Source organism: Rattus rattus, chromosome 2 (genome assembly GCF_011064425.1).
Source record: "Rattus rattus isolate New Zealand chromosome 2, Rrattus_CSIRO_v1, whole genome shotgun sequence".
NCBI lineage: Eukaryota > Metazoa > Chordata > Mammalia > Rodentia > Muridae > Rattus > Rattus rattus.
Genome location: NC_046155.1, coordinates 101,328,105 through 101,453,413, shown reverse-complemented (window position 1 = coordinate 101,453,413; position 125,309 = coordinate 101,328,105). Strand labels below are relative to the sequence as shown.

The window sequence follows — 125,309 nt, the reverse complement described above, 5'->3', positions numbered from 1 at the left end:
AGTTCTTGACTATTTTCCTCTATGATACAGGATCTAGAGAAAACCATGTCTTACGTACCCCTACCTGCTAACACTAACTGCTCTGAACTCTGAGGTTGCTCATCAGGCTGCTCCCTCAACGGCAGCCTTAGGTGGAACACCTGTATGTCTAGTTGTCCTGCCCCTTCTGCACCATGTACATAAGGCAATGGTATTATAAGCCATGTATGCAGACAGAAAACTGGGAAAGGTACCAAGAGATGTGGATCTAAAACCCAGATGTACTGTTTATTAATGAAACTGTAAGTCTGTCAATAAATTTAATTGTCTACTCATCTGTAAAGAAAATGAGGGCTGGAGAGATGGCTCAGTGGTTAAGAGCACTGAGTGCTCATCCAGAGGTCCTGAGTTCAAGTCCCAGCAACCACATGGTGACTCACAACCATCTGTAAATGGGATCTGATCCCTCTTCTGGTGTGTCTGAAGACAGCTACAATGTATTCACATACCTAAAATAAATAAATCTTTAAAAAAAGAAAAGAAAAAAAAGAAAATGAGAATGATGTAGACACAGTATATCTATAGCAGAGTAAACAGTCTGTGGATCTATAGTTGATTTTACACCTTGTTTTGGCCATAATGCTCTACATCCTTGAGATAATGACATGATTTAAAGAGAATTCCATTATGTCATTCTTATGGGAGGCAGAAAGCTGTAAACAAGTGAGGGCCAAGATCTTTGTTGGGACTCCAACTGTTTTTCTAGGAACCTCTCTTAACCTCCCACGAGGAGGTTAAGAGAGCACACGCTCAAGTTCAGAATCAATCCCTACATCTTGTCTTAGCTCAGATTCCTCCCTACCCTTCTAAACCATCTTCTAAAATCTGCTTGCTTTTCCTCCATTTTGTCCTATCCCAGATGGCCTTGGCAGTCTGAACCCCAGTAAATCTCTCTTTCTGCCCACAGACTGGTCTAGTTCTGTAGTCTCTCTGTGTCATCACGGATAAATGAACCAGGTAATCAGCAAGAACAATAGGCACTCTTAACAACTGAGCCACCTCCCCAGTCCATACAACTGTTTTTTCGAAGCACTGAATATAATTCTTTCTTATTATACCCAGAGATATGCTACCTATTGCACATCAATTTTAGAGCAGTGTCATTAACTCATTTCCAGTCACACTGCATCAGCAATCATTTCTGCTGCCACCCATCTTACAGACAGCAATCCTATTAACATTCCTAGGGAGCCTGTATTGTAGTTTGCATTTATTCCCACTTCATTAGACTGGATAGAACACTGTTAGCTAGCACTTGAAAAATGAAGCCTAGAGGATCAGGAGTTCAAGGCCAGCCTGCCCCTGTTTTGAAACAATTAGAAATACGAACTGAAAATGACTATATTGTATGATATTTTTATGAGCAGCATATGAAGGGCCCATTTTTTCAGCAACCTCATCAAAACCTATCACTGTGTGTGTGTGTGTGTGTGTGTGTGTGTGTGTGTGTGAATTCAACAATGGAAAGACTGCATCCATTAATAAAATACATTAAAAATCGACCAAAGCAGAGTAGATTTTTAGGATTTTCTTTTTCTTGGAGCTCAAGTTTCAGCCTTTCCTACTTAATGGCTGAGTCTGACTTCCTCAGATTCCGGGGTGCAGATGCTTCTCAGGTTCACTCTCCTAGTTAGACAATTATTCTAGATGTTTCTGGTGAACCTTGTGACCCTTAATTTTATAGGTCAGCTTGTCTTGGTATCTGACATGTTTGTGACTTTTTGGTTTCGTTGTTGGTTTGTTTGTTTGTTTTCTATGATGAGACTACCATTTAAATAGGTGGACTTTGAATAAACTGCATTTCCCTCCATTATGTGGATGGACGTCTTTCTGAAGCCTAAATTGATTGAAAGACTGACCCTAGACCACGAGTAGGAAATTGTGTTTCAAAGAGGCTTTGAATTTGAGCCGATACATCTCCTCTTCCGGACCAGGGTCAATCTTGCATATGTGACCTTACCAGACTCTATAAACCTAAAAATAAATTCCTTTCTGTTGTGTATATATGTTACTATACAGGGGATCTTGATTCGGTTTATTTTCTCTGTCAGTTAAGAATGCAGCAAATAACAGTGAGCAGAATTAGCAGTTATAGAAAGGCTTTTGTTAGAGGTGAGAAGCCATGTACAAAGATAAAGAAAGACCCTTCACAAAGCATAGGTGGTGGGCAGGAAGCTAAAACTCAGATTCTTGAGGGCTGGGAGTTTTCAAAGTTTCTAAAGGGTTTTCCTCTCTCCACCCAACTCCCATTTAAGTTTGATTAATATGAGGAGAATGGGATGGTTTATTGGTCCACAACCTTGACTTTTTGAACTAGTATGTCATGGAGGACCATCTTGAAAGCTCAAGATCTTTAATACCTAGTTGTGGAGAGCTTTTGGGCTGCTTCTAAGAATTTGGCAGGAGTTTGACATTGAGCTACGACAAGGAAGTAGGCTTAAAGGTAATGCAGCAAAATAATATATTGTATTCCTTGTATCTTGGTCATTCTGATAAACCCCTAGACACAGGACTTTGTTTATTGCCTTGTTTGTTCCTTGATTACTTTGTGTATGTCTCAGGACTAAACATATTCTTTGTATGTACCTGAGATGATATAAAAGCAGACTGGAAAAAAAACCCACTTCAGCTTCAGAACTAGCTGGGGTCATGTTATCGTGTTGTCTAATTGTCTTTTTCTTTTCCATCCTCCCTCCCTCCCTCGAGACTCTATTGACTAAGCTGGCTTGGTCACCTAGCCATGGCCTCTTATCTGTCTGTCTATCAGGAAGTCTGCCTAACTGTTCAGCTATCATATGTGCAAGACTTTTCATTTTGGATATCCTTAATTTACAAAATCACATCAGAAAAAGTCCCAACTTGGTCTTTGGCTGAGATCAATTATGAAAGTCCCAACTTCACACACTACTTGTGTGTCTTGTGCTTTCAAGTCATTAAATGTTCTCAAGTCAGAGAGTCAGGGAAGGGTAGGAATGTATGTACTCACTTAGTGGAGGGAGGGAGGGAGGGAGAGAGTAAGGGAGGGGAAAGGTAGAGGGAGGAAAAGAGGGGGGGAGGGAGGGAGGGAGGGAAAGAGGAAGGGAGGGGTAGAGGGAGAGAGAAGGGGAGGGAAGAAGGAAGAACATGAGAGAGCCACAACACAGCCCTTTTTAAAAGTTTGCAATAAACTTCTGTGTTAGAATTTATCATACTCTAATCATTAATTTGTCCATTTCTAGTAAATAAATCTATCTTTCCTCGGGTTTGTTTTGTACATTCAGAGCTAAATATCAGGAGTCATCCCATCTTCCCCCTCTTCCCTTTTAAAGCGTAGACACCCATCATGCTGTCCATTTTTCAGGTTTAACTATCTCAGATCCAACCAGATCTTAAGCTACATTCCCATTGATGAATATACTTCATATATAGGCACTCCTTGCTAAATTGACTTCTTCTGAATGTTTCCCAGATTTCTGTGATTGTATTAGATTCAGTTTTCAAAGTGTAAATCTGAAGTTTGACTTAATTAAAAATCCTTTCAATTCTTTGACATTTTTAATGTCAAGGCAAAACTGTTAAGATTTCTTTGGTACTACATGGCTAACCTATGTCTGATGTATCATGCACTAACTAACCTCCCCCTCATCATATCCTCCACTACACACACACACACACTGCAGGTAGAGCCATACTGTCTCAGACACAGAGAAAAATTATTTCTAATGCTGTTGATGCAGCTGGCAGACTGTTCCCAGACCTTAGGTGAAACCAGAGTTCTCCCCACACAGAAAAGTTCAGTATAGATCACTATGAGGCCATTTTATTATAGATATAAGAACAGGCAAACAGAGAAGGAGGAGAAAGGAATAGAGGGAGAGAGGAGAGAAATAAGATAAAATAAAAATAATAAAAAACAATACTAAAAAAAGCTAGTTGTGGTGACACATGCCTTTAATGCCAGCACAGAAGCAGGAAATCATATTGAGTCCCTGCATAGAGAGTTCTGGGCCAGCCAGGAATACAGTGAGACCCTGTCACAAATGAACAAACAAACAAACAAACAACAAAAACCACCGAGAAAGTACAATTAGGGACGATGGTTCAGTGAGTAAAATGTCTCCTGTGTAAGCATAAGAACCTGAGTTTGGATGCCCAATACCTGTGCTAAAAAGCAAAGTAAGGTAGCTCAGTGGTTAAGAGCCCTGACTTCTCTTCCAGAGTTCCTGAGTTCAAATCCCAGCAACCACATGGTGGCTCACAACCATCTGAGGTGAGATCTGATGCCTTCTTCTGGTGTGCCTGAAGACAGCTACAGTGTACTCAGATACATTAAATAAATAAATCTTTTAAAAGAAAAGCAAAGTGTGTGTGGTCAGGTGTGTATTTGTAACTCTAAATCTGGGGAAGTGGACACAGGGTACTAGAGAGTCACTGGGCAGCCAATCTAACCAGTTTAGGTTCAGGTCCCCTGTCAAAAATGAAGGTAGAGATAGCCAGGTGGTGGTGGCACTTGCCTTTAATCCCAGCACTCAGAGGCAAAAGGATCTCTAAATTCAAGGCCAGCCTGGTCCACAGAACCAGTTCCAGGATAGCAATAACTACATAGAGAAATCTTGTCTGGAAAACAACAACAATAATAATGAAAAGAAATTGAAAATGATACCTAGTATTAACCTCTGGCACGTGCGCACCCACAGACACAAATATTGAGACAAAATAAATAATTCTAAGAATATAAAAAAATGAAATTATAACATAACATTTCATATCATGCATAAAATGGTAATTCAAAGTCAGACTTGTACACATGTGTGTTGTACTTGAAAGTTTGGATAGTAAGTTATTCATTTACTTTTAATACTTTTATTGTGTATATATTACTATGTGTGCAGGGGCACATGCGTGTGTGTGTGTGTGTGTGTGAGTGTGTGTGTGTATATGTGAGTGTGTGTGAATGTGTGTTTGTGTGCATGTGAGTGTGTATGTGAGTATATGCGTGCATGTGAGTGTGTGAGTGTGCATGTGAGTATGTGTGTGAGTGTGTGTGAGTGTGTGTGCCTATATGCATGTGACTGTGTGTGTGTGTGTATGTGTGTGTGTGTGTGTGTTTGTGTGTGTGTGTGTGTAGGTCAGAGGACAATCTCAGCTATCACTCCAATGCCATTCATCTTATTTTTAAATATTTAAATATATATAATGTAAAATGTATGTTACAATTTCTTATGTTCTTAGAATTATTTATTTTGTCTTTTTGGTCTTGGAATGCACATTAATCTTGGCTGTCCAAGAAGCCCCAAGGAACTTCCATGCTTGGCTTTTTGACATGGATTCAGTTTGCAGGACAAAGAGTAAATACCTATGTGATCCTAAGTTAAGAACACAATGTGATAAAAGGGTTAATGTTAGAGCTGTAAGAGCTTTTCTTCTTTAATGGAGAGATGGTGCCAGGGCTGCTGCTCCTCCAGAGGACCCAGATCAATTTCCAGTGCCCACATCACATAGGCCACAACTGTCTACACCTCTGGCCCCAGGAAATCTGATGCTGCCTTCTGACTTCCTCAGGCCCTCTGCACACATGGGACATATATTCTCTCTATGTGTATCTGTGTCTGTCCGTGTCTGTCTCTCTCTTTCACTGAATAGGTTTTTAATTTTTTTTCCTGTGCGTTGTTGTTATATCTGTGTGAGGGTGTCAGATCCCCTGGAACTGGAGTTATAGAGAGCCATGTGGTGGCTGGGAATTGAACTCTGGTCCTCAGGAAGAGCAGCCAGTGCTTTTAACCAATGAGCTATCTCTCCAACCTCTGAATAAAATATTTTTAAAAGACCTTGTCGTCTCATTATCTTGGGGATATTGACATTAATGGCGGATACTGTGTGCGCTAGAAGAAAAGCATTCCTTCTAAGATTGAAAAATAAAACAACAATGAAATGTAACTCCGAGACCATCTTATTTACTCCCTCCTGGATAATGAATAAGCAATGGAACTAGCTCCTCACAGGAAAAGCTCCAGAAAGCTTTGGGACAGTTGAACACAGAACAGAAAACGGTCAAAGGAATCAAAGTTGGTGCTATAAAGATCTTCTGAAAGGCAAAAGTTGGTTCCAGAAAAATAGTTTTATTTCTTTATCTGTCTGTCTGTTTTTTGAGATAGGTTCTCACTCTGAAAGCTCATGCTGTCTCAAATTCACAGCAGTCTTCCTGCCTCAGCCACCCAAGTGTGAGGATTACAGGCATAAATTAACACATGTGGTTCCTTAGAGTAGTTTCAATGAAGTAATCTAGAAGCCAGTTCTGTGTGACACCAGAATATGTGAGAAAAAGATGAACTAATATGCTGATCAGCCTGTAGAACATTGCCAAAAATGTTGTTATGTAGTTATATTTGGATTTTCGGAAGCATCAAAATTAGCTTGCTGTTTCCTTTGCCTTAAAAGCTGTTGCTTACAAAACCCTAAAACACAACCCAGCCATAGCAATTGAATTACATTTGTTCTGTTGGTTAACATTCAGGCACAAGCTTCTTAATTAATTATGTAGCTATAACTGTGTACTTATAACTATATAGATGCAATAGTTTCTTAACCAGCGGGCTGGAGTAGTCTTGGAGTAGTCTGCCCTTTTAAGTCATCCCCTGTCCCTGTTTTCTTTAGGGACAATTAAATGAGTTGAGGAGGTTCTGGAATACATCTCTAGCCTAATCTCTGCACTAAACTAGAGAGGGAAGTAGGAGAAGGAGCTCGGGGGACACATGGTACAAAACAAGGTGAAAGACAGGCAGATTACTGATGGGGGCTCCTTTGTTTATTCCTCTTGCACTCAAACGCTCTTCAGTCTCCACAGGGCCATGAGTCCCCTTCTCCTTGGAGAACATGACCTTGCCCTATTGAAGAACATGAACTCGAAATGCCCATGGACAGCAGATTCATTGAGAGTTGAGCCAGCCAGGAAGTTTGGGTAAGAAGAAACAGAGGTAGCTGCTGTAAGAATAGAAGAGGTTGAGAAGTCTTGAGCTAAGCGAAATCCAATTAGCACAATAGCACCAGTAGATTGATGATTCAGACTAGTGCAGAAGCCAACTCGTGTCCCTGTGGAGATTTTAAAGCCTGGCTCACTTGTAGGATGATGGAGTGAGTGAAACTTATCGCTTATAACCTACAAGGAGGTTCTAAGAACTGCAGTGGGCTGGAGAGATGGCTCAGTGGTTAAGAGCACTGACTGATCTTCCAGAGGTCCTGAGTTCAAATCCCAGCAACCATATGGTGGCTCACAACCATCTGTAAGGAGATCTGATGCCCTCTTCTGGTGTGTCTGAAGACAACTACAGTGTAGTTATTTATAATAAATAAATCAATCTTAAAAAAAAAAAAGACCTTCAGTGTGCACAATCCACAGTTGTATGCATAGCCCAAGAACAAAGCCCCATGATTTCCTCCAAGGATAATGGAAAAGGGGAGAAAGGAAACTACAATTTGACCAGCATGGTGGCTTATTTCTTTAATCTCAGCACTCAGGACGCAAAGACAGGCAGATCTCTGTGAGTTCAAGGCCAGTCTGGTCTACAAAAGAGTTCCAGGACAGCTAGGGCTGTTATACAGAAAAACCCTGTCCAAACAACAAAGTTACAATTCTGAGAACTGATTTGGAATTTGAAGAGGCAAACAAGCCAGAAAACCCCCCAACGAAAATACCAGCAGGCAAATTAAGACTCCACAGCAGTTTTGTGTAACTCAACAACTGTCTGGAGTAATCAAATCAATGTAGGAACACAGGAATCTGGAAGAACCACACATTCTGAGATCCTTTCATTCTACATTCCCTGACTCTGAGACTTGGCCAAATTCTTCCTCCATAAGGTGATGCCACCTATTCGTGCTCACTATAAATCTCTTCTAGGGGCTAATCCCATTGGCAGAGTGTTTGCCTAGATGCACAAAGCCCTGGGTTCAGTGCCTAACACTGCATAAACCGGGGCAAGGTGATGCGGCACTACAGAAGCAGAATCTGGACCGTCCTCAGCTACACAGCGAGTTCGAAACAGGCCTGGGAGAAATAGGTATGTCACATCACCCTGTCTCAAAACCAAATAAACAATGCCCTTGGATGTTAGACGTTCAGTGTCCCATGTTCTTTGTTCTATTTTTCCAAGATTTTTTTTTTTTTTTTTTCCGGAGCTGGGGACTGAACCCAGGGCCTTGCGCTTCCCAGGCAAGCGCTCTACCACTGAGCTAAATCCCCAACCCCTTTTTCCAAGATTTTTTTTTTTTTTTTTTTTTTTTTTGGTTCTTTTTTTGGAGCTGGGGACCGAACTCAGGCCCTTGCGCTTCCTAGGTAAGCGCTCTACCGCTGAGCTAAATCCCCAGCCCTTTTTCCAAGATTCTTAAGAATGCTTGGAGCATGCTTTCCCACTCCTCACACCAAGCATATATTCCTCGTTTGACTTTTCATTTTATGTTTTAAATTTTTCGGGGCAAAAACACTCTGTAGCCCAGGCTAGCTTTACACTTATAGTAATCCTCCTGCCTCAGTCTCCTAGTGCTTGCTGAATTACAACTGTGAGTCAGCGTAGTTCATAGACTCATGCAGGTATGTCAAACATTCCACCCGCTGAGCCACAGCCTACCCCACCCCCAGCTCCTTCCCAAGTCTTCTCCCCTCCCCCACCTTCTAAGATCAGGTGACTCGGGTTGTCAGTCTCTCAGGCCAGAAAATTTGGCTTTCTTTTGCTTTTCAGAGTAGCCCTGCCTTTAATAAAACTTACAGGCCAATTCAGTTTGCATATGTAAATGTGTAAGTACTTCAATATAAAGGTATGTATGTGGTCTTTTGCTTCCGTGCGTTAAAATTGCAGATACACACAGGTAATTTAAAGTTGGCAGGATTTTTTGATCCATCAAATGCAGTCACCATTTAATTGTATGGCTAGACCTTTTCTTCTTTAGACATTTCTATATACTGATAGAGAGAACGGGTGTATTAAACACTTACACAACGGTAGAAAGCCTAAGTCTGTAATGATGGTATTCTTTTTTTCTTTTTTCTTTTTTCCGGAGCTGGGGACCGAACCCAGGGCCTTGCGCCTGCTAGACAAGCGCTCTACCACTGAGCTAAATCCCCAACGCCTGATGATGGTATTCTTAAAGGCACCAACACTTGCTGTTCCCTGGACTTGTCTAAGGCGGCTTCGAGTTTCTGTCCCAGGGCCTGGCCCCAGGAAGCCCAGAGGGCAGCCCGCCTCCCCCACCAGCCCCGCCTCTTTTGCCTTAGGTCGGGCTTTGGTCCTGGAGGGAGCGGTCTCCCTGGCTGCAAGTCCTCCGCACTGATCCAGGGCACGGATTCCAGGTTAGTGAGCAAACCCATTTTCTGAAAAGTCGTACTGTCCCACTGAGTCTGTGCCGCCTTACAGGTTGTGTGTTGGGGCTCACGCGTGGAAGAAGAGTGCGGGACTGCAGCTTTGATTTTCCTTGAGTTTGGGAAGCATTGAATAGGCACGTTTGCGGCATTACTGTAGCAGTAGGCGGGTAACCGACATTGAACCTGGATTCTGGAGGCAAAGGCACACTACTCTGGGATTTTCCCGTTCGGTGTCCCGAGTGGATTCGGAGGTCAACATCCCCTCCCCCAGCTCCAGGAAGTAGGTTTATCCCCCACCCCCCCAACCCCCCAAGCAGGCCCAACTTCTTCCAGGAGAGTTGGGAGATGAGTTACTTGGCCGGCCCCGCCCTGGTCTACACCGGCTGCAACCAGTCGGAGGTAGGAGCCCTGGGGCCTCTGCTGAGGAAGCCGAGGCAAGCTGGGAGGAGTTAGGAACAGACCCCAGCCAGGATTTCTGGCCCCTGGAATTAAAGGCTTCTGTACTTCCTGTGGAGAAGTTTGCCTACGGGGTGCTCTTCATCTGTGGACCTTCTCTAGGGGTGCCTACCGCCCCGTTACTCTCCTGCATCACTTCTAGTGGAGGCGGCCGGGGACAGTGAGGTGATGATTTATTGTAAATTGAGTTGGCTGAGATCGGGAACATTGGATTTATGTACTATTATGTATGTGAACATCTACTCTTCTTTTCTCTCTCTTTTTTAGACGTATCCTTCTATAGTCCAAGCTACCCTATGGCTAACGATCCTCTTACTTCCAACTCTCTTCCTTAGTGCTACAATTACAGGCCTGAGCTACCAACACAGCTTCAAAGTCATTTGAGACAAATAGTGTTACAGCCAGATTGCATGTTTCAGTACAGGACACTGTGCTCTGAGCCTGTTAACCTCTGAGCTTTTTTTTTTTTTTTCTTTTTCTTTTTTTTGGGGCTGGGGCCCTTACCCAGGGCCTTGCGCTTGCTAGGTAATTTCTCTACCACTGAGCTAAATCCCCAACCCCAACCTCTGAGCTTTAACATTTTAAATATATAGCGTGAACAGAACAATGCAACGTGTGGATTCTAGACTTTTGGTGAAAGTTAACTGGGGCAGAGTTCTAAATACACGGCGAACCACCGGGCCTGGGAAATTCTCAGACGAAGTTATTATGGACAAGCACCATGCCCGACTTTTCAAAACTGCATTATTAAACCAATTTTGGAAATAATATGCTAAGACGTTGGGGTGTGTGGCTCAGCTGGTAGGAGCTTGCACAAAGCCCTGGATCCCAGCACCAAAGAAATGCAGAAGGGGTGGGGGGGTGATGCTGTAGGGTACTTGGGGAGTGAATGGTGGTAGGGTGGGGCAAAGTGTGGTGTGGAGACAAGGGGTCCAAAGTTGGAGGTCATCCTCAGTTACATGGTGAGTTGCTGACAAGGCTGGGGTGCTTATGAATATGTCTCAGAACAGAAATAACTAAAGGGGTAATAGAGGTCAAATTTGCCCTTTAAAAAAAGGTTATGACCTCTACTTGTTATGTCTACACAAATTAAAATATAAAGATTTTTAACATTAGGAATTCCAAGTGAGATACCACAAGTTTAATACTTGCACAAAATTTATAGTTTATCCTTTAAAAACACAATAGATTAATTAATACTAACTAGAAGAGGAGAAAAATCTATACAGAGTACTGTTTTAGGAATTTCTGGTGTTAACAAACTTTTAAATTTGTAATGAATGATTCTTTGAAGGTAAACTCAGAAATACTTAAAACTAATTATATGCAAGTTTTATGTCTGCTGAGTGTTATTAGATAAATTCCAGATAATAGATCAAGTCGGAATGTAGTCCTGCATAAAGATAAAATTAGCCGGGTATGGCGGGAGAGGCCTTTAATCCCGATCACTCCTGAAGCAGAGGCAGATGGATGTCTGTGAGTCCAGAGTTCAAGGCCAGCCTAGTCTATACCAAGTTTTTCCCCTTTCCCTTTTGAGTTCCCATCCAGCCTTGCCCCCAGTGGTCCCTGAATATTACTGATTTTTATCCTGAAGGCCGTTATGGTACCCACATGAGCTTCTGTTCTAACAGGTACTTAAGATCTGAGTATCAGTCTGTATTCGGGCCCTCCTTTCACCTTTCCAGCTTAAATTGTATCTACCCGGCAAAGGTCAGTTTTTCTAAAGAATCCTGACCACTCTACCCTGCAAATCTTTTTTTTCCTGTTTGAGGTCCTACACAGAGTTACAGTAGAGACCAGTGACTCTTTTGCCTCTAGTGTAGATCTTTGATCTTTTAAAATGTGTTGGGGTTTTATTTTATGTGTATGTGTGTGATCACACATGAGTCTACATGTCTACATGTATCACGTGCATGCAGGAGCCCACAGAAGCCAGCGGAGGCCATTCAGTTCACGGGAACCCAGGTTACAGGCAGTTGTGAGCTGCCGTGTGCCTGCTGAGAACCAAACCCAGGTCCTCTGCAAGAGCAGCCGGTGTTCTCACCACTGAGCCACCCGTCCAGCCCCTGTTCTTCTGGTTTAACTGGACTCCCTGGTCCTGGAGTCTTTTTCTTTATAGGCTGCTAATTCCATCTTTTCACTCCAGAGTGTCCTAATCTATAGTAGAACGGACACCAATTCATTCAAGAATCATTATCTAATGTGTCCCATCATAATAGGAAATAACGGAGATTGTAATGAAGTAGAAAATGGAGCCACTGTGTAATTTTAAGTATTCTGTTAGCTCCGTTACATAGTAGAAAGTCAGGGACATGTCCACCTACATCTGTAATTTCAGCACATGGGAGGCAAGAGCAAGAAAATCAAGTTAATGTCTAGGTTGGCTAGGGCTCCATAGTGGGATTCTGTTTCAGGTAAACCAAACAAAAAGATGAAATGGGTAGATAGAGGTTTTTGGTTTTTATTTTTAATTTTTTATTAGATATAATTCTTTTTTTTATTCAACTTTTTTTTCATCTTTATTAAATTGAGTATTTTTTTTTTTTTTTTTTTTTTTTTTTTTCCAGAGCTGGGGACCGAACCCAGGGCCTTGCGCTTCCTAGGCAAGCGCTCTACCACTGAGCTAAATCCCCAACCAAATTGAGTATTTCTTATTTACATTTCAAATGTTATTCCCCTTCCCGGTTTCTGGGCCAACATCCCCATAACCCCTCTCCCTCCCCCTTCTATGTGTGTGTTCCCTCCCCATCCTCCCCTTACCCCTCCCCAACAATCACTGGGAGTCTCCAGCCTTGGCAGGGTCAAGGGCTTCCCCTTCCACTGGTGCCCCTACTAGGCTATTCATTGTTATCTATGAATTTGGAGCCCAGGGTCACTTAGTCCCTGGAAGCTCTGGTTGGTTGGCATTGTTGTTCATATGGGGTCTCAAGCCCCTTCAGCTCTTTCAGTCCTTTCTCTGATTTCTTCAACGGGGGTCCCATTCTCAGTTCAGTGGTTTGTTGCTAGCATTCACCTCTGTATTTGACATATTCTGGCTGTGTCTCTCAGGAGAGATATACATTCGGTTCCTGTCAGCCTGCACTTCTTTGCTTCACCCATCTTACCTAGTTTGGTGGCTGTATTTGTTTGGGCCACATGTGGGGCAGGCTCTGAATGGGCGTTCCTTCAGATTGAACCCAATACACGAAACAAATTAAGACACGCAATCAATTAGAGTTTACAAAATACCTTTTTTTCCCACAAAACTTTAAAAGTCAGTGTGTATTTCTAACTTGAATACATATTTCTGACAAGGCACACCCCAGGTCTAGGTAGCCATGAATAGCTGTTGTAAGTGTATTTGTTTATGTTCTGACAGCATTTTACTGTATCCTTAGCTCTCCCAGAATGCTGTACACCAGGCTGGTCTGGAACTCACAGAGATCCACCTGCCCCTGCCTTCTAAGTGCTGGGATTAAAGATGCGAGCCCCCAAATCTGGGCATTTCCTTAGGGTTTTGTTTTGTTGGTTGGTGTTTGTTTGTTTGTGAAGGGTCTTGTATAGCTGATGCAGAACTCCCTATTTTGCCCACTCTAGCTTTTAACTCTTAACAGGCCTCCTGCCTCAGCCTCCCTAGTACTGGTGTTTCAGGCACAAGCCTCCACGCCTTGGCGTACCTAGCTGTGTAACAAGCCACAAAGCCCTGATGCCCCTAGACATTTCCTTTACACTTCCACTATCTTTGTTCTGGTGTGCAGTTCATCCCCACTGGAACCCTAGGGCTTCACTGATGCTAATGACCTTGCACTTACCAGCAGTTCCATTTAATTGGCCTTTTGGCTTAAAGCTAGCCGCTATCCAGTATTTTAAGTTTGGCTTAAAGGGTTCCTGTTCCATAGTGAACTGTAACCTAACTTGATATGTAAACAGATTGTAGCCTACTCTTGCAGCAAAGAGCCAATCAGAAGGAGCCATGTAAGCAGTGCCTGAATGTCAGTACCAATCTGGCTGTCTCTACCTCACTTCTCTAGTGTCTCTTCCTTTTCTCTGGATGTAAACAGCTGGCCTAGGTGGTTAAGGTAGAGTATCTGTGAGCTCTTTTTTGGTTCAGATTAGTGTTGGATTGTAAGACAGCACATAAACTCCTTTCGGATTTTCAGAACAGGGTGTGGGTGTGTCAGTAATAAAGCCCATGCTAGCAAGTGTAAGCCCAGGATTCCAGCCACAGCATGGTGGGAGGATATACACAATTAAAATTGTCTTTTAATGGGGCTCAATAGTTATGAGTACTGGCTGATTTTTCCAAAGGTCATGAGTTCAATTCCCAGAAACCACATGGTTCACAATCACCTGTAATTGGATCTGACACCCTCTTCTGGTGTGTCAAGGACAGCATGCTCATATACATGAAATAAACAAATAAAAAAATTACCTTTTTTAAGTTAGTTTAATGTGTATGAGTATTTGCCTGCATGAATGTCTGTGCACAGCTAGTGTGCCTGGCTCCCTCAGAGACCAGACAAGGGTGTCAGATCCCCTGGAATCATTAGAGACCATTGCAGGTAGCCATTTAAATGATGGGAATTGAACCCCTGTTCTCTGCAAGAACAGCCAGAGCTCTTAATCAATGAGCTATCTCTGCAACCCCAGTAATTTTGTCTTTTGATAGTAATATACTATTGTATGGATATACTACAATTTTTCTTGGCAGTTAACGTTATCATAAATTCCCTCAGAGGGGTAGGGATTTCCTCAAGACACTAGTGTTTTGCAAAATGTGGTTTTGCCTGAAAGGAAAGTCGAATTTCTCTTGGTGGGGACCCAGGTGTGGTTCTCAGCACTCACGTGGCAGCTGACAACTAAGATCCAGTGCCATCTTCTGGTCTCTGTGGGCACCAGACATACATGAGGCACAGACAGACATTCATGAGGCAAAACCCGTATCTATTAAAGGGGGGAGTTTAGTTATAAAAGTTATTGCCTGCCTCTGTGGCGGACGTTCCTGTCTGTCGGTTTTCCTGGGTTTACAGGTGATTGAGCAAGAAGCCTGAGTAGAGCAGACTCAGGGTGATAGCTGTGCTCCTGGAGACCAGGCCTGAGGGAATGACCGCCAAGAGGTGCAAAAAGCTCGTGAGAAGGAATGAATCATCAGCTAAAGGAGGGTTGTGGCTTTCCAGTCACCCAGGTCTTATGCTAACCGCTGTGGGTACAGTCATGAATAGCAAACAAGTCTCTGATCTCGGAGATTCCCATCTCTGAGAGGAGGGAGAGCATCAGAGATAAGTGGGTGATGGTATGGAAAAAACAAAGGCAGTGAGTTCTCACCAGAGTGCTTGCCTCCTGAAAGACGATATGGAAGAGGTCATTGCTGCAGATGACAAAAGGGAGGCTCTCACTTGCCACCGGAGCAGCAAATCCAAAAATCCTGGCACAGCCATGTGTGCTGACAACCTGCCCAGGTGGGCTGAAGGAAGGCTTGTCAGATGCAAGACACACAAGGCCTTTGCAGAGTCCCCGTTTATCCTTCTATCTAGTAGGAGGGAAAGGAGGCCGATAAGCTTTGTAACAAGAGGGCAAGCTGGTGTTAGATGTTAGCTGAGAGGTAAAGTGTTGGAATTGGGGTGAGAGTATCCATTCCTTTCTCTTTCCTTAGCCTATGCTTTTTTATTTATTTTTATTTTTCTTTCTACCCAGGATTCTATAAGCAGACCTGGGAAGATAGACAAAAGAGTGACTACAATGACTTCAGCAGTCCTGGTGGACATCCGAGATGAAGTCACTTGCCCTATCTGCTTGGAGCTCCTGACAGAACCCCTGAGCATAGATTGCGGTCATAGCTTCTGCCAGGCCTGCATCATAGGAAACAGTGATAATTCAGTGCTCGATCCAGAAGGGAAGAGCAGCTGTCCTGTGTGCCGGACCGTCTACCAGCCTGGGAACCTCCGTCCTAACCGGCACCTGGCCGCCATAGTGAAAAGGCTCAGAGAAGTGGTGTTAGGCCCTGGAAAACAGCTCGAGGTCATTTTTTGTGCGCTTCATGGAGAGAAACTTCAACTTTTTTGCAAGGAGGATGGGAAGTTAATTTGCTGGCTTTGTGAGCGATCTCTGGAGCACCGTGGTCATCACACATTCCTCATGGAGGAGGTAGCACAGGAGTACCAGGTAGGTCCTGAGCTTAACCTGACTTCATGTTCTCACCTGATTGCTTTATAGTGTGGGTTTGCTTTCTTCTTCTGGAAGATTGCAAGAGAGAATTTCTTTGTGCAGCCCAGGCTGGCCTCGAACACAGAGATCTACCTGCCTCTGCTTCCCAAGTGGTGGGATTAAAGGTGTGCCCCACCACTGCCTGGCTTTCTTTTCTTTTTTATATCAGACTTTCTTTTTTAAAAAAATAAGGTCCCATATACTCCAGTTATTGATTCAAAGGGACTATATAGCTAATGACGACCTTGAACTTCTGATCCTACTGCCTTCATTTTCCAGAATTCTGTGATTACAAGTGTCCAGATGATTTGCATGCTGGGCGAACACTACCAACTGGAACTATATGTGAAGGCCAAACTTCTTTGTAGAACTCACGATTACCTGGAAGTTGAACCTAGAAAGTATGTCTAGGTAGTAAGACAGTTTGAGGCTGACCCCTCTTTAACCGGGTATGTTCCCTCCAGGACATGTTCCAGGAGTCTCTGAAGAAGCTGAGGAGGGAGCAGCAGGAAGCCGAGAAGCTAAAAGCTCTTATCCAAGAGAAGAGGGAATCCTGGAAGGCAAGTAGGATTCTCCTGAATGTGATCTGGGACAACAGAGGTGACCATGGGACTGAGGACCAGGGTGCCCTAGAGTCTCCTCCTTCTTGATACACTTGCTTCCCCACATCTGGTCCTTTTCCTTGTAAAGGGGAATTGGTGTGGAAGTTAAGTAACATGTCAACAACGTCTTCTTTTGTTGGTTTTTTTGTTTGTTTGTTTGTTTGTTTTGGTTGGTCGGTTGGGATTTGGTTTGTTTGTTTTTGTTTTTGGGGTTTTTTCTTTGTTTTTTGTTTTTATGCTTTTTTTAAAAATTACATTTTATTTTCTCTTATGTTTATGGTTGTTACCTACATGCATTATTAGTATGCCTGGTGCGTAAAGAGATCAGATTTCTCCTTACAGACAACTCTGAGTCACCGTTGGAGACTGAGAATCATACTTGTGTCCTCTGGTAGAGCAACAAATGCTCTTAACATCTGAGGCATCTTTCCTGGCCCTCCCAGATTTTTAAGGCAATTGTAAGAGAAAAGTTGGCTTCCCAGACTTAGTCTAACACACCTTTAATTCTAGCATTTGGAAGTCAAGGACAGGCTGGTCTCTATGCATTCAAGGCCATCCTTATCTACGAAGTGATTTCCAAGCTAGTCAGAGTTAAACAGAGAAACCCTGTCTCAAAAAAAAAAAAAAAAAAAAAAAGGAAAAGAAAGGCCAATCAGTCTGATGTGACCCATAATTTGTAATTCTGAATCTTACTCTATTTTCACCGTGACCTCCTGGAAATGATGTTAATTGTGAGGACTCAAAATTAGAAGCAGATGGTGATCTAGATGCTTAAGAGGGTAGATGAACTTCCTGGAGTCTAAACTCACCCAAGACTCACATAACTCCGAACTTTAGAGAGACAGCCTAAGGCTTAGGGCCTGAGAACAGGTCCTACGAGGTCTGTGTCCCTCCGCTCTGACAGGCAGGCCCAGGAAAGCAGTATGCAGCTGCTTCCTGCCCCCTCCTCCCTCAGGGAGAACCTTTGGTCCAGCAACCAACTGCCTGTTTTTCTCTGGTGCTGAAGAGTCAGATGGAGCCTGAGAGACACCGGATCCAGACAGAGTTTAATCAGCTCCGAAGCATCCTGGACAGGGAGGAGCAGCGGGAACTGAAGAAACTGGAAGTGGAAGAGAGGAAGGGGCTGAGCATCATAGAAAAGGCCGAGGGTGACCTGATCCACCAGAGCCAGTCACTAAAAGACCTCATCTCAGACCTGGAGCACCGGTGCCGGGGGTCCACAGTGGAACTGTTGCAGGTATAGAACTGTGAGGCTACAGGTCAAAGTCTAAAACGGTTCAGATGCAAATGCTAAGGGAAGCCCATTGTTACTTCTTCCCAGACTGGAGTAGCCCAGAAGTTTATCTGGAATTGTGGAGATCTGTTTTAGTCAGCATTGTTCTCCTGGAACCTCTATGTTCTGATACAGATAAACCTTAGCTGTTAGGGACTCTTCTGTATCTTGTAGGAAATTTCCCCGAATTCCTGGCCCCCTCCCCACTACAAGTCTATGGTACTACCCCAGATAAAGCATTCCAAAGCCCTTTAACATTGTCCGATGTCCCCAGCTAACCCTAGCTGAAAACTTCTGTTCACCAGGCAGCTCTTGTTTCTATTGCTATGATGGGAATTTTCAGTTCCTCACAGGAAAACACATCAAAATCAAGTTAGAGTCGTCACTTCTCAGCCTTTCTCTGCTTTTACTCTCTTCAGTACAATCTCCTAGTGTGCTGTAGCAACAGATACTGTGTCTGCTTTAGTACATATGCACAGAACATGACGTTTGAGAGAGAACTATGTTTAAAACCTGTGACTGTCTCAAAGCCAGGTACTCGCACACACCTTAAATCCCAGCACACTAGAGGCAGAGGCAGGCAAATCTCTCGAATTTGAGGCCAGCCTGGTCTATGGAATAAGTTCTAGGACAACCAGGGCTATACAGAGAAACCCTGTCTCAAAAAACCAAAAAATAAAGTAAAGCCTGTGATTGTCTCAAGGATAGAAATTAGTTTATCATAACTACAGGGTGCTGCAAGCTAAATTACTGGTGATACCTACATACATACAATACATACAATACATACATACATGGGCCTAACATTAACATTTCAAACAGTAATAAGGAGATAGCTCAGTGATGGGGATTTGCCTACATAAAACTTTGGTTTCAATCCCTAACGTTGCCAAAAAACAAACAAAACCCACAGTTAATAAAAATAAAGAAACTTACACAAATTTATACATGGGTCATTAGGAACTTTTGTTTTGGGGTTTTGTGTTTAGGTCTTTTGAGATGAATTCTTGCGGTATACCCCAGGTTGACCTCAAACTTATAGTCTGTTTGCCTCAACTTCCCGAGTGCTGGGGTCACGGGCGTGCACCGTGCAGGCTGTATCTGGCTGGCTCCAAGCTCTCATCTCTACTCTTTTGTAGCCCTCGGGCCTTTGTTTGTTTGCTCCTGGTCACTCCATGGGGTGGTAAAGGCGGAAGAACCTTAATCTGTCTTTTTTCCTTCCTAGGATGTGGGTGACGTCACAAAAAGGTATGTGAGAATACTAGTTAATTCCCTTGGGCTTTCCAAAAGTTCTTGACCCCTGTAAAATAATCCCGTGGGAACAGGGGAAAGTCAGAGGCGTGAGAGGCTTGAGACTGGTATATTAAGTTGTGTGTGAATTTAGAGATCTCAAAAGTAAAAGAGCGGGCTGGCATCCACGGTAGTAGAATTGGTATGGTAAGAGAATGCTAAATGCTAAAAGGAGACATGATTCTTTTTCACCAACCTCTTTACCTGCCTTCGACACTGGTTTTCCTGTTCTTGACTGTGCGTCTTAGAGGGAAATCACTATCTGTGTATTGTCACGGCTTGAGAACCGGCTCTCCAGATGCTGTCTGTGAACTTTCCCTTCCTCCCCTGCCTCTCCAGTCCTGGTCTTCCTGCCCCATGTTCAGATTTCCTTATATGTCAGTTCTAGTAAGAAGTGGACCTGAGTCACGAGAGGGATGGCTTTGGCCCTGGGATAGAACAAGGTCTCTTCAGTAATGAAATCTACAAAGTCACCACGGAGGTGATATCTGAAGTCGCCCACAGACCCTTCAGGCCTCTTTGATAATGGACCTGGGTTTCTGGTGGCGAAACCAAGGCCCACAGCCTTGAAGCAAGCCCTTCTATATGTATTCTTTCAGTGTGACAGCAGGGTTCCTGATCAGTGTGGGCATCTCCAGCACCCCCTGGTGGACATTCTGATGCAGCGCTGACATTTTTAAACATTTTGTTTCCTTTTTACATGCAGCAAAGCACTCCACCACCATTCCTCTTCCTTTGGACACAAGTAGAAAAAGTAAATCCACTGTATATTATAGAAGTTACAATAGGAAAGAAAATAGGGCTGGAGAGATGGCTCAGTGGTTAAGAGCACTGACTACTCTTCCAGAGGTCCTGAGTTCAATTCCCAGCCACCACATGGTGGCTCACAACCATCTGTAATGGGATCTGATGCCCTTTTCTGGTGTGTCTGAAGACAGCGAGTGTACTCACAGACATAAAAATTATTTTTTTTTAAAGAAGGAGACTAAATGAGGCTTATTACGTTAACGTTTGCTGAAATGTATGGGGATAGTAAGCAGCTAGTCCAGGTCTTCTGGTCCAGGGCAGGGCCCTTGCTGCCTTTCCTCAGGAAAGAATGTTGAAATCCATCATTGGTTCTGAGGGTTGGGGAGGCAGAGGCAGCACCCTGAAGCTCTTATAAGGTCTGTCCTCACTAGGAGTGAGTTCTGGACCTTGAAGAAGCCCCAAGCTCTCCCCACCAAGCTGAAAAGTTTGTTTCGAGCCCCGGATCTGAAGAAGATGCTGCGAGTCTTTAGAGGTAAGTTTGGGGGAAGTAGGCGTGGAATCACTGTAGAGGACATGGTTATGTAGAGAGCAGTAGTTATGAGTGTAGACGCAGAGGGACTGATAATGCACGGTGCCAAAGACGACAATGTAGTCCCTGTACCAGGGGTGATGTTCTTTTACATGTTTTACTTTTCTTATAGAGCTGACAGACGTCCAAAGCTACTGGGGTGAGTAGAATCCACGGCCTCTCTCGTACACCCCTTTCACACGCTTCTCAACAAACATGCATGGTCTCTCAGGTCTTAGGTGTCCATAACTCTCCTTTCCCTGCTACTCAGTCATGCCCCCCCTCCCCCATTTCCTTTGTCCCCTCCTCCCAGAGTCATGGGACCCATGTGCCCATTCTTATTTGCTACTGTCATGCCTCCTCCTACAGTGGACGTGACTCTGAATCCACAGACGGCTAATTTAAATCTTGTCCTGTCGAAAAACCGGAGACAGGTGAGGTTTGTGGGTGCCAAGCTGTCGGAGCCGTCTAGTCTGGAAGAACATTATGACTGTAGTGTCCTGGGTTCTCAGCACTTCTCCTCAGGAAAATACTACTGGGAAGTGGATGTGACCAAGAAGACGGCGTGGATCTTGGGTGTATGCAGTACCCCTGTGGAACCCATGTTCTCCTTCAGCCAGTACTCCAGCAAGCAGGGAGCCTACTCTCGGTATCAGCCACAGAGTGGATACTGGGTGATAGGTTTGCAGCGCAAGCACGAGTACAGAGCCTATGAGGACTCCTCCCCATCCCTACTCCTCTCCATGACGGTGCCACCTCGACGCATAGGGGTTTTCTTAGACTATGAGGCTGGCACGGTCTCCTTTTATAATGTCACAAACCATGGCTTGCCCATCTACACCTTCTCCAGGTATTACTTCCCTACTGCCCTTTGTCCGTATTTTAATCCCTGCAGCTGTGTAGTCCCGATGACTCTGCGGCGCCCAACTTCCTGAGGTCTGCTACCTCCTCTTCGAGCCTCTGTTCTCCTAGTAGAACACTGCCCATTGCTGAAGTGATCACTCTTGACCCATCTCATGGGAAAGTAGTGTTTTGGGTTGGTTTTTGTTTGTTTGTTTTGTTTTGTTTTTTTGAGGTAGGATTTCTGGAACTCTCTCTCTAGGGCAGGCTGACCTTGAACTCGGAGAGATCCAATTACCTCCCTTCTGAGTGCCAGGGTTGAAGTCATGTGACACCACGTCCAGTTTTGTGATTGAGAAAGTAACTGAAAATTGATCCAGAGTCCTAATGGACATGCCCATACTTGGCTGTGATTTTTGTTTTAATGTTAAGATATAGGCCGCAAAAATAGTCCAAGCTGGCTACAGACTCCGTCCTTCCGCCCCACCTCCCAAATACTGAGTATAGGTTTATCTGACAACACCTGGCTAAGCATGATATTTGATGTGTGTGGTCAAATGTAAAAAATTCTCTATAAATTAGATGGGAGGTCTTTTTGGTTTGGTTGGGTTTTTTTTGTTGTTGTTGTTGTTGTTGTTTTTGTTTTTGTTTTGTTTTTTGGGTTCTTTTGTAACTATTGAATTTAATAGATTTTTTTCCCTATAGTTATTTAGAGAATTGTGTATCCTTTTTATTCTGCTCCTGGGTCAGCTACACTGAGTAGTCTGGGTTGTCAAGTTCACCACTGATTCCTGAAGTACATGTGTTACATTCAGTACTTCTTTGTTTTTTTTCTGACTCTAGGTTAGGTTTTCATCGATCTTTATAAACAAAACTACCTCTAACTTTGCATTCTCGTGCTTTCTGGTAATATATAAAAAAGAAATTATGGGCAGGGGATTATATGTATATTTAGGATTATAATAAAATAATAAAAATCGACTGACCACTATTCTTTCCATGGCTTCCAGAAGAGATTGTAGCACAGTAAATGCTACCACAACCTTCAGCCTTCGTCATAAAAATTTAAGAGTGGAAAATGCGCTTGAAGGGGAGATAAAATAAGAGGAGGAGAAAGCCTCAACCAACTGGTATTAGTTATTATCTAGGAGGAAGAAGAAATGCAGTTAACCACTTTCATGGTGATTCATTCTGTCCTTCAGCCCCTCTTATTCCTTTCATAGCGCTAGGGGTTGAACTCAGGGCTTTTTATGTCAAGCAGAAACATTTTAGCACCAAGCTTGGCAACCCCATTGTGTGTGTGTGTGTGTGTGTGTGTGTGTGTGTGTGTGTGTGTGTGTGTGTGTGTGTGTTTTGTATTTTGTTACTATTGGGTTCTTTGTCTGGTTGGTTTGTTTTGCTGACACAGGGTCTTACCAAGTTCCCCAGGCTGGCCTTGAGCTTGCTCTCAAGTCCAGGCTAACTTTATTTTAAGCTTGCTTCAGCATCCGGAGGAACTAGGTGCATAGGCTAATACTGACTTCATCTCAGCCTAGAATGTCTCTTTGTGCTCAAATTCAAATTGTAAAAGAGCGAGCTGCCATGGCTGTGCTGAGAGGTGCTATAGGCTTTCCTGTTCAAGATGTGAAGATGGAGATGAATGTCACAGGAGACAGGGCTGGACTTCTGACACTGCAGCTAAGGGTCACTAGTGGCTTTTGGGTACTCTCCAATGTATTGCAACTATGAAATACACCCTGGATTTCCATAAAAGCAATGTGAAATAATCTATTATCTTAACGATGATGACATTTTGGATATATTTAAATAAAACTTTCTTCAGTTGTTTTTGGATTTATTTGGGGATTCAGTCACACTCTATAGCCCAGGCTAGCCATCAAACTGTAGTGGTGGCTTCCTGCCTTAGCCTTCCAACTGCTGGGGTTACAGGCATAAGCTACCACACGAAGTCTTCAGTTATGCATTGGCTTCTGTTACCCTTCTACTGGATAACTGTCAAGATGAACTTTCTGTTCTTGAGGAAGCCCTAGAAGAAAACAGTCTTGGACTAGAGGTACTGGAACTGGAGACTGGAGGTACAGGAACACCTGTTTATAAAAGAACCTGTCTGTACACTCATCCCCAAACCGTGAGGGCTTTTTTTTTTTTTTTTTTTTTTTTAGGATTTATTTATTTACATGAGCACACTGTAGCTGTCTTCAGACACCAGAAGAGGGCATCAGATCCATTACAGATGGTTGTGAGCCACCATGTGGTTGCTGGGAATTGAACTCAGGACCTCTAGAAGAGCAGTCAGTGCTCTTAACCTCTGAGCCATCTCTCCAGCCCAGCTTTTTTTTTTTTTTTTTTATGGAGGGCAGATTTTAAGATTCTGTTTTTCAGTCAGGTACATAGGTGTTTGTATGAGTGAGGACACCAGAGGCTTCAGATCCTCTGGAACTGGACCATGGGGCTGGGAACAAAACTCAGGTTCTCTGGAAGAATAAACCATGCTCTTAACTTCTGAGCCATCACTCCAGAAACCCAAGACTGGCAATAAAGACCACAATTGAACACAGCTGGGAAACATGGGCTTGGGAAGATGATTGGAAAGAGAATCGTGTCTGGAAAACATTTCTGCTCTTGAGGACTCTGGCCTCTGGTAAAAGCCTAGTGTGTGTTTGTTCTGGGACATGACATCTGTGGCATCCCAGAAGTACAGGTTCCACATCCTGAGCTGCCCTGAAGAGAGTGGGAAGATGGGCCAGCACTGGCAGAAGTTCAGAAAGATCTGTCAGGGTATTTCCTCCCTTTCCTCTTTTTTTTTTGTCATTCAGTAAGTTCCAGGTCAAAGAAGTTAGTCCTAGCCTCTAAAAACCTTAATTAAATTTGCTTGAAGGCGGGGTTGGGGATTTAGCTCAGTGATAGAGCACTTGCCTAGGAAGGGCAAGGCCCTGGGTTCGGTCCCCAGCTCCGAAAAAAAAAGAAACAAAAAAAAAAAAAAAAATTTGCTTTAAGGCTCCAAAGAGGCAACCAGAAAATGACCCTAGATACCGAAGTAACTGAAAGCCTCCAGAAAGGCTGACACAGACAGCTAGAGCAAGCTTTCGGCCCCAAACCTTTTCCAGAAGAACTTAAGGTAGAAACTCAACCGGATGCTGTAGTGAAAGCTTAGCTCTAAGAGGCAGAGAACTCGCCCAGCTGACCTTCCTACCCTACTGACATTCCAGGAGGAAGCTCCTTCTCCAAGCTGTCTTAAACATCATTCAGCTCAGACCTTCCCTTTTACTTCCTTACGTTTTGCTCCTCTCAACTGGTTGTTTGCTCTGCCCCTTGACCTATGCTTGACTTTATGTAGCTCTTGTTTACAGAAAGTTCTTGGACTAAGGGTGTGCCCTAGGGCTGAGCCACACCACAGCCAAGTTTTTTCAGTTCACAATCTTGGGGTTCACGATGTAACCAAATATCCTGCAACACCATAATCTCATGTAACTAGTTCCAGGGGACTTGACACTTTCTACAGACCTCCCTGGATACTGCATTCTCATCCACACACAAACACATTTATACAAAACGAAAAATAAAAGCCCCTTGACCTTAATTCCAGATCTTGGGAGGTGAACACAGACAGATCCCTGAATTCAGCACCAGCCTGATTTGTATAAGAAGTTACAAGGTAGCCAAGGGATACATATTAAGACCCTTTCTCAATAATAAAAGAAATACTTTTAAAAAATGTGTATTATTTGAAAAAAGTTACTTCATTACAGTGAGAGTGACAATTACATTTTATCTAAATCATGAATGTTGGTCTGGGAATTGCCACACAAGCCATACTTAAACCAATCTCAGTTAAGCAAGAATAACCTATTGGACGTGCACTGTAACACCAGACATCCAGGACTACGAGAAAGAAAAACCTAATTCTGGCACCAGACTTTCCTGGGGCAGACTTTTTATATGAAAAACGAGGTTCGAAAGTTTGAAGGTAAGCAGTGAAGTGGTACATTTTTGGCTAACTAGACAAAGTATTATCAGACAACCTTTAAGCTGATTGGTCCTGAGTGAGGTAAGGAGTGGTAGACAGGTAGTGAACAGGAGAATTTCAGAACATTGAGATAACTGGGTACAAGTAGGTCTGGAGAAATGGCTCTGCGGTTAAGAGTACTGACTGCTCTTCCCAAGGTCCTGAGTTCAAATCCCAGCAACTATATGTTGGCTCACAACCATCTGTCATGGGATCTGATGCCTTCTCCTGATGTGTACTCATACATAAAATATGTTCTCCTACAGTGTACTTATAAATAAATAAATAAATAAATAAATAAATCTATAAAAAAAGAGAAAAACCAGGGTACAAGTGCTTCAACCATAACTTTTTGGCTTATTAGTAACATTCTTTAGTGTCAGCTATAAAATATTAAGCACCTGAACTTAATTTCACCTTATGAGCAAAATGGAGACTGATTACAAAATGGCTACAGTTATGTTAAAAGGAGCCTCAATGATAAGATAATTAAATGTAAAGAAATCTTAATTTTAAAGCAAAAATGTTTATTATCCTACCAACAGTAATAGTTTCTTATTTTAGTTTATTGACATGCTAAATGATTAAAATTTAATCTCAGGGGCTGGAGAGATGGCTCAGTGGTTAAGGGCACCCGACTACTCTTCCAGAGGTCCAGAGTTCAATTCCCAGCAACCACATGGTGGCTCACAACCATCTGTAAAAGAGATCCGATGCCCCCTTCTGGTGTATCTGAAGACAGCTACAGTGTACTTATATATAATAAATGAGAAATTGAAGCTATAAAAAAAAATTTAATCTCAGGAGAAACTCAAAGGTGAGACTTAATCATGTACAAGGCCTCGTACTCAATTCTTTGCACCAACTAATTAGATATTCTCTTCCCTGACAACTAACAATAGTTTGCTTTTTTAAAAATGAATTTTTGGGTGTTGTTACACTCAGTGGATTTCAGATTTAGCGTCCAACATTAAGTTTTATAAATCCCTGGCTTATAATTTCAGCCATTTGTCCTCCTCATATTGACCATCTTTGTCTTCATTCCTGTTAAGGTCTAGGTAAAATCTTTTTTTTTTCCTTCGGAGCTGGGGACCGAACCCAGGGCCTTGTGCTTGCTAGGCAAGCGCTCTACCACAGAGCTAAATCTTCAACCCTGTCTAGGTAAAATCTTAAGGCCTAGGCAACGGTTACCTGGCTAGCCTGCCATTTTGTGCTGTAACTAATATTATGAGGACACTTTCTGATATGTTGTTTCTACTGTTACTCGGAAATTTTCTCATGCTCAAGTTGTTTGCATATTCAATTATATTCCGTGTCCTTGGAAACCAATCATAATAGAATTTAGTAGAACTCCTTTATATAATTACCCACAGTAAGTGTGAACCCAAACCAACCATCCAGGAGCACTTCCTGCACCTGTGTAGAAGCTTTTATGGCATTTGCTCTTATGAGCTGCCCCTAGGATGGACCCCAACATAAGAAAGACACCTGCGCCAATAGAAGAAACTATTTGGATTAAGACTTCTATTTTCAGTAGGGTTCAAGTAAAGTTTAAGTTCTTAAGACTTCCCTGGGGGGCTGGAGAGATGGCTCAGCGGTTAAGAGCACCCGACTGCTCTTCCAGAGGTCCTGAGTTCAATTCCCAGCAACCACATGGTGGCTCACAACCATCTATAAAGAGATCCAATGCCCTCTTCTGGTGTATCTGAAGACAGCTACAGTGTACTTATATATATAATAAAATGAATAAATCTTTAAAAAAAATAAAAGACTTCCCTGGGCACTGACATCCTGACTGGTGAGATAAGACATAAATTTTAGAGAAGGTGTAGTGGCTGTTCCTGGTTGTCAACCTGAGTATGTCTGGAATGAACTACAATCCAGAATTGGAAGGCTCACCTGTGATCCTGATCTTGAGGCTGGGAGATACAAGTTTCTGATCTGGATCTTGGTATGGATATCTTGAGGCAAAGTGGCTATGAATCCCTGGAGTTTAAGGCAAGGAGATCTCTGAATTCAAGGTCACCTGGGACAAAGCAAGCCCCAGACTCTGGCATGGTGGTACACACCTTTAATCTGGGACGCACCTTCTGTTAGAGATTTACATCAGGATATTGGAAGAAGGAAGATTCTTTTTTTTTTTTTTTTTTTTTGCCTGCCTGCCTGCCTCGTGGGACTGAGCCACTGATAGATCTTTGGACTTCCATTCACAGCTGCTGCTGAACATTGTTGGAGAGTTGGACTATAGACTGTAAGTCATCAACCAATCCTCTTACTATATAGAGACTACCCATAAGTTCTATGACTCTAGAGAACCCTGACTAAGACACAAGGTAAGTCCCATTCTGTAGGACAAGTTAAGGCATAAATGTTAGACAAGGCAAATCCCCTGCCACAGTTGAATACCCAAACCAATGGGAATGGAATAAGTGTACAGCAAAGACCTGTTCCTAATGAAATCCCCTATCCCTAAATCCTGAATAACTTGGCACAGATGCTTATAGATTTTAGACTTAAAAATACTGTAGGGTCGTAACTCAAGGTCATGTTTCAGCTTCTGAACCTTAATCATGTCCCTGATCAACCAGTCTTTGGAGTGTGACATTCAATAAACCATCCTTATTTGACTGAGATTAGTGTCTGGGCAGTACCCAGACCCCAACAATTCCTGTATTTCAATGGTACATGTAGCCTCTAGCATTCTCTGGTTCATAGATAAGCTTTTCTTTTCTTTTGTATTTGACATTGGAGAATTTTAGTTGCCATCTCTTCAAGTTCAGAGTCCTCTTTGCAAGCTCCCATTGCATTTAGTTTGGCCATGTCCAACCTGTTGCTAAGGTTTGGGTCATGATACTGAAAAGTACAATTTTTGCTTGTTAGTTAAGCTAGGTAATACCACTGATGAGCACATTAGAGGTAGTTTTCAGTATCTAACCCTTTTCTTTCTTAGAACCCTCATCTCTCTGCTAACATTCCACAACTGGCTTTTCACACTTTTAAAGTTCTAGTCTTTGACATATTGGTCATTGTCAGTAAAAGTTAAAAAGAAGCTATACTTCCGGTTGAACCTTGCAAGGCTGATCGATTACCGTGTCAGTGAGTGCTGCAAGTTTGGTGAAGTGGTTAGTGGGGTTTTCCAGAGGCCAAAGAGAATGAGAACTGAGAACTGTCTATGTGGTTTGGCCAACATGTAACTTAGAGCCTTGGCATGCTCCCCAAGCTGCCCTCCTCTCTTCACAACCTTAGTTCCATGACCTGATAATTTAGGATATCCAATCACATTGTATGTTACCATATATGGAGGACACAGAAGCCAAACTTGTAGACAAACAGCAGTCCCATTGCACTTAGTTTGACCTTTGAATACTTATGTATAGAGCCCTCATGCAGGCACAACAAACTGCTTCCAGAAGAAAACATTTCCACTTCTCTTTTCCTCAATCAAAAATTGCAACATTTGAATGCTACAAAGTTCATTGTCAAATTATTATTTAACCCTGTACTGCTCTCCTCTGCACATGTCTTTGTGTTCATTACATAACTAATTTGGAAAGTGCAAACAAGCACTGGTTTTCTAACCAAGCAACAGAGTGGCATCAGGTAGCATCTGAGGCCAGAAGCAGAGATTTCCCCTCTGATTAACCTGCCCCCCTGTTTCCACCAATGTATTTGAAAATGTATTGACTTATTACTTTCTTTTTTGCTGTTACTATGAGAACTTTATCAAACTGCTTCCACATTAAAATATGGAATTTGGGGTATCCAAAATTGATGTTCTTGGGCCAAGGTCACTTATAGTTGGTTCCCCAAAGAACTCTTCTCTATCTCCTTTGTATCAATATCAAGGCTACTTTAAATCTTCTGCATGGAAATTCCCAATGTCTGTCGGAACCGAGCCCCATGGTACTTCTTTTCCTCTCTTGCTGTCTTGGAGTCCACAGTAAATTTCTTCTATGAATGCCACACACCACCATCTTTTTTGTTGGCTTTGTTATAGTGTGTGTGTGTGTGTGTGTGTGTGTGTGTGTGTGTGTGTGTGTGTCTGTGTCTGTGTCTGTGTCTGTGTCTGTGTCTGTGTCTGTGTCTGTGTCTTCTTCAGCTCATGTTTAAGCAGTAATGATGGTGAGACTTTTCGGGCGTAGCTTCAGATATTGCCGAGAGACACAGTCCCACTGCAAACTCCCTGGTCCTCTGGCTCTTAAAATCGTTCTGCCCCCGCTTCAGCCATGTTCCCTGAGCCTTAGGTGCAGGAGTGTTTGGTAGATGTATCAGTTGGGACTGGGCTCCACAACTCCGCATTTTGATTAGTTCTGATTTTCTGTAGTGGTCTCCATCTGTTACAAAGGGAAGTTTCCTTGTTGAGGGGCGAGTGTTAGGTCTCAGGCAGTTCACATATGACAAAATGACAGTCTTAGCCCAATTCAAGCTGAACTCTAGAAAGATTTCTGTTGGTTCAATAAAAGCCAGCATTCCTCACTGAACTTCTGAAAAGGACTTATTTCCATTGCCTCTAATAGAAGGGACAGATACCTGTGGCTGCATGTCAAAGCCAGTGCTAGCCTCAGTGTTCCTGCAATCCCTATTCACAAGTACTTTTTAAACATTTCAAAGCCCTCAAGTCAGCATTTCAGCTCTTTTCACTTCCCCAGGCCTCCTCTTTGTCAGAAACCCCTTTGTTTTCTATATAAGGACAAACAAGGTTCCCCTTAATATCCGCTATTCTCTCCTACTCTTCTCACTATTGGCCAAGGTAGACCTGGCCATGTCCAGTCTGTTTCTGCTCTGGACTCTTACAGATGCCTCTGGATGTTCTCTCATTCATACTTCAGACATTTTATGTATATATACTATATATTATATTGTAAATCATATTATACATTGTATTGTATATAATATATATTGAATACAGAATATTATATACACACATAATTAATATATGTGTGTGGCCAATAAGGAGAATAGTGAGAACAATAGGAGAGAATAGTGGATATCAAGGTAGTGGTGGAGGGGAACCTTGTCCATATATATATATATATATATATATATATATATATATATGTCTCACATATGTGAAATAAAAAAAAAACCTTTGCCTTAATTATGGAGCCGCCAATTTGGTGATTTCTGTGATGATTTGCATATGCTTGGCCAAGGAGTGGCACTATTAGAAGGTGCAGCATTGTGGGAGGAAGTGTGTCACTATGGAGTGGGCTTGGAGGCTCTCCTAGCTCCTCCTGGGATGTTGATTCTGTTCCTGGCTTCTTTCGGGTAAAGAACTCAGCTCCTCCCGCGCCATGCCTGCCTGGACTCTGCGATGCTGTCATGCTCCCGCCTTGATGATAATGGACTGAATCTCTGAACCTGTAAGCCAGCCCCAATTAAATGTTGTCCTTTATAAAACTTGCATTGGTCATGGTGTCTGTTCGCAACAATAAGACCCTAAGTAAGACAGTTTCTTTACTGCACCCCTCATATACAGGGAGGACTACATTTATCTGTGGGTATAACAAAAAAGTTTGGCTTGGATTGGTCTGGTTGTAGATTCTCCTTTAAGGTCTGTGACTTTGAGAAAGCTAGGCTGATTCCATAACAGACTTCAAATTGGCAGTTAAGGAGACTTGGCCTAAGAACTGGGCAAGCCCAGGCAAGTCAATTACTGATAGAAAAAAAACCCAGGCTCCAGTCTTCACACCCAGGTAGTGGAATGTCTCAGCCACCCGGCCTGAAGCTAGGACAGTGGGTCAGCAGCAATTTCCAGACTCCCTTAGCTACTGCCTCAGTAACAGTCCCCAGACCTCCCAAGCAAGTTCCCAGCCCCCACACTCTGGTAATAGAACAACCATAGAGAGGGACTCAATAGACTAAGGTGGAAGTCACCTATCCCAGAATTCCCTAATGCCTTTTAAATCAGCTCTGCAAGCTCACTTGGGTGCCTCTCTCTTTGTAATAGGAGACCCCAGCATGCTGGACTTCTACAGAAAACGCTTTCTGCGTTTTATCCTTCAGTCAATCATGGACCCTTACAACTTCACTAGCACCATTTCCTGTTCCAGGCATGGTTTCCCTCTCTCTTGTTGATTGGGTTGACTTGGTAATTCTTTATATATCAAGCTGCTTTTGCATTTGGCAGCCTCCCCAGATTGGGGGTGGGGAATGGAGAGAAAGAGGTCTGTCTGTCTATCTATCTATCTATCTATCTATCTATCTATCTATCTATCTATCTATCTATCTATCTATCTATCTATCTATCTATCTATCTATGGTAGCTTAGGAGAAACCCTGGCCAAGAGGTAAGTGAGCTTGCTTTACTCAGATAGGCCAAGAGTTATGCCTGTTTGTTAAAAGGTAAGGTGTCTTGGGTGGTTTTTTTGATTGTTTTGTAGGGCGTGGTATGGGGAGGCATGGGAGAGGGAGGGAGAGGGAGAGAGAGAGAGAGAGAGAGAGAGAGAGAGAGAGAGAGAGAGAGAGAGAGAGAGAGGCAGAGAGAGAGGAGCAAAAGAGCAAGAGAGGGGGGGTGGTAGAGAGAGAGAGAGAGAGAGAGAGAGAGAGAGAGAGAGAGAGAAGCAGCAGGAAACTTTTGGAGGAGAGGGACTGAGGGGAGAGGAGAAAGGGTAAGAGGGAGAGAGAAAAGTCAGAGAAAGCAAGGAAGGAGGGGCGAAACAGTCCCTTTTATAGCAAGCCAGGCCTACCTAGCAGTTGCTAGGTAACTGCTGGGCGGAGCCTAGAAGGAATGCTAATGCAAACATTGGGGGAAATAGAGGTGGAGACACTTGAGATTGTCAAAGTGGACAAAGGGCAGGGCAAGCAGCAGATTCTATTTTCATAATCAAAGGACTATTGTTATTCACAAATTAAATAAAAGCCCGTTCTTTTTTTTTTTTTAAAGTGTGCTCCTATGTGTCTTTGGGTTCTCTATTCTCCTAACTGAACACCTTTCAGGATTAAGGAACTCAGACCACCCTCAGATGGTGACTAGACAGAAATAATACTACAGCTACCTGGCGCTGTAAGGAACTGTATACCTTGTTGGGCCATTTGTTTGACTTTCGGCTCACACGTTAATAAAAGTTTCTCCTGTTTCTTCTGAGTTCGTGGCTGCCTTCTTGCTGAGTGGAATCTTCCCTTAACATGACCTTTACCCACCTGATATAAGAGACAGCCCTCAACTATGACTACCAAAAAAACTTCTTGGCCGCTGAAAACTTCACCTCTAAGTCAAGACTTCAGGCAGCCCCTGGATCACCAGTGTCCCTGCATCGCCCTCTATCGGTGGCCTAGAGTTTTGCCGGCCCTTAGGACTCAAAAGTTTCCTCCCCTTTTACTCGTATCCGCTGGTCTGGAGTTTCAGTTTCTTTTTCTCGGCATCCAGAAAGGAAGGGGCTGCTGGTTGGCTGATTAAAGCCTGCCCCTGGCTTTTCCTCACCGCCCGGTTCTGCAGGGAAGAAAGATTTCACCTTCTGGGCCTGAGGTGAGGGTCCTAAGGCGAGTGCAAAAGTTTTTCCAGGGCGGAGGGAGGGACAACTTGGAAGGAGGGAACTCAGGGAAGCTTGGAAGAGGCTTATTGCTCACAGTTCACAAACCGCTGTAGAGGAAGAGTTTCAAGAGGAAACAACTTGAAAGTTGAGCAGGAAGGTCTTTTCTGGAGAAGCCCCTTCTTTCGCCGGGCAAACACTTCCGTGTTCCTTCTGCTCCGCGGCAGTTTTGCACCTTGTAAACAGGTCTGGAATATCAAGAGCTCCCCATGTCCCCTTCTCTTTTCTCCCTTGTCCTAGTTCCCTCTCCCCTCTGCCTACTAGATACTGTAGAGTTTCAGGGGCTTTCAGCTAAGAGGAGTCTTTACCCCCTCTCCCCCGTTGCAGCCACAGAGGGGTTATCAGTCACCTTAACATCCTGAGCCCTTGATTTACCTGAAAACAGGCAGGCTGGATAACCCCAACCACCCTGCCCAACCACCTCCCCCATCCCCCCAATCCCCCCAAATCACTTTTTTAACCCCATGTATCTCTGGAGCCCACTCTTAGTAAATATACCTAAACATTTCTTAAAAATTTATTTAACATATTCATTATTTATTTTTGAGACTGGTTTCACTGCATTACTGGGTTGGCCCTGGCCTTCTGGGGCCAAATATCATCCTGCCTCAGCCTTGTAAGTAGCTGGGAATGCAAGCCTGCTTGTTTCTGTTTCAATAGCCATAAGAGACCCTAGTGTCCTCATCTGGCTTAGGCCTTATTGGTCATTCTTCTTGCCCTGAAAGTTATGTCGGTTCCTTGTTTGCTCACTCAGAGAGGTGTTACGGTTCTTGGTACGATATTGATATTTACCACGTTAGGCTAACATATGGGCATTTTGCACCGTGATGGATGGATTAAAGACCCGCCATTGGCCAGTACCCTCCGGTTTCAGAGTTCACCCACCTGCCTTGTTCTGAGTCTGCACAGGAATGCTGGAGAGTTTAGGCTAAACACAGACGATAATTGGGGGTCTCTTTTATATTTATGAAAAATGTCAATGGAAATAAAGCTTGTTTCTGGCATGAAAAAAAGTGTGCTAAAGCACCCATTCAATATTTATTTAATATGAAATAACTCTACAAGGTTACACTCCAGCTAGGAAGGACAGAAAAAAAACAAAAAACAAAAAAAAACCGTAAGTAACTTATAGACTATACTAGAGGATAACTAGTGCCCTGCTTCACAGGTTTAGAAAATTAAATTGAAGCTTTTCAACTTTAGCTTTTAGATAAGCAAGCTGTTCAGTAGAATCTCTTTTTATATTGTTTTGGGTTTTGGGTTATGGAGATAGGGTTTCTCTATGTAGCCCTGGCTGCTCTGAAACTAGCTCTGTAGAGCAGGCTGATCTTGAACTTTGAGATTTGCCTGTTTCTGCCTCCCAACTGCTGGTTAAAGGTATATGCCACCACTTCCTGGCTTTTCAGTAGGCTCTTAAGAATGTGAGGAATTTAAAGGTTGGGGGGCGGGAGGCTGTTTTCCTTAAAACTGAAAGGAAGCTGTTCCAGAGGTGCTTCAGAGAAAGGAACAGGAGGTAGGCTTGGAGCAGTGCTGCAGTGAGAATATGGGTGGGGGGTCTCTAAAGAGAGGGCTAGGAAGAAGCTGCTATCTAATGCCTTTGGAGTCTTCCGGTCATAGGAGGAAGAATCCATAGAGGAGGCTCTGTGAGGAGTTGGAGGACTTTCTATGACAGAGAGCATGTACACACTCAAGAGGAAGTGTGGGTTTCTCAAGACAGTTCAGTGGTGTGTTACATGTGGATATTTTGAACACTTGGAAAGTGTAGGTAGGACAATCAAAAGTTAGTTCCAGGTCAACCTTGCTTATCGAGCCAGTTTGATGCCTGGCCTGGGCTACATGAGACCTTGCCTCAAAAAATACAATTTAAAAAAAATTAATAAAGAAGAAGAAAAACGAGAATGAGGGAGAATGTGTATGCCATGTATGTGTGACTTCAGAGGTCAAAAGAGGGTTTCCTGTTCCTGTGGAATAGGAGTTATGGATGTTGTGAGTCACCATGTGGGTGCTGGGAGCTGAACTTGGATCCTCTGGAAGAGCAACAAGTGTTCTTAACCACTGAACCATCTCTCCAGACATCATAGTGATTTTTAAACTTTTTATTATTACCAATCAACTGTTGGTTGAATATCATCTTTCAGTGTTCACTAGCTTTATTCACTTTTAAAAGTAATATCTTTCTTTCTTTTAAATTGCGTGTACGTATACAGTGAGTACTGATCATATGCATTTACTCCTCTTTTGGCTCATTTGGTCAAGAAATTGTCAGTCCTGTTTATCCTTTCATTGATCCGTTTTAATCTTTTAGCTTCCAGATTCACTAATTTCAGTTCTTACTTCTTTCTACTAATTTTTGGTATTGGTTTATTCTTGTCTGTAGTTAGATCTTGATTTGAAATACGTGATTTTTTAAAAATTTTATTTTAACTTTGATTTTTCAGGGCAGGGTTTCTTTGTGTAGCTTGACTGTCTAGGAGCTCACACTGTAGACCAGGCTGGCCTCAAACTCACAGAGATCAACCTAATTCTGCCTCCCTAGTGCTGGGATTAAAGGTCTGCACCAACCATTACCCAGCTATTTTGTTTTGTTTTGTTTTAATAATGGAAGCCAGAAAACACACCCCTAAACTTGCCAGGTCCCAATAAAAGGACTGTCACAACACTGTGGCCATCTACTAGGAAGAAAATCAAGACTTTGTCCATTATGAGTGTGCTATGCAGATTCCAGGACTTTTTTGTTGGACGGCATGTCTACACAGTGCTAAGGCCTATGTTAACATGTTTTCTGTTCTTTCTTCTACACTGTGCTGTGCGACCACTGCATTCTTCATCTGTAGTACTTCTGTTCTACTTACCAAATATTACTGGTTTGTTCTTTGTTTCAGATTCTGTCTGATCACGGCTGAAAACTGAGTGCTTTCAACCATCGTATTGTCTACTTTGAAGGAGTCTTAGTGGCCGTGTTGCCTTGAGTTGTCTTTGAGGACTGATTCACCATTTGTTTTATAATCCTCCTAGCCATCCAGTAGCCCTTAAGAAAGAAGAGCCTCAGAGGTGAGGACAGGAAGGGACAGGGGGCAGCATAATGGCCTCAACAGATCAGACAGATGTACAGAAGGAGGCCACTTGCCCTGTCTGCCACGTGCTTTTGATAAAACCCTTGAATCTAGGCTCTGGCCACCATGTATCCCAAGCCTGCCTCACCGTGAAGAAGACTGCAGTGACCAACCCCAGACGGAAAAGCGTCTGTCCTATGTGTGGCAATAGATTCTCATTTGAAAATCTACAGGCTCATAAGCATCTGGCAGATGTAGTAGAGAGACTCAGGGAAGTCAAGTTGAGCCCTGACATTGGGGAAAAGGGAGATCTCTGTGTACACCATGGAGAGAAACTCCTTCTCTTCTGTCAAGAGGACAAGAAGGTCATTTGCTGGGTTTGTGAGCGTTCTCAGGAGCATCGTGGTCACCACACCTTCCTCCGGGACGAAGCAGTCAGGGAATGTCAGGTAAATCCGTGATGGAGGAAGACAGGGCAGAAAGTGATTCTTGGTAAGAAATATTCCTTCCTGTCATTCTTGATTCACATCACCACTAGATTCCTAACACCTAGAAATGCCTTTTCTTGCTATTTAAATAACGGGTTGGCCTGCAGTACACTCAGTCTCTTAACCAAGAACACAAGGTTTCCGGTCCCTTTCCCTTGCATTGCTTGGGTGGGAATGCTTTCTGAGTGTAGCATTCACTGCTCCACTCAGCAGGGCAACTGCAGGGGACCACTCTGAACTGAATGTGAGGAAAGGGTTGCCTTGCCTTGTGAACTATACTTATGCTAAGGGAAGACAGCGGGTAGGCAATGACTTTACTCTTCTAGGGATAAAGAATGCATTCATTCACCTCCTTAGACTTTCTCCAGGTTGTAGGCATTAACCTCATAGCTTTTATGAACTGGTCTTTTCTGGGATCAAAGTGGTTTCTTTGTTAGTTCTCTGTCCAGGTAGAACGCATGACAGGTATGATTCCTTTCACACAGGAGAATCTCCAGAAAGCTCTCCAGAGGCTGAGGAAGGAGCAGGAGAAGGTGGAAACATTGGAAGCTGACATCAAAGAAGACAGAATTTCCTGGAAGGCAGGAATCGTTCCCTGAGTGGTGCTGAGAGCTATCTTAGGACAACCTTCTTTGATCCCGATCCAATTAGGCCCTTCGTCTTTGTTTCCTTACATTCAATAAGTCCAAAGCTATCCGACAAGTTACTTTTTAGGGATGAGGGATGGGAGCATAATGTTGTAAATACATATACGTATTTGAAATTGAATGCAAAAATAGCTGTATAGGGGTTGGGGATTTAGCTCAGTGGTAGAGTGCTTGCCTAGCAAGTGCAAGGCCCTGGGTTCGGTCCTCAGCTCCGGAAAAAAAAATGTATACAAAAAAATAGTTGTATAATGTCAAAGGCTGAGAGACACCATGAAAAATAAACAAACAAACAAACAAACAAAAAACTCAAACAAATAAACAAGTGAAAATTCCCCCAAAACTAAGGGTGCTAATGTAGGGAGACATGAGTGCCCAAGACATCCATCTACAATCTGAGCCTCTTCCTTGTCTTATATATTTTCAGATGCTCCTTAAATAAGACAAGGAGAGGGCTGTTTGTTTACTCTTCTTTGCGTTTGTTTGTACTAAAGGGAAAATAGAAGATGAGAATAGCATCCCTCAACTTGCTGTTGTATTCCTCCATCTCCCTTGGTCTGAAGTCCTACTTACCCTGACATCCTCCTTCAGCCTGGCAGACTCATTACACCTCTCTCTCCATCCCCACAGCACCAGATCCAGACCGAGAGACAAAGGATCCAAACAGGCTATAATCAACTTAGAAGAATCCTGGACAAGGAGGAACAGAACGAGCTGAAAAGACTCAGGGAAGAGGAGCAGATGATACTAGACAGCCTGGCAGGGGCAGAGGCTGAGCTGGCTCAGCAGAGCCAGTTGGTGGAGGAACTCATCTCAGATCTAGAGCGTCGGTGTGAGTGGTCAGACACAGAGCTGCTGCAGGTAGGAAGGAGCAGATCACCCCAGAGTGCAGGGACATTTTCTCTTTCCTTCTTGGAGCTAATAACACAGCATTGGGTGGAAGTCATGGGAGAGAATATTCTCTTCTCCTTTTTCTTTTCCTACTTTGGGGGAAAACATTCCGTTTTTCCCCATTAAATATGATATTGGCTGGCGGGGTTGAGGCGGGGGTGGCGATGTTACACATCTTTGACTGACAGGCTGCAGAATGTGCCTTCTAATCCTGCCTGCTCTCCTCTTGTTTTTACAGAAAAGTATGTGGAGGTGTGTCAAATGCTTTTTCAGGTTTTAACCACTATTGAGATTGTGCGGTTTTTATTCTTTATTCTATTAATATGGCCTGTCACATTGATTGATGTCTTTATGTTGAACCAAACCTCATTTATGGGATAAATATTTGTTCATGACTATAATAGCCATGGGTTTTCATTTTTGTTTTGTGATTTAAAAAATTTTAACTACATTTATTTTATCATGTGTGTGTGGGGGGGCGTGTGTTCACGTGTGTTCGCGTGTGCATACATGTATGCATGCACACAAGCCCCAGCCCACAGGTATAGAACAAATGACAGCTTGTGGGAGTCTGGCCTCTTCTTTGACCATATGGGTCCCAGGGATTGAACTTGGGTCACCAGGCTTGGCAGCAGGCACCTCTACCCACTGAGCCCTCTTGACTCCCCTTTTTCATTTCTGTTCCCCAGCACTGTAGTGGCAAACTGTATCCTCATTCTGGGGTGCTTTTGTTGCTTTGTTTCTTCGTGTGTTGCTTTAACAGTTTTGGTGTTGTCTATTCTTTGAACTTTCAGAACAGCTCAACAGTGAAGCCATGTTGGCTTTTGTTTGAACTTTGACTTCCAGTCTAATCTTTTTACATGGTTTGTCTTTTTGAATAAGTTTGGTTGGTTCTGTACTTCTGGGAATTTGTTCTTCTCCTCTAACTTATTTAAATTTTTTATAACACAGCAAACTGGGGTGGAAATCTAGAGCCTCACGCTTGCTAGGTAAGCATGCTACCACTGAGCCGCACCGCACATCCTCATGGTTCTTTTTAATTTTTTTTTTTTTTTTTGCTTTTGTTTTGAGATCGGGTCTCACTACATAGCCCTGGCTGGCCTGGGACTCATTATGTAGACCAGGCTGGCCTTGATCTCACAAATTCAAACTCCTTCCTCTGCCTCCTGAGTGCTGGGATGAAAGGTGTGAACCACCATGATTCTCTTTAATTTCTTTAAGCTCGGTAGCAATGTCTCATCTTTTCTTCCTAGTTTGAAAAATTTACCTCCTCATTTTTTTTCCTAGTGTGTCTAGCCTAAGGGTTGCCAGTTTTGTTGATATTTTGGCATAACTTTAAAACAAGAAAAACGGTATTTTTAGCCAGTTTTCCAGGGGGACTATCTGTAACCTTGGCACTTGAGAGGCTGAACAGGAGGTTCAGCACCACTCTGGGCCACATTAGAGAAACTATCTAGAAAAAAATTGAAATAAAGTAACTTACTCTCGATTCTCTGATTCTGTCTTCTTCTCCTTGTCCTTCCTCTTCCTCCTCCTCCTCCTTCTTTCTCTTCCTCCTCCTCTGCTGCTGCTTCTGCTTCTTCTGCTGCCTCCTCCTCCTCCTTTGTTTTTTCCACTAACACTGCTCTAATTCTCACACGTAGTGACCTGTGTTTTTCTTTCTTCTCCCCAGGATGTAAGCGGTATCTTGAAATGGTGAGTATGGGCGACCCCAAGGGGTGCTTTTGTGTAATAAAGATGAGTTGTAGCTGTCCTGATTAGTTTTACCACATTAGTAATACAAGCTAGCTAACCCATTAGACTGGCGTGTAGGCAAGTCTGTGAGACATTTTCATGATTAGTGGTTGTTGTGGAGGGCCTATTGTCACTCTGGGTCCATGGTCCTGGATTGTATAAGAAAGCAGTTTGAGCAGGGTATAAGAAAGAAGCCAGTGAGCAGCACTCCTCCATAGTCTCTGCTTCAGTTTCTGCCTCCAGGCTCCTGTCTTGAGTTCCTGCCCTGACTTCCCCTCATGATGGATTGTGATCCAGACATGTAGGATAGGAAAAACCCTTTCCTCTCCAGATTGCTTTCAGCCATAATGTTAGCACTAGAAACCCCAACTAAAACAGGAACCATGCAAATATTTTTATACCAGTGGGAAAAATATGTCCCAGATCAGAGACCACGTCATCATCACCTAGAACTGCTAGTCCCAGGTGAAGACTTGATTGCTTCATCCTCACTGAGAATGAACCAGATTCAGTGGTAGTGAATGTGACAGTATAAGTCAGTTAGGGCCACTCTGGGCATTAGAGATTTCAGAGACATTTTCTGTGACTTCATGTCACTATTTCACACTCCCTTTCTGTTGCCAGTCCGGGATCTCCTGCTTCACAGGTGTTTCTTACACAGCACACCTTAAGAAGGCCCAAGGCAGGCCATGGGGACTGTTTATCATACACACTATGCTAACTGAGAATACAAGATTTCTACTGACTTAAACACACACACACACACACACACACACACACACACACACACACACACACACACCCCTTGGGATTTGTGGTTCTGACCCAAGTTTCTGATTGTCCATCTCTTGCTTGGCATGTTTTACAAACTCCTGTGTTAAAGTATATTCCCCGAACATGTCGTTGTCAATCTGATAGCATCAACTTCCTTTAGAAGCACATGAAATTAGAAGCAGGCTCATTTGAGGTTTGTTTTTGTTTTTCTTTATAGAGGCAAGGTTCCACGGAGTCAAGGCTAGTCTCGAACTTGCTAAGTAGATGAAGTTGGTTTTGAGCATCCTGCCTCTGCCTCCTGAGTGCTAGGTGTACAGACAGGAGCCACTGAGTCTGGCTGACCGCATTCATTTTAAGCCACAACTTTTCTTTTGCAGGATTTTCCCCCATAATGATCTGTTATCTCTGATGTGGGCCATACCTGGAGTTTAGGTTTTCTTTTTCCCCCAACCATCTGTTATCTCTATGGCACGAGGGTCGGGGGCAGTTAGCACTGGAACCGAGGCTTCAGACTACTCACAAACTCACAGGCTAACTGTGTAGAGCCCTACATTGCAGCCAGGATCTTCAGCCTTGCTCTCAATTCCCTTGAGAACTAGTATGTCCTCACCACACCCTTGGTTCTGTGACAAAGTCTTCCTGATGCTTGTCACCCACATATATATTACTTTCATGAGATTTCAAAAGAGATGAAAGCCCCCCCCCCATATTTAGAAGAAGCAACTGTGACTTTAAGAGGTGTAGATCCTTCCAGTGTCACAGGGAACATTTCACAGGCCTGTGGCCTCTGATTCACAGCACTTTCCCTTAGGCTCCTCAGGAATCAAGCACATCAGTGATGTGGAGGAGATAAAGGCTGTTGTGTTAGCGAGACAACAAAGTGACAGATGTAAAGGTTAAAATATTTCTCCATCCCTAGGAGTCAGATCTGGACACTGAAGAAGCCAAAAGCAGTTTCTAAGAAACTGAAGATGGTATTCCAAGCTCCTGATCTAAGTGGCATGCTACAAAAGTTTAGAGGTGAGGAGAGCAGTGGGAGAGTGCCTATGATACAGATAGCAGGAGAGTCAGGGAGGTGGGCATTCTGTGAGGGGGACGATGCAGCTGTGTCTGAGGGAGCACCGCAAAGTGTTCTTGCTTACCAGAAAGGACCTTTAACCTTCATAAAGGTCTCATAATACCTCTTCTTATACCACCATTTCTTACCTCTAGAGCAAAGTGTTACCTCTTTTAAATTTTTGCTCCTAATGAAAGTCACCAATTCTTTTATCATTTCAGAGCTAACAGCTGTCCGGGCCTACTGGGGTAAGATGTTGCAGATGTTCAAATCACTGTGCTCTGACCATCTTTTACCAAGTGTTCACTGAGGCCTCATCACCTTTATCTCCTATCTTACCTCGTATACATAATGTATTCCTCTAAGGCTTCTCGTGGTGGTACATGCTTACAATCACAGCAGTAGGGAGATGAGGCAGAAGAATCATAAGCCTAAGGCTAACCTGGAACACTTAGCAAGATCCTGTACTAAACAACAATTACGTAACATTTTTGTATTGTTTGACCTTCTCCCACAGTCAGTATTATTTTCCCCCAACCTTTCCATTGGCTTTTCACAATGTTTCACAAACAAGCTACTTCTGGATCTGCCATCTGATCTTTTTCTTTCCTTTTTTTCCCCCTTGCAGCGGACTTCACGTTTAATCCAGAAAACCTAAATTTGAATCTTATTCTTTCAGAAGATCATAGACAAGTGACATCTGTGCCCATTTGGCCCTTTAAGTGTTGTAATAATGGTATCTTGGGCTCCAAATGTTTCTTGTCAGGAAAACATTACTGGGAAGTGGATGTGTCTGAAAAGAATGCCTGGACCCTGGGAGTTTACTCTAGAAAACGTACTTTGAAGTTTGATGTTAGACGATGCAGCAAAAGTCAGCCAAATGGTTACCACAGATACAAACCTCAGAATGGCTACTGGGTTATAGGGTTACAGGATGGATCAAAGTATAGTATCTTTGAGGATTCTTCCAACTGTGACCCTACAGTTCTGAACCCCTTTGTGGCCACCCCTCTCCATCGGATTGGGGTTTTCCTTGACTGTGAAGAGGGCATAGTGTCCTTCTTCAATGTCACAAACCACGGGTCGCTCATTTACAAGTTTACCCAATGCCGCTTTTCCCAACCTGCCTATCCATACTTCAATCCTTGGGACTGCCCAGCCCCCATGACCCTCTGTCCTCGGAACGCCTGAGTTTTCTCGTTCTCATCAGTTTCTGATCTTCCTGCCTTGACGCTCACCTTCTGGATGTACCTGTGCGGTTTGGGCACCTCTTTCCATAGTCTCCTTTCTGTCGTGCTTGGATGTGGTATATCCGACATCATTTAGAAAAGATGCTTACCACTTACTCTAACTCATATTCTCAAAGACAGTGAGTCAAGTCTAAAGCTGGGTCAGTATAACATCTGTGCCCTCTGACTTCCATATTTCCCTTTGTCTTGAAGAAAGTTGACAAAGTCTGTTAGGCACTAGCTCATTGCTGCTGTTTAAGACATTCCGTAAGAACTGGCCCCTGGCCACAACTAATGAATTTTTAACAATGTGTTGCTCAGGATATGTCATGTTCAACAGGAAGTCAAGGAATAGGTAACGTGAACAGCAATATGTAGCCTAGAGTTGAGGATATGTCTAGTATCAAATTCAAATGCTGCATCTTGTAAACTAATAAATTCTGAGGTTCTTAAACTAAAAATTAAAGTGCATCTGACTTAAGATCATTGTATGAAACTAGAGATTTGTAAATATAAAATACCCACTTGACTGCCTGGTCCATAAGAAACATGGTCCTATAGTCCTTTGTACTCAATGAAATATCTTGTTGGAGTATTTTAAATACCTGTTGTCTTCAAATGCTAGTTTTTCTTCCTTGCCAGTTTGATTTCATATGTATAACCTCATGTGGAGTGTGTCTGGTTTTAAAAATAAAAGGTTGGTCTTCAGTGTCATTCTAATTCATTTGCAGGTAAAATGTTAATCTGTCCATTTGTATTGTTATTAGCCCAATTCTGTTTGGGGGAAATAGATGGAAAGTCATGTAAGTAGAGAAATGAAGTTATAATGGTGTTGTGTTGAAGAATTCATTACCAACACAACCGTTCTTCCCCCTTTATTAGGTACTTGTCTCATTGCTAAGACATTTATAAAAGCAACATTTGGGTCTGTCTGTAGTTGGTTCCTCCCACTGTGCCTTAGGTTTATTCTGCATGTTTATGGATCAAGGAGGCTTAGACAGTGATCAGCACTCACAGACACCCAGTTGTCTGGCTGAACCAGTGCTACTTAAGGCCATTTCACCATCTGCTTTGCTGGTGGGCTGTTGCATGAGCTGGAGGATTTATTTCTCTGACAACCACAGCACATTGTGGTGGAGAGGACAAATGTCTCTTCTCTTTGGCGTTCTTATGAACAAGAGTTTATACAGTACAAAAAAGGCCAGGGTTGCACTGCAGAGTTAGTATTAAAGGAATGGAAGAGAAAAGAGATGTTACCAAAGATATGCAAGCTCTGACCAGATGCTCTGAAACAAGAGGACATCCACCAGCCAGCTCAGAATAAAGCAATGGACTATCAACCACACCAAAGGAGGTGGGAGTAATATCTGAATCTCAGAAAGAACTCAGCATACACTCAAGGAGGCAACATGGATGGTTGGGCAGAAGGGCAATGATCTGACAGTGATCTAAGTAACTTTCCTATTGAAAGCAGATTGTCCTTCAGACTTCATGTTCAGGGGCCAAAACCATAAACAAAAACACAACAAAGGTCTTCAGTGGGAGTATGCCTTACTCCTTGAGAATATTTTTTTGAGAAGCCCACACCCATGCTCTCAGATGTGTCTTCTCAGGGCTTCCCCCGACCGCCTTGTATAAACCATCATTAAAATATCTATATTGAACTGCAGCTGTTGTGAACATAATGTCAAAGCATGTGCTGAACCACCTGAAGACTAACAGTAGTCTGTCTACAGGTAGACTGGAGGTGAAATGGGAGCAAACCTGGTCTTAAAACTTCTGGCTCCAATATCATAAGAAAGGAAGTATCTTTAATTCTTTTAATCTACGTGGCTGGTAGTATCTTGTTACACGTTTCGTGATCACAGTCCCATCAGACTAGTGTATTACCTTCAGAATGAAGATTGATGAAGAACTTGAGAAACCCTATGGATGAGCATTGTGGAGAGAAGCTCCTTGACAAAATGTGCCTTTCCCCGAGTAGCTCAAAACTGTTGGGAAGAGCTGGAAATTAAAATACATGGACAACCATCAGCCCTGCATGAGCTTTTCTGCAGTCACAATTTTCCTGACTATTTAAGATTGAACAGACTTTGGGCTACAGAGTTGTTGGTTCGTCAGTTAAGAGCATATGCTTTTGGAAAGGACCTGGGTTTGATTTTCAGCACCTACATGGAGGCTCACCACCTTCACAGGCACCGGGCATGCGTGTGGTGCGCAGACTTATACCCAGGTGCACATTTATACACTCAATATAATAAAATCTTTAAAAAAATAATTCAAAAACTTACAACAGACTGGGTCCTTTCAGGTCTGCTGTCCCCTCTGACCTCAGTGAGGATGAGGGTGACCAGGTGAGCGCAGCACTGGCCACACTGTTACTCAACAGTGCCACCATGTGTGTGATTCTGTGTGCCATACACACTCGACATTTATTTCTAACAGGAAACAGACTCCCATGGAACACAATTATGGAAGAAGATTGGACAGCTATGAAGTTAACATTTATTTTTAGTAAACATTTATTTACAAATTGTGAAAACGACCCAAACCCTGCAATTCTGAAATCTAGTTATTCTATTTCTTAGAACAAAATAGAGTAGTGGTTTTTATATATATTCTTGATTATTTTTTTTAAGCAGGCTCTTAACTCTATACAAGGGTGGCTTCAAATACACAGCAATCCTCCTGCCACAACTTCCCAGATGCAGGATGGCAGGTATGAGCTCCCAGGCAAGACTGATGCACAGTCTTAATGATCATTTAATTTAGTCACAGTGATAAGGCTTCTTGTGATGCTTCTCCTTCATTCTTTGGCCTACAGCTCAGGGTGCATTTCTTAAGCAGAGACTCATATAGGAGTCAGCATGAATAGACAAGTTGTCGAAGAACCTTCTTTAATCTTTCATTGATGGGCCGAATGAGGTTATAGGGACATGACAGCTGAAGCAAATAGCTCAGCTGTGGAGCACATCCTCACCGTGCACAAGGCCTTGCCTTCCATCTCTGGCATGAAGAATAAGAGGAATTTTGCATCGGTGTTATCTTACGCCGTGAGTACTAGACATTTGTCCTTGACTATATGGGAAGTGATTTGTTAGTCTCACCTAAAAACAAAACAAAACAAAGACAAAAAATACCCCAAGAAACTGAGAATATGGCCTAGAGAAATGAATATATTTTCCAATGAAAGATTAGAGACATGAACAAAAAGATAAAATAGTGCTGATGAGTTCAGGCACATGACATACACATCAGAACCAGAGACCATGCACAGAAACAGGTGAAGATTAAGAGTCTGGCCAGCATATTGTCAATGGCTCTGAACTTCCCATGGGGTTAAAATATGGAAAAACCCTATCAGGAAAGGAACCTGCACAAAATCTGTAGATAAGAGTGCCATGGTTGGAAATATTGTAAAACGAGAGGGTGCCAGCTGCATAGTCGAGGAAAACACCGACACGACAGGGTCGGACCATCAGAGAGAGGGTCAACACACTGGGCTTGTCTGTGAATGTACACTCCTCAAAAGCATTATACACAGAATTTCCCCACAGCCCTATAACCCAGAAGCCATATTTAGGTTGATAATGTGAATCATTACTAAGTCTCACACGATAATGTGAATCATTACTAAGATTCAAACGAAATAAGGGGGGGTTGGGGGGTCTTTCTGCATTTGAACGAAATATTGGATTGAAGAGGTAGCTCCCATCACTTAATCCCAGAACCCAAGAACCTTTTCCAGACACATCTACTTCCCAGTAGTGTTTTCCTGATTGGATAGCTGGGTATCCCAGGACACCTGCATGACAGTTTTCAGACGGACGGGCAAAATGTCTTGCTTGGTGGTCTTCATATCGTATCTGTCTTTTGTCGGCGGTAATGAAAATGTTTGGATTGTTGCTTTCAACCAGCGTCACTTGAACTGCACAAAACAACAGGACTGCATGTCATGAGAAAGACAGGAGACAGCCTTATCTGTGATGTTATTAATAGAAGTCTAAGAAGAAAGCATACAAGCACTGGAGAGAACGTTGTGCAGAAGTCACAGGAGAGGCAGAACATTGCAGGAGCATTACTTATTTTGGGAGAAGCAACATGAGGCCGAAAAGAAAATTAAGTTCGGCAAGACAGTGTGAAGTGGGTAACTTACGATGCTATAATTTTTCCTTACCCCAGTAGCGTTGGGCCTCTGTGACCTCTGAAATGGGGAAAAAATTTACAATATTAAATGCAAGCAAAGACACTGTAAAGTCCTTTTCTTCTGTGGATCAGGGGAAAAATTAGAAACCATACTAGGGTCAAGGATGAACGGTCATTTCCCATCTGAGATGGTCAAATCACCAGTAGCTGGTGTCTACTCTTCCCTGGTCCTATCTAGAAACCACTAGAATCCCACAGACAATTCATGTAGCATAACTCTCTTCACCTTGTAACACTTGCAGCATGCCTTGCAGATCAGGGGCTCGGAACACTCTTCTTTGTTCCTTGGGGATGGTTTTGGGCTTCCTCATCGAAAAAGTATGACTCCTAGGGATAAAAAACAATTGATCTACAATCCCTCCCATTGACCCCCAACTATCTCTGACATCCTCTCATTTCAATTCACAGATGAACTTGAGCTTTTTCAAGGATGCTGAAGAGGTAGAGGGATGGCAGATCATACCATGAATACAATCATGTCTCCTTCAACTTACTTTCAGTGTCGTGTTGGGATGGCCTTACATTCTTAGACCATGGTTCTTGCCTTCTAAAATTAAATAGTTATTTTCTCTCACTCTGCCTCCTTGAACTCACTAGAGATGATGAAGTAATAAATCTTAAAACAAACCAAAACTAATGCCTGAATAAAATGTGTGGAAGGTATTCCCATGTGGGAAATATGTCTTAAAAAGTCCAATGTCTTCAAAACCTTTAGCCAATATGGAGACTTGCAAATAACATCTGATTTTCAGGATCTCTTGAAGAAATTACAAACAGTTAGAAAAGATGAAGACAACAAACTAAGACTAATATGATCCCAGTGTCTCAGGAAAATCCTTGATGTGGCCAGGTGGATGTGCCCTTTGGACACAAGGACACCCTCTACCCACATGCTCATAGAGTAGGGGAAAGAAAAGGATAGTTGGTCAAATCTGTATCAAAAAGCCTTATGTGCACAGATCAAGACTATTTTTGTATATCTAAATACAACAACAGAGAAAGACTGAATGTCTTCTAGTCTCAGAAGAAAATGATATGAACATATAGGAATTTTCCCAATGAAAAATTCTGTGTATGCTGCAGACATACAAGACACACCCATCTACCTAAAACAAGGATCTGTTAAATCCAGATACACAGCCACATGCGGGTACACAGGGTGAACTACAATGGAGGTAAGAGTACCCTAATCTTTTTATCCCTAATCTAGCTACTGAGCTAAACTCCACTTCCCCACAACCCATCTCTCTACCATAGAATTGAATCTATTCTCAATATTGCAGTATTGATTTTTGATCAGAAATTCAGTACTTCCTCTAAATTGCCCCAACCTGGGAGAAAGTATGTTCTACTTGACAACTAGATCATTCTTACCACATAGAAAGACTGGAAGCCGTACATACCGTTTTATGGTGTTCTCTACACCCTAAATAGAAGAGAGAAAACAGAGTTAAGACTTCTTATGAAGATGAGGGGGTGAGAATCCTCACAACTGAAACTGTGTGAAAGAAGAGTCAGGACAATACACAAGGAGCTGTTTCCTGCAAGGGACAGTCTATAAAGGAGTTTATTAAGGCAGCAGAGATCACTGTAGGGGAAGCAGGCAGGTTCTCCACAAATGGACGCCTAGAGCCAAGCCCTCGGAGTGCACAACATGCTAGAAAAATGAAGCTGCTTGTGTTAAGGCAGTCAACACTACCAGGAAGTGCTGCTCCCTCACATACCCTAGGCCACAAGACCAGAAGACACCATGTAGAGTGTAGGGGTCTGAGGAAACCACTTGGAAAGGACTTAGAACGTATCCTCCTCACATTCTGGAATACAGGGAATATGGGGGCTATAAGGATCTACGTAACCCACTAGCTATCCTACACAGTACCCAGTAGAGCCTTCTAGGGTCAAAGGGATCTCTCTGAGAAGTTCATCTTTCAACTCTGCACAACTGTTTTAGAATTTCATTCCAACAGTATTCTTTTCACTTATTTTTTTTTTTATTATTATATACTCTACTTTTTTTTGGTAGAGGAATTTTAATCCAGAAACATGGATGCTCTGAGTTCATTCAAAGACCTTCTAAATCTATGTGATTAGGACTGAATGCAGACACTTCATATACCTTTAATTCTCCTGGCTGGAATACAGACTGGATACACTCTAACTACATAGCTTTAATCCCAAACAATGACATCTAATTGAGGGGCAGACAAAATGATGAATCAGAGAAATATTTGACAGAATAAGTCGGAAATAGGATATGCCCAACTCTCTTGAGAGCAGACAGGGAAGGGAGGCTCTTTAAGAGCAGTGCAGGAAAGGAGTCAGTGGGAAGTTAGGGCAGTGTGTGCAGTTCTAACATATGCCTCACTATGGTTTTGCTTTTGATTTGCTCAGTTAGGCTTTGGAATGGCTGATTTTCTGCACAGTCTTTACAAGACTTTTCACACATATCTCATGAACTTCCGTTCTTAGCCCTACATTTTTTTTCTCTCTCTCTCATTATTATGTCTCCTTTTAAAACTTTTGTGATGGTTTGTATATGCTTGGTCCCGGAAGTGACACTATTAGGAGGTGTGGTCTTACTGGAATAGGTCTGGCCTTGTTGGAGTAGGTGTGTCACTGTGGGTGTGGGCTTTAAGACCTTTGGCCTAGCTGCCTGGAAGCCAGTCTTCTCTTAGCAGCCTTCAGAGGAAGATGTAAAACTCTCAGCTTCTCCTGCACCATGCCTGCCTGGATGCTGCCCTGATGATAATGTACTGAACCTCTGAACCTGTAAGCCAGCCCCAATTAAATGTTGTCCTTCTAAGAGTTTACTGGTGGGGCTGGAGAGATGGCTCAGTGATTAAGAGCACTGACTGCTCTTCCAGAGATCTTGAGTTCAAATCCCAGCAACCACATGGTGGCTCACAACCATCTGTAATGAGATCTGATGCCCTCTTCTGGTATATCTGAAGATAGCTACAGTGTGCTTATATATAATAAATAAATCTAAAAAAAAAAGTTTACTGGTGTATGTTCACAGCAGTAAAACCCTAAAACAACTTCTTTAAATTTTGTATTTATATTTCTTTTATATCAATTTTATTTTATGTATGTTTTGCTTGCATGTATATCTGTGTATCTCATGTGTGTCTGTTCCCAATTAAGTCAGAGGGTGTCATATCTCATGAAACTAGAGATGGTTGTGAGCCACTGGGTTCTGGGAACTGAACCCGGGTGTCCTTAATAGCTAAGCCGTCACTCTAGACTTACTGTTTTACTTCCTTTTCTTTTTTAAAAGATTTATCTTATGTATATGAGTGTTCTATCAACATGTACACCTGCATGTCAGAAGAGGCATCAGATCCCAGTATAATTAGGTGAGATCCACATGTGGTTGTTGGGAATTGAACTCAGGACCTCTGGAAGAGCAGAATGTGCTCTTAACTACTGGGCCATCCCTCGAGCCCACTATTTTACTTCTTAGTTGTAGCATTTAATAGCTTTAATAATGAGAAGGTGTTGGATTCCCTAAAACTGGAGTTACTTTGAGCTGCAATGTGGGTGCTGAGAATTGAACCCAGGCATTCTAGAAGAGCAGCCAGTGTTCTTAATTACTGAGCCACTGCAGATGAAGAAAGCCTTGAGCTATTCTATGATGGACAACATAAACATCTCGCAGTTAGAAGTGGCTTTGTTTGCCAGTGACTAACTGGAGTAAAATGTACTTGAACCAAACAGAGCTCTGTAGAGAGTTGGTGCCATAAATGCCCATGGATCCAATAGTTCTCCTCCAAGGTTTAATTTTTGTGCTATCCTTGAAAAACTAATGAAAATAGAATTCCACTCTTTGCTGTTTGTGCATGCAACGATTCCTCCAGCCTCCGAAACTGATTCAAGAAAGAGTTCAGGAAGAGCTCACTATCATCACCAGGAAGATCCCAGCAGCAGAAAGGGAGGGCAATGGCTTCCATGTTTCCTGACTCTCAGACCCTGGCAATTCATGCAGTCTTACCTGCAGCATTTCCGTGGCTGAGCATTGTAACTGATGTTCCACATCTAAGATGAGGTCTCCTAGCAACTTACTCTGCTGAGAATACTCATTTTCAGACTCTTCCAGGCTGTTCTTAATGTCTTCCTTCTCTTGCATCAGCTTCTGCAATTCCTTCTTCTCCTCAGAGTCCATGATATCTCTCATTCCTTTAAACTCTGACTGAACATTTTCCACATCTTTCTGTATTTGATTCTTCAGAGATAAGAAAAGGGAGAATTATTCAGTTTGTGAAAATGTGCAATGTGTGAATTGTTTTTTCTTTGGTTTGGTTTGGTTTTTTCCCAGACAGGATTTTTCTGTGCAGCCCTGGCTGTCCTGGAACTTGTTTTGTAGATCCACCTGCATCTGCCTCTAGAGTGTTAAGATTGAAGGCGTGCACTATCATCTCCCAGGCTTGTGTGGGAATGGAGACAGGAAGAGGAAGGAACACTTGGGGAATTGTGTATAGCTTTTAGTGTCTGTTAATGACATTCCAGCACAAAAACCCTTTGGTCAGCTTTACAAAGACTACCTAAACCAAAATGGAACGCAAAGCTAGGATTCATCTTTCATACAGTTGTCTAAGACACTTGTTTCTGCTTGTAATATTCCTCATTCTATTTCTAAAAAAGACTTTAGTGTTGGAAAGATAACTCAGAAGTTAAGAGCACTAGCCACTGTTCTGGAGGACCAAGATTCAATTGAGCACCCACACGGTGACTCACAACCACCTGTAACTCTAGTTCTAAGAGATCTGATGTTCTCTTCTGACTTCCATGGGAACCAGACACACATATGCTCACAAAGACTCATATACTTAAAATAAAAATAAATAAATATTTAAAATATTTTTGATAAAAAGCACGTTAACAATATATTTATTTAAAAATTTATTCTTATTCTCTCTCTCTCTTTCCTTGTGTGGTGTGCATGCATGCGTGCCTGTGTGTGTGTGTGTGTGTGTGTGTGTGTATGTGTGTGTGTGTGTGAGTTTTGCCTGTCTGTATCAGGTATTGGGACCTCCAGAACTAGAATTATGGTTGGTTATGATCCTCTTTGTGAACATAGGGAACCAAATTCAAGTCCTCTTCAAGAGCAAGAAGTACTCCTAACTACTGTATCATCTTTCCACTCCTCCCTTGGCTTTTTTCTTTCTTTTCCATCTACCTTCCTACCTATCTACTGATCTACATCTGCCTGACTGCCTACCTACCTACCTAGACCAGGTCTTACCTTGTAGCCATAGCTGACCTTGTCCTTGCTATGTAACCAGATCATACTTTAACTTACAGATATCTGTCTGTTTCTGTCTCCCAACTTCTGGGATTAAAGGCTTACGCCATCATACCTGACATCTTTCTGCTTTTAACACCCCCAGCAGAAGTTAAATGCGGATTACATAGCCATGATCCACCCATTCCCAAGTATCTTCCCCAGTAAAGTCACAATTTCAGAAGGCATCATAGGAGTGAAACCCAAGACACAGTAACCATTCTGACCAAGTACCCTCCATGGTGCCAGCTCTTCACAGAGCCCAGCTCAGTTGTGATACACTGACTCTGCATCTCCATCTCCAGGGGAACCAATAGGGAGGAGTAATCAAGGCCCCTTGGTCTCATCAACTCCCAGGAGGTAAAAACCCCAGGTCTCTCCTGAGCCTCAGGCTGACTCCCTTAGGAAGGGTCCCCACTTGCCTGCCAGTAAGTTCTCTCCTTTTGAAGGTCATCTTTCCAGTTCTCAAATTCTTTCTTGTCTGCCATCAGCTTTTGCAGAGCTGCCTGCAGCTTCTCCTGTGAGAAAGGAATTGTAGCAGAGTCAAGCTGTGTGCTCAGTAGAACTGTTGTTCTGTTCAAAGGCCAATACCTTCTAGAAAGGAAGAGAGCCAAGGACTGCTACCTTTCTTTAAAAGATTGTGATGTGAATTATTTAATCTATTAAGAATAATTAGATAAGAAACTTTTAAAAAGGCAAACAGGGACAAAATTCACTTGGTCTCAGCAGAGTTTACAGAAACCCAGGGAATAGCAACCATAATCTAGGATTAGGAAGAAAATAATAATGTCACCACCTATTCAAAAGGATTTCCCATCTGCTTTCAAAAGGTGGTCTCAAGCCATGCCAGTAGGCGGTGGGGCAAGCTGTTAAGCTCAGCACTCAGGAGGCAGAAACAGGCTGATCCCTGAGTTCAAGGCCACCTGATGTACAGATCAAGTTCCAGGACAGCCAGAACGACACAGAGAAACTCTATCTTGAAAAACAGGCAAATGAACAAACAAAACGTAAGGTAGTCTCATTATGTAAAGACTTCTTGTCCCCTTTGCCTCAGAAATGTTGGAGTTACGGGCATCTGCCACCACACCCAGTTCAACTGAATTTTAAAAGCACTAATAGAGGAAACTACTATCAAGGAAAGAATTGGTAATTACTCACCTCTTTTAGTCTTTTTTTTTTAAAGATTTATTTATTTTATATATATGCATGCGTACACTGTCGCTGTCTTCAGACACACCAGAGGAGGGCATCGGATCTCGTTACAGATGGTTGTGAGCCACCATGTGGTTGCTGGGAATTGAACTCAGGACCTCTGGAAGAGCAGTCGGTGCTCTTAACCACTGAGCCATCTCTCCAGCCCTCTTTTAGTCTTTTTAATGAACTAATTAATTTTGTATGTGGGTGTGAGTGTGTGTGCATATGCGTGTGCATGCTTGCGTATACATACATCCATGCCAGGTATGTAGATAACAGAGAATAATTTGCAACTTGCAGGAATCAGTTCTCTCCTTCAGTGGTCTGGTTTCTTAGTTTAGACTCAGGCCATTATGCTTGGCAACCAGGTGTCTCTGCCACCCCTCATCTTACTTGACTTTGACATCTAAAGAATAATCTCTTCTTGGACATAAAATCTCAACAATATCAAACAAACTGTAAAAACATTTGCTCTAGTTCTAGGGTCTGTAGCCCCAGTAGATTCGATTAAGCTCGGTGGATAGTGTCATTCTTTCAGGCCTCAGTAGTTAACAGGATGGAGTGAAATCCCAGGCCTGGATTCTGTGGCGGTCAGGTAACTGAATGAGATTTCCTACCTGGTACTGTTTCCTGCTAGGTTTCCCAGCCCACCCCAACCCCCATCCTTACCTTGTACTCCTGGACCACCTCTTCAATGAGAACTGTTTGGTGTCCACGGTGCTCCTGAGATCGCTCACAAAGCCAGCAGATGGGCATCATGTCCTTCTTACAGAAGAGCTGGAGTTTCTCTCCATGCCTTGCACAAGAAAGCACCTTTGGCTCCTCTTCTGGGCTGGACTTGAACTCTTTGAGTCTCTGCACTATGTTGGCCACATGTCGATTGGGCCTCAGGTTCTTAAACAGGTAACTAACTCGGCACACCGGGCAAATGAACTCACCCTGATTGCATTTGCTGGATTCATAGTTCAGCGTGATGCAGGCTTGGCAGAAGCTGTGACCACAATCTCCACTCACAGGTTCCACCATCAGGTCCAGGCAGATAGGACAGGTCACTTCCTCTTTTAAATTCATCACGAATTCTGAAGCCATAGTTGCTGTGATCCTGTGTCTGACTCTACTGACTCCTCACACGTCTGCTCAGGTGCCTACATGATTGGGATGGTGAAAGCGGGCCAAGTAAGAAACAGAGGGTCACTCCATTTTCTGGTTTCTTCTTCACCTCTATCAGACTTTTGAACCATACAGTTAAGCTTCCCTTTCCCACATTATCTCCCCTGCTCTCTGAGCTCTTGGGTCCAAGCCAACCTGCCCTGAGCAGCCTGCTATCCCAAGGGGACCACCACTCTCTTACCACCTCTCCTCTACCTCCATCAGACTCCTGAACCATATAGGCAAGCTCTCCTTCCCCCACCCATCTTCCCTGTTCTCTGAGTCCTCTGTGCCAAGCCAAGCCACCCTGAGCAACCTGCTAGCCCAGGGAGACCTCCATTCTCCTGCCCCCTCTCAGCCCCAACTTCATTGGACCTATTCCTGAACTATATAGAACTTCAGGTCCAGAACCATACAGCCCAAGTATATCCACCAGAGATCTGCCACACCAGGACCATTGTGGTTGACACCCCCCACCCCCCATACCTACTACAAGAACAACCTGGGATCAAAATCATCCATATGGCTAAAGGCCCTGGGAAGAACACACTCAATAAGAAGGCAGTATGACACTTCCAAAGCACAGTTACCCCACTACAGCAGGCTCTGGATATCCTAACACAGCCAACACAGAAGAAAATGGCTTTACGTTCAACCTTTATAAAGCTGATAGAGGTCTTTAAAGAGGAAATGGATACATCTCTTACAAGACATAAAGGAAAATACAACCAAACAGATAGAGCTCTTTAAAAAGGAAATAAATAAAACTGTCTAAGACCTGAAAATAGAAGAGAAGCAATAAAGAAAATACAAACTGAGGCAATCCTGGAGATAGAAAACCTAGGTAAGAGATCAGGAACAACAGATGCAAGCATCACCAACAGAATAGACAGGAGATGGAAGAAAGAATCTCAGGTGTAGAAGATACAATAGAAGAAACAGAAACATCAGTCAAAGAAAATGTTAAAGCTAAAACATTCCTGAAATAAAGCATCCAGGAAATCTGGGATACCATGAAAAGACCTAACCTAAGAATAATAGGAATAGAGTAAGTTGAAGAGTCCTAGTTCCAAGGCTCAGAAAATAATCTCAAAATCATAGAAGAAAACTTTCCAAACCTAAAGAAAGAGATGCCTATAAAAATTCAAGAAGTTGGGGCTGGGGATTTAGCTCAGTGGTAGAGCGCTTACCTAGGAAGCACAAGGCCCTGGGTTGGGTCCCCAGCTCGAAAAAAAACAACAACAAAAAAAAAAAAAAAAAAAAAAAATTCAAGAAGCTTGTAGAACACCAACTAGACCGGACCAGAAAAGAAAATCCTCCTGGTACATATCAAAACACAAAATCTACAGAACAAAGAAAGAATATTAAAAGTGACAAGAGCATGTGATCTACTGAGAGGCTCCTCTTAGCAGCTGACTCAGACTGATACAAACACCCACAGCTAAAGAGTGGATGGAGCTTGGGATTCATATTTTTGGTTGTGAGCCTAGTCTTTAATGGCTGAGCCATTTCTCCAGCCCACTTGGGGTCTCCTATGGAAGAAAAGGAGGAAGGATTGCCAGCCCTGAAGAGAATAGGAACTCCACAGGAAGACCAACAGAGTCAACTAATTTGGACCCTTCGGCTTTGAGTCTGAAACACCAACCAACAAACATACACCAGTTGGACCTAGGCCTCCTCGTTCATATGTCACAGATGTGTAACTTGACTTTCATGTAGGTCCTGAACAACTGGAACGGTGGCTATTCCAAAAGCTGTTGTTCTACTAGCTGGGCTGCCTTGTCTGGCCTCAGTGGGAGAGCAAATATGGTGGCAAGTGGGTATCTGTAGCTCATCTGTGCCTTGAATTGAAGGGAGGTCTGTGGGTGTCCTGGCAGTCTAGACATCTCTATCTTCCTTTCTACTTCTCCATTGAGTGGTGGTAGGTAGGGCTCTGTGTGTCTATGGCCCGTCTCTGCCTTGGGGAGAAGTGTAGGTCTTTGCACTTGTGGCATGGAGGAGCACAAGTCTATGTCTTCCCCTTTCATGCAGCACTGCCTGGAATTCATTTGATTTTTTATGTGACATGTTTAAAACAGCTTTGGCTACCAAGCCAGGTATCAAGCTAGAATGAACAGATAAATGACTGCCGTCCACTCTGCCTCTGACTGAGAGACTGACAGAAACACCAACACCACCAACAAGGTGTCTCTTTGACCATTGCCAGGGGTGGTGGTGGGGGACTACTCTACATTCAGAGCTATATGGATGTTGTCCTTGGCAATAGGGTCCACAATGTCTGTTTGTGGAGAACAGTCCTCTGTCCTAGCATCAGCCTAGGCCTGTTGGCGAACAACTCAACTGAATAAAATCCAGTCCATCAGATGAAACCTTGCCTGACTACAAAAGATGGCCAGATACAGACTCTGTATCCTCTATTACTGGGAGTCCTTACTAGGATCACCCTCATAGATTCCAGAAAGTTTCCACACCACCTCCCAAATGCCCTCTAACTTTTTTTTTTTCTTTTCTTTTTTTTTCAGAGCTGGGGACCGATCCCAGGGCCTTATGCTTGCTAGGCAAGCGCTCTACCACTGAGCTAAATCCCCAACCCCAAATGCCCTCTAATTCCAACTGTCTCTCCCTCATTCCTCCCCCACAACCTGACCCCTCCTACTTCTATCCCCACCAGCCCCCACCAGTCCACCAGAAAATTCTATTTTATTTCCCCTTCCCAGGGATATACATGCTTACCCCTAGAGCCCTTTTCTGTATCTAATCTTTCTGGGTCTCTGGATTATACTTCAATTATCATTTATTAACAGCTAATATCCACTTATAAGTGAGTATATTCTATATTTGTCTTTCTGGGTCTGGGTTACCTCACTTGGTATGATTTTTTTTCTAACTGCATCAATTTCCCTGACAATTTTATGATGTCATTTTTAAAACAACCAACTAATACTGGATTGTGTAAATGTACCACACTTTCTTTAATCACTCTTTTGTTGAGTGGCATCTAGGTTGTTTCCAGTTTCTGGCTACTATGAATATAGTTGCAATGTACATAATTGAGCCATTGTCTGTATGGTATGGTAGAGCTTCTTTTGGGTAAACGCCCAAGTGTGGTTTAGCTGGGCCTTCAGGTAGATCAATTCCCAATTTTCTGAGGAACTGCAATGTTGATTTACACAGTGGTTGTACAAGTTTAAACCTCCAACAATGGAGGAATTTTTCTCTTGCTCCGATCCTCACCAGTATATGTCACTTGTATTATTGATAGCCATTCTGACAGGGATAAGATGGCATCTCAAAATCGTTGTAATTCATATTTCCCTGGTGACTAAGAATGATGAACATTTCTTTGATTTCTCAGCTATTTGAGACTCTACTATTGAGATTTTCTGTTTAGATCTGTACCCTATTTTTAATTGGATTATTTGGGTATTTGATATCTAATTTCTTGAGTTCTTTATTCTATATTTAGCATATTAAACCTCTATGAGATGTGGTGCCAGTAAAATCTTTCCCCAGGCTTTGTCCAACTGATGGTGCCCTTTGCCTTACAGAAACTTTTTAGTTTCATGAGGGAGGTCCTATTTATTAACTGTTGATCCTACACTAAACATGTGTTATTCAGAAATCTGTCTCTAGTGTCAAGGCTATTCCCCATTTTTCTCTTCCATTAGATTAGGTATGTCTAGTTTTTTTATGTTGAGGATTATATTGGATCCATTTATTAGGTGTCCATAAGTGTGTGTGTGTATGTCTGAGTCTTAAATTCAATTCCATTGACTAACATATTTTTAAAAAAAATTCTGTAGCTCTACAGTATAACTTAAAACTCAGGGATGGCAACACCTCCAGCAGCTTGTTCATTGTTCAGGACTGTTTTAGCTATTGTTTTTTCACATAAAGTTGAAAATTGTCCTTTCAAAGTCTGTGAAGAACTGCACTGGTGTTTTGATGAGGATTGAGTTGAATCTGTAGATTGCTTTTGTTTAGTGAGATGACTCTTTTTACTAATTTATCCTGCAAATCCATGAGCATAGACGATCTTCCCATCTTCTGATACCTTCTACAGTTTCTTCAAAGACTTGAAGTTTTTAATCATACAGGTCTTTCACTTCCTTGGTTAGAATTACCCCAAGATTATTTGAGGCTATTATGAAGGGTTTTGTTTCCCTGATTTCCTTTTCAGTTCATTTGTCATTTGTATAGAGTTCTTCCTGAATCTACGATAGTGTTCTGCCCTGCCCTGCCCTGCTACAGAGTCAGAGCCGTGTGTAGCTACATTCCTTCTCCTTGGACCTGAGTTGCTATGGTGTGCCTGAGGGTCTCAGGTCATGTTTTGTGGTAATTTCCATCTACCAGCAGTTTGATGGTGAAGATAGGATATCATTAAGGAACTGATCTTGAACTACCCCAGCCTCACCCAGGACATTCCCAAACAATGACAGCAGCATACACATGGGAACATTGTTCTGGAAGGATCATCTGAAGGGCCCTAGGAGAGGTTATGTAAGAAGAGTGAAATGATATGAAATATTTTTAACCACAATGGTATGAAATTAGAAATCACCAAAAGAGATTTGTAAAAAAAAAAAAAATTCACAAACGCGGAAATTATATAACATTCTCTAAATTAATGAGCAAAGAAGAAATCAAAGGGAGTATTTTTTGATAACTGAAATGACAATGGATGTACACATCTCAGCATTCTACCCTGTGCTCCGGACAGTCTAAGAGGAGAGCACACACGTCAGCAAATTCAGTATTCTACATAGTCTAAGAGGGAAGCCTGCCAGGACTATGTTAAATAAAGAAATAGCATCTCAAGTAAATAACTTAATATTTGGCCTCAGGGAAGTAGAAAAAAAATAAACTAAACCAAAAGTTATCAGAAGGGAAGAGAATGCTGTTGAGAACGGAAATACAAGTAGAATAGAAAGATCCTAGGAAAATGTAATGAATAATCTGAGTTGTTCTTGTTCTCTCTCTCTCTCTCTCTCTCTCTCTCTCTCTCTCTCTCTCTGTCTCATTTCCTCTTTCTTTCTTTCTCTCATTTTTGGGGCAGGGTTTTACTATGTAGCCCTGGCTGTTACAGAACTCTCTATGTAACCAGGCTTGCCTAGAACTCACAGAGTTCCTCTTGTCTCACTCAGCTTTCTGAGTATCGGAATTAGAAGCTTGTGCCCACTACTCCAAGTTCTTGTCTTCAAAACAATATGTAAGGAAGTAAAGTCAACAGATTCATAGCCATACTAACTTAAAAAAATAAAGAAGAGAAATAAGTCAAGCAAATTCAAGAATGAAAGCAGAGGTACAATAAAAAGCAATCTTTAGGGGCTGGAGAGATGGCTCAGAGGTTAAGAGCACTGATTACTCTTCCAGAGGTTCTGAGTTCAAATCCCAGCAACCACATGGTGACTCACAACCATCTGTAATGGGATCTGATGTTCTCTTCTGGTGTGTCTGAAGACAGCTACAGTGTACTCACATATAATGAACAAATCTTTTTTAAAAACAGCAGTCATTAGAGACTATTACGAACGAGTATACCCAACTCATTATATAACTTAAAGGAAATACAAAGGTCATGCTAATGTAATTTTGTAAAAAAAAAAAACAAAAAAAAAACCAAGAAAACAAAAAACAACATAGGAAATCAAAATCTGGGACAAATTAGTTACAAAAAAGGGTTCAAAGTAAAACTGAAAACCTCCCAACACAGAATCTACCAGGTTTCCAATACATTAGTTTCAATTCTTCTTAAACTCTTGCAAAAATATTACAGGAACACATATTCAGAGAACATTTTTTAGGCCAGGACCATTCCCTACCACTGACTTCTGATCAGGGACAAGAACCAATTGTTGGGAAAGTGAAACCCACAAAATCAACACTGACTGGACAAAGTTTGTTGATGTCCTCTGAGAGCCTAGATTAGCTTGAGTAAAGCTATGATATCCCTGATCACACTGGTTTTTCCCATGGCTCTCTCAAGCTCTTTTATCATTTGACATTTTTAACATCAATCAAGAATCTAATTTTCATCCTTTAAAGGTCAAAAGAGGGTGTGGCAGTCACATGCTCCTATCACTCCAGAGGCTTGGGGGTTGGGAGTGGGGGTTGGGGTGGCTGAAGAGCTGGGGACCAGTCTGGGCAACACAAAAGGCAGTCTCCAAGGAACCTTAAAAAGCTGACACTTCTGAGAAAAATCTTCAGATGTGTTACTCTAGCATTCTCATGGTATTTAGTTTTCCCTTCTTCAAATACCCCTTCCCCTCTCCTTTGGAACTGAACCCAAGCCTTGAAAAGTACTCTACCACTGAACTAAGCACAATTTTTTTTTTTAATGCTCTGAATGAGTCTTATTGAGTTGCCCATAATGTCCATCAATTTATAATCCTCCTGCCTTCTGTGTAGCTGGAATCTCAAGTTTGGCTGAAGTCTACATTTGTTTGGAGAAAATGGCTGAAAAGAAAGGAAATAACTGCAGTCATTCCCAAGCTTGGAGCTATCAAACAGTAACTAAATAATAGGCTCACAGACTCCAGTACTAAACAAAGAAAAACTCTAGGTTTCTTAGAGTAGTGGTTTTCAACTTTCCTGATGCTGCAACTCTTTAATACAGTTCCTCGTGCTGCAGTGACCGCCGACCATAAAATTGTGATCGTTGCTACCCCATTACTATAATTTTGCTACTGTTATGAATCATAATACAAATATATGATACGCGAGATATCTGAAGTGCAACTCCTGTGAAAAGGTCATTCAAATCCCAAAGGGGTCGTGAACCATAGGTTGAGAACCACTGCCCTAGAGTATTGAAAGTACCTCTCTCTCTCTCTCTCTCTCTCTCTCTCTCTCTCTCTCTCACTCACACACACACACACACACACACACACACACACACACACACACACACACACACACACACACATTAAAAAGCAGAGGCAGAGGCTTTGACCTAGCTCTGCTGTCGGGAAAGTGACTGTCTTAGAAAACAACATTCTCGGGGTTGGGGATTTAACTCAGTGGTAGAGCGCTTGCCTAGCAAGCGCAAACCCTAGGTTCGGTCCCCAGCCTCGGGGGAGAAAGAAAACAACATTCTGGATCTCTCCGACACGACATAATTAGAAATTACAGATTATGAAACCGCGGGGGTTGGGGTGGGGGTGGGGTACTTGATCTAGATAAAAGCCTTCTTAAAGTAACACTTTTTTTTTTTTTTGGTTCTTTTTTTTCGGAGCTGGGGACCGAACCCAGGGCCTTGCGCTTCCTAGGCAAGGGCTCTACCACTGAGCTAAATCCCCAACCCCAAAGTAACACTTTTTTAAGAGGAGGCACCTCCCTCAAGCTCCTCCGTTTGCATTTTCAGCCTGAGACCGGCAGCCCCTCCCCCCACCTCTTTTTTAAGATTATAAACTTACCCAAGCAAAAGCAATGTTTTCCTTCCAAAGTCCTCAAAACTTTGCTCCCTAAAATTGTTCCACCGGCTTTCAGACACCGAGAATTCGTAAATCACAGAAAATTAACTCGCCAATCCAGAATTTCAAGATACTTAAGACCCCACTCTAAGAGGAACCAAAGTTTGAGCGCTGGAAATGAAACAGAAACCACAACTCGACCGACCAATGAGGTGCCTCCCCCACTCGCTGAGGATGTTCTCTTCAGGCCAGCATTGGCTGTCTCTGGGGAGCTAGTATGATAAACTCTCCCACACTTAACTGGTTTTTTTTTAGAGGTTTCTGGAATTTCCTAAGACAGTTGTTCAGGCTTAGGGCAGAATCACTAAACAAGTTCCTGATCCTCTGGAAACCTGCCTGTGATGGAAAGAAAGCCTTCCCCATGGTTTCTCTTGCACCAGAGCTCCTGACTGGGTTTTGCCTTGGTGGCAAGTGTGGCCCAAAGGGAAGGAAAAAGGTTAGGGACAGAAAGTTGCAGTATTCCCCTGAGGTTGGAGCTGGACACTTACAGGATGAGAACCGAAAGGATGATGTAGTTCAGGGCAGCTGCCACACCAGCAAGATTTCCCACCCAGCAGGAACCGGATGGGGAGGAGTCATGGGCAGAGCCATGCAGAAAACCACCTGACCACACTCACAGCAGACAAAGTAGTGAGCTGCAGAGGGCTCTCCAGCTGCCCCATGGTCTCTCCAGATTATGTACTCTGTGGCTGAACAGACCTAGTCCTTTCACAGTGCTGATCTGATCCATCCATTCATTTTCTCCTTTCCAGGAGTCCCTCGCCAGAATATCTTGGAGGTCCCATTTGATTTAGGATTTGTATTAAAGACCTCTGGTGAACCAGTCAGCGTTCCTTGAATTAGAAGATGAAATCTGTAGAGTTGGGAATTCATCACCCTCCACCCCTCCATTTCATACTAAAAGGTAGAAGAGTCCTGCTTTTCTGTCACAGGGACCCTGATGCCCTGCCCAGATCCCTCCATTTAGTCTTCTCTGGTATTGTGGCCTCAACCTCCCTGGGAACCAAATATGGTGTATTCTCTCTGTCTCTGTCTGTTTATGACACTATGAGTCTTTAAATAAATTCCAGTTCCCCAGTAATCCTTCATAATATCCTCTTTAATCTCCTCGCTTATCGAAAATCTAGCACATTCTACTTTAAAAGTGGTGAAGTTTGGCCTGTTGCTATGTATTGTAAACCTCAACATAAAAGCAAAGCAAAGCAAACAAGCAGGGTCTTCCTATGTACTGAGCCTGACCTCAGATGCACAGAAATCTACCTGTCTTTGCCTCCTGAGTGCTGGGATTGTATCAAAACCATCATGAGAGGAACTATTTATTAATCTCAATAATACTTTACTCTAGCTGCATAGAAAGGAAGACAGAACAGAAACCATATTGGGCACAACTTACATTCCAGAAAACAGGTTCTAGAAACATTCTGTTGTTTATATTTCACAACACAGCAGAAGGGAAGGTTATTGTATCATTATCATCATGATCATTCACTGCAAAATGAAAAGTCATAGAGTTTAACATATTGATAAAACTGTAGCTAAACAACAAATACCCTCTCAGAAAATAAGTGTGAAATTAAAAAAAAATAACTCATAGATATCTGCCACATTTTACAGTAGCCTTCACGGCAGTTCCCAGGGCCTAAGAGGAAGATATGAGGAGAATAACATCTTAGTCCCCCCAGTCACCCACGGCTGTGTGGAACACCAGTACAGCACATCTCCCCAGTAATTAGCACAAGCACCAACTACTGAGTGTACAATGGATGATCCATGCCTACGGAACTTCTCTTACTAAGAATCACATCATTCATTTTGCACTTATGCATGTGTTTAGTCCTATGTGTCCTGCAGCATCTGTGTGAAGGCATAGAATAATCTATAAGAGTTGACTGCTTTTTTCTATCCTGTGGGTCTGAATGATTAAACACAAGTCATCAGGCTGGAAGAAAAGGGCTTTTACCCTTGGAGACTTCTAAGGGTCCCAAGTCTGTTTTCTTGCAATGACCTACTGTATAGGTGCACTATTTATTCCAAAATTTAAAAAAAAAGGAAGGGGAAGTGGTTGCAGGCTTTACAGGATGTTGTTCAGGGTTATATACACTGCTATGTGCAGAGTTGGGTCATGTGATGTTTTTCTGGAAACTGTCTTATGAGAGGATGTTTTTGATGAAGCAGACACATGGGAGGATGTTTTGCTGAGAACAGACACATGGTAGTTTTCTGGAAGCTGCCTGGAAAAAGGACAAGTAGTATTTTGCTGGAGAGAATACATGTGAACATATGCAATCTTCAGAAAGGGTACAAGTATAACCCAACAGACAGTGGGCATCTGTGGCATTGGTTTGCCTTGCCAGTCTTTGCTGGTTGTTGCTGGTCTTTGCTGGCCTTTGCTTGTCTTAGGGAGATTGGCAGAGCCTTACCATTTCTTCTGGATTAAACTGCCATTGCTGATTTGGGAATGGTGCTTGCAAGTGGATTGAGCTACCATTGTTGATTTCTGTGATCTGAACTGCTCATATCCTGACCGTGAAGACTAGATTCACCTCAAAGAAGTATTTCAAAACAGGTCCAGATCCTTCTTTGCCCTATTAACCCTTCCTTTTCACACTCTGGTGGATGATGGGCTGGGGTGGGGTATTAAAACTTAAGAATCCTTACAGAGTGGGTTTGAAAAATCTAAGCATACAAAACAGTCTTAGTGGGTGCCATTTAAAATATTTCCTTTTTAACTATTTGATGAGGCACAAGCTCTGTCACTAAACTGACCTTGTGCTAAGGGTCCATTCCTTAGGTAGAGGTAAACTGACCTTCTGCTAAGGGTCCATTCCTTAGGTAGAGACACCCACATGTAATTTTCAAAACTAGTAGACAAGCTGGAGAGGAACTTTCTTTCATCTGTTCTCAGTGACAGAAAGAATGAGGTTGTGGAGACCTGACAGAACTGAGGTAAGAAGCTCTACAGTGGAGCCTCTCCTCAGCATGCACGAGGATCAGGATTCCCTCTCTGGCACCACAAACTAGGAAGCTCTATCAGAAAGAACTGGGGTTTGAAGACTTTAAAGAATGGGGTAGAATATAGTCTAATGGTGCAGACCACTTTAGTTCAGTTTCAATGTAGCTCTATATGTGAATATAAAAAGAAAGCAACAATTCAAGACAAGTTATTTGAGTTTAGAAAGACATGTAAATATATGCTAGTAAGTATATACTAAATATTAACAGAACAGCCCTTTCCAGAACTTTCTCATGACAGAAAAATTAAAACACAATTGCCTGAAATTTACTATTGGTTATATCTGATAAATCACGAAAGGAAGGCACAAGGCCACATCCAGACTCAGGATCCATTGTGGACAATACTTAGCATGTGCTTTCACCAGAATGGGTCTATAGCCTTATTACAATACCCAACAAGAATAAACAACTCTTATTAATTGAATGCAAATGCTTCTCCCAGAAGGCATGAAATCATATCCAAGAACAATCAAAGGAACAGAATCCATTTGAGGTAAAAGGCCCTCTGCCTTTATTCCTCTTCTGGCGCCTTTGTCACCAGTCCACAAGGCATTATTCACCACCATGTGTCATTCGTTTGATTGTGTTCCAACAGAGATGGGGGATCAGAGGTGCTACTTCACCTAAGGAGCTGGCTTTTTTTCGGGGGGGGTTATGGGAAATGATGAAGTATCTAGCATTGTAAACAGAGAAAGGACTGGGTCAAGGAAATGAATCTATTCCAGTTTGTATTTAGAAAGGAAGGTCATTAAAACAGAAGGACTAAAACCAGAAAAAGTTGAAAGGACAATGGAGCTCAGGCACATGAGATATACCAGACATGCGGGCACTATACAAATATAGGTGAGGGCTTTTATTTTTAAAGATTTATTTATTTATTATATATAAGTACACTGCAGCTGTCTTCAGACGCACCAGAAGAGGGCATCAGATCTCATTACAGATGGTTGTGAGCCACCATGTAGTTGCTGGGATTTGAACTCAGAACCTCTGGAAGTACAGATAGTGCTCCTAACCACTGAATCATCTGTCCAGCCCCAGGTGAGGGCTTAAGAGGGTGGTCTGCATACTGTCATTGGCTCTGAACATTCTATAGGAAGGAAGAGTCATAGAATTATAGATGGAAGCTTCATAGGTAGAAACACCATACAACTGAAGAGCTAAGTTTCCCCGTCCAGGAAAACTTCGGTATGACTGGGAAGACCAGGCAGAGAGAGGGCCAAGACACTGGAATTGTGGGTGACAGAACACTCATCGGAGACACTGTATCAATTGTTCATCCCTATAACCAAGGAGCAATATTTAGACTGATAAGTTTCATGCTGTTTATCATCAGAATCAAATTTGACATTAAAAAATATTTCATTCATTAAACCAAGTTGGGGTGCAACATGTGGTCCATCATTTAATCCCAGGAGCCAGGCATCACTTCTAGACATGTCTACTTCCAAATAATGTTTCCCTGGGGAGGTAGTTGCATATCCCAGGACACCAAAGTGATAGATCTCAGAAATCTGCAAATTCTTTCTACAGGAATTTGTGTGGTATTTGTCTTTTCTCTTTGTTAATGATAATGCTTGCCTTGTTTGGTTTTTGATGTAGTCACGTGAACTGCACAAAATTGAGACATATTAGCTAAGCATCACATGAAAGACAAGGCATAGTCTTATTTGTAACTTTAGGAGCAGAAGCCAAATGAGAAAGAGAGAAGAAACATGGAGAAGTGTTGTCTAAAGTCAAGGAGAGGCAGATTGCTGTGCTGTGGGAAAAGAAACATGAGACTTAGAGAAATGCACTCTGGAAGACATTGAGAGGAGAGGGACTTAGAGTACTGTGGTTTCTCCTTACCCCAGTATCACTGGATATCCATGAGCCCTGAAATGATGAAAGTTCCCAGCAGGAAGTACAAGCAAAGGAATCAACCATTAAAGCCTATCTCTTCTTCAAATGAGGGGAAGGTTTGGAAAATGTGACGTAGGACAGGACGAATGATTTTCCACCATATACAATGACATCACAGGGACACACTCTCTGCTCCCCTGAGTCCCTCTACCCATTCAGAATCCTTACTCTCTTCCATATGTACCTCAGTTCCCATCTGGAATTGCACAATGAATCACAGAATTAAGCTACTTGATAGTGGTGAATGATGGTTTTGATGTGTTCTTAGATGTGTTTGAAAGAATTTTATGAGAATTTTTGCATCTATATTCATAAGCAAAGGTTGTTCTGAAGTTCTCTTTCTTTGTTGGGTCTTTGTGTGGTTTAAGTATCAGTGTAGTTGCAGTTTCATAGAATGTGTTAGTATTCCTTTTGTTTCTTTTTTGTGGAATAGCTTGAGAAGTATTGGTGTTAGGTCTTCTTTGAAGTTCTAATAGAATTGTGCACTAAAACCATCTGGCACTTGGATTTTTTGTTTTATATATATATATATATATTTTTTTTTGGGGGGGGGGAGACTTTTAATGCCTGCTTCTATTTCCTTAGGTGCTTTGGCACTGTTTAGAGAGTTTGTCTGGTCCTGACCTGATTTAACTTTGCTACTTGGTGTCTGTAGAGAAAACCATCCATTTCATCTACATTTACCAGTTTTGTTGGGTATAGGCTTTTGTGGTAGGATCTGATGATGTTTTGATTTTCCTCAGTTTCATTTTTGATTTTGTTAATCTGGATACTGTCTCTATGACCTTTAGTTAGATTGGTAAAGTTTATCTATCTTATTGATCTTCTCAAAGAAGCAGCTCTTAGTTCTGTTGATTCTTTGTATAGTTCTCTTTGGTTTCAGTTCTTTTTTTTTTTTCATCTTTATTAACTTGGGTATTTCTTATTTACATTTTGATTGTTATTCCCTTTCCCGGTTTCCAGGCCAACATCCTCCTAACCCTTCTCCCTTTCCTGCTCTATGGTTGTTCCCCTCCCCATCCTCCCCCCATTACCACCCTCCCCCAAACAATCACGTTCATTGGGGGTTCAGTCTTGGCAGGACCAAGGGTTTCCCCTTCCACTGGTGCTCTTACTAGGCTATTCATTGCTACCTATGAGGTTGGAGCCCAGGGTCAGTCCATGTATATAGTCTTTGGGTAGTGACTTAGTCCCTGGAAGCTCTGGTTGGTTGGCATTGTTGTTCATATGGGGTCTAGAGCCCCTTCAAGCTCTTTCAGTCCTTTCTAAGATTCCTTCAAGGGGGTCCCGTTCTCAGTTCAGTGGTTTGCTGCTGGCATTCGCCTCTGTATTTGCTGTATTCTGGCTGTGTCTCTCAGGAGATATCTACATCCTGTTCCTGTCGGCCTGCACTTCTTTGCTTCATCCATCTTATCTAGTTTGGTGGCTGTATATGTATGGGCCACATGTGGGGCAGGCCCGGAATGGGTGTTCCTTCTGCCTCTGTTCTAAACTTTGCCTCCCTATTTCCTCCCAAGGGTATTCTTGTTCCCCTTTTAAAGCAGGAGTGAAGCATTCTCATTTTGGTCATTGGTTTCAGTTCTAATTGGTTGATTTCAGCCCTGAGTTTGCTTCATTTTGTTCTAGAGCTTTCAAATATGCTGTTAAATTGCTAGTGTAGGATCTCTCCAATTTCTTTATGAAGGCACTCAGAGCTAGGAGTTTTTCTCTAACCCTGCTTTCATTGTATCCCACAAGTTTGGGTAGGCTATGCCTTCATTTTTGTTAAATTCTAGAAAGTCTTTCCTTCCTTCCTTCCTTCCTTCCTTCCTTCCTTCCTCCTCCCTCCCTCCCCCCTCCCTCCTCCCTCCTCCCTCCCTCCTCCCTCCCTCCTCTCTCTCTCTCTCTCTCTCTCTCTCTCTCTCTCTCTTTCTTTCCTGACCAAGTCATCATTGAGTAGAGTGTTGTTAAATTTCCATGACCTCCTAGGAGTCAAGCTGTTTCTGGGTATGGGAGGGAGTCTGCAGTGCTGGCTGCCCCAGACAGAGTTGTGGACTGGAAGAAAGATGTGTCTCTGGCTGGGCAGATGGGTCTTACCTCTACTGGGCCCCGTGGGTGTCCCAGTTAGGCCAAGTGTTGGGGTTGGGGTGTGTGTCTCACCTCCAAGCCTGGATATGATCGACCTCTGAGTCAAGCTCCCTCTATATATGGATGTGGGGGTGTTGCTGGAGCAACTCAGGTATTCTCATTCTGTTTTTTGTTTAAGGAATATTTTAAAGAATACTTTTATTGAAGTAGGCTCTCAAAATATAGTTTGCTTAAAGTGAGCACATTTAAACGATACAGTTAGATAATTTTAGGAAACGTATGCAGTCACATAGGTACATCAGAGGTTAGGTTTTCTCCTGTCCATTGTTCCTATTTAGCCAATCAGCCCCTTTGTGGGTAGGCAACCACTGAACAAGGATGAGTTCATTCTTCCTGGAGTTACCCTGCAAAAGCATAAGCTGTGCAGGCTGCAGGGTCAGCAGCATCACTAGCTTCCATCAGCAGGCTTTGTTGTTGTCAGGTTTTATTTGTTTGTTTGTTGGTTTGTTTGAGACAGGTCCCTCTATTACAGCCCTGGTTGTCCTGGAATTCACAGTGCTAAAACTGCCTCTGCCTCCCAAGTGCTGTGATTAAAGGTGTGAGCTCCTATCCCATGTCCAACTAGCATTTTAGCCATTCATTCATTTGTTCGTTCATTCATTCATTCATTCATTCATTCATTCATTCTTCCTTCCTTCTTTTCTTTCTTTCTTCCTTTTCTTTCTTTTATTTTTTCATTGCTGAGTGGTATTCTGTAGTGTGTATGTGTCACCACTTAAAAATCCACTTTTCTATATTTAAGTTTTGAGGAACCCTCTAAAACCAGGCAGAAAGCAGGAAGATGTCTTAGTAGACCAGGAATAAGATGGTAGTATTTTTGCCTCTCAGTAATGGTGTTGTTCCTAACATGCCTAGAATACCCCACTGTAAGGCCTCCATACCTGCTGTTGTCATAGCTCCCAGACATGTCTTCTTACTTTCTTCAGTTGTTATCACTTAATTCAGTTATTATTTCTCCAGGACTGTCCAAGACAGCATCCACCTCAGGTAGTTACCACGTTTCCCTGCCCATTGTCTTCTAGGTGGTTCTTCTTCTTCTTCTTCTTCTTCTTCTTCTTCTTCTTCTTCTTCTTCTTCTTCTTCTTCTTCTTCTTCTTCTTCTTCCTCCTCCTCCTCCTCCTCCTCCTCCTCCTCCTCCTCCTCCTCCTCCTCCTCCTCCCCTTCTTCTCCTCCCCCTCCTCCTCCCCTCCTCCTCCCTATTCTTCTTCTTTCTGAACATGGTCTTTTCTTTTCTTTTTCTTTTATCAGGTATTTTCTTTATTTACATTTCAAATGTTATCCCCATTCCTGGTTTCCCCTCTGGAAATCCCCCATTCCATCCCCCAACCTCCTGACTCCATGAGGGTGCTCCCTGACCCATATACCCACTTTTTGGGCCCTACCTTAGGGTGTTTCCCTTTCCCCTCACTGAGCCTTTTAGCCTGCTATAGTAAGAAGTTGTTTATACCCTTGGCAGCTGCTCTTGGCCCTGAACTTGGGGCTGGGACTTTCCATGGCACCCTTCTCCCCCACCGAGCCTTCCAGCTTGTTGTTGTTAAGAAGTTGTTTATGCCCCTGATTGGGCCTGGGACTTTCCACCACACAGACTTTTCCTGTTTTCCTGGTTGGGGATTTTCACCTGCCTTGTTGTTTTATCCACTGCCTCAGGTATATAAGGAGATCTCAGTAAAGCCTTGGTGGCACTCTCTGAAAATGGGTGACCCGTGTATGTGTTTTCTTTCAATCCCGCAGACCTACGCCAGATATTCACACACTGGTGGCGCAGGCATCGTCACCCATTCCTTCCCATCTCCCAGCCCTGGCATTTCCCTACACTGGGGCATCAAGCCTTCACCAGACCAAGGGCATCTCCTCCCATTGATGCCTGATAAGGCCCATTCTCTGCTACATATGAGGCTGGAGCCATGGTTTTCTTCATGTGTACTCTGGTTGGTGGTTTAGTCCCTGGGAGATCTGGGGTGTCTGGTTGGTTGATATTGTTGTTCTTCCTATGGGGTTGAAACCCCCTCAGTTACCTCAGTCCTTTCTCTAGCTCCTCCATTGGGGGCCACATTTTTAGTCCAATGGGTGGCTGCGAGCGTCTGCCTCTGTACTTGTCCGGCTCTGGCTGAACCTCTCAGGAGATAGCTATATCAGGCTTCTGTCAGCATGCACCTTTTGGCATCCCCAATAGTGACTGGGTTTGGTGACTATATGTGGGATGGATCCCCATGTGTGGTAGTCTCTGGATGGTCTTTCCTTCATCCTCTGCTCCATACTTTGTGTCTGTATTTTGTTACTTCTTAGAAGGTATTCTCATTCTTAAAACAATGAATGGTGACAGTTTTGAATGGGTTATTGCATACTCTATCAGCATGTGGTACTACAATCTGGATTGTACTTGGTGTCCTCTAAGTGCTCCCTCCTGCTTCTCTCACAGAGACAGCTGCTCTAAGGGAACCGAACCCTCAGCAGCTGCCTTTCAGGAGCCACACTAACCTAAATGAGTTTCCATGAGAGGGTATATTGTCCTTTGTCACCTGGCTGCTCTGAGTCTTTCCTAGACATCAGAGAGCCTGGCTGCAGGCTCTTGCTGTGAACTGAACCCCCTGTCCCATATTAAAAGGTAGAAGAATGGTCTTGTTCTTGTGCCACAGGGACTGTGATGTTCTGCTAGGATCCCTACATTCTTGCCCTCCCTGGTGCTGTGAACCACAACACATATTGCATCTTGTCCCTGTCTGTTTATGCCAATACGAGTCTTCAAATAAACTCCCTTTCCTCAGTAGTCTCTTACTATATTCTCTTGAGCCACAAAATTCATTCAAAGTTTAGCACATTCTTCTTTAAAAGCAAAACAAAGCAAATCAAACCAAAAAAAAAAAAAAAAAAAGGTTCTGTAACTGAGCCTGGCACAGAAAATGCACAGAAATCTTCTTTTTTCTGCCTCCTGAGCGCTGGGATTGTATCACAACCACCATGGCAGATCTGTTTGCTAATCCAATGATACTTTATTATGTTCACATCCAAAGGGAGACAAAATTTAACAGATAACACATCAAATAAGCTTACATGGCAGAAACAATATAAGTTCCAAGGCACTGTATTGTTTGTATTTTGCAAAACAACCAAGGATAAGGTTATTGGTATTATTGTCATCATTAGCATTGACTGTAAAGTGAGGATACTTCAATCTCACTTTGAAAAGGGAACAAAATAATCATAGGAGGCAGTGGGAGGGAGGGATCTGAGTGGGAGAAGGGAGGGGGAGGGGAAAGGGGTACAAGTTTGGTTATGAGGGAGGCAGCAGAGAAGCCCAGAAGGCCAGGAGAACAAATAGAAATAGGCAGCTGCTGGGGATCCAGGCTGCGTGTGGGGTGGTGGTGGGGGGAACCTTTCAAAAGCTCCAGAAACCTGGAATGTGAAGGACTCCTAGGACTCAATGAGTACGACCTTACAGCTAAGGAAGGAAATTTTGAAAATGCCCAACAGTGGGGAGATAAAATCTGAAGAGACCACCTCCAGTAGATAGACTGGGCCCCCAGTGGAGGCATGGGGATCTTCAAAATTTTTGACTCAAAATTGTTCCTGTATAAAAGAAATGCAGGGACAACAACGAAACATAGAAAAAAGGAAAGGCCATCCAGTGACCAGCCTAACTTGGGATTCATCTGATGGGTGGGCACTAAACCCTGAAATTATTACTATGCTATGTTGTGCTTGCAGACAGGAGCCTAGCATAACTGTTCTCCAAGAGGTTCTTCCAGTAGCTGATTGAGACAGATGCAGATACTTATAGCCAACCATTGGACTGAGGTCAGGGACCCCTATGGAAGAGTTAGGGGAAGGATTGACAGAGAAGAAGGGGATGGCAACCCTGTAGGAAGACTAACAGTATCAACTAACCCAGAACGAGTTCCCAGAGACTAAAGCATCAACCAAAGAGCATACATGGGCTCGTCGATGGCCCTGGCACATATGTAACAGAGAACTGCCTTGTCTGGCCTCAGTAGAAGATGATGTACCTACTCCTGTAGAGATTTGATGCTCCAGGGAAGGGATATACCACATGTGGGGGGTGATGCAATGGGGGTAGGTGTGTGTGTGTGTGGGGGAGTACCTCCTCAAAAGCAAAGGAGAAGGGGCATGGGGTAAAGCACTCTAGGATGGGGGACCAAGAGCAGAAGCAATATTTAGAATGTAAATACAAAAAATAATTACTTAAAACAATGGAAAATAATTGAATTTAACTTGCTTGTTAACAAATGTAGCTAAACAAACAAAAATACTCTCTTGGAAAATAAGTGTAAAACACCAAAATATTAATAAATATTTATAACATGGTAGAGTAGCCCTGATAACAGTTCCCAGGATCTAACAGCAACACACAAGGAGAGCCAAATCTTAGTTTACCCAGTTGCCCACTGCTGTGTGCAACTTCAGTACAGCAGGTCCCCTAGTAATGGGCACAATCAGCTGCTGAGTGAGCAGTGGCTGCATTATGCAAATCGGACTTCTTCTCTCACTAAAATCCATACAATTCATTTTGTATCTGTGTAGGTGTTTCAGCCTGTGTCCTACAGCATGTGTGTGGAGGCTGAGGATACTCTATGGGAGTTGGCTGCCAACCTCTAGGTCTGATTAAATGAACTCAGTTCATCACTCTTAGAGGAAAGGGCTCTTACCCTTGTAGCCTTCTAGAGATCCCAAATTCATTTTCCTACAATGATGTACAATATAGGTACGCTATACCAAAATTGTAAAACAAAAGCAAAAATGGGACAAAAGAAAAAAAATAAACCCAAGCAAACATAGGCTTTACAGGATGTTTTTCAGGGTTACACTGCTATGTGGAGAGGCAGGATTAGAACTCAGATAGCCTAAACATATGGTCTTAGTGGGTATCATTTGAGAGGTATCCTTCGTAACTCTTTGATGAAACACAAGCATTGTGGTTAAACTGACCTTCTGCTAAAGGCACATTCCTTAGTGAGAAACTCCTATTTGTAATTTTCTAAACTGCTAGACAATCTGGGGAAGAACTTTCTTTCATGTTTGTTAGTGACAGAAAGACTGGGCTTGTGGAGATTTGGCAGAGCTGAGGTAAGAAGCTCTATGGTAGAACTCAGAATGCACGAGGCCATGGCTTCCACTCTAGTACCTCAAAAGGAAGGTGTGTAGACCTTTGTCCACCTTGTCAGATCTCTCTGCAAGATCTAGGATTTGAAGACCTTAATAAATGAGGGTGTTGGTGGGGGACTACACTCTAATGCCGCAAGACACCTTTACTTCAATTTCACTGTGCTTTTAGACATGAATGTACAATGGAAAGCAACAATTTAAGGAGGTTTGTTTGAGTTCAGAGAAATGTAATCATAAAAACATGTAAATAAAAAATAAATGCCAGTAAGCATATAGCAAATATTAACAGAGGACCCTTTTGCACAACTTTCTCAGGACAGATGAACTTAAACATAATGGTCTGCACTATACTATAGATCGTATCTAGCAAATCAGGAAAGCAAGGAACAGGCCATGTCTAGAACCAGTGTACATTGAGGCCAGCACTCAGCATATCCTTTCACAAGGATGGATTCTGTAGCTATGTTCTAACGTCCAACAAGAGAAAACACATATTGTAAGTTGAATGCAAATGTTTGTTGCAGGTACAAAATCATGACCAAGAACAATCTAAGGAACAAAATGCTCTTGAGGCAAAAGACCCTCTGCCTTATTTTCTGTGATCTATTTCACAGGTCTCAAGGCTATGTTTGCCATGGGTCATTCTTTTACCTGTGTTCCTACAGAGTTTGAAGAAGGTGGCCTGCATACTGTCATTGGCTCTGAACATTCCATAGGATTAAAATATGGATAGAGTGTATCAGGGAAGAAAGGGTTATGGAACCTATAGATAAGAGCTCCAAAGTTAGAAACATCATAAAATGAGAGAGTGCAAGCTTCCCGGTCCAGGAAAACTCCAACACGAGTAGGAGGACAAGGCAGAGAGAGAGCTGAGACACTGGAATTATGGGAAACAAAACACTCATCAGAGGCCGACCTATTCTTCATTCCTATAACCCAGTAGCCATATTTCGGCTGACAATTTCCATGTTGTTCAACACTAGAATTACATTTGGCACTGAAGCTCATTTCAGTTATAGAATGAAGTTGAGGTTGAGTACACAGTCCATCATTTACTCCCAGGAGCCAGGCATTTTTTCTAGACACATCTACTTCCCAGTAATGTTTTCCTGAGTGGATAGCTGGGTATCCCAGGACACTCAAGTTATAGATCTCAGAAATTCGTAAATTCCTTTTATAGTAACTTGTATGTTGTAGTTGTCTTTTTTCTTTATTAACGGCAATGACTGCATGGTTGTTTGCATGTAGATTCATATGAACTGCAGAAAAATGAGACACATAAGTTTTTAGTCAGATGAAATAAGTTACTGCTTATTTGTAACACAAAGAACAGAAGGCAAATGAGGAAGAGAGAAGAAATGTGGAGAAGCATTTCCTCTCAAGGAGAGGCAGATTGCTCTGCATAGTGGGCGTAGCTACATGAAACATGAGACTTAACAGAGAAATACACTCTGGAAGACATTGAGAGGAGAGGGGCTTAGGCGCTGTGGTTTCTCCTTACCCCAGTATTGCCGGAGATCCATGAGCCCTGAAATGATGAAAGTTCCCAGTAGTAAGTACAAGCAAATGAAACAACCATTAAAGCCCATCTCTTCTCCAGATGAGGAGGAAGGTTTGCAAAATAGGAGGAGATGAATGATAATTTCCCATTATCTACAATAATATTATAGGGACACACTATCTGTTGTCCTGAGTCCCTCTCCCCACATTCAGAATCCTTACTCTCTTCCACATGCAGCTTAGCCACACCTAGAATAGTACAATGAATCACAGAATTTAGCTGCCCTTACCTAGATATGCTTGCAGCATGCCTTTCATATCCTGAGCTTGGAACATTCTTCTTCTTCTTTTTGGGATAGGTTGCGGCTGTTTCAGTTTCAAGGTCTGACTCCTAGAAATAAAAATTGACCTCCATATCTCAAACCTTTTGACCTTTGACCACCACTGACTTGCTATCATTCTGTCAAAGAATTCTTACCGCACAATGGGGCTATTCCTTTCTATTGCCTTGACATAACTTCTTAGAAGAGAATTCACATCCTAGGGAGAAGGAGAAATCACAGCTAATAGCATGTTCTTCATATTCTTGCAAATTGTGGTCACACTCTTACTGACCACAGAGACTAAAATCAAAAGAGAATCAAATCAGTCACCCATAGTTCCCCAAGACATGATATAAATGCAGTGTATAGCTCTTGATTTGTCATATATGTAAATTAGTACACACTTTCTGTTTTATACTACCAGGCATTGAAGACTAAAGATGAAGAAACAATAGTTAGGTAGCTTATACAAGTTTTGGTGTACATATTAAAATAAACACATGCCACATTTCATGCTACATATTAGCTATCCAGTTCCTTACATGCAACTCACATATATGGGAAGCTAAATTCCAAATTATTTTTGTCATTTAAACATGATTTGATATATTATCAATGAGGAAGACAAAAGGACTAGAAGTTTAAGACATTTAATACTTAAAACCAGCTGAGCAGATCTCTCCAAATCCCACCCTTCTCACCCCTCCCCCTTCTGTTCTTCTCTCTGTGCAACTGGCTTGGCAGGAAAGAAGTTGATCTAGAGAGATATATGTGTTTCTCACTTTGCCTATTAAACTGTTGAAACAAAGACTCCTAAGAAATGGGAATTATTCCAGGATCTCATATTCACAGAAGGGAAAACAGCTCTATCCAGAGGAAGAGCTGGTCTTCTCAAAATATTTCAAACAGTTGTAATGACTTGTCTGACCACCTTACAGTGTGACACTGTAACCCAGATCATGATAGGAGAATGATGGATATGACCACACCTTGTCTTGGACTACACATATGTGCATATTATTGGATGCACAGAAGGTGGTTTTTTTTTTTAAATCTCTTCCTCTCTTTTCAAAATGTAGTGCCAGGGCATCACAGGAGGGACACCACCACCACCTCCCATTCAGCAGCCCTGTCCTCCGGCTCAGCTGTGTAGGTTGAATCCACCAAAGCAGAGGTTATGGAGAAGCCTAGTCCCTTGCTGTTCTGGTAGGAGTTTTTCTACAGTAGTACACCCTGCTGGACCAGGCCCAGGATATGCTGCACAGATTTTGTGAAAAGAACTCTTCCTATGTCCACAGGGGCTTGGATTCCAATTGGAAGCCAGAAGATGAAGTCTACAGGCAGACGGAAATCCACAGGAAAGTGATATCACAAATCTTTACCAACGGCCACACCAAGATCCGTCACGTGGACGGGGCGGTGGTCTAAGTGATGGGGCTACAGTCCAACCACTCCGCTCTGCAGAGGTTCATGCAGACCTTTGCCCTTGATCCTGAGGGATCTTTTGCCAGCAAACTCTCTGTTCACAACGACATCTTCAGATACCGAGATGAGGTCTTCGGTGGCTTTGTCACAGACCCTCAAGAGGAATCTGAGGAAGAAGTAGAGGAACCTGAAGAAAGACAGCAGACACCAGAGGTGGTGCCTGATAATTCTGGAGCTTTCTATGATCAGACTGTCAGCAATGACTTGGAGGAGCATTCAGAGGAGCCCGCTGTGGAGCTGGAACCAGAGCTGGAACCGGAACTGTGCCAGACATTCAAGAGGACAAGCCTGAGCCTGCATTGGAAGAAGCTGCTCCTTAGGGTGTGCAGAAGAGCAAGTACTTCCTGGGCTCTGGAAGACATGGCCCCAGCACAGGAGGACGGAAGGACATTTTCTGGGGCATCTGTGACTAGTAAGAGCCTTCCTCACAGTGGGACTATTCCAGTGATGGAATTCCACATCACAACCCGGATCAGAATCTAAGCCTGACTGTCAGATCCCACCACAAAGGCCTAAGAGAAGTCAGAGTGTTCGAGAGTAGTTGATCAATATCCCTCCTCAGAGAGGACCCCGGTCAATCTGTGAGGGGGGTGAGCCAGGAGATGCGGAACCTCAAAGGATGGTGAGGCACCCTGACAGTCATCAGCTGTTGACAAGTCGGAACTGAAGGATTTTTTTCCCCAAAATTATGGGAATGTGGTGGAGCTGTGCATCCACAGTGGTGGGAAGTTGCTCAGTTTCGGTTTTGTTGTGTTTGATGATTCTAAACCTGTTCTGAAGGTCCTTAATAATACGCCCGTCATGTTCCGAGGCACAGTCAGCCTGAATGTGGATAAGAAGACTCGAGCTGCTGGGGAAGGCAACCGCAGGGATAACTGCCTTTGGGGACCTGGAGGCTCCGGTGGTGAGCCAAGTGGTGGGATGAGAGGCGGTGGAGGCATGGTGCAGAAACCAGTGTTTGCCGTGGGCAGGGGGATTACAACTCCAAGGTAGTGAATTGCTTGGCTCAGCTCTCCAATTGCTTGGCTCAGATCTCCCCACAGCACACAGCCCCAGGTCCTGCAGAATGATGGATTCTTTCAATCAGCCTTTGGTGTCTCAGAGTAGTCTATTATAAACTGCTTGAGTTTGTATAATTTTAATTTCGCTTGTGTTCACGGTGTGGCTCCCAATCCCCTGTCCTCTCTTGACCTTTTAGTCCTTCATTCCCAGTTTACTTTAGGAGGAATACATTTGTAAAGAAGAAGAGGAAAGACTGACCTTCCTGCTCACACTGCAGACACAGACTGGAGTTTCACGGCCATTCCCCAGAGAAACGTGTCTCCGTTTCACTCACAATGGATGTTTCATTTGTTGGGAGACACAGGATTTGAAAAACATTTTGGAAGTAGAAAAAATCATGACTCCTTTCTGGTGTGGAAAAATTGCCTTTTGGCAACTGCCACTGGGTTCCTGCAGGTGTGGCTAGCTGAATAAAAGGTGTTTCCAGAACTTTGTTCCTTGGACATGTGATTACTAAACAATTCTAAACCTCTGTTTTTCCGTTTTCCCAATGAATTTTTAAATTGTGATGTAACCTGTCAATGTCTAGAACACAGCTAAAGACTTTTGTTGAACTGTTAGATTTTGTTTTTTGTTGTTTTTTTTTTTTGAGGTAGAGTTTTTCATGTTTTATTTGTATTTGTTAAAAAAAAAGAAGGAAAGTAAAAGAAAAAAAAAAAGGACAAAAAGTTCCCACAAGAAAACAATCCCCCAAACCTGATAACAAAAACAAGCCACTTTGCACCTTCTATTTATCGTTGATTCTAGTCCTGGCAACTGTTTAAAGGGAAGTAATAAAGATTCTACAGTTCTTTTCAGATTCAGAAAGAAAACGTGGCACCCTTTAGTAAATCTCCTTCCTTTGCTTTCCAATATTAATTAGGCTTCTTTATATTGGCTTATTGAGGACAGATATCAAGACCTGACTGACCAGATCCTTTGTGACATGTTAAATAGGTACTAAAATTTGCCATTTTTCCTGTGTTTTAAATTATCACTATGCAAGAATTCTTGGATGTTTGGGTTCCACTGGATATTGGTAGATACATGTAAAGTTACATTCTTACAGGACTATAACACTCTGACTCCCTGCAGTTGAGAATTACCAGTAGCTCCTTCAGCACGGGTGGGTTTCCTAAACAAGGCTACTTTCTGTACTTGAGTTTGTGGTAGTTTAGGCTTACACAGGTCTTGGGTTTGTTCTCAAAACCAATCTTAGTGTATATGTACTGCTGCTAAGCTGTGCACAGAAGACAATGTTTTCCTTGTAGTCATCTACCACACTGACTCTTACATTCCTTCTGTCCCTTCTTCTGCAATGTTCCCTGGTCCTCTGAATTAGTGGTACAGTATATATGCTCTGTTTAGGGCTGGACAGTCTGCAGTCCCTTGCAATTACCTTGAGAGTTGTTAGTTTCTTTAACCGTGATGGCCTGCACTCACTATATAGAACAGGCTTGCCGTGAATACCTAAGATTCATTTGCTTTTGCATCCCAGCTGCTGGAGTAAAAGGGGTGTGCCACCAGACCTCGATCTAGGATAGAAAGCCTATATTTTCTCTTCATTATTGTGGGCAGATCATATATATATATATATATATATATATATATATTTCTGTATATTAGAAGCTCTGAAGTTCTGAGATCACAGGCTACCACATATGGATTTATTTTATATAACATAAATAAACAAAACTAGATTCCACAGTAAAATGAATTTCCTTTACAGAACCAATTATTCTAATAGAAATGAATTCTGATGCACAAGTTTATCCTCATGAAGAACTCAGTAGTCCATGTCTACTGAACCATTAGTGTAATAAATAAAATAGTGGGTCAGTTGGAGAACTAATCAATAGATGAATGGGTAAAAATGATATGGTCAGAATATGTATTAAAATATTAGGCGTATAAAACCCAGAAGCATTGTTATTTGGCAGCTTTTCTGAACTCAGAGAATTAGTTATATGCAAGCATCTGGAAACAGGAAAAAAATACAACTAAATGATATCATTGAAATATGTCATGTAAACATATTTCATCTCATAACAGTAAATATTAGAATGAGGTTGTCAGGGCCTGGAGGCAGAGAAAAATGATCAGATTCATTAGTCAAGAGATAAAAATTCAGAATTATGAAGCATGTGGGCTATGGTTATTGTGTTCACTAGCTCATTTTAGATATAGATGCCTAATTCTAACTATTATGAATGTTTTAAATTACAATTAATACAATGGAGAAAAAACAATTAAAATATTATGATGAATTTCTAGAACGGCAAGGTCTACAAGTTGATAATTCAGATGAAAGAAACAAATTCATAAAGAGATATTCACCACCAGACTATGACTTTGAAAGAAATTATATAAAAATTGGGATAGAGATCAAATAAACTACAAACTTTATACCTCCATAGATAAAGGAGACACTTTTCCTGTCAGTAATTGGAAGACAGAGTCAGGGGAAATTCTCAGAGTTCTTGGATGGTACTCCCACCAACAGAGTCCCATTCCACTAGAATCAGAGGTGGTGGGGGTAAAAGTCTCAAATCATTAGAGGGAGAAACAAACTCTACTAATTTCAAATTCTGGTGAAGTGACTAACTTGACAGTTGAAAATGTGCTTCACATATGCTCAGCAATAGAGCAGGGTAACAATACCCATGATGCAAGAGATCTTCTTTCCAAGGTTCAGTTTAGTACTGATAAGTTATTGATAAACCAATAAAATACAACTTCCCCTTGGCTTTCACGCATGCCATGGTTCTTTCTGCCTTTGAATCTGATTCAGGAAAGAGTTCAGAAAGAGCTCATTGCCATCACCAGGAAGATCACAGCAGCAGAGAGGGAGGGCGATGGCTTCCATGTCCTTTAACACCTAGACCCTAGGACCTCCTGCAGTCTTACCTGCTGCATGTCCATGGTTGAGAACTTCAACTGATGCTGCATATATGAGATGAGGTCTCTCACCCACTGCCTCCTCTGCACCAGCTCATTTTCAGACCTTTCCAACCTTTTCACAACATCTTCCTTCTCTTTCTTCAACTCCTGCAGCTTTTCATTCTCCTTGGAGTCCAGAAGCTCTCTTAGTAATTTAAACTCCATCTGAATATATTCTACATCACTCTGTATTTGAGTCTTCAGGGGTAAGAAAAGGGAGAGGAATTCAGTTTGATTAAATGTGATTTGGTGATAGAGAAATATGGCTCTAGGTGGGCTTTCACAGGGACTTGGGCTTAGGAAAAGGAAGGGAATCTTAGGGAAGCATTTGTTTCCTTTCAATGTCTTTTCACAATACTTCAAAACAAAAACGTAAGGTCACCTTTACCAAGACCACCTGAGCCTAAGTGGAATGTGGCTCATTTTTACTCAGCTGACCAAGATTCTTGTGCCTGCCTGCATATTTCTCTTTCTACCTCTGAACCCCTGAGGAAACTAAACCTCAAGAATAGAACTCTGGTCTCTTCCCAAACATCTTCTGATTTTTGGAAGGCACAACAGGAGTGAGACCCAGCACCCAGCAGCCATTCTCACTAAGTACCCTCCATGGTGCCAGCTCCTCACAGAGCCCAGCTCAGTTGTGAATACACTGACTTTGCATCTCCAGTTCCAGGGGAACCAATAAGGAGGAATAATCAAGGACTCTTGGCCTCATCAAATTCCAAGAGGTAAAGATCCCAGTAGCTTCTTGACCAGGTCCCTCCTGGGCATCAGGCTGACTCCCTTAAGAAGGGTCCCCACTTGCCTCCCAGTAAGTTCTCTGCTGTTGAACGTCATCTTGCCATTCATCACATGTTTTCTCTTTTTCCATCAGCTTTTGCAGAGCATCCTGCAGCTTCCTCTGTGAGAAAGGAATTGTAGCAGAGTCAAGTTGTGTGATTAGTAGGACTGCTGTCCCTAAGCAAAGGTCAAGAAACTCTTCAGGAAAGCCTGGAAGCCTAGGACTGTTCTCTTTTGAAAAACTTGTGTCTAGAAAATATCATCCTGAGTGAGGTAACTCAGACTCCAAAGGACATGCATGGTATGTTCTCATTAATAAGTGGATATTGGCAAAAACAAAAACAAAAAAGTACAGAATACCCAAGAGTAGAGTCCACAGAAGTCAAAAAGGTCAACAAGCTGAAGGGCCCAAGTAAGGATGCCTCAGTTCCACTTGGGAGGAGAAGAAAGCAACCACAATGAGGGAGGGAGGGAGGGAAGAAGGGAGGGGGGGGAGAGGGGAACATGATCTGATATTGGGTAGGGGGAAAGGACTGAAGCCTTGAGGGCCAGCAGAGTGGAAACAGGCGACCTTAGCAGAAAGGAGGTTGGGAAGACCCTCTAGAATGTTCCAGAGACCTGGGAAGTAAGAGACTCTCAGGACTCAAAGGGGCAAGGGAGGCCCTAGGTGAAAGGTCCTACAGTGAGGAAAGGGAACTTATTCAATCTACCTCCAGCAGAAAGACAGGGCAACAAGTGAGAGATCGGGCTGCTATCCCACAGCCAAAGCTCTGACCCATAATTCTTTCTGTCTGAAAGAAGTGCAGGGATAGAAATGGAGAAGAGCCTGAGGAAAAGAAGGTCCAGTGACAGGCCCAAAGTGGTTTACAGCTCAAGGGGAGGACACAAGACCTGACACCATTATTGAAGCTATGGGGAATTAAAAAAACGGGACCTACCATGACTGTTCTCCAAAAGACCCAACAAGCAGCTGAAAGAGTCAGATGCAAATCTGTGCACCCAACCAATGCACAGAAGCTGCTGACCCCTCTGGTTGAATTAGGAAAAAGCTGGAGGAAGCTAAGGAGGAGGGCAACCTTGTAGAAGGACCAGCAGTCTCAATTAACCTAGATCCCTGAGATCTTTTAGACCAGGCAGCATATACCAGCTGAGATGAGATCTCCAACATGTATATAGCAGAGGATTCCTGGGTCTGGGTTCAGTCAGAGAAGATGCAACTAATCCTCAAGACACTGGAGGCCTCAGGAAGTTTAGAGTTCTGGTGGGGTGGGTGGGGTGGGGACATCCTTGTGGAGATGGGGGGTGGTGCAGTTGCGGCAGGGGTGGGAGGGTATAGGGAGGAGGTATGGGATGTGGAACCCTCAGGGGCTGGACCGGGAAGGGAATAAAATATGGAGTGTAAAAATAAATAAACAAATAAACAAACAAACAAATAAATAAATAAAATTAAAAAAAGAAAAAGTATGTCAATATTTATGTGCATAAAGTATGTACAATTTAACTCTATGGCTCAATTGATTCTGGTGTTTCATATACACAAACCCCATAAATGAAACACAGGAATCTCTTCTATTCAATCATCCCACCAAGTAAAATCCTGTTACTTTGAATTCAGCATCAGAGAACTTGGAGTATTTTGTTAATTTCCTCATTTTTCCTATAAGCATAAACTTATATCATATCCCCCTATTTTGTTTCATTTGACACCTGCACTTTAAAAACAAACAGCAACTTGGTCATGCTATGTAGCCCTGGCTGGCCTGGAATTTTGGTGTAGACAGCATACTTCTGAAATTCAGAGACCCTTCAACATTAGCAGCCTGATCTCTGGGACTAAAACTTGCACCATAACTCTGGCCACATGTGAATTTTCTTTTCTGTTTCTTAATTGCATATTTTTGTAATTAAGATATTTTTCGGGGTTGGGGATTTAGCTCAGCGGTAGAGCACTTGCCTAGCAAGCGCAAGGCCCTGGGTTCGGTCCCCAGCTCCGAAAAAAAGAAAAAAAAAGATATTTTTCCACTAAAATAGATTTTTCAGTCAATAGATTTTAAAGTATCATTAAAAAACGTTTATTTTATATATATATATATATATATATATATATATATATATATATATATGTGCTCTACTTTCTTGTTTGCCTGCAGGCCAGAAGAGGGCATCAGATCCCATTACAGATGGTTGTGAGTCACCATGTGGTTGCTAGAAATTGAATTTCAGATCTCTGGAAGAGCAGCCCAGTTCTCTTAACTGCTGAACCATCTCTTTAGCCCCATACAATATATTCTGATTATGGTTTGCACAAAACCTCTCCTCCCATCCAGATTCACATCCCTTCTCTCTCATGTTAGGAAACAAAGAGGCATGTAAAGAACAATAACAAAGTAAAAGAAAGTACATATGAAAGAGGAAAAAAAAAGACTAAAGACATTAGAATATGACAAAATGAAGAAACTATAAAAAGTGCTAAATAAAAAACACAAGAAGTACATAGAGACACAGAGACACACAGGTTCCCAACTCATGGGAATCTCATAAAAACTAGAGCTTCATATATTAAAGATTTGACATATTAAATATAAAAGCCTTCAGTTACAGATTACTTGTGGGTTTGGGCTGAGAGTATTTGTCTAGTTTTTCTTCCAGTTCTAGGATCCCATCAGGTACAGCCCCTTTCAGGCTCTGTGCATGTAGCCACAGACTCTGTGAGTTTATGCTTCAGCTCAAAAACAAACAGCAACAGCACAGAAACTGTCTAATACAGAACTTGCTGCTGTGCTTTCCATTATGGAACTCTTTCCCCTCTGATGGTTCAGTTGCCAAATACACATTCTCTTCACTGCTGCGTGCCATGTGTTTATTAACCTCATTGTTGAAAGTCACTAAACAGCATGCTATGCCCTTTGAATGAATCTGATGTTAACATTGAAAGGAGATAAACACAGAATATATCAGCAGACGTTTTTCTGTTGATTTGGCTTTCTTGGATATCAACTCAACTTAAAGAAGCAGTTCCAATTTTTTCTATCTTACTCATTGTAGTCCAGGCATATTCATTGATTCAGTGGAATAAGTTACTGTATCTTTTCAGACTCAAAATGTTTAAAAGAATGGCATGACATGTCAGGTTTCAAGTCCATGATGCTCAGATTAGTACCCTGTCAGAAAAAGTGGAGGTTTTCTATTTGTTACTGTTTTATGTTTTATTTCCTGTATTCTGCTTCCTTACCTTGTACTCATGGTCCAGCTCTTCAATGAGAGCTGTCTGGTGACCACGGTGGTCCTGAGATCTCTCACAAACCCAACAGATGGCTCTCATCTCCTTCGTACAGAAGAGCTGGAGTTTCTCTCCATGTTGTGTACAGACATTCACCTTTTGCTCCTTCTCTGGAATGGACTTGAACCCCTTGAGACTCTCAACTATCTTGGCCACATGTCGATTAGGCCTCAGGTTCCTAAACAGGTAACGAACTCGGCACACAGGGCAGCTGCCCTGCCCTTCTGTGTTTCTGTTGGACTCATAGTTCGGTGTGATGCAGGCTCGGCAGAAGCTATGGTTGCAATCAGCACTCACGGGTTCCTTCAGGAGCTCCAGACAGAGAGGACAGGTCACCTCCTCCTTTATCATCTCCAGGACTGATGAGGCCATAGTTGCTGTGATCCTGTGTCTGTCTGTCTTGACTCCTCACACTTCTGTCTAGATCCCTGCATGATAGGGATTGTAAAAAGGGACAGGTAAGAAGTCGAGGAGCAGAGTGCACCCTTTGGAGAGATCAAAGAAGGACCAAAATGTCAAGATAAAAGGGCAAATGAAGAAATATATAAAGATGTTAAGTGACATAACAAATAGCATTTTATCATACTCTCAAGTGCTCTGCTCTTAAATGATATTTCAAATGACAAATTTGACACAGGCTTGTTATTCCCCTTTTAGTGGAACAGAGAGAATGTTTTTTTCCCACAGCCTTGTGTAGAGTCCCTTCTATCCTTCTCTTTCATTTCCCAGGCAACATCTTCAGTGTCAAAAGCACCAAACCTTTCATGTCTCTGGCCACTGTACTTCTCTCAGCACTTGTTGGTGTGACCCACTCTGATCCTCTCCTTACAAGTTTCTTACCAGAAAGAGCAAGTGCTTACCTGCAGTGTAGATGTTCCCATCTTCTAGGGCACATGTACAATGATTTCTCTGACTGCCATCTAATAAAAGACTACGTGAGTGTTTGTTCACATGTTAAGTTAATACCTGTACTAGATGTATAGAGATGGTCACTCAGAAGGGTCTTTTGTTTTCAAGACATTGAAAATCATCCCTCTGAAATCTTGTGTGTGTGTGTGTGTGTGTGTGTGTGTGTGTGTGTGTGTGTGTGTCTAAGGCTGCTCTAACTCTTAGAGGTTACCAAGAAAAAAAAAAGAGGTGACCACTAGGGCAAAATTCAAAACCAAAACAAAGTATGTGAGGAATTATGCCGTCTTCTTCTTGGGGTTATGTAAACATTGTGTCTGTCAGTGTTGAGATTTTTATCTTGGTCTAGAAATTTGCCGAAAACATTGACAAGAGACTCTAGGTATGTGTGCCAGCATGATTCTGACTTCAAAACTACATTAAAAGTTATACTTCAAAGTACACAGACTTCCCCCCAATAATATGTCATATTAGTTTAGCATAAAAAAACCCAATGAACTAGCCATACCACATATTGACCAGGTAACGGTGTTTGCGCATGCTTGTAAGGTAGGTGGGTCTCTGTGATTTCAAGGCCAGTCAGGAGCATAGATAGAATGAGTTCCAGGGCACCTATGTCTAGACATTGGTATCTTTTGTCATCCCCAATCCCCCACAAAGAAACTCTTGTCATTCATTGCATGAGAAGTATCTGAAAATACACAGTGTTTTTAAGGAATAAAATATCTAAAATTGTCTAGAAATAGGCATACATCTTTGTATTTTAAAGCCATACATGAGAATCCTATTGCTAACCTCATAACAAATTTAGGCAACGGAAAGCTTTTCATCTTTTTTTGTCACTTCTAGTCATCACAGCAAGGTAAGTACCTGGAAGAAATGCAGATTGAAAAGCTCAAACAAAACATTAGGCATGCAAGTAAGAACTATTTTACAAGTGATAGAACAGCCAATGAGCTCAGTAAAGAGGTAAGATATAATGTTCAGTGCAGCAATGTCACAAATAACTAGGGAACTAAAAATGAAATTAAAAGATGAGCCTGGTGGTGTATGTCTCTAAATCCACTTTCTCTGGGTGCTGAGGGTGGAGGATGCCTAATTCAAGGATATTATGACTCTATAGTGAAACAGTGTTACATGTAAAACACAAAGAAAGGACTGGAGCATCCCTGAATGTTAAGAGTATTGCTTACTCTTGCAGAGGTCCTTGGCTCCATTCCCAGTCCTCACATAGCTATCACAGTCCCCATAACTACGGTTTCAGTGGATCTGACACCCTGTTCTGGCCTCTGCTGGCTTATTATGCATATGGTACAGAAACATGCAGGCAGGCACACACACACACACACACACACACACACACACACACACACACACACACGTACGCACGCGATGAAAATAAAGAGTAAATAACTTTAGCAAAAGAAAAAAAATGAAGAGGAATCACATTCATGAAACTATTAAGACCAAGAAAGGATTAGGAAAAATAATTACTGCAAGATGAAGTATCTGTACCCAAAAACTATAAAAGTATTGAAAGAAATGAAAGATGGTACAATTTCATATAAGAATTTCTGTACTCATGTGTTTGAATATTGTTAAGATGTCTACACACTCATCAAGGGAGATGAATCCTCAGTTTAGGGCACTGGTTGCTCTCCCACAGGACCTTGGTTTCCTTCCTAGTACCTGATAGGTGATTCACAACTGTTTGTAACTTCAATTTCAGGTTACCTATCAATCTTTACTGGTATCTGTGGGCATAGGGTATTCAAGTGGTGAACACATATTCAAGTAAGATACTGATTCACATAAAATAACATTAAAACAAAGTGAATAAGTGAGTTAGTAAAATGCCCATACTAATTCAACATAGGGGTAGAGAAGGCTGTTGTAGATGATCCAAATCCAGCTCCTGATACTCACACGAAACAGCTCACAGCTAGCTGTAACTCTTGAGAAAATACAGCACCTCTGACCACCACAGCCGTTCCCTTCAAATATGTATGGTCACAGGCAGTCATACAAATTATAACTCCAACAAAATAAATCTTTGTGGGTATGTGTTTGTGTGTCTATATGTGTGTGTGTGTGTGTGTGTGTGTGTGTACGTGTGTGTGCGTCTTAGATCAGTAATGTTCTAAAGAGAGTGATTTGCCTTCACAGTGCCCACATTTTGACCACACAATACCCACCAAAAAAATGAAAATCCTGCCAGAAGGAATGTTGAATAGTCCTAATTTATCCCAATATTTTCTATAACAGCCATCGGAAATTATTCATAAATAATTTTCTCAATCCATACTTTATCATTATGTGGATGATATTTTGCTAGCTGATTCAAATTGAGGTACCTTAGGAAAAAAATGTTTGATGAAGCAAAGAAAGTATTAAGAGAAGATTTTATTCATTATTAGGATATAAAGTAAGTCTGCAGGACATTCAACCATAAACGTTACAAATTAGGAGAGTCCAACTAAAAACTCTTAATGGTTTTCAAAAATTACTGGGAGATATTAAAGTGGATTTGGCCTACAATTGGTTAGATCACGCAAGAGCTCAGTAATTTATTTCAAACCTCTCAAGGTGATGAAGAATTACATAGTCCAAGAAGATAGCAGCTGAAGTTGGAAAGGAATTGGCTCTGATAGAAAAGAAACTACAAAATGCTCACATGGGCCTCATTGATCCAAAGAGGGCTTGGATTTTAGTTGTCTTGCTTTCTATTCATCTCTCACCAGAATTCTTATGCAGAGAGCAGATTATATCTTAGAATGGATATTTATAGTACAGAAAGAGAGTAACAATTAAAGACCTATATAAAAAGGTTTCTGAACTGATTGTAAAGGAAGAACGAGACTTCATCAGTTAGCAGGAATAGCTCCTTGGAGATTGTGGTATCTTTTACTAATGCTGAGATTGTCTCATTATGGGCAGAAATGAACATTGAAAAAGAGCTTGCTGTAAATTTTTTTTTGGGAAAAATGAACACGTACCTAGAAAGCAAACAACTTCAGTTTATAAAAAGCACTAATTGTATTCTCTCCTGTGTAGTAAAAGGCAGACTAATTTCTGGAGCTCTTACATTTTATACTGATGCAAACAAATTGGGAAGTTTAGGATATGAGTCAGGTAGTTGAGGGTACTTATAACTCAGTTAAAATATCAGAGTTATCAAGAATTCTAAGTTTCTGAATATAAATTATTTCAAATACTAAATAACTGTGTATTTAATTTTTAAAAATTGATTATGTTAGTTTCATCAAGTGTTATAGAAAATAGGTAACATACAAAATTTTCTTCCTTATAAAAATGAGTGAAAGGAACACATGATATTCATTCATGTGAAGAGACTGTCAGAATTTGGCTAGTTTCTGCCTTGAGGACATTTAGGTTCACAAGACCTTATTAAAAAAGAATGATCTGTACTATTATAATATATTTAAAATATTCCTCATTTAAAATTATATGATACATAAGTATATAAACGAAAGGAATAAAATTCTTACTTTTGTTTCCTAAAAAATATCAGAGTTATATACTATTCTATGGTGTTACTAGATTGTCAAAAGTCTCTTAAGATAGTAATTGACTCTCAGAATGCAGAAAGCATTGTTTTGTCATGGAAACTGTTGAGCTCTTTTATGATGATTCCAAATTGACTTCACTGTTTATTCAGCTACCACAAGAGATCCAGAATAGGAGTCATCCATTAAATTTAACATATGTCAGATACCGTAAAGGTCTACCAGTTCCTGTAGCACAAGGTGATGAGGAAATTAATCAGGTATTGATAGGAAGTGTGCTAGAGGCTTCAGAAATGTGTAAAACACAACTAAACAACAAAACCAGCATGTTCACAATAAAGGTTTACAAAAAGAATTTTCTGTCATTTGGCAACAAGCCAAGGAAATTGTACAGACATCTTATACTTGTACTATATATAACCAACCTTCTTTACCAACAGGAAGTAAGGTTTTTGTTACAGTACAATGTATGTATATTTCAGCTGTTGTATAGGTATTGCGCTTATGCAGCTCATTAAAAGAAAATACAAGGTTTTTCCCAGTCCTTTCAGTAACTGTTATGCAAACTGTTAGGAATGGTTGAGAAACGCAAGTTAATGACCAGAAAATCAATCTCATAGTCATGCCAGATCCTAGTGTGGATTATCACAGAAATATAAATCTTGGGTTAAACAGATAATAAATAATTAGAGACCAGCAATATTTGCAGATACACTATGAATAGACAGTTGGTCTTCAAAAACAACAGAGACTTTCAGAATATAGCACTGAAACATTTTTTTTCATTAATTTAAGGCTGTTTTCCATTTTCCAAGGGAAAATTTATTTGGTAAATGTGAGGAGATAGAACATTCTAGGATATTGTCTGTGTTTCTGAGCTCAGCAAGATAGTAGAGGGCACTAACCAATCTGATAAATGATTGATGTGATAGTTAATTTTAATTGTTAGCACTATGAGATTTAACTGAGGAGGGAAGGCCTATTATGAGTGTTGGTGGCACCATCTATAGGCTGGGGTCCTGGACTGAATAAAAAGGAGAAAGGTAGCTGAACACCAGCATCTCTCTGTCTCCTGTCTTTGGATGCAATGTGACCAGCAACCTCTTATTCTGATCCTGTGCTATTCCTCCATGCCGGACTGTATAGTCAATCTGTGAACTACACTGCTCCTTTCCTGCCCTAATTTGCTTCTTGTTAGGCATCTCATCACAGTATCAAGGAGAGTGAGTAAAACTGGTTAAAGGAAGTCACATTTATTAAGGGATGAATCTTCCCAGCAGCAGAGGCAAGAAGGAATAAAATCACCCATAGTCAGCCTCTTGACAGGAAATGCACCCAGGCACCATGGAAACCAAATTGATTCAGAAAGGACCACACACCAGGAAACAGATGCCATCTTTAGCTGCTATTTTATAGGGGTACAGAAACACTCTTTGAAGGCTCTGTATTTTGACCTCTGGCAGAAGCCTACAGTAAGACATTAAGTCACAGCTCTGCAGAAAGAAGCCAGGGTCACTGCCCTGGGGATGTCACTTGAGAAAGCTTCAAGTGCTGAATCCATAGAAGGGAGAAATGGGTTTGGAGCTGTTGGTAAGAGACCTCAGTTTATTCCCCACACAGCCTTCTCCACAGGTCTGCTTAAGGGTCCTGAAACACGCAGCTGCTCTCTTCAGGTGACCTTAAACTCATGACCAGCTTCTGCCTCAGTCTCTCAGGTTCTGGGATGAGAGGGGTGCAACTTCAATGAAACTTTTACTTTTTCTTTTTCATACCAGGCTTCTTGTTGAAAGCATTTCAGCTCTGGCCTCCACTGTGACACTGGATTTGGTCAGCATGAGATGGCAGAGGTGACTACAGAGATGTGAAGAACGTTTGTCACTGAGTGGACTTGCTGCTCCATGTAACCTTGCAATTTAAGGCTTTTTTTTGACATTGAGACATGTCAGGATCTGGAAGCAACCCATTTCACTTGGAAGAAGACGATGACCATTGAAGGACCTCCATTTGGAGATGGCTTCATTTGTGTCAAGAAAGCCACCAAGCAAAGGAAATGCCCTAACTTTATCCTCACAGAATGCTGCTTGGAGAGGACAAATGGGTACAGAGACATTGACTACCAAGCTCTGCCAAGACAGGTCAGTCTTTCATAATTCATTCTTCACAGGAGATCTGTCAGATATTCTAAGCCAGAATGCTGAAGATGATGCTTCAATGTTTTAGAATACTTGATAACTGTCCAGGCATCCAATTGTTTGTCATTTCTATAACTTTGGAAGTGCTTGCCTGTACTTTCTGCATATTCAGATACTTTTTCCTTCTCAAGTCTCAAGACCTGATAGTTACAGTCTTCCAATAAACTTAAGTTGTTTCGGATGTAAGAAGATGTTCTAGGTCTGAGAAGATGTTTTTAGAGTGATAATGCAAGTTAGGATAGAAGTTGATTAGACACAGAACTCTGAACTTTCTCCTGAGTTGCCAAATAAGAACAGAATGGACTTTTTAAATGTAAATCTTACCTAAAAATTTTCGTAATTGTTTCTATTTAAGTTGTTTATTATTTTAAGAAAAAGAACCTTTTTAATTAGGCAAAAAAGGAGAATTTTTGAGCTTTGGTCTGTTGGTGTGTATTGTAATACAACATTCTGTATCTGAAGGTCTAGTCGCCCACCAGGGGATTCTCACATTTACCAGCTTTTGTTGTGCAAACTTTATTCCTTCATTTAAAACTATTGGTTAAATAAAAGTGGCTATAGTCAGTTACTTGTACCTGGTTAGGAGCTACAGATGTAAGAGAGAGAAGAAAGGACATGGAGAAAGGAGGAAGCTGCCATGAGAAAAGATGGACCACGAGCATATGATCAGGAGAAATAGCACATATTTGGGGTACACCACTGGGGAAGTAGCCAGGCCAGGAGTTAGAAAAGTAGATAAGGAGTAATACCCCAGTAATTGTCAAAGCCAAATAAAATAACCATACTCTGAGTCTCATTCACTAATAAGCAAGATGGGGATAAGTTTAAATTGGTTCAACTACACCTCTGGGTTATCTACTCTCTGTTTTTATATTACTCAAGCAGTGTCAGATATGAATAGATTCTTAAGTGGACTTTAAGTCAGATCAGACATTGGTTAGCTACTCAGACAAGTTCTGTGCCACCATTACCCTAATGTATTTTGCAGTCCAGATATATTGTAGGAAAAGGTTTTACGGCTGCGTTGATTTTTATGTTTCTCTTTTGGTATCTAGCAGAGTACCTTCTGGCAACAAAGAGACTAGAACTTAGAAGTGAAGGTTCCATGTAGTCACCGACTTGAATCTCCACGTTCAATTAATTCTGTGGGTATTGTTCTTGGCCATAAGGCTCCTCTAACACTTTGCAGAGAGGAATCCTTTGTCTTAGCAAAAGTCTGGGTTGTTTGGGGGAATTCCATGCATTCCAACAACTTAATTGAATGCAACCCAGTCCTACACCTGGAACCTTGTTTGGTGACAAGAGATTGCCAGTCAAGATTCCATGCCTCCCATCGTTAATATATCTCATTAGCATCACCATACATTTTAGGAATATTCCGCTATACTAGGTTTCCATAAAGTTACTCAAATGTTCCTCAATTTCAACACGATAAATCTTTTCTCAAGAGACATTAAGGAAATAACTAGTTTTGTTTCATTGAAGCAGTAGTCTATAGACAGAACTTGTTTCTTTAATGATTGGAGCATGTGACAGCTAAGGAAAACTCCATTTTGTGCTAGGCAACTATTCTTAATTCCTAATTATAAGCTACTGGCAACTCTAACTCTTTGCTCCCCTCCCAAGAATTATAAAACTACCATGAGATAATTAACTCTTTGTTCTGGTTTTGTGAACCCACTTATTGATGTGCAACAGGAAGTGAGACAGCTCCTCACGTGTGAGGGAGGGCAGGCAGTTTCTCAGCTACACATCCCACACAAATGAGCGGATTATGATGTCCACCTTTAAATACACTTCCTCTAGTCTTTTCTGTGTGACAAGCCTTTGATTTTGCTGTAAGAATGTTGAGCTACTAGCACTAATTAATGAATTCACTTGATTATAATTTAAGTTGAGTGTTGGTTATTTTCCACTCCATTGTAAATCTGGAAAAAGTAAAAAAATGTTTCTTTCAGGATGATGAAATTTCAAGGTGCTGAAGTCATATGAGAAATGCTCCTTTTTCAAATAGTCCTGGAAAATAAACTGTTCTCGGTTTCATGTACTAAATAGTATTATCTAGAGTAGCTTAATGTGTATTGCCTAGATGCATTTGAACTTAAAATCTGACAACCCTAATATATGCATTTTAATATCTCATTAGATACAGTGGTAAAGAGAGGTAGTTCCTAAGTTCAAAAGACAGGTGTCCACAACTAAGAGCTGGAGAGTACAAAGGGAAAGAGGATGGGCTGGTGATAATCTTTAAAGCCAACCTGGATACAGGAAGTCCTGACCTGTGTTGTCTGGTGTCTACATTAGCTTGTGTGAAGTCTGAATACTTTGCTGCAAGTCCCTTTTTTTCATGCTTCTCTAGATATTTCCATTAGCAGACATCTTTCAGTCATTAATATCATTAAACTCAATCAGGAACTCTTATCTTGAAGAGTAGAAAAGTCCTGGGACAGGCATGTTTACCTGTAATCCCAGCAGCTGTGTAGGTTGACATAGGACAGTTCCATGAGTTCAGCCTGGGCTATATAGGGACATTATGTCCCAAAGGAATAGAAATCTGAAACTTCTAGAAAGTGTGCTCCTCCAATGATATCTCTCTCTCTCCCTCCCTCCTCCTCCTCCTCCTCCTCCTCTCCTTCTCTCTCTCTCTCTCTCTCTCTCTCTCTCTCTCTCTCTCTTCCCCCTCTCCCCCTTCACCTCCTTCAATATCTTTTTCTTGGGACTGAATCCTGGGCCTAAGCAAACTTGGAAGTGCCACTCCCACCCTGCTGCATGTACTGCAGTAGGCTGTACACTTTGGCTATTCCCTTCTTCTTTAGATATGGTGGTTTTAGGTCTGGCAGGCCTTGGACTGTGGATCTTCCTGCTGAGCTTTCCTTGTAGCTGGAATTAGTAGTCTGGGCTGATCTTGAGTCAGATAGAGCCGGCATTGCCCAATGAAAAGAGCAGGCAAGAGTAAAAACTTTTAAGTTATATTAGGAATTTTATTCAGACTTGAGGCTGTTTCATAGAATAAGTAAATGGATAGGCAGCTGCAGAAAAGTCAGGACTTCTAACGATAGAGACAGAAGCATAGGGAATGAGTCTATAGGATCACAGGCAAATCCACTATTTCTCAGAGAAATCCTAAACTTTTGTTTTCAAACTCTACTCTGGTTCTACTTCCATCAGAGGAAAGTAGTTTCTTTTTGGGGGGCAGGAGATTCACATGCAACTCAAAATTAAAGATTAGAAAAGAGAGTGAATGTAGAGAAATAACTGGCCCTCTCCAGCCCTTGAGAGCTGTCTTCTTCAGGCTACTCTTCCTTCTGAATCCTGGGCCCAGAACACTCAGCAGGATACCAGTAGTCCTCCACTGCCCCCCTCATCTTAGTACAAATAAAACTTACCTAGGCAGAGACAGGGTTTTCTTCTAAATTCTTCAAGACTCTGCAGTCTAAAATTGTTCTCACACCTTCAGACACCAACCAAGTGACACAGAATTTGTGGAAAGAAGCAAACTCAGGCCAAAGTCTATGCCCTGAGAATTTAGTCGCTAAGCTGGTCCGCTGGTGAGTCAGGAGAGAAATGAAAGCTAAGACTTTGAGGGTTGGAACTGAGAAAAGGAAACCACAGAACTATCAAGCAACAGGATGGTTCCACATCATGAACTGTACCACCAGAGAGAGTCAACTGCCTTGGGTCAGCTCTGCCTTCCAGGAGCTTGGGGCATTTTTCAGAGCTACAGGAACTAGTTATGTCCCTTGTTCTGACTCAGGATAAAATCATCCAAAAAGTTCCTGACCCTCTGGAAATCTGCCTGTGATGAACAGAAAGCCTTCCCTATGGTTTCTCCTGCACCTTAGCTCCTGGCTGGGTTTTGCTTTGGTGTGGCCCAAAGGGAAGGAAAAATAAGGCTAGGGACAGAAAGCTGCAGTGTTCCTCTGAGGTTGGAGCTGGACTCTTACAGGATGAGAACAGGAAGGAAGTTGTAGTTCAGGGAAGACCACACCAGTAAGATTTGCCACCCAGCAGGGGCAGGATGGGGAGGAGTCATGTGCAGAGCCAGCAGAAACACCTCACCACACTAGCAGTGCACAGGGTCGTGAGCTGCAGAGGGCTCTCTAGCTGCCCCATGGTTTCTCCAGATTATGTACTCTGTGGCTGAACAGACCTAGTCCTTTCACATGTTGGGGACTGGACTGCCGGACTAAGCAAAGCTAGTGCCCTGCCTGTGAGGGTAGCAACCAGAAGGGCCTGCCCTGCCTTCGCTCGGAACCCTGTGCACAGGGTGCCCTGATGGAGCTAAGCATTTTCCTCTAGAGTCAGAAATGTGGGCAGAGAGTAGTCTCCTGTGGCTTCCCAGTAACGTCTGTCCCTCTGAAGGTCTAGCTCTCCCTCCCAAGGGATTTGGGTGCAGGGAGCTTTTTGACCGGGTCCCTTCAGATCCAGGTAGTGTCTGGACCACAGCGTTGAGTGCCCTTATCTTCCTGTTCCCCAAGGCCCTATATAGTTTTCTCTTGGGCCAGGGATGTGGACAGGGGTGGGCAGTGCTGGCGGTCTCTCCTGCCCTGCAGTCTCAGAATTGCCCACCTCTCTGGGCGGTGAGCTCTCCCAAGGGGTTTGGGAGCAGGGATCTGTGGGTCTTCCTTCTTCTTAAGCTCCCTATGGTTTGTGAGGTACTCTGAACTTTTGGGCTAATATCCATTTATCAATGAGTATATAACATGTGTGTAATTTTGTGTCTGGGTTCCCTCATTCAGGATGACATTTTCTAGTTCTATCCATTTGCGTAAGAAGTCATTGTTTTTAATATTGGAGTAATACTCCATTGTGTAAATGTACCACACTTTCTGTATCCATTCTTCTGTTGAAGGGCATCTAGGTTTTTTCTACCTTCTGACTGTAATAAATAAGGCTGCTAGAAAAATAGTGGAGCAGGTATCCTTGTTATATGTTGAAGCTTCTTTTGGGTATATGTCCAGTAGTGGTATAGCTGGGTTTTCTGATAGAACTATTTCCAATTTTCCGAGGAACTGCCAGATTGAGTTCCAAAGGAATTTACCAATCTTTTAGCTCCACCAGCAATAGAGGAATGGTCCTCTTTCTTCACATCCCTTCCAGAATGTGCTGTCACCTGCATCTTTGATCTTAGCCATTCTGATTGGTATGAGGCAGACTGTCAAGGTCATTTTGATTTGCATTTCCCTGATGACTGAAGCAAGGTGACAGCTTTGAATGGGCTGCTGCATACTCTGTCAGCATGTGATCCTAGAATCTGGCTTGTATTTGCTGTCCTGTACATGCTTCCTCTACTCCTTTCACAGAGACAGCTGCTCTAAGGGGGCTGAGTCCTTAGCAGCTGCCTTGCAGGAGCCATACTAACCTAAGTGAGGTTTCAGGAATTGTTGTCCTGTCCTGTGTCACCTGGCTGCTTTGAGACTTTCCTGGAAATCAGAGAGCCTGGTTACAGACTCTTGCTGAGAACTCACTCCCATGCTAACAGGTAGAGGAAGAGTCTTTCTTGCCTGCATGCTCTGCAGAGATCCATTCAGTCTTCTGTGGTGCTGGGGCCTCAACCTCTCTGCTAATCATAACCATGCTATGTCCTCTCTGTCTCTGTCCTTTAAATAAACACCTGCTCCCCAGAAATGCTTCACAGTGTGCTTTTATACATGAATGTACAAAAGAAAGCAGGAACATTCAGTTCAGAAAAACTAAATCAAAGGGCACCAGTGGAAGGGGAAGCCCTTGGTTCTGCCAAGACTGAATCCCCTGTGAAGGGGATTGTTGGGGGGAGGATGGGGAGGGGAACACCCATAAGGAGGGAAGGGGTAAGGGTTAGGGGGATGCGACCTGGAAACATGGAAAGGGAATAACAATTGAAATGTAAATAAGAAACACCCAATTTAATAAACATGGAGAAAAAAAAAAAGAAAAACTAAATCAGAAAGTCATGTAAATAAATACCAGTAAGAACATACTAAATATTAACAAAGCAAACCTTTCCTACAACTGTCTCTGGAACATCCTTGCTTATCTAAAACCTAGCACATTCTGCTTTAAAAGTGTTGGGTTTTGGTCTATTGCTATGTGTTGTAAACCTCAACATAAAAGCAAAGCAAAGCAAACCAAACCAAAGCAAAGTCATCCTGCATACTGAGCCCGACCTCAGATGCACAGAAATCTACCTGTCTTTGCCTCCTGAGTGCTGGGATTGTATCAAAACCATCACAGCAACATCTGTTTGTCATTCCAATGATACTTTATTATGGTCACATCAAACGGGAGGAAAAATAGACACCATATTCGATAATTCTTACATGCTGGAAGCAATATGAGTTCCTAGAAAAAAATCTATTGTTTACATCTCACAACATAACAGAAGGCACAGTGATGTGTATCATTGTCATCATTATCATTCATTATAAAATGGAAAATCATAGAATTTAACTTATTTAATAACGAATACAGCAAAACAAATATCCTCTCAAAAAATAAGTGTAAAACCAACCAAAAATAGATATCCACAACATATTAGAGTAATCTTGGTGGCAATTCCCAGGATCTAACACCAAGACACAAGAAGAGCTGTAACTTAGTTTCCCCATCACACACTGTGCATAGAACATCAGTACAGTACATCTTCTCAGTAATCAGCACAAACACCACCCACTGAATGTGCAGGGGTTGCAGTATGAGTATTGAACTTCTCTTACTAAAAATTACCTAATCCCCTTTCATTTTGCATGTGCTTCATCCTTTGTGTTCTGTAACATATTTGTGTGCTGAGAGGAAAATCTATCGGAGCTGTTTGCCTCCTTCAGCCAGGAGGGTCTGAGTAAATGAACTCAGTTCATTTCTCATAGATGAAAGGACTTTGACCCTCAGAGTCTTCTAAAGATTTCAAATTTAAGACCTGCAATGACCTGCAATATAGGCACACTATTTATACCAAAACTGAAAAACAAAAACAGAAAAATGAAACAAAAGAAAAAGAAAACTAGCAAATGCAAGCTCAAGAGGATGTTATTCAGGGTTGCATTGCAATGTGAGAAGGCTTGGATTAGAACCTGGATACTCTAAACACATGGTCTTACTGAGTATCATTTGAGAGATTTCCTTCTTAACTCTTTGATGAAACACAAGCATTGTGGTTAAACTGATCTCCTGCTAAGGGTCCATTCCTTAGCCAGAGACTCCTATATATAATTTTCTAAACTGCTAGACAAGCTGGAAAAGAACTTTCATCTATTGTCAGTGACAAAAATAATATGTTTGTGGAGAACTTATAGAGCTCAGGTAAGCAACTCAGTGGTAGAGCAACTCATAAGCATACATGAAGCCCTGGCTTGTATCTCTGGCACCACAAAAAGTAAGGTGTATCTACCTTTGTGGACCGAGATAGTTCTGTCTGTAAGACCTGGTGTTTAAAGACAGTCTAGGATAGAGGGACTTCAGCAGACATCTTTACCTCAGTTTCACTGTGCTTTTAGACATGAATGTACAATGGAAAGCAACAATTTAAGGAAGGTTCTTTGAGTTTGGAGAAAGAGAATCATAAAAACATGTAAATAAATGCCAGTAAGCATATAGTAAATATTAACAGAGCAACCCTTTCACACAACTTTCTCAGGACAGATGAATTTAAACACGATTGTCTGCACTATACTATAGATTATATCTGGGAAACCAAAGCACAGCCCATGTCTAGAATCAGTGTGCATTGAGGCCAGCACTTAGCATATCCTTTCACAAGGATGGATTCTGTAGCTATGTTCTGACATCCAACAAGAGAAAACACATCGAGTAAGTTGAATGCAAATGTTTGTTGCAGGAGGTACAAAATCACATCCAAGCCAATCCAGGGAACAAAATGTACTTGAGGTAAAAGGTCCTCGTTTTTTTTTTTTTTTTTTCTGGGGCCTCTCTCAAGTTCTCTAAGACATTGTTGGCTATGAGTCATTCTTTTGACTGTGATGCTACAGAGATGGTCTTAGCAGAGGCTCGATTTCACTTAGTGAGGAAATAATCATTTTCTTTGGGAATATGGGAAATGACAAATGGCAGTAATCATCTTGTGAGTAGAGAAGCAGCTGGATCAAGGGAATTAATCCATGCTGGTTTGTAGTTATACGTGAAGGTCATTAAAATAAAGAACCCAAGACAAAAAAATTAAAATGATGCAGGGAAGCTCTGGAACATGGGATACACCACACATGGGGGCACTGCGTAGATGTAGGTGAGAGCTTAAGAGGGTGGTCCACATACTGTCATTGGCTTCAAACATTCCAAAGGATTAAAATATGGATAGACTTTACGAGGGAAGGAAGGGTAATAGAACCTATAGATGAGAGCTCCTGAGTTAGAAACATCATAAAATGAGAGAGTGCAAGCTTCCCGGTCCACGAAAACTCCAACACGACTGGGAGGATGAGGCAGAGAGAGAACCAAGACACTGGGATTATGGGTGATAGAGCACTCATCAAAGGCATTGTATACAGACCTATCCTTCATCCCTATAACCCAGTAGCCACATTTAGGCTGATACATTTCAATTTGGTTAAAATTAGAATTAAGTTTCATTTTGAAGCCCATTTCACCCATTAAATGGGGTTGAGCACATTTTCCATCACTTAATCCAAGGAGCCAGGCATCACATGTAGACACGTCTACTTCCCAGTAGTGCTTCCCTGAGTGAATAGCTGGATATCCCACGACGCCCAAATGGAAAGTCTCAGAAACTTGACGATTCCTCCTATAGTGACTTGCACATTGTATTTGTCCTTTATTTTTGTTAATGGAAACGATTTCCTTGTTATATTGACATGGAGTTACATGAACTGCAGAAAAATGAGACATATACATTTTGAGTCAGATGAAACAGGCGGTAGAGCCTTATTTGTAGTTTAAGCAACAAAAACATAAGAAGGAGAAAGGAAATGTGGAGAAGCCTTGTTTAAAGTCAAGGAGAGGCAGATTGCTGTGCATAGTGGGAGTAGCTATATGAAACATGAGACTTAACAGAGAAATACACTCTGGAAGATATTGAGAGGAAAGGGGCTTATGGTGCTGTGGTTTCTCCTTACCCCAGTATTGCTGGACATCCATGAGCCCTGAAATGATCAAAGTTCCAAGTAGTAAGTACAAGCAAAGGAATCAACCATTAAAACCCATCTCTTCTTCAGATAAGGGGAAGGTTTGGAAAATAGAATGAGATGAATGATGATTTCCCATCATCTACTATGACATCACAGGGACACACTATCTGTTCTCCTGAGTCCCTCTCCCCACATTCAGAATCCTTGTTCTCTTCCATATGCAGCTTAGTCACAACTAGCATCACACATCGAATCACAGAATTTAGCTGCCCTCACCTTCAAATGCTTGCAGCATGCCTTTCAAATCTGGAGCTTGGAACTTTCTTCTTCTTTCTAGGATAATATTTGGCAGTTCCAGTTTCAAGGTCTGACTCCTAGGGATAAAAAATTGACCTCCATGTCTCAAACCTTTGACATTTGACTACCACTGATTCCCTGTCATTCTACAAATAGATGTCCTTGAACTCTCCTGAGAATTCTGAGAAGGAAGAGAGAAGGTAGACTATTAATTGTACAGTGGCATACTTATGACCTTGCCCACTTACTGGCTGTCTTATTCAAACAAGCAGAGGGCCTTAACTTCACACTCATACAATGTGTTTCTTCCACTTTGCCTCCTCCTTTCCTAGAACTCTTTTATATGAGAATCAGTGCATTTCAAAAAATCAAACTAAAGTAGTAGAAAAATTATGTGTGGGCTGGGAATGATGATACATGTATTTAGAAGACAGAGGCAGGAAGATTTCTGATTTCAAAAGCAACCTGTTCTACACGGTGAGTTCCAGGAAAGCCAGAGCTCCAAAGAGGAAACCTGTCTGAAAAATCAAAACAGAAAAAAAAAGACCCATAAATGAGTCAATAGAAACATGGGAAAAAGAAAGAAAGAAATGAAGGAAGGAAGGAAGGAAGGAAGGAAGGAAGGAAGGCAGGCAGGCAGGCAGGCAGGCAGGAAGGAGGGTTTTCAAGAATCTGGTGTAATAGTCAAAGAGCCATCTGAAGAAAGCCAAGCTTTCAAACACGTTTGTCAATGAGCACACTGCCAGCCAGCATCTACTTCTTCAAGTTGTCTTGTTAAGATGACAAAATTTGGAAAAGGAAACAGGAGAACCACACTTAGGCTGACTTAAGCTCCATATGTTCGAAGGGAGCTTGATGCTGACAGCTGGGATGGGACACTTTACATACAAGGGGGGAGGCTTTCCACAGCCCTGTGAACTATGTGGTCCACTGCAGCTGTTGTTTCACCACTGCCAAAATATTGTACCCACAGAGTCAAGTCTCCTTTTTAAAACTCTAAATGCAACCACAAAGGAAAGCTGACTCTCCTCTATCCCCAGGAGAAGTACACAGAATTCTCAGAAAATTTTCCCACTATATAACTTTGTGAATATTGCAGACACAGAGAACATACATTACCTATTTGCACTTGTTATCGGCAGATCCAGAGCTAGCTACAAACACACAGCGTGGAGAGAATGATGTATCCACTAGGAGTCCAAGAGCACCTGTAGGCCCATTTGCTTCATCTCCCTACTGATCTAGCTCAATAGCTCTCTATAACCTAGTCCCCTAAAAGAGAACCTAATCTCTTCTCAATAGTTACAAAATGCTCAGACCCTGCCTTTGTCTTCCCTCTTGTTCCTCTTACTAGAACTTCAGAATAGCATTAAGTGTAAATTTTTCAAAACCCCAGAAATATTTATTCTAGTTGAATATTAAATAATTCTCACTACACAATAGGGCTATCCTGCCCTCTCAGTGCAGACATACCTTCTCAGGACATATTCCACACTCTAGGGAGAAGGAGAAAACACAGTTAATAACATGTTCTTCTTGTTCTTACAAATCCTAGTCACACTCTTACTGGCCAAAGAGACAAAGTCAAAAGAGAATCAAATGAGTCACCCATAGTTCCCCATTACATGATACAAATACCCTGCATGGCTCTTTATTTGACTTATAGTTTGAAAGCTTACATAGGTTTTTATGTGCATAAAATTAAACACATAAACAAGTGGCCCTTCTCATGCTACATGTTAGATATTCATTACCTTACTGGAAACTCATGAATATGAGAAGCTGAATTCCAAGTTCTTTTAATCATTTAAATATGATTTGATATATTAATATTGAGGCAGCCAATAGGACCAGAGGCTTAGAATGTTTGATACTTAAAACCAGCTAACCAGATCTCTTCAAACCCCATCCTCCTCATCCCTCATTTTATTTTTCCTCTTTCTCTGCAATTGGCCTAGCAGGAAAGAATTTGACTATCAAACTGTTGAAACTATGATTCCAAAGAAATGCGAATTTCTCCAGGATCTCACATTGGGAGAAGGAAAACAACTTTAGCCAGAGGAAGAGCTAGTCTCCTTAAAAGGTTTCAAACAGTTGTAATTACTTTTCCGACCACCTTAAAGTGTGACACTATAACCCAGATCATGATAGAAGAATGATGGACAGGACCCCACCTTGACCTGGACTACTCATATGTGCATATCCTTGGTTCTCTATTTAAACCTTGATCTCACTTAGGGAACCAGACAAAGGACAGCACAATTTTATGAATCTTTGTTCCTCTTCTAAAGTAGCCACACTTAATATAACTTCTTTTTCTCCTTTCCAATATTAATTTGGCTCTTTCATATGGGCTTACTGAGGACAGACCTGACTGGCCAGGCCCGATTTGATATGTTAAGTAGGTACCTCAGCTTCCCAAGTAACCTGCCTTTAATATATTCTAATCTGGCTTGGATTAACTCAGTTCACCGGTGGACAAATAGCCTATCAACAGATCCCATAGTAAAAGGGATTCTTTGAGAGCACAGATTATTCTAGTTATAGATGACTTCCGATGTTCAAATTTGTCCTCTTGAAGAACTCTGCATGCTCACGTCTCCTGAATCATTATTACAGTAGATAAAATAGAGAGGCAATTGAAGGACCAATTAGCAGATGAATGGATAAAAATGACATGATCAGCATGTAGTAAAATATTAGATGTTTAAAAGCAAGAGGTATTGTCATTTGTCATAACTTGTCTGAACTCTGAGAATTTATGCTACACTAAACCAGCTGGGAGCAGAAAAAATACTAAATACATATTTGATCTTACAACAGTAAAAGATCAGAATGGTGGGCATCAAGGCCTGGAGGTAGAGACCAATGTGCAGCTTCATTAGTCAAGAGATAAAGTTTCAAGATTGTGAAGTGTGTTGGTATGTATATGGTGAATGAGGTTAGTATGTATGTGAACTAGCTCAGTTTAGGCATAAATGCAGAATTCTATCTAATATGAATACTTTATCTAATTCTATCTAATATGAATATCTGAGGTTCCTCAGAAAATTGCTAATAAATGAAACAAAGAATCCAGCAAAGTATGAAAAATTTTCTAAACCTCCAAAGTCTAAAGAGCCCCAACATATGAAAAGACACGTGCTCCACTATGTTCATCGCAGCCTTATTTATAATAGCCAGAAGCTGGAAAGAACCCAGATGCCCTTCAACAGAGGAATGGATACAGAAAATGTGGTACATCTACACAATGGAATATTACTCAGCTATAAAAAAACAACGACTTTATGAAATTGTAGGGCAAATGGTTGAACTGGAAAATATCATCCTGAGTGAGCTAACCTAATCACAGAAAGACATACATGGTATGCACTCATTGATAAGTGGCTATTAGCCCAAATGCCTGAATTACCCTAGATGCCTAGAACAAATGAAACTCAAGACGGATGATCAAAATGTGAATGCTTCACTCCTTCTTTAAAAGGGGAACAAGAATACCCTTGGCAGGGAAGAGAGAGGCAAAGATTAAACAGAGACTGAAGGGACACCCATTCAGAGCCTGCCCCACATGTGGCCCATATATATACAGCCACCCAATTAGACAAGATGGATGAAGCAAAGAAGTGCAGAAGTGTAGATCGCTCCTGAGAGACACAGCCAGAATACAGCAAATACAGAGGCGAATGTCAGTAGCAAACCACTGAACTGAGAATAGGACCCCTGTTGAAGGAATCAGAGAAAGAACTGGAAGAGCTTGAAGGGGCTTGAGACCCCATATGTACAACAATGCCAAGCAACCAGAGCTTCCAGGACCAAGCCACTACCAAAGACTATACATGGACTGACCCTGACTCTGACCTCATAGGTAGCAATGAATATCCTAGTAAGAGCACCAGTGGAAGGGAAGCCCTGGGTCCTTCTAAGACTGAACCCCAGTGAACTAGACAGTTGGGGGGAGGGCGGCAATAGGGGGAGGGTGGGGAGGGGAACACCCATAAGGAAGGGGAGGGGGAGGGGGATGTTTGCCCGGAAACCGGGAAAGGGAATAACACTCGAAATGTATATAAGAAATATTCAAGTTAATAATAAAAAAAAAAAAAAAAAAAAAAAGATACCAAAAAAAAAAAAAAGTTTGTGGCTGGCTTGGTGTCCCCTTCCTTCAGTCAGAAGCCTTGCTTGGTTACTGGAGTAGCCATTTCAGGTTCCATATCCCCTATTGCTAGTAGTCTTAGCCAGGGCAACCCTCATAGATTCCTGGGAGTTCCCATTGACCTAGATTTTTAGCTGGTCCCAGAGATGCCCCATCCCCTGATTCCAGTTTTCTCTCCGTCCATCCTCCCTAGACCTGAACCCTACTGTTTTTCCTTCCCTCCAATCACCTCTAATGTCTAATTTATTTCCCCTTCTCACTGAGACTCAAGAGTCCTCCCACAGTCCCTCCTTGTTACTTAGCTTCTTTGGGTCTGTGGCTTATAGCATGGTTATCCTATATGTTATGGCTAACATCCACTTCTAAGTAAGTACATAGCATGTTTGCCTTTCTGTCTGGGTTACTTCACTCAGAATGATGTTTTCTAGCTCCATACATTTACCTTCAAATTTCATGGTATCATTGATTTTACTAGCTGAGTAATAACTCGTTGTATAAATGTACCACATTTTCTTTATCTATTCTTCAGTTAAGGCCATCAAGGTTGTTTTGAGTTTCTGGCTATTACAAATAAAACTGCTATGGACATAGTGGAGCACATGTCCTTGTGATACAGTGGAGCGTCTTTTGAGTATATGCCCAGGGGTAGTATAGCTGGATCTAGAGGTAGAACTATTCCTAATTTTCTAAAAAACCACCAGATTTATTTCCAAACTGGTTGTTTAGTTTGCACTGCCATCAACAATGGAGGACTGTTCCCCTCGCTCCACATCCTTGCCAGCATGTGACATCACTTGAGTTTTTATCTTAGCCATTTTGGCAGGTGTAAGACTGAATGTCAGAGTCAGTTTGATTTGCATTTCCACGATGACTAAGGACACCGAACATTTCTTTAAGTGCTTCTTGGTTATTAGAGATTGCTCTGTTGAGAATCTCTAATTTTAATGAGGCCACAATGAAGAACTATAAAGAAGATGAGACAGAACGTTTGTAAGATCAAGAGGAGATAGATGACGTGAAAGACACAGTTTTCCAGATTTAACAGGACTGATGCACATGAGACCTCACAGAGCCTGTGGCAGCATGCACATGGCCTGCACAAGTCCAGGCCAGGTGGGATCCCAGTTATGAGGACAGAAGCAATCAGTAGAACTTATCTCTCACCTAGAAGCTATCTCCAATTGACAACGGCTAGCAGAGGAAAAATCACTTCCTCCACTAGAGAAAATTGTTACACTAAGCACACCAAAGGGAGGGAAAATTTTCCTGATGTAGATGGCAAACACAAAATTAATGCAGTCATAGTTTTGGAGATTTTTACCTCATAATGCTTTGTCTGAGTGTTTTACATCATGGGTCTTTTGTTTATACATATATGTGTCCAATATTTTGGGGGCTTATTGTATTTTTTAGATATGTTATGTATTTACATTTCAATTGTTATCCTCTTTCCCCCCTTTCCCATCCCTTCTCCTGCCCTCCCCAACTTCTATGAAGATGTTCCCACTTCCACCTCAACACACTGGCAATCCCCTATACTGAGGAAAGGAGACCAAGGACTTCTTCTCCTATTGATGCCAGACAATGCCATCCTTGGCTATATATGCGGCAGGAGCCATGTGTATTCTTTGGTTGGTGGTTTCGTCCCCAGGAGCTTTGGGGGATCTGGTTGGTTGATATTGTTTTTCTTCCTATGGGGTTGAAAACCCATTCAGCTCCTTCTTTCCTTTCTCTAACTCTTCCATTGAGGTCCCTGTGCTCAGTTCTATAGTTAACTGCAAGCATCCTCATGTGTACTAGTAAGTCTCTGGCAGAGCCTTTCAGGAGATATCCATATCAGGCTCCTGTCAGCAAGCACTTCATGGCATTAGCAATAGTGACTGAGGTTGGTGGCTGCATACAGGATGTATTCCCAGGTGGAGCAGTCTCTGGATGTCCTTTCATTAAGTCCCTGCTCTACTCTTTGTCACTGTATTTCCTCCCTTGAGTATTTTCTTCCCCATTTTAAGAAGAACTGAACCATCACATTTTGGTCTTCCTTTAATTGAGCTTCATATGGTCTGTGAATTGTTACTTGGGTAATCTGAGCATTTGAACTAATATCCACTTATCAGTACAAACCATGTGTGTTATTTTCTGCCTGAGTAACCTCACTCAGGAGGAATTCATTTTCCTGAGAATTTCATGTAGTCATTGTTTTAATAGCTGAGTAGTATTCCATTATGTAAATGTATCACATTTTCTATATCCATTTCTCTGTTGAAGGACATCTGGCTGTTATAAATAAGGCCACTATGAACACAGCAGAGCGTGTGTACTTACTATACTTTGGAGCAACTTTTGGGTATATGCCCAGGAGAAGTACAGCTAGGTACTCAAGTAGTACTATGTCCAATATTCTGAGGAAACACCAGACTGATTGGCACAGTGGTTCTGCTAGCTTGCAATTCCACCAACAATAGAGTGTTACTCTTTCTCCACATCCACACTAATATCTGCTGTCACCTGTGGTTTTGATCTTAGCCATTCTGACTGGTGTAAAGTGGAATCTCAGGGTTGTTTTGATTTGTATTTCCCTTATAACTAAAGATGTTGAACATTTCTTTAGGTGCTTCTCAGCCATTTGATATTCCTCAGTTGTGAATTCTTTGTTTAGCTCTGTATCCCATTTTTAATAGGGTTATTTGGTTCTCTGGAGTCTAACTTCTTGAGTTCTTTGTATATATTGGATATTAGCCCTCTATCAGATGTAGAATTGGTAAAGATCTTTTCCCAATCTGTTGTTTGCCATTTTGTCCTACTAACAGTGTCCTTTGTCTTACAGAAGCTTTCCTATTTTATGAGGTCCATTTGTTGATTCTTTTTTTTTTTTTTTATTAACTTGAGTATTTCTTATGTACATTTCGAGGTTTATTCCCTTTCCCGGTTTCCGGGCAAACATCCCCTCCCCCTCCCCTTCCTTATGGGTGTTCCCCTCCCAACCCCTCCCCCATTGCTGCCCTCTCCCCAACAGTCTAGTTCACTAGGGGTTCAGTCATAGCAGGACCCAGGGCTTCCCCCTTCCACTGGTGCTCTTACTAGGATATTCATTGCAACCCATGAGGTCAGAGTCCAGGGTCAGTCCATGTATAGTCTTTGGGTAGTGGCTTAGTCCCCTGGAAGCTCTGGTTGGTTGGCATTGCTGTACATATGGGGTCTCGAGCTCCTTCAAGCTCTTCCAGTTCTTTCTCTGATTCCTTCAACAGGGGTCCTGTTCTCAGTTCAGTGGTTTCCTGCTGGCATACGCCTCTGTATTTACTGTATTCTGGCTGTGTCTCTCAGGAGCGATCTGCATTCACATTTTGATCATCCGTCTTGAGTTTCATTTGTTCTAGGCATCTAGGGTAATTCAAGCATTTGGGCTAATAGCCACTTATCAATGAGTACATACCATGTATGTCTTTCTGTGATTGGGTTAGCTCACTCAGGATGATAGTTTCCAGTTCCAATCATTTGCCTACGAATTTCACAAAGTCATTGTTTTTGATAGCTGAGTAATATTCCATTGTGTAGATGTACCACATTTTCTGTATCCATTCCTCTGTTGAAGGGCATCTGGGTTCTTTCCAGCTTCTGGCTATTATAAATAAGGCTGCAATGAACATAGTGGAGCACGTGTCTTTTTTATATGTTGGGGCATCTTTTGGGTATATGCCCAGGAGAGGTATATATAGCTGGATCCTCAGGCAGTTCAATGTCCAATTTTCTGAGAAACCTCCAGACTGATTTCCAGAATGGTTGTAGCAATCTGCAACCCCACCAACAATGGAGGAGTGTTCCCCTTTCTCCACATCCTCGCCAGCATTTGCTGTCACCTGAGTTTTTGATCTTAGCCATTCTCACTGGTGTGAGGTGAAATCTCAGGGTTGTTTTGATTTGCATTTCCCTTATGACTAATGATGTTGAACATTTCTTTAGGTGTTTCTCAGCCATTCGGCATTCCTCAGCTGTGAATTCTCTGTTTAGCTCTGAACCCCATTTTTTAATAGGGTTATTTGCCTCCCTGCTGTCTAACTTCTTCAGTTCTTTGTATATTTTGGATATAAGCCCTCTATCTGTTGTAGGATTGGTAAAGATCTTTTCCCAATCTGTTGGTTGCCGTTTTGTCCTAACCACCGTGTCCTTTGCCTTACAGAAGCTTTGTAGTTTTACGAGATCCCATTTGTCCATTCTTGATCTTAGAGCATAAGCCATTGGTGTTTTGTTCAGGAAATTTTTTCCAGTGCCCATGTGTTCCAAATGCTTCCCTAGTTTTTCTTCTATTAGTTTGAGTGTATCTGGTTTGATGTGAGGTCCTTGATCCACTTGGACTTAAGCTTTGTACAGGGTGATAAGCATGGATCGATCTGCATTCTTCTACATGTTGACCTCCAGTTGAACCAGCACCATTTGCTGAAAATGCTATCTTTTTCCATTGGATGGTTTTGGCTCCTTTGTCAAAAATCAAGTGCCCATAGGTGTGTGGGTTCATTTCTGGGTCTTCAATTCTGTTCCATTGGTCTATCTGTCTGTCTCTGTACCAATACCATGCAGTTTTTATCACTATTGCTCTGTAATACTGCTTGAGATCTGGGATAGTGATTCCCCCTGAAGTCCTTTTATTGTTGAGGATAGTTTTAGCTATCCTGGGTTTTTTGTTATTCCAGATGAATTTGCAAATTGTTCTGTCTAACTCTTTGAAGAATTGGATTGGTATTTTGATGGGGATTGCATTGAATCTGTAGATCGCTTTTGGTAGAATGGCCATTTTTACTATATTAATCCTGCCAATCCATGAGCATGGGAGATCTTTCCATCTTCTGAGATCTTCTTCAATTTCTTTCTTCAGAGTCTTGAAGTTCTTATTGTACAGATCTTTCCCTTGCTTGGTTAAAGTCACCCCGAGGTACTTTATATTATTTGGATCTATTATGAAGGGTGTCATTTCCCTAATTTCTTTCTCGGCCTGTTTTCTTTTGTGTAGAGGAAGGCTACTGATTTATTTGAGTTAATTTTATACCCAGCCACTTTGCTGAAGTTGTTTATCAGCTTTAGTAGTTCTCTGGTGGAACTTTTGGGATCACTTAAATATACTATCATATCATCTGCAAATAGTGATATTTTGACTTCTTCTTTTCCGATCTGTATCCCCTTGACCTCCTTTTTTTGTTGTCTGATTGCTCTGGCTAGAACTTCAAGAACTATATTGAATAAGTAGGGAGAGAGTGGGCAGCCTTGTCTAGTCCCTGATTTTAGTGGGATTGCTTCAAGTTTCTTCCATTTAGTTTAATGTTAGCAACTGGTTTGCTGTATATGGCTTTTACTATGTTTAGGTATGGGCCTTGAATTCCTATTCTTTCCAGGACTTTTATCATGAAGGGGTGTTGAATTTTGTCAAATGCTTTCTCAGCATCTAATGAAATGATCATGTGGTTTTGTTCTTTCAGTTTGTTTATATAATGGATCACGTTGATGGTTTTCCATATATTAAACCATCCCTGCATGCCTGGGATGAAGCCTACTTGATCATGGTGAATGATTGTTTTGATGTGCTCTTGGATTCAGTTTGCCAGAATTTTATTGAGTATTTTTGCATCGATATTCATAAGGGAAATTGGTCTGAAGTTCTCTTTCTTTGTTGGGTCTTTGTGTGGTTTAGGTATAAGAGTAATTGTGGCTTCATAGAAGGAATTCGGTAGTGCTCCATCTGTTTCAATTTTGTGGAATAGTTTGGATAATATTGGTACGAGGTCTTCTATGAAGGTCTGATAGAATTCTGCACTAAACCCGTCTGGACCTGGGCTCTTTTTGGTTGGGAGACCTTTAATGACTTCTTCTATTTCCTTAGGAGTTATGGGGTTGTTTAACTGGTTTATCTGTTCCTGATTTAACTTCGGTACCTGGTATCTGTCTAGGAAATTGTCCATTTCCTGCAGATTTTCAAGTTTTGTTGAATATAGGCTTTTATAGTAAGATCTGATGATTTTTTGAATTTCCTCTGAATCTGTAGTTATGTCTCCCTTTTCATTTCTGATTTTGTTAATTTTGACACACTCTCTGTGTCCTCTCGTTAGTCTGGCTAAGGGTTTATCTATCTTGTTGATTTTCTCAAAGAACCAACTTTTGGTTCTGTTGATTCTTTCTATGGTCCTTTTTGTTTCTACTTGGTTGATTTCAGCTCTGAGTTTGATTATTTCCTGCCTTCTACTCCTCCTGGGTGTATTTGCTTCTTTTTGTTCTAGAGCTTTTAGGTGTGCTTTCAAGCTGCTGACATATGCTCTTTCCTGTTTCTTTCTGCAGGCACTCAGCGCTATGAGTTTTCCTCTTAGCACAGCTTTCATTGTGTCCCATAAGTTTGGGTATGTTGTATCTTCATTTTCATTAAATTCTAAAAAGTCTTTAATTTCTTTTCTTTATTTCTTCCTTGACCAGGTTATCATTGAGTAGAGCATTGTTCAATTTCCACGTATATGTGGGCATTCTTCCCTTATTGTTATTGAAGACCAGTTTTAGGCATTGGTGGTCTGATAGCACATGGGATTATTTCTATCTTTCTGTACCTGTTGAGGCTCATTTTTTGACCAATTATATGGTCAATTTTGGAGAAAGTACCATGAGGAGCTGAGAAGAAGGTATATCCTTTTGCTTTAGGATAGAATGTTCTATAAATATCTGTTAAGTCCATTTGGCTCATGACTTCTCTTAGTCTTTCTACGTCTCTGTTTAATTTCTGTTTCCATGATCTGTCCATTGATGAGAGTGGGGTGTTGAAATCTCCTACTATTATTGTGTGAGGTGTAAAGTGTGTTTTGAGCTTTAGTAAGGTTTCTTTTACGTATGTAGGTGCCCTTGTATTTGGGGCATAGATATTTAGGATTGAGAGTTCATCTTGGTGGATTTTTCCTTTGATGAATATGAAGTGTCTTTCCTTATCTTTTTTGATGACTTTTAGTTGAAAATTGATTTTATCTGATATTAGAATGGCTACTCCAGCTTGCTTCTTCCGACCATTTGCTTGGAAAGTTGTTTTCCAGCCTTTCACTCTGAGGTAGTGTCTGTCTTTGTCTCTGAGGTGTGTTTCCTGTAGGCAGCAGAATGCAGGGTCCTTGTTGCGTATCCAGTTTGTTAATCTATGTCTTTTTATTGGGGAGTTGAGGCCATTGATGTTGAGAGATATTAAGAAATAGTGATTATTGCTTCCTGTTGTATTCATATTTGGATGTGAGGTTATGTTTGTGTGCTTTTCTTCTCTTTGTTTTGTTGCCAAGACGATTAGTTTCTTGCTTCTTCTAGGGTATAGCTTGCCTCCTTATGTTGGGCTTTACTATTTATTATCCTTTGTAGTGCTGGATTTGTAGAAAGATATTGTGTAAATTTGGTTTTGTCATGGAATATCTTGGTTTCTCCATCTATGTTGATTGAGAGTTTTGCAGGATACAGTAACCTGGTCTGGCATTTGTGTTCTCTTAGGGTCTCTATGACATCAGTCCAGGATCTTCTGGCCTTCATAGTTTCTCTAAAAGTCTGGTGTGATTCTGATAGGTCTGCCTTTATATGTTACTTGACCTTTTTCCTTACTGCTTTTTAATATTCTTTTCTTTATTTTGTGTTTGGTGTTTTGACTATTATGTGACGGGAGGTGTTTTCTGGTCCAATCTATTTGGAGTTCTGTAGGCTTCTTGTATGCCTATGGGTATCTTTTTTTAGGTTAGGAAGTTTTCTTCTATGATTTTGTTGAAGATATTTACTGGTCCTTTGAGCTGGGAGTCTTCACTCTCTTCTATACCTATTATCCAAAAATATGGAATGCTTCACGAATTTGCGTGTCATCCTTGCACAGGGGCCATGCTAATCTTCTCTGTATCGTTCCAATTTTAGTATATGTGCTGCCGAAGCGAGCACCATTTGTTGATTCTTGATCTTAGAGCATAAGCTATTGGTGTTCTGTTCAGGAAATTTTCCCTTTTGCCTATGTGTTCAAGGCTCTTTCTAACTTTTTCTTCTATTAGTTTCTGTATCTGGTTTTATGTGGAGCTCTTTGATCCACTTAGACTTGAGCTTTGTACAAGGAGATAAGAATGGGTCAACTTGCATTCTTCTACATGCTGACCTCCAGTTGAACCAGCACCATTTGTTGAAAATGCTGTCTCTTTTCCATCGGATGGTTTGAGCTCCTTTGTCAATGATCAAGTGACCATAGGTGTGTGGGTTCATTTCTGAGTCTTAATTCTACTCCATGAATCTACCTTCCTGTCTCTGTATCAACACCATGCAGTTTTTATCACAAATGACGATGATTATCCCAGAAGTTCTTTTATTATTGTGAAAAGTTTTTGCTATCCTGGATTTTTAGTTATTCCAAATGTATTTTTCAAATCAATCTTTCTTTTATTTTAAGGATTTATTTATATTTATGTGAATACACTGTAGCTGTTTACAGAAACACTAGAAGAGGGCATCGGATCCCATTATAGATGTTTGTGAGCCACTATATGTTTGTTGGGAATTGAACTCAGGACCTCTGGAAAAGCAGTCAATGCTCTTACCCTCAGAGCCATCACTCCAGCCCCAAATTGATCTTTCTAACTATGAAGAATTGAGTTGGAATTTTGATGGGGACTGCATTGAATCTACAGATTGCTTTCAGCAAGAGTGCCATTTTACTAATCCATGAGCATGGAAAATCTTTCCATCTTCTGAAATCTTCAATTTCTTTCATCAGAGACTTAAAGTTCTTGTCATACAAGTCTTTCACTTGTTTGGTTAGAATCACCCTCAAGGTATTTTATAGTATTTGTGACTATTGTAGGGATATCACTTCCCTAACTTCTTTTTCAGCATATTTATCTTTGAGTAGAGGAAGGCTACTGATTTGTTTGAGTTAATTTTATATCCAGCCAAGCAAAGTTTAGAGCAGCAACTCAAGGAATGGCCATTCAGAGCCTGACCCACATGTGGCCCATATATATATACAGCCGCCAAAACTAGATAAGATTGATGAAGCTAGAAAATGCATGCTGAAAGGGACCAGATATAGATCTCTCCTGAGAGACACATCCAGAGCATGTTCAATGCAGAGGTCAATGCTAACTGCAAATCACTGGGGGGGACCCCTTGGGGGGAATTAGAGGAAGTATTATTGAAAGAGTTGAAGGAGCTTGCAACCCATAAGAACAACAATGCCAACCAACCAGAGCTTCCAGGGACTAAACCACTACCAAAAGTCTATACATGGACTGACCCAGGGCTCCAACTGCATACGTAGCAGAGAATAGCCTTGTTGGGGCACCAGTGGAAGGAGAAGCCCTTGGTCCTGCCAAGGTTGAACCCTCAGTTCAGGTGAATATGGGGGATGGGCAATAAGGGGGATGTATAGGGGGAATACCCATATGGGGGAGGGGGAAGGGAGGGAATGGGGTCTTATGGACAGGAAACCTGGAAGAGGAATAACGTTTGAAATGTAAGTAAAGATATATATATCTAATAAAAAAATTTTAAAAGTTATATCCAGCCACTTTGCTGAAATGATTTATCAGATTTAGGAGTTCTCTGGTGGAATTTTTGGGGTTACTAAAGTATACTATCATATTTTCTGTAAATAATGCTATTTTGACTTCTGCCTTTCCAATTTGTATCCCTTTGACCTCATTTTGTTGTCTAATTGCTCTGGCTAGCCTTGTCTAGTCCCTGATTTTAGGGGATGGCTTCAAGTTTCTCTCCATTTAGTGTGATGTTGGCTACCGGTTTGCTGTATATTGCTTTTACTAGGTTTAGGTACGGGCATTGAATTCCTTATCTTTCCAAGACATTTATCATGAAGGGGTGTTAAATTCTGTCAAATGCTTTCTCAGCATCTAATAAGATGATCATGTGGGTTTTTTTCCTTTCGGTTTGTTTATATAGTGGATTAAGTTGATGGATTTCCATATACTGGACAATCCCTGCATCCCTCGGGTGAAACCTACTTGATCATATTGAATGGTCATTTTGATGTGCTCTTGGATTCAGTTTGCAAGATTTTTATTGAGTATTTTTGGATCTATATTCCTGAGGGAAATTGGTCTGAAGTTCTTTCTTTGTAGGGTCGTTGTGTGGTTTAGATATATGCATGATTGTGGCTTCAAAAAGCAAATTGAGTAGAGGTCTTTCTGTTTCTATGTTGTAGAATAGTTTGGAGAGTATTGGTATAACTTCTTCTTTGAAGGTCTGATAGATTTTTGCCCTAAATCCATCTGTTCCTTGGCTTCTTTTGGTTGGGAGACCTTTAATGACTGCTTCTATTTCTTCAGAGGTTATAAAAGTGGTTAGATGGTTTAACTGATGCTAATTTAACTTTGGTTCTTGATATCTGTCTAGAAAATTGTCCATTTCATCCAGATTTTCCAGTTTCATTGAATATAGGCTTTTATAGTGGGATCAGATAATTTTTTAAATTCTTCAGTTTCTGTTGTTATATCTCCCTTTTCAATTCTCATTTTGTCTCAGTCTGACTAAAGGTTTATCTATCTTGTTGATTTTCTCAAAGAACCAGCTCCTGGTTTTGCTGGTTATTTGAATAGTTCTTTTTGTTTCTACTTGGTTGACTTCAACTCTGAATTTCATAATTTCCTGCTATCTACTCCTCTTGGGTGTGTTTGCTTCTTTTTGTTCTAGAGCTTTCAGATCTGCTGTCCAGCTGTTAGTGTATGCTCTTTCCAGTTTCTCTTTAGAGGCTCTCAGAGCTGTGAGTATTCCTCTTAGCACTGCTTTCATTGTATCCCCTATGTTTGGGTATGTTGTGCCTTCATTTTCATTAAATTCTAAAAAGTTTTTAATTTATGTCTTTATTTCTTCTTTTACCAGGTTATCATTGAGTAGAGCATTGTTCAACTTTATGTTTATGTAGGCGTTCTGTTGTTTTTGTTGTTATCCTTAGTCCATGGTGATTTGATAGGGTGCATGGAATTACTTCAATCTTCAATATGTTAAGTCCTGTTTTGTGACTGATTATATGTTCAATTTTGGAGAAGATACCATGAGGTGCTAAGAAGGCATATTCTTTTGGTTTAAGATGAAATATTATATAAATTTAACTATATAAATATATATATATATTTGTTAAATCCATTTGTTTCATAACCTTGGTTAATTTTACTGGGTCTCTGTTTAGTTTCTGTTTCCATGATCTGTCCATTGATGAGAGTGGAGTATTGAAGACTCCCATTATTAATGTGCAAGGTGAAATGTATGCTTGAGCTTTAGTAAAGTTTCTTTTATGTATGTAGGTGCCCTTGCATTTGGAGCATAGATATTTAGGATTGAGAGTTCATCTTGGTGGATTTTTCCTTTGATGTATATGAAGTGTCCTTCCTTATCTTTTTTGATAACTTTTGGTTGAAAGTTGATTTTATTCGATATTAGAATGGCTACTCCAGCTTATTTCATGGGAAATTTTGCTTGGAAATTTTTTCCCAGTCTTTTACTCTGAGATAGTGTCTGTCTTTATCAGTGTGGTGTATTTCCTAGATGCAGCAAAATGATGGATCCTGTTTACATATCCAGTCTGCTAGTCTATGTCTTTTGATTGGGGAATTGAGTCCAATGATGTTAAGAGACATTAAGGAATAGTGATTGTTGTTTCCTGTTAATTTTGTTGTTAGAGGTGGAATTATGTTTGTGTGTGTCTCTTATTTTGGTTTCATTGCAAGGAGCTTACTTTCTTGCTTTTTCTAGGGTGTAGTTTCCCTCCTTGTGTTGGAGTTTTCCATCTATTATCCTTTGTAGAGGCTGGATTAGTAGAAAGATTGTGTAAATTTGGTTTTGTCATGGGATATCTTGGTTTCTCCATCTATGTTAATTGAGAGTTTTGCTGGATACAGTAACCTAGGCTGGCATTTGTGTTCTCTTAGGGTCTGTATGACATCTGCCCAGAATCTTCTGGCTTTCATAGTCTCTGATGAGAAGTCTACTGTAATTCTGATAGTCTGCCTTTATATGTTACTTGACCTTTTTCCCTTTCTGCCTTTAATATTCTTTGTTTTGTGCATTTGGTGTTTTGACTATTATGTGACAGGAGGAATTTCTTTTCTGGTCCAATCTATTTGGAGTTCTGTAGGCTTCTTGTATGTTTATGGGCATCCCTTTCTTTAGGTTAGGGAAGTTTTCTTCTATAATTTTGTTGAAGATATTCACTGGCCCTTTAATTTAAGAATCTTTGTTCTCTTCTATACCTATTATCCTTAGGTTTGGTCTTCTCATTGTGTCCTGGAATTCCTGGATGCATTGTGTTAGGAGCTTTTGGCATTTTCTTTTATTATTCTGTCATTATTTTCTATAGTATTTTCTGCCCCTGAGATTCTCTCATCAATCTCTTATATTCTATTGCTCATGCTTGCATCTGTGACTCCTGATCTCTTTCCTAGGTTTTCTATCTCCAGGATTGTCTCCCTTTATGATTTCATTATTGTTTCTATTTCCATTTTTAGATGCTGGATTGTTTTGTTCAATTCCTTCACCTGTTTGCTTGTGTTTTCCTATAACTCTTTCAACGATTTTTGTTTCCTCTTTAAGGGCGTCTACTTGTTTACCTGTGTTCTCCTGTATTTCTTTAAGGGATTTATTTATTCTTAATGTCCTCTATCATCATCATGAGTTGTGATTTTAAGTCCAAATCTTGCTTTTCCAGTGTGTTGGCTTGTCCAGTACTTGCTATGGTGGGAGAGCTGGGTTCTAATGATGCCAATTAATCTTGGTTTCTGTTACTTAGGTTCTTATGCTTGCCTCTTGCCATCTGGTTTTCCCTGATATTAGTTGGTCTTGCTGTCTTTGACTGGAGCTTGTCCCTCCTGTGGCCTTTGAGCCTGTAATCTTAGGAGTGAGAGCACTCCTGGGAAACCCGCTCTCTCCGAGCAGGCTTTGAGTGCAGAGACTTGTAGGGCAGCCTTAGCTCTGGGTGCAGATTGAGACCAGAAGGGTCCTGACCCAGGCTGCTCCATGGTTCCTGTGCCCTGTGTGCTCCTGGCAGGTTACTCTTTGGAAGTTAATGAAGCAAAAGTGGGGTGTCACCTGTGGGCTTAGGAGTGAAAGCACTCCTGGGAGACCAGCTCTCTCAGGCCTTGGTTTGGGTTCAGAAGGCTGTGGTACAGGTTTAACTCTAGTCCCAATTCTGTTTTTATTTGTGTGCATGTGCGTGTGTATGTGCATGTGCTTGTGTGTTCCTCATGCTTTGCTTTTGGTGGGCTTTTTTTTTTATTCTGGTGTGGTGGTGGTGGTGGCGGGGTGGTGGTGGTGGTGGTGGTGGTGGTGGTGGTGGTGGTGGTGGTGGTGGTGGTGGTAGTTTTCATCGTAGTCTGTTTGATTTCTAAAGAAACAAAGAAAGAAGTCATGGAGTTGTAAGGGTGGGTAGGTGGAAAAGATCTCAGAAAAAATAAGAGAAATCATGATCAGAACATAGTAAATGATAACAATTACTTTCAATTAAAGAGGGTTTATAATATACTCTTTTGAAAAGCAAAGTCACAAGCTATCACTTATATATAAGCTTTTATCTCAGATGAGATACCTGACTTTGGTAATTAAGATGATAAAACTAATTTTCAAACAAGAGGTAGGTCCAACATATACATTCAAAAAACAAACTCAATATCATCACAGTAACTAGTATATCTTGTCACTAACAGCTATTCACTTACTCAACAGATACGGATTGGAAGCATCAAGATAATATTGATGACTATTTATCTAATACATAACGTCATGTTTTAAATCTTTCATTCACAAATATAAAATTTCTTGCACCCAAAATCATGATTTTATAGGTACACATTTTAGTCTCTGTAGACATTGTTAAGGAAAGATAAATTCCTAAATGGGGCCTATCAGATAATAAAGGCACCAAACCTGATGACCTTAGTTCAATATCAGAATCCCACATGGTAGAAAGAGAGAACCAACTCTTACACATATCCTCTGACTTCCACATGCACACTGTGGCACTCAGCATCCCCCTTCTTCTCTGACACACACACAAACAGAGAGAATCAGAAAGAGACAGATGGCCATAGAGAGAATGAATAAATAAATAAGCAAACAAATAAAAGAGAAAAAAGAAAAAAACATAGAAATCTTTCGTTTCTAAATTTAAACAATTCCTTACATTTCTATATTGTGAAAAGCTTACCATAATTCTAAGAACTCCCATATAATACTCTGGTATATGTCACTGAATTAATCTATGTCCATCCCGTTTTATGGTAATGCACAATTTTTGTCACCATAAAAAAACGGTTATAATTGTATGCTTTCTTGGAGTCCTTGTCCTAGTTTGCTTTCTGTTGCTTTGATTAAAACACTGACTAGTACTAACTTGGGGAGGAAAGGGCTTCTTTGTCTTACAGGTCACAGTCCCTCATCAAGGGAAACTGAGGACGAACCTAGAGCCATTACTGAAGCATGGACCACTGAAGAACACTGCTTACAGGCTTGCTCTCAGGCTCCCGCTCAGATACCTCAGACCTCCCTGAACCTTCTACCCAGGGGTGGCACCATTTGGAGGGCATTGATCCCCCCATCAATTAGCAATCAAGAAAAAGCCCACCTACAAGGTTATGGGGGCACTTCTCCAACTGAGGTTCCCTCGTCCCGTGTGTCTCTAGTTGTATTGTTAACAAAAGGTAATGAGCACAGCCTCTCATTTTCAAAATTAGCTACCAGATATAAGGAATCAGACCAAATCTCCAATAATTTGTTTTGTTTAAAAGCAAAAGTTTAGTTTCACTTAGGATCATCACTTAATAAAATTTCCATTTCATAAAAGGCTTGAATAGAAACACTCACAATAAAAACATCCCTGGAAACTTAAATGATATATACTGCAACCTGGAATACTTTAAAATAAAATTACTTAAACAAAAGGCATTTTAATACCTAGACAAGCAAGTGTATTTGTGAAAAGAAAACTGTAGGAAATTAAATTTAAAAAAATGTGAAGTCTTTTACAATTGCAAATTACTTTCCCAAAAGTATTGTGGTCGTGATGCTGAAATAATGATGAGATGGCTTTGATGTGAATACTGTAATGGTTAATTTAAGGGAATTATATTTCTCATAACCAGTTTTGCTTTAATGTCACATCTTACATTGCATTAGTTACCTAAGTACACAAAGAGGAAGCGCTGCCACTGATTATGGAAGCTGTTAAAAGATAATATCATGTAATTTAAACATCATTTTGAAGAGAATATATTAGCACCCAACACAGTTACTTCTCGTTATATAATTGGCATTGTGCTAGAGATGTTAAAAAAAAGTACCCATACTTCTAGATACCTTGAGTAATGGGAAGCTAGATAATGTTTGCAAACTTTGGTTGTGTTTTTAATGTGTTTACTTGAAAGAAACCACCTATTTTTTTTTACATTTTAGGCCAATAAAATTACATTAATTTCAAAATTACTCCTTGGAAACAACTGGGAGCATTAGGCACAATTTCCTCTAAAGTAAAGTTTTTGGACGGTTTAACCATATCTACAAATCTCCTGATTCTAAGGTGTTTTATGAATAAGTTAGGATAAACCCCATGAACCTTCCTCCACCTTTCAGTTGTTCTCTTGAAGGGAAGAAGCCTCAGGTGCCACATCAATCAAACCTCTCTTGAGTAAAATCCTTTTGGAACGTTTTAAGTAGAAAATGGATCTTATATCCAACTCCCTTTTGGGTGACTCACAACTCCAGCTATAAGAAATCTTACAATCACTTCTGAACTTGGCAGATACAAACACACACTCACATAATTTTTTTAAAACATAAAATAAATCTTAAAGAAGGAGCCATCTCATCACTACCCATCTTCTCCCAGAAAAGCCTGTGCATGTTTGTAGGGCAAAGTTACATATTAATGTCAGTAAAATTCATTATGGATACAATTATATTAATTCAGACATTATGTAAATATGGACAGATGACTGAATAGTTAAGAAGAACCACGACTAAGTTGCCAGCACCCATGTCAAGCAGCTCACAACTGCCTGTAATTCCAGCTCCTAGGAATGGGCACCTTATTCTGGCCTCCATGCACATCCACACCCATGCAAAAACAAAACCTCAGATATATATCTATACACATACATAAATCATTAAAACAACAACTTAGGTGTGAAAGGGCATGACTACAGTCCCAACATTTGAAGGGTCAAAGCAAAAGAATCCCAAGCCAAGTTACAGATAAGCTTGGACTACATAGTTAAAGTCTGACAAAGAAAAGAGAGAGAGAGAGAGAGGGAGAGAGAGAGAGAGAGAGAGAGAGAGAGAGAGAGAGAGAGAGAGAGAGAGAGAGAGAAAAAACAAAGAAAGAAACAAAGATGGGATGGAGAGGGAGGGAGAAAGGGAGGGAGGGTAGGCAGGCCTCTAAGAAAATAAAAATATAAAAACTCAAGACTTACTAAAAGAACAGCTTTAATAATCTGATGATTTATCTTATGTTTTTTAAGAGGGTTAATTTTTTAGAAACTATCAGCACAAATTTTAAAATGTTTGTGCTAATACATGTCTGACTATTTTATTTTCTATAGTTTAATGCCCCCACTGAGTGTGTGAGAGTGTGTGTGTGTGTGTGTGTGTTTAGGTATGCATGCACATGCACATCGGGGGTAGGGAGTGCATGTGTTTTTCAGAAAGAAGCATGCTAATGTTTTTAATAAAAAAACAAAATTCCTTTCCTCTGGAATTCAAAACTTATGGCATTTAATGTAACTCGTCTTTTAAATTTTGAGACATCATCTCCTTTACTGATGTTCAATCAGTTTGTATTTGAGAATACAGGCCACCAAAACCAGAGATGTCATTAATTCCACATCAAAACGTCAATCAACATGGTGCTATCTCAGCACATTCATTATGGCTGTGAAATGTGTAATTCCTATGGAATAGACTTCCCTCAGAATAGGAAAACTGTACATTTGTTTAAAACTTTTATAATATACTTTTAAAGAGAAAGATGCAGCAAATTTGCAGAGATAGACTTTGTCTAAAATTAACCTGTGAATCAACCAGCCAAATACAGGAATATGGTAAATAGAAATTAGATAGATAGATAGATAGATAGATAGATAGATAGATAGATAGATAGATAGACAGACAGACAGATAAATAGATGGATGGATGATAGACAAACAGACAGGTATCCATGATAGATCCTTCATTAATAAAACAAAACAAGCCCCTTGTTTCATCTCTGCCATCCCCCTGCTGTAAACAAAGAAAGCGAGGAGGAGGCTACAGTCAAACTGAAGGCAGGGACGAGCTCTGTGGATAGGATGGGTGAAGAACACAAGGTCTATCAATTGGGTCAACCTTTCTATCCTTACAGCTGTAAGACTGTCACCTGGGAAAGGAGCTGTAAATATCCCTCAATCAATGAAGAGAAACTCACATGATGTGATGTCATTTCATAGCTTATGCCAACTTTGGGCTAAATCAAAAGAAAAGAAAATTTTTCTCTTACTTAATCAAGGAGAATCAAGATTTTCTTTCACAAATGTGAGGTTAAATTAGGTTGGCATGTTTTTTTTTTTAATTGTTCTTGGATACTTTTAAAGAGTTCGAAGTTTTACTACATTATGTTTGTTACATTGTGGTAATATAAACTATCAACTGCACTCAGACTAAGAAGATAAATGGGTTAGTAGAAAGCTAAATATTATAAAAAGAAGAAAAGAAGAGAAGAGAAAAGAAAAGAAAAGAAAAGAAAAGAAAAGAAAAGAAAAGAAAAGAAAAGAAAACAGTATCTCTCATCCAGTCCTACCTAGAGCCTGTTAAAGGCAAGTTGGCTGTTAGCAAGCTAAAAGTTCACCACATGGAAAATAGTAGACAGGACCCCTACTGTCATCTGTAATCCTTGGACAGTTAATGCTAGAGAACAGCATGCCTCAGATCACAGCAGGAAGGTTCTTGGACATGACACGTTTAGTGACAAAGTAGAGTCTCTAATTAGCGAACGCTCCTGGTTTGAAAGTAAAGGGCTTAACCTTCCTCAGGAAATAATGAGCCGATGTTTAAAGCCTCCCTGGAAGGTTTCAAGCATAATGTGGTTGCTGAGAACTCCCTTCCATCTGCAAACTGACAGACACAGGTGACCGAACAATGAACTGTACAGTGAATAAACTTGGCAGTGAATAGGAAAAAAATTGATGTATGCTAGCATCCTCTAAAATAGCATTCCTCTTTTGTCCCTGAGTTAACGGGAAGCAGTTTCACAGGCCATATTGTTTAGTTGAGATGCTTTAATTTAAAAAAGATCTAAAAAGATTTCGTTCCATTTGTTTCATTTTTTTGAAAACTTTCTTACTTATCAATTTTTGTGTGAAAGCAACATCTGGTAAGTTAAGTGAGTGTGAGAGACAAAGCTCATATTGAAGGCTAAAGTTGAATAGCACACGCAAGCGTTCAGTGGTATGAATTAGCTAAAATTATATCTAACGCAAGAGTCTAAAAATGAAACAAAAGAGAGCTTAGCCCTTTATCTTCTGATGAAATGAGTTCCCTGTGCTCCTAAGTTATTTGCTTTCATGCATAACTTTTCTCTCTTCCTTCTTTCTTTTTCTTGTTCTTTCTTTTAACACCATAAACTAAAGGAAATCCACTCTCTATGAAATTCAATTGAATTTGGAAAAGTACTTTTGATTATTCATCAAAACAATGTACATTCTTTAATAAGTAATGTAAACAAATATTAAGTTGATCATTCAGTTTTCCTACTTCACCTCGTCAATGTGTGTTAACCACAATAGCTATTGTCCAGGATATTTATGAATAAACTGGCATACATCCTGCTTCCGAAAATACCAGTGCTCCTTTTACACATTCTGATGTGTCTAACATTTGTGTAGGAGCCATAAAAATTCTTGGCTCAGTAATAAAACACTAGTTGTGCTGCGTGAACTATTCACACTCAAAAATATAAACCTCAGGTAAGACAGGGTAATAGATCAGCCGTACAAGTGCAAGAGTTGGGCTTCAAATTTCAAATGAAGAATACTGTCAAGCGAACATCTGTTTTCGGTGTATCAAGCATCACCCATACACAGGCTAAAAGAGTCTTGAATTGTTGGGGGAGGGCGGTAATGGGGGGAGGGTGGGGAGGGGAACACCCATATAGAAGGGGAGGGGGGATGTTGGCCCAGAAACCGGGAAAGGGAATAACATTCGAAATGTAAATAAGAAATACTCAAGTTAATGAAAAAAAATAAATTTAAAAAAAAACTGTCTTGAATTGTGAAATGTGTCTGTCCTCCAGGATTTCATCTTAATGGAAATGAGGGGCTGTGAAATTGTATATTCATTTTGACAATCAGGACACTAAGAATCAGGACTTGGTTTTTTTCTCTCTAATATAAGTATCTGAAGAATACTGGGCACTGAAAAAATATTCTGTTTCATTTCCTTCCCTTGTTCTCCCAGACAACACTCTCCTCTTGTGGTAGAAAAGTGAAGCTCTCTTTTGCTCAACTCCAGAAAAAGCAAAGGCCCTTTATCTGCCACATCTCTTGCAAGGCAATGGGTAAATTACACCCTGGCATATGTTCAACAGTACCCAGACTTACATCAGGAAG

General features: G+C 41.5%; 4 protein-coding genes, 1 non-coding gene and 1 pseudogene across 6 annotated transcripts; 2 read left to right on the top strand and 4 right to left on the bottom strand.

Annotated features, from left to right (window-relative positions):
* The first annotated feature begins 15,507 nt into the window (after window positions 1-15,507).
* On the top strand, window positions 15,508-43,451 carry Trim6 (tripartite motif containing 6). Its single transcript, XM_032895075.1, is given in 15 exon segments — window positions 15,508-15,970; window positions 16,477-16,572; window positions 17,621-17,851; window positions 19,113-19,135; window positions 20,356-20,456; window positions 20,626-20,652; window positions 20,862-21,423; window positions 35,912-35,944; window positions 35,946-36,372; window positions 36,897-36,992; window positions 37,686-37,916; window positions 39,619-39,641; window positions 41,374-41,474; window positions 41,733-41,759; window positions 42,140-43,451. Coding segments are annotated over 15 exon segments (2,964 nt in total). The 5' UTR covers window positions 15,508-15,547; the 3' UTR covers window positions 42,703-43,451.
* Window positions 43,452-45,222: 1,771 nt separating this feature from the next.
* LOC116891793 (tripartite motif-containing protein 30A-like) lies at window positions 45,223-62,609 on the bottom strand. 2 transcript variants are annotated; one of them, XM_032893146.1, is made up of 8 exons: window positions 62,531-62,609; window positions 54,091-54,566; window positions 52,650-52,745; window positions 50,938-51,168; window positions 48,350-48,372; window positions 47,173-47,273; window positions 46,918-46,944; window positions 45,223-46,668 (listed from the first exon to the last, which is right to left on the bottom strand). In XM_032893146.1, exons 2-8 carry the CDS (start codon window positions 54,508-54,510, stop codon window positions 46,031-46,033), a joined length of 1,536 nt encoding a protein of 511 aa, XP_032749037.1. In that variant the 5' UTR covers window positions 54,511-54,566; window positions 62,531-62,609; the 3' UTR covers window positions 45,223-46,030. The 2 variants fall into 2 exon arrangements, with proteins under 2 accessions (XP_032749037.1, XP_032749036.1); XM_032893145.1 differs by lacking the exon at window positions 62,531-62,609 and adding an exon at window positions 61,986-62,177.
* Window positions 62,610-74,846: 12,237 nt separating this feature from the next.
* LOC116893983 (tripartite motif-containing protein 30A-like) lies at window positions 74,847-95,654 on the bottom strand. The gene is made up of 7 exons (XM_032895699.1): window positions 95,568-95,654; window positions 85,509-85,984; window positions 82,302-82,397; window positions 81,464-81,694; window positions 75,998-76,124; window positions 75,709-75,735; window positions 74,847-75,466 (listed from the first exon to the last, which is right to left on the bottom strand). The coding sequence occupies exons 2-7, from the start codon at window positions 85,926-85,928 to the stop codon at window positions 74,847-74,849; spliced, it is 1,521 nt and encodes a 506-aa protein (XP_032751590.1). The 5' UTR covers window positions 85,929-85,984; window positions 95,568-95,654.
* LOC116893984 lies at window positions 77,208-78,508 on the top strand (annotated as a pseudogene).
* A 2,745-nt stretch (window positions 95,655-98,399) lies between the features above and the next one.
* LOC116893157 (tripartite motif-containing protein 30A-like) lies at window positions 98,400-106,160 on the bottom strand. Its single transcript, XM_032895074.1, has 4 exons — window positions 106,148-106,160; window positions 101,535-101,666; window positions 101,247-101,273; window positions 98,400-101,000 (listed from the first exon to the last, which is right to left on the bottom strand). Exons 1-4 carry the CDS (start codon window positions 106,158-106,160, stop codon window positions 100,408-100,410), a joined length of 765 nt encoding a protein of 254 aa, XP_032750965.1. The 3' UTR covers window positions 98,400-100,407.
* Window positions 106,161-113,518: 7,358 nt separating this feature from the next.
* LOC116894836 lies at window positions 113,519-113,625 on the bottom strand. Its single transcript, XR_004387051.1, has one exon. It is a non-coding gene; the product is annotated as a U6 spliceosomal RNA (small nuclear RNA).
* Between the last annotated feature and the right edge of the window lie 11,684 nt (window positions 113,626-125,309).

Coding starts and splice junctions, on each gene's coding strand:
- LOC116891793 (XM_032893146.1), bottom strand. CDS start 54,510: ATGGCTTCAGAATTCGTGATGAATTTAAAAGAGGAAGTGACCTGTCCT. Junction 48,373..50,937: donor CAGCCACGGAAATGCTGCAG/GTAAGACTGCAT, acceptor TCTTCTATTTAG/GGTGTAGAGAACACCATAAA. Junction 46,945..47,172: donor CATGCTGCAAGTGTTACAAG/GTGAAGAGAGTT, acceptor TCCCCATTTCAG/AGGTCACAGAGGCCCAACGC.
- LOC116893983 (XM_032895699.1), bottom strand. CDS start 85,928: ATGGCCTCATCAGTCCTGGAGATGATAAAGGAGGAGGTGACCTGTCCT. Junction 81,695..82,301: donor AGCAGAGAACTTACTGGGAG/GCAAGTGGGGAC, acceptor TTACCCCTGAAG/ACTCAAATACAGAGTGATGT. Junction 75,736..75,997: donor CATGCTGCAAGCATATCTAG/GTAAGGGCAGCT, acceptor TCATCATTTCAG/GGCTCATGGATCTCCGGCAA.
- LOC116893157 (XM_032895074.1), bottom strand. Junction 101,274..101,534: donor CATGCTGCAAGCATTTGAAG/GTGAGGGCAGCT, acceptor TGATCATTTCAG/GGCTCATGGATGTCCAGCAA. Junction 101,001..101,246: donor GGATGTCCAGCAATACTGGG/GTAAGGAGAAAC, acceptor ATTTTTCTGCAG/TTCATGTAACTCCATGTCAA.